Source organism: Ranitomeya imitator, chromosome 1 (genome assembly GCF_032444005.1).
Source record: "Ranitomeya imitator isolate aRanImi1 chromosome 1, aRanImi1.pri, whole genome shotgun sequence".
NCBI classification, from domain to species: Eukaryota; Metazoa; Chordata; class Amphibia; order Anura; family Dendrobatidae; genus Ranitomeya; species Ranitomeya imitator.
In genome coordinates this window covers 857,757,628-857,893,849 of record NC_091282.1, presented here as the reverse complement: position 1 = coordinate 857,893,849, position 136,222 = coordinate 857,757,628, and the positions used below count along the sequence as shown (strand labels likewise).

The window sequence follows — 136,222 nt, the reverse complement described above, 5'->3', positions numbered from 1 at the left end:
CGTTTAAGGGAGCGGAAGGCATCTTCAGCCTCGGAGGACCAGGTCTTCGGATCTGCTCCCTTTCGGGTCATAGCAGAGATAGGAGCGGTCAGCATGGAGAAGTGAGGAATGAATTGCCGGTAGTAATTAGCAAAGCCAAGGAATGGCTGAATTGCTTTGACCCCCACGGGCAGCGGCCATTTAAGGATGGAAGAGACTTTCTCAGGATCCATCCTAAGTCCGGTATCCGAGATAATGTAACCCAAGAAGGTAAGAGAGGACTGTTCGAAAATGCATTTGTCATACTTGGCGTAGAGGTGATTCTCCCTCAGACGCTGAAGAACCTGCCGAACTGCTCATCTGTGGGAGGCCAGATCTGAGGAAAATACTAGAATAAAGGAAAAGGAAATATCCAGCACGTCCTTCCAGTGTAAGTAAAATATCCAAAATTTATTGAAGCATTTTAAAAAACAATATTAAAAAAGAGAGAGAGACTTTAGGCAGAGAGAGTCTCTCTCTCTTTTTTAATATTGTTTTTTAAAATGCTTCAATAAATTTTGGATATTTTACTTACACTGGATGGACGTGCTGGATATTCCCTTTTCCTTTCTTCTACTTCAGCTGAAATCACCAGCAGGTACGGCACCCACCAGCTACATTCATTTGCAACGGCTTACAGATGCATGTCTCGGCGTGTCAAGCTCCTAACCTTCCCTCTCCCCCCTCCTCTTTTTCTTGAATGAAAATACTAGAATATTGTCTAAATACATGACTATGCAGGAATAAAGCAGGTCCCGGAAGATGTCGTTGACGAATTCTTGAAAAACTGGCAGTGCATTACTGAGACTGAAGGCATCACTCAGTATTCATAATGTCCATTCCTGGTGGTTAAAAGCAGTCTTTCATTCGTGTCCCCGGCGATTAGGTTGTAGCCGCCTCTTAAGTCTAATTTGGTGAAGATCCTGGCACCTCTTAATCAGTCCAACAACTCAGGAATCAATGCGATAGGGTATTTATTCTTGACCGTGATCTGGTTGAGACCTTGATAGTCAATACAGGGTCAGAGTGATCCATCCTTCTTCTTAGCAAAGAAAAACCTGTCCCCAGCAGGAGAGGAGGATTTCTGAATGAACCCCCTGGCCAAATTCTCCTGAATGTAGTCCGACATAGCTTGAGTCTCAGCTGGGGACAGAGGGTAAATTTTGCTTCTGGGGGTGTAGATCCGGGAATCAAGTCAATAGGGCAGCCATACGGCCTGGGAGCGACAGTCTCTGCTTCCTTCTTGTCAAAAAGATTGACAAAGGACCAATAGGCAGATGGCAAACTGGGCAGCAATGACGGACAGGACGGGGCCTTAACCGGATGTACTGGAGCCAGACACTTCTCATAACAGAAGTGTCCCCAGCGGAGCACCTCTCCAGTTCTCTAGTCCAGCACAGGTTCATGCTGCCGTAGCCATGATAAGCCTAAGAGAAAGGCATGAAACATGTGGAAAAGAACATAGAAGGCAATCTCAGTATGGAGCATCCCAATACGGATCCCTAGCGGCTCAGTAGACAGACAAACTGTTTCCTGAAGAGTTCTCCCATCGACAGATGTTATTGCCAGGGGTTTCTTGAGTGGATGAACTGGGCTTTGGAACAGATCCACTACCACCTGGAGAATAACATTTCTGGCTGCCCCGGAATCCAAATATGTCGACTCAACAAACTGGGATTCACCGGATGTCACGGCTACCTTAAGGGTCAGAGATAGGGAGATGTCCTTTCCGTTTAGAGAGGCCTCTCCTACCGCCCCTAGATACTGGAGCTTTTCCAGTCTCACTGGGCAGACTCAAATGAAGTGACCCATAACTCCAGAATACAGGTGCGACAATCCCTCAGTCGCTGTCTAGCAAGGGCAAGGTGATCAATCTGCATGGGTTCTGATAAGTCATTGACAAGGAAGGGCAAAGGAACAGACGGTCCTTGAAAAGATGGAGCCAGGCACCGCGGTTTTCTTTCATGTGTCACCTCACTAGCATGCTCACAGATGTCTATATGGATGGCGAGGGAGATCAGGTTGTCGAGAGTAGTTGATAGGTCTCGACCGGCTGGCTCATCCTTAATATCTCCGAAAAGCCCCTCCCAGAATGTCACCACCAAAGCTTCGTTATTCCATCTGAGTTCGGACACCAGGGTGTGAAAGCCCCACAGAAGAATTGGACTGATGTAAACGGAGAAGAGTGGAAGCTGCCGAGGTGGTTCTCACTAGTTCATCGAACCCTTTACGAAAAGCTTTCAAGAATGCAGGCAAATTGGAGATGATCGGATTCTCTCTCTCCCATAATGGGTTCAACCATGCCATGGTCTCGCCTCCAAGGTGCGACATAAGGAACGCTACTTTTGCTCGGTTCAACGGGAAGTGGTGTTGGAGAAGTTCAAAATGTAGCAGGCACTGATTGATGAACCCGCGGCAGTGCTTCGGATTGCCATCAGAACGTGGTGGAGCTGCGAGTCGGGGACCTGGATCTTGAACTAAGCAAATTGTCTGGGAAGTCTCTGAAGAAGACACGGCTGCTTCAACATGCTGGAATTCAGAAGGGATGTTTAACCCCTTCATGACCTTGGGATTTTTCGTTTTTCCATGTTCGTTTTTCACTCCCCTCCTTCCCAGAGCCATAACTTTTTTATTTTTCCGTCAATTTGGCCATGTGAGGGCTTATTTTTTGCGGGACGAGTTGTACTTTTGAACGACATCATTGGTTTTAGCATGTCATGTACTAGAAAACGGGAAAAAAATTCCAACTGCGGTGAATTTGCAAAAAAAGTGCAATCCCACACTTGTTTTTTGTTTTGGCTTTTTTGCTAGGTTCACTAAATGCTAAAACTGACCTGCCATTATGATTCTCCAGGTCAGTACGAGTTCATAGTTAAATAAATAGGGCAGCACACTGCAGCGCCAAAACATGCAAACTTGAAAAAACTAAATTTGAACTGCATTACTGCACTAGAAATATGAAAAATGAGAGCTTTTAGCGCACAAAAATGGCCAATTTTATGTGTACCTCGTAGCCACGTTAAGGCATCTCTCTTATACGAGGTCCTACGTTTGACCTACCTCACTGAGAATAAACGTCTCCATCTGAATGGGTACATGTGAAACCTCTTCTTGGACTCAAATTCTCTCTCTATGTGGAGGGGTATTGGACCTACTATAATTAAAACACCTGAAGCTAGGAGGCGGGGAGTGCACGATCAGAAGGCTAGAGAATACATTTCAAAAAACCTGATCTGCACATCCAAACATAGACTGAGTGTGAACAGGTGCTGAACCCAGAGTCGCCAACTCGTATATAGTTAAATAAATAGGGCAGCACACTGCAGCGCCAAAACATGCAAACTTGAAAAAACGAAATTTGAACTGCATTACTGCACTAGAAATATGAAAAATGAGAGCTTTTAGCGCACAAAAATGGCCAATTTTATGTGTACCTCGTAGCCACGTTAAGGCATCTCTCTTATACGAGGTCCTACGTTTGACCTACCTCACTGAGAATAAACGTCTCCATCTGAATGGGTACATGTGAAACCTCTTCTTGGACTCAAATTCTCTCTCTATGTGGAGGGGTATTGGACCTACTATAATTAAAACACCTGAAGCTAGGAGGCGGGGAGTGCACGATCAGAAGGCTAGAGAATACATTTCAAAAAACCTGATCTGCACATCCAAACATAGACTGAGTGTGAACAAAATGGTCACTGTTCACACTCAGTCTATGTTTGGATGTGCAGATCAGGTTTTTTGAAATGTATTCTCTAGCCTTCTGATCGTGCACTCCCCGCCTCCTAGCTTCAGGTGTTTTAATTATAGTAGGTCCAATACCCCTCCACATAGAGAGAGAATTTGAGTCCAAGAAGAGGTTTCACATGTACCCATTCAGATGGAGACGTTTATTCTCAGTGAGGTAGGTCAAACGTAGGACCTCGTATAAGAGAGATGCCTTAACGTGGCTACGAGGTACACATAAAATTGGCCATTTTTGTGCGCTAAAAGCTCTCATTTTTCATATTTCTAGTGCAGTAATGCAGTTCAAATTTCGTTTTTTCAAGTTTGCATGTTTTGGCGCTGCAGTGTGCTGCCCTATTTATTTAACTATATACGAGTTGGCGACTCTGGGTTCAGCACCTGTTCACACTCAGTCTATGTTTGGATGTGCAGATCAGGTTTTTTGAAAAGTACGAGTTCATAGACACCAAACATGACTAGGTTATTTTTTACCTAAGTGGTGAAAAAAAATTCTAAACTTTGCTTAAAAAAAAAAAAAATTTGTGCCATTTTCCGATACTTGTAGCGTCTCCATTTTTCATGATCTGGGGTCGGTTGAGGGCTTATTTTTTGCGTGCCAAGATGACGTTTTTAATTATAGCATTTTGGTGCAGATACGTTCTTTTGATCGCCCGTTATTGCATTTTAATGCAATGTCGCGGCGACCAAAAAAACGTAATTCTGGCGTTTCGCATTTTTTTCTCGCTACGCCGTTTAGTGATCAGGTTAATGCTTTTTTTAATTGATAGATCGGGCGATTCTGAGCGCGGCGATACCAATTATGTGTAGATTTGATTTTTTTTATTCATTTATTTTGATTGGGGCGAAAGGGAGGTGATTTAAACTTTTTATATTTTTATTTTTTTTTACTTTTGCCATGCTTCAATAGCCTCCATGGGAGGCTAGAAGCTGGCATAGCATGATCGCCTCTGCTACATAGCAGCGATCTGCTGATTGCTGCTATGTAGCTGAAAATCAGGTGTGCTGTGAGCGCCGACCACAAGGTGGCGCTCACAGCTGCCGGGGATCAGTAACCATAGAGGTCTCAAGGACCTCTATGGTTACTATTCTGAAGCATCGCCGACCTCCGATCTTGTGACGGGGGTCGGCGATGCGATCATTTCCGGCCGCCCGGCCGGAAGTGGTAGTTAAATGCCGCTGTCTGCGTTTGACAGCGGCATTTAACTAGTTAATAGGTGCGGGCAGATCGCGATTCTGCCCGCGCCTATTGCGGGCACATGTCAGCTGTTCAAAACAGCTGACATGTCCCGGCTTTGATGCGGGCTCACCGCGGAGCCCTGCATCAAAGCAGGGGATCTCGCCTCGGACGTACTATCCCGTCCGAGGTCAGAAAGGGGTTAAAGCCTCCAACTTGGTGGTTAAAGACTGCAACTGTATGGACAGCTCTTCCTGTGCGTCTTTCTGTTGGCAGAGCTCCTGGTATATGGTCCGAATGGGCAGGATCCGGGGTCCAGCAGGATCCATGGCCTGAGCAAACTGTCACGGACTTGGTTTGTGGAACCACTGTGCCACGGACAATGGAGAGCCTGGAGGGGCATGACTAAGTGATCACCTGACTGTTCACTAGAGCCTCTGATGGTGAGGTTAGACTTGGCTCCTGATGAACGCCAGGTGCCACTCCAGGACAGACTAACGGACGCGCAGCAGATGGATCCAGAGGACAGACTGAAGGGAGCAGCAGGCAGTGTTTGTATCAGAGTGCAGCAGGCATGGTCTGCAGTTGAGTGCAGCGGGGAATAGTATGCAGCCTTACACAACTTAGACTGCGAAACAGGAAGGTTGCTCAGGCACCTCCCCAGTGGGGAAGAAGCAGTATATAATGTCCCACAGCCATTGGCTGGGGATGAAATACAAGTGCACGCGCTGGCCCTTTAGGAGGGCGCGTGCCCTGTTACTTTAAGAGGGTGGGAGCGCATGTACAGGTGCCCTAAGGACATGGCTAGAGGACCATTTGGAAGCATGCAGAGAGTGGGGAAGGGAAGAACTATCTGCAGCATGGGTGAGTGAAGAGACACGCCGAAGACCCTGCCTGTCAGAGCAGGGATCCGGTGTGGTGCTAACACTGAGTTGGGCTTTTCCAAAGCTTCCCCTGGACACCTCCAGCTCAGGAACGTTGGCCTCCGTGGATGCTGCCTCATCCTCATGGCCAACAAGTACACAAAATGGAAACCTGTCAGCTGCAGCCTGCGACGAGGTTTCTTCCGGAGCAACCTTAGCTGTTGTCCGGTCTACCAGATGTTCTCCCTTTTCCCCACAAGTCCCAAAATAACACAAAGTCCTGCCGTATTATAATAGGGTGCAATAGGTCCTTGACTATGCCGACCTCATGGGACTTGGTGCCACAGTTTGATTTTATGTCCACCTGGGCCACAGGGTAGTCCTTCGCATTGCCATGGATACAGTGGACGCCCAGCCTCTTTCCAGGAATTAGCCAATGTGGAATTCTTGCCCTCACTAGGTGTCACGCCGTAAGCGGCGTTAAAGGGGTAGGACGGCGTACTGGGACCCGCACCTGACCCTACCACTTTAATGGGGCCCTGGCTTTCCCTTATCTCGGGGGTACCTATGAAGGTTAGGAGGCCCGAGCTGCCAGCGTATCCCTGTCTCCTGTGCAGGCGCTATGAGTGCAAAAAACAAAATGCAATCCCACACTAGTTTGGCTTTTTTACTAGGTTCACTAAATGCTAAAACTGACCTGCCATTATGATTATCCAGGTCATTACGAGTTCATAGTCTCAAAACATGTCTACGTTAGGTTCTTTTTTATCTAAGTGGCGAAAAAAAATTCCAGACTTTGTTTAAAAAGAAAAAAAAAATTGTCCCATTTTCTGATACCTGTAGCGTCTCCATTTTTCGTGATCTTGGGTTGGGTGAGGTCTTATTTTGAACGCCAAGCTGTTGTTTTTAACTATACCATTTTGTTGCAGATACGATATTTTGATCGCCCGTTACTGTTATTATTATTGTCACTGCCGGATTATCCGCCCAGTGGTCGGCGTTCATAGCAAGTGAGTAATTCTACTATATAGAGGCGATCTGATCATCGCCTCTATGTAACAGAGCCGATCGAGTTATGGCAGCTTCTAGTCTCCCATGGAGACTATTGAAGCATGCCAAAAGTTAAAAGAAACTGTTTTTTTTTTTTTTTTTAAAGTTCAAATCACCACCTTTTCGCCCCCATTTAAAATAAAACAATAAAAATAAAATCTAACATACACATGTTTGGTATCACCGTGTTCAGAATTGCCCGGTCTATCAATAAAAAAAGGATTAACTTGATCGCTAAAGGTCGTAGCGAGGAAAAAAGTAAAAACGCCAGAATTACGTTTTTTTGGTCGCCGTGACATTGCATTAAAATGCAATAATGGACGATCCAAAGATCATATCTGCACCAAAATGGTATCATTAAAATCATCAGCTTGGCATGCAAAAAATAAGCCCTCACCCAACCCAAGATCACGAAAAATGGAGATGCTATGGGTATCTGAATATGGTGCAATTTTTTTTTTCTTTAACAAAGTTTCAATTTTTTTTTTCACCACTTAGATAAAAAAGAACCTAGACATGTTTGGTGTCTATGAACTTGTAATGACCTGGAGAATCACAATGGCAGGTCAGTTTTAGCATTTACTGAACCTAGTAAAAAAGCCAAATAAAAAACAATTTCACCACACTTGGAATTTTGTTCCTGTTTCCTAGTACACGACATGGTAAAACCAATGTTGTCGTTCAAAAGTACAACTCGTCCCGCAAAAAACAAGCCCTCACATGGCCATAGTGACGGAAAAATTAAAAAGTTATGGCTCTGGGAAGAAGGGGAGTGAAAAATGAAAACGCAAAACCAAAAAAAAGCTCCAGTCATGAAGGGGTTAAGGAGATGGAACGACGATACCAAGGCAGATGGAACCTGAACATGATGGGGGGGGGGGGGGGGGGGGGGGACTACTGCTGGATGCTTCACGGAGATCTTCAGCAAGCCTTCACCAAGAGAAAAGGCATCAAAAGAAGCTTTGTAGAGAAAAGAAAAGGAAAGGAAAAGGTGTAAAAAAAATTTAGAAAGTGGCAGAAAGAATGTTCAATAAAAATGAATGTTCAATAAACTTTTATATGTATAATACTGTACATGTTTACGGCAATATTTCTCTTGCTCACCTCACTTGTATGGATTTTTAAGTGCAAAAAATATAAGTTTTTTGTTTTTTTAAATTGGGGCACAAGAAAACATAAGGATGGGTCAGTCATTGGATTTGAAACAATTTTCACAAACCCAAATGTTGTTTACCTACCTGTGATATCGCATCCGATAAATTCCAAGAGGGAGGGACTGGGACTAAAATTCAGACCTGGCATTTGAAAGCACACAGGCCCATGCTATCCCCGCCCGAGCCCCAGATGGGACTATCTTATACTAATATTACCTTACCTGGAGGAAATCAAGATTTACTACAAGACCAATATTTCTAATAATAAGATTGAATAATAATACCACAATAATAATACTGCAATATAACAGACATATACCAACAAACCATAGCCAAGTATAACCAGTACATACAGTATTGATGATGCTACAATACTGATTGTAAAATGGGTTGAGGTTAAAGTCTATGTGATTTCAGACTTCTACATTTCACAGCACACACTGTCAGCATTCTCCAGTGACGGCATTGAAGCGGACCTTCATGTAACCGCAAGTATGCAATTTCCACACATTCGGCCACATTTCGACTAAACCTACTCTGCTAAATTCACTTGTATTGAGCAGGACTTTGCAAATCGCATACTTGAGATCACATGATTGGCAATTCCCAGCTCCTCAATCGGGGAATCCTAAGGGTACCGTCACACAGTGGCATTTTGATCGCTACGACGGCACGATCCGTGACGCTCCAGCATCGTAACAATATCGCTCCAGCGTCGTAGACTGCTGTCATACTTTGCAATGTACGACGCTGGAGCGATAATTTCATGACGTATGTGCGATGTAGAAGCCGTTGGTTACTATGCGCACATCGTATACAATATCGTGCACACCTTTGTTACACCATGCGATCATGCCGCCACAGCGGGACACTAGACGACGAAAGAAAGTTTCAAACGATCTGCTACGACGTACGATTCTCAGTGGGGTCCCTGATCGCAGGAGCGTGTCAGACACAGCGAGATCGCTGGAACGTCACGGATATATCGCTGGAACGTCACAAATCGTGCCGTCGTAGCGATCAAAATGCCACTGTGTGACGGTACCCTAACAGTGTGCTATGTGTGCAGGTACAGACTGGAACTGAAATTCAATCCTTGCATTTGAAATCACACAGGCCCATGTTGTCCCCGTGCCCAAGCGCTAGATGGGATATATTACTAATATTACCCTGGATGGAGGAAAGGAAGATTTTCTACAAGACCGATATTTCTAATGATACCTGTGGCCAGCTGGGGCAAGTGACAGAGTCAGCAACTTTGTGCTCCGTCACAACTCTTAGCAGTATGGGTGTCTTGAGAACACAGATTCTGCTAACAACGTAGCAGACAAGGCAGCCCATGACCAGACAGGCCCTTATGGCACTTGCCAGATGGCCAGTCCAGCCCTGTATGTGTGCACTGTGAGGATTCAGAAGTCTGCAGTCACAGAATCACTGCAGACTTTAACTTCAAGCCTGGACAGCTACGTTAAGCAAAACCACTGTATTAACCCCTTGACGACCGCCAATATGCCTTTTAACGACGGCAATTAAGGTACTTAAATCACAGCGCCGCTTTTTAACGGCGATGAGGTTTAAGGTTATAGCACTCCCCCAACGTCGGAATTTCTCTGGGGTCTCGGCTGCCGGGGGTAGCTGAGACCCCAGAGAACATGGTTCGGGTCGGTTTTTACCGACCCCGTTGTTGCAATCGCCATTATTAACGATATAACGACAATCGCAAAAAAAAGTGAAATTTTGTTTCCATTTCATTTCTCCTCTGATGTGATCGCACTTCAGAGGAGAGAGAAATAACGTCCCCCGATCACCTCCCCCTTACCTTTGAAGTCCCTGCCGTCCCCCGGGCCACCACAGTCTTCCAGGAGAAAATGGCGGGCGCGTGCACAGTGATCTGCCGAGATCTGCCAGCCGCTACCCGGCAACAATATGAAATTTTTCCTATTGGTTCATTTTGATCACTGTGATAGACCCTATCACAGTGATCAAAATAAAAAAAATAGTAAATAAAACTACTTTTATCAAGCTCTTAGTTAGTGAAAAATATTAAAATAAAAAAATATATATTTATTTCCATGTTTCGATTAGAGTGAGAGTTGAGTTAAAGTGAATTAGGCTATAGTTAGGGTTAGGGCTAGGGTTAGGCCAGGGTCATACTATCGTATGGCATCGGATGCGATATGCTAATGACTCTTGGCTCCTGCTCTGCTGCAAACGGGAGCCGAGTGTCATGCTACTGTGCTCTGAGCCTCTCTCACAGAGGGGATCGGAGCACAGCTGCGGAAGAGGCGGAGAAACTAATTTCTCCATCTCCTCCATTGCCAGTGTTGGCGTATATATCGCACAGCACTCGGATGATATGCGAAGGATGTGTGCTGTTTCACTCGCCCCCATAGACTTATATGGGTGCGAGTGAGCCGAGACTCTGCCGAGTGTCTGTGCCGATTGTTCTCACATGCCGATTTCAGCATGAGAAAGTAATCGCAAATGTGATCTGCCCCATAGATTAACACTGGTCCGAGTGCTATGTGATGTTTTCTCGCATAGCGCTTGTCTATATTATATGCTAGTGTGACCCTAGGGTTGGGATTAGGGTTAGGGGTGTGTTAGGGTTAGGTTTGTGGCTGGGTTATGGCTAGGGTTATGGTTGGGATTAGGGTTAGGGGTGTGGTTGGGGTTATGGTTGGGATTAGGGTTGTGGTTAAGATGGTTAGGGTGTGTTAGGGTTAGGTTTAAGGTTAGGGTTATGGTTGGGGTTAGGGGTGTGTTAGAGTTGGGATTAGGGTTAGGGGTGTGTTGGGGTTAGAGTTAGAGTTAGAATTGGGGGGGTTTCCACTGTTTAGGTACATCAGGGGGTCTCCAAACGCGACATGGCGCCACCATTGATTCCACCCAATTTTGCATTCAAAAAGTCAAACGGTGCTACGTCACTTCTGAGCCCTGCCATGCACCCAAACAGTGGCTTACCCCCACGTATGGGGTATCCGTATACTAAAGACAAATTGCACAACAACTTTGGGGGTCTAATTTCTCCTGTTGCCCTTGGAAAAATAAAAATTTTGGGGAAAAAATATAATTTTTGTGGAAAAATATTATTTGTTATTTTCACGGCTCTATGTTATAAAAGTCTGTGAAGCACTTGGGGGTTCAAAGTGCCCACAGCACATCTAGATAAGTTCCTTGGGGGTCTAGTTTCCAAAATAGTGTCACTTGTGGGGGGGGGGGGGTTCTACTGTTTAGGCACATCAGGGGCTCCCCAAACGCGACATGGCGTCCGATCTCAATTCCAGCCAAATCTGCATGGAAAAAAATCAAATGGTGCTCCTTCCCTTCCGAGCTCTGCCATGTGCCCAAACAGTAGTTTACCCCCACATATCGGGTATCGGCATATTCAGGAGAAATTGCACAAAAACATTTGTGGCTAATTTTCTCTTTTTACACTTGTGGAAATAAAAAAGTGGTTCTGAAGTAAAATGTTTGTGAAAAAAGTTAAATGTTCATTTTTTTTCCTTCCACATTACTTCAGTTCCTGTGAAGCATGTAAAGGGTTAGTAAACTTCTTGAATGTGGTTTTGAGCACATTGAGGGGTGCAGTTTTTAGAATGGTGTCACACTTGGGTATTTTCTATCATATAGACCCCTCAAAGTGACCTCAAATGTGATGTGGTCCCTAAAAAAAAAATGGTGTTGTAAAAATGAGAAATCGCTGGTCAACTTTTAACCCTTATAACTTCCTAACAAAAAAAAATGTTGTTTCCAAAATTGTGCTGATGTGAAGTAGACATGTGAGAAATGTTACTTATTAACCACTAGATGGTGGCCCAATTCTAACGCATCGGGTATTCTAGAATATGCATGTCCACGTAGTATATTGCACAGCCTACGTAGTATATTGCCCAGCCACATAGTACATTGCCCAGCCACGTAGTATATTGCCCAGTGATGTAGTATATTGCCCAGCCACGTAGTATATTGCCCAGTGACCTAGTATACAGCACAGACACGTAGTATACTGCCCAGTCACGTAGTATATTGCCCAGCCACATAGTATATTGCCCAGCCACGTAGTACGATATATTGCCCAGCCACGTAGTATATTGACCAGTCACGTAGTATGTTGCCCAGCCACGTAGTATATTACCCAGTCATGTAGTATATTTTCAACAGCAGAAAAAAAGGCAGCAACACTTACCTGCCCAGATCTTAGAACAAATGCACTGCAGGGTGCAGCCAGCCCATAAAGCAAGATGTTAGCAACACAGGTGCAAAATACCAGATCAACAGCCACTCTCCACATACACTCCTGGAGGGGGTGACTGCCCAGTATACAATTGCACAATAAAAGGCCCACATAGGGCGTTGTTCACACAATGGTACTGCATAGGCTGTGAACCTGACACTATTAGTCACGCCCCTACTTTTTGATTAGGCGGACTGGCCAGTACACTCTCAATGCATCCCAGTGCGAACACCCCTCATGCGAGACCGAACGTGTTTAGGCTTGGCTGCACCCCAAAAAATATAGTGCAAAAAATATTCAAAAATAGTGAGGTATTGGTTGATATTTTGGCCAAAATATGCAAGCTCGTAACCCATGCCAAGGGTCCCCACGCTTACGAGTCCTACACTAAACTAAATAGCAAAGCCACTAGAGACTCAAGGTCTACAAAAATTCAGTTTTCAACAGCAGAAAATTGTAGTATATTGCACAGCGACGTAGTATACAGCACAGAGCCACGTGGTATCTAACACAGCCCACGTAGTATACAGCAGTATGGGCACCATATCCCTGTTAAAAAAATAATTAAAATAAAAAATAGTTATATACTCACCCCTGGGATCCAGCGGAGCTCCGGCGATACGCGCGCGGCTGCCACCATCTTCCATTCCCAGGATGCATTGCGAAATTACCCAGATGACTTAGCGGTCTCGCGAGACATCTAAGTGTTCTGGGTAATTTCGCAATGCATCGCCGGGAACGGAAGATGGCGGCAGGCGTGAGCAGCTCAGCGGACTACGGAGGGTGAGAATAGCAGGTTTTTTGGTTTTTTATTATTTTTAACATTACATTTTTTTTATTATTGATGCCGCATAGGCAGCATCAATAGTAAAAAGTTGGGGACACACAGGGTTAATAGCAGCGGTTAGGGAGTGCGTTACCCACGACATAACGCGGTCCGTTACTGCCGGCATTAACCCTGTGTGAGCGGTGACTGGAGGGGAGTAAGCGGGCGCCGGGCACTGACTGCGGGGATTAAGGAGCGGCCATTTTCTTCCGGACTGTGCCCGTCGCTGATTGGTCGTGGCTGTTTTGCCGCGACCAATCAGCGACTTGGATTTCCATGACAGACAGAGGCCGCGACCAATGAATATCCGTGACAGAAAGACGGAAGTGACCCTTAGACAATTATATAGTAGATTTTGTGTGGCATATTTCTCTGGTTTAAGGGCATAAAAATTTAAAGTTTGAAAATTGCAAAATTTTCGCCATATTTCCATTTTTCATAAATAAACGCAAGTCATGTCAAAGAAATTTTACCACTAACATGAAGTACAATATGTCACGAAAAAACATTCTCAGAATAATCAGGATCCGTTGAAGCGTTCCAGAGTTATAACCTCATAAAGTGACAGTGGTCAGAATTGTAAAAATTGGCCTGGTCATTAAGTACCAAATTGGCTTTGTCACTAAGGGGTTAAGACTGATATTACCACCATACAGTGACCATACAATGGTAATAACACGTCTACACCAGTGTTCTGCAGACCATATCTGTGTATACTGTGCAGGTTCTCACCAGTGACTTCTCGCTGATTGTTGTCTTTAATTTTCCCTTTTCCTTTGTATTCGGTCCAAACCGCTCTGACCTCTTCTTCCATTCATAACTCATCCCTGCAAAATGTAGCACACACACATTTTAGTTTACCGCTTTTCCAGGAATCTACTCACATTTTATCACTTCTACACAAACCACAACTTGTACTGCTTATAATAATTCCTCTTGACCTCTTATAATAATAACCCTGTACCTCCTTATAATAATAAAAAACCCCACTGGGCTCTTTTTTTAATAAAAATAATGCCTCTTTACTTCCCCTTAATGATAGCGATCCTCCCATTGTGCCTCCTTGTAATAATGACTCTCAGTGCCTCTTTATTGTAGTATTGCTCCTGAGCAGGGGCGTATAAAGAAAGAACAGGTTCCCCATAGAAAAAGTCCTATCACGTCACAGTCAAAGAAGGGCACTTCTCCCAAATTTTTAAGAAACGTAGAAGGATTTTTATTGCATCATTTACACAGGTATTTTGCCCCTGCTAAAGCCCCTAAGTGGTCTCACTCACTGATAACCCTTTCCTGACCCCGTAGAGTATTATGCCCCAACACTGTATGATGACCCCACACAGTATGATTGCCCCATAAACCTTACTCAAAGTATGATGCCACACAGCACCCCACGCAATAAGGTTGTCACCCAATATACAGCACAAGAGGCATTACAGACCCGCACACAGTATATGTCCACTGGTCCCTATGTAAAGTCTGATGTCTACCCATGCTCCTCATACAGTATCATGTCCCCCATAACTACCCCATACAGTGTGATGGACACTACAGCCCCAACATAGGATAATGTATCCCATAGACCTCCACACAGTATAATGTCCACCACAGCCACCCCACACAGTATAATATCCACCACAACCACTCTAGACAGTATGATGGTCCACCCACAGTCACCGCAGACAGTATGATAGTTCCACCACACACTATTAAGATCGATCCCCCATAGCCTAAATACAGTATGATGATCCCCTATAACCCACTACATAGTATGATGGTCCCCCCAACAGCCCCCTATATAGTATGATTGTCCCCTTCAGCTCCCTATAAAGTGTACTGGTCCACCCCACAGCCCCCTATATAGTATGATGGTCCACCTCACAGGTCCGTATATATTATTATAGTCCACCTCACAGGCCCTTATATAGTATGATGGTTCCCATAACTGACCACCATATACAGGTCCTTCTCAAAAAATTAGCATATAGTGTTAAATTTCATTATTTACCATAATGTAATGATTACAATTAAACTTTCATATATTATAGATTCATTATCCACCAACTGAAATTTGTCAGGTCTTTTATTGTTTTAATACTGATGATTTTGGCATACAACTCCTGATAACCCAAAAAACCTGTCTCAATAAATTAGCATATTTCACCCATCCAATCAAATAAAAGTGTTTTTTAATAACAAACAAAAAAACCATCAAATAATAATGTTCAGTTATGCACTCAATACTTGCACTCAATACTTGGTCGGGAATCCTTTGGCAGAAATGACTGCTTCAATGCGGCGTGGCATGGAGGCAATCAGCCTGTGACACTGCTGAGATGTTATGGAGGCCCAGGATGCTTCAATAGCGGCCTTAAGCTCATCCAGAGTGTTGGGTCTTGCGTCTCTCAACTTTCTCTTCACAATATCCCACAGGTTCTCTATGGGGTTCAGGTCAGGAGAGTTGGCAGGCCAATTGAGCACAGTAATACCATGGTCAGTAAACCATTTACCAGTGGTTTTGGCACTGTGAGCAGGTGCCAGGTCGTGCTGAAAAATGAAATCTTCATCTCCATAAAGCATTTCAGCCGATGGAAGTATGAAGTGCTCCAAAATCTCCTGATAGCTAGCTGCATTGACCCTGCCCTTGATGAAACACAGTGGACCAACACCAGCAGCTGACATGGCACCCCACACCATCACTGACTGTGGGTACTTGACACTGGACTTCAGGCATTTTGGCATTTCCTTCTCCCCAGTCTTCCTCCAGACTCTGGCACCTTGATTTCCGAATGACATGCAAAATTTGCTTTCATCAGAAAAAAGTACTTGGGACCACTTAGCAACAGTCCAGTGCTGCTTCTCTGTAGCCCAGGTCAGGCGCCTCTGCCGCTGTTTATGGTTCAAAAGTGGCTTTACCTGGGGAATGCGGCACCTGTAGCCCATTTCCTGCACACGCCTGTGCACGGTGGCTATGGATGTTTCCACACCAGACTCAGTCCACTGCTTCCTCAGGTTCCCCAAGGTCTAGAATCGGTCCTTCTCCACAATCTTCCTCAGGGTCCGGTCTCCTCTTCTCGTTGTACAGCGTTTTCTGCCACATTGTTTCCTTCCAACAGACTTACCATTGAGGTGCCTTGATACAGCACTCTGGGAACAGCCTATTTGTTGAGAAATTTCTTTCTGGGTCTTACCCTCTTGCTTGAGGGTGTCAATGATGGCCTTCTTGACATCTGTCAGGTCGCTAGTCTTACCCATGATGGGGGTTTTGAGTAATGGACCAGGCAGGGAGTTTATAAAAGCCTCAGGTATCTTTTGCATGTGTTTAGAGTTAATTAGTTGACTCAGAAGATTAGGGTAATAGGTCGTTTAGAGAACCTTTTCTTGATATGCTAATTTATTGAGACAGGTTTTTTGGGTTATCAGGAGTTGTATGCCAAAATCATCAGTATTAAAACAATAAAAGACCTGACAAATTTCAGTTGGTGGATAATGAATCTATAATATATGAAAGTTTAATTGTAATCATTACATTATGGTAAATAATGAAATTTAACACTATATGCTAATTTTTTGAGAAGGACCTGTAGTATAATGATCCCCACAACAGCCCCCTATATAGTATGATGTTCTTTCCCCAACAGCCACCTATATAGTATGGTGCTTCACCTCACATCCCCCTATATAGTATGGTGGTTCAACTCACAGGCCCGTATAAATTATTATGGTCCCCCCCCCCAACAGCCCCTATATAGTATGATGGTCCCCCCAACAGTACCCTATATAGTCTGGTGGCCGCAGACATAAAGGAAGCCATTGGCCCACAGGGGTAAGGCTACTTTCACACTAGCATTATTACAATGCATCCGCTGCCCCATTGTGAGTTGCGGGGAGGGGGCGGAGTTCCGGCCACACATGCGCGGTCGGAAACGGCGGACACAACGCACCAAAAAACGTTACAAGCAATGTTTTTTGGTGCCGACGGTCCGCCACAACCGTCGCACGCTAATACAAGCCTTTGGAGAAAAAATGCATCCTGCAAAACGATGCATTGCGACGTGCATCGTACGACGCTAGTGTGAAAGTAGCCTAAGTGGCAGAACCTATGGCTCCATGCGTGTTAATAGTATTGGGATGCTGAGGACGCCATTACTGTTGGCAGCATAGCAGACAAGGCAGCATTTGCCAGATGGCCAGTCCGGCCCTGAATTCCATGTGGCTGACCTAAAACACGTCAATGAAGACGTATGATTTCATCACACAGGCGCTTGCTTGACTAAACCAATGATTGCCACCATTAGTAATAATTTGTTTCCTAAACCCTGACTCCGCCACCTGCTGGCACCACCCGTCTGAGTAATGCGCCCTAATATTTCCTGGTTCTGGATCAGAAACCTCTGTTGCCTCACAAATTGCGTCACTAGAGCCACCAAAACGCTGGGATGGAACGGGTTAACCGGGAATTCAGTCACAGGTTTTGGGCGAGGGGCGGGAGTAAGCGGTAACCAGGCTCGGCCTCTAGCGCTCTCCTGATTGGTGAATGGGCTGTCAATCTTCCTGGGATCAGGGCATATGCGCCTGTGATTGGTCCGTGGCCTCGCTAGGGGATTAGAACCCGGAATATAGCGCGGCGCTGTGGTGGCAGCCTGGAGATGTGCATCCCGGCACATATGGTGGTAGAGCGGACCGCCATGGCGGCACGTGTGTGGTAGCAGAGGCTGGAAGCTTGTCCCTGGCAGTGCTCACACAGCCCGCCGGCATGGCAGACGCTGCGCCCGCCCTGAGCCTGCGCCAGAAGCTGAGCTATGCCACCGGCCACTACCTGAACGACCTGTGCGCCTCCATGTGGTTCACCTATTTCTTGGTCTACTTTCACTCGGTGCTGGGAGTCGACTCGTTCTACGCCGGGCTCCTCCTGCTGGTTGGGCAGGTGGCCGATGGCATCTGCACGCCCCTGGTTGGCTACGAGTCGGATCGGCACTCTGTCATTCGGTCCTATGGGCGCAGGAAATCCTGGCATCTAATCGGTAGGTGTGTGGCATGATGGAGGGAAGGTGGGCAGTAATGACAGCCCCACATACTTGTCCTAGAAGTTCCTAAGGATGGTGGGCACCGTGTACGATCTATAGGGCCAGATCATGGGTGACTACTGGCCAGCTATGGAAGGGGCCGAACCAGTAGGGTCAGCCCCAATGTGATATTCCAGGCATGTCCCACTGATGCGGGCGGTGGGCTTATTACTGGGGGCTATGGGATCCATGCGTCCCCACATCAGGTCCCATAGTCCCCAGTAATAAGCCCACCGCCCGCATTACGTGGCCCCATTCGGCCGGCCGCCTGTCTCCTGTCTGTGGCGTTCAGTCGTCGCCACTGTTTATTTACAAGAAGAATGAATGCTGTATTATAGTAAAGCTATAAGACGCCAATGGCCCCCATAAGTGTGTGCAGGCGGTCTTTTCGATGGCGGTACCCATCTAGTCAGCTTACTGATCCCTGTTTTTGCTGACATGTGTCTTTGTTCTCTTGAGCGGCTTCCAAGTGGAAGATGCCAGAAGAATGGTCAGATCACTTTTACCGATTCACGGCTCTCAAAGCCGAAAGTGGTTACTAAAAGCTAAAAAGGGCAGCACGGTGGCTCAGTGGTTAGCACTACAGCTCCAAGGTTCAAACCCCACCAAGGATAACATCTGCAAGTAGTTTGTATGTTCTCCCTGTGTTTGCGTGGGTTTCCTCCAGGTACTCTGGTTTCCTCCCACATTCCAAAGACATACCGATAGGGAATTTAGATTGTGAGCCCCATCAGGGACAGCGATTGTCCACTGCGGAAAGAATGGCGCTACATAGGTGGGTAAAATAAAGGACTTAAAGTACAGAACACTTTAATATTGTGTTACACATATTTGCTGGTTTCTCCAGTGTTTTTGGTTTTTCTCTTCGTGGACCCATAGACTTGCATTGTTGAGTTTGATCCATGGCTTGTCTGACAGTTGGTCTCCTACTTTGGTGCAGACCACTCGCTCCACAGACATGTGAAGAGATCTGACTATATAGAAGGTGCACGTCCTATCTGTGAGACAGACATACAGATCTCCGTTTCTCACGAGTTGAGTCTCAAAAATGGGTGACAGATTGGATCCAGCATATTTATAAACTCGTATGGGCAAAATAACCCCAAAACTCCCGAGTCCTAAGGTGGAGTTTCCTCTGGTGTTTGCAGGGCAGTGGTGTGCCATGCCGAGTCCTCCTTGAAGTTCTGCAGTAAGTGATGGTGCTTGGATCCATGGCTCCTGGCCACGCAGCACACTGATAAATGCCATGTAATGACCCAGATTGTTATCTAAACTGTCACTTAATATTTTCTGAGAATTCTGCAACCTGTAAAGGAGCATGTCATTTATCCCTTTGACAAATAGTTGAGTACACAAGGATGTAGGTAAGGTGGCCGCAGTTTTTGGATTTTGTTCACATTGCAGTTTTCGCCCTTGTATATTATGTACATTGGGTGAAGTTCCTAACATCTATGCTAAAGGAAATAATGAAGTAAAGTGACCTTGACCTTAGTGTGCTCACAGGTCTAGGCTAGGGCTGCACCGTGAGAGCTCAGTCAGTGGCAAATGGCAACATTGGCTGCGCTGGCCTCCTATGGTTCTGGATCGCGAGATGCACCAGCCGCATGTCTCCACATATGGTGGGTTTTGGTCTCCAGTCAATGCAAGTCACATGCGACATTTTCACTGATAAATCGAAGATCTTAAAAACTGATGCAAGTTGCACAAGTGGTTTTGGGCCCACGACGTGTCTGAGAGCTACTGCTTCCATGAATCATATGTTGCCTGTAGCCCCTTCCTTACTGTGTGGTGGGCCTTCTGACGCTCCACTGCAGATCTTGGGGGAGAACTAGGGATGGGACGGATTGGATTTTGACTGCTTCAGAAAACAATGCAATAAAGGGGAAGCAACTTGTCTTCCCATCTGTTTCATAAACATGCACAGGATAAGGTGGCACTATGGGCTTCTATAGGCCACACAGCGTTTTGTACTAGGAAAAGGGACCAAAACTGACAATTCTCAAGTGTGCTTCCTACAGAAAGACCTGCAGCGAGTGGAAAGCACTTTAGATAAAGTTCTTGAAGGGATCCAGGTAACTGTGGCAGTTCAGTGTTTCTCAACTTTAGGTTCCCCCAACAGGTCATGTTGGAGTATTTCTTTAGTATTGCACAGGGCCATGGAATTGTTGGTTAAAAGTAACATGGGTGTTACCTTTAGGATTTCCACAAATCGTGACTTGTAGGACTGGTAATGAGGAACCCTGATTTTTCATTCTATCACATTGGGCAAAGTGGTTAGACCAGGACCTGCAAACATTAACCAACTTTGTGTCGAGGTGTTAATTGTCATATGTAACACCAGAGCCACTAGCAGGAGGCGACAGAGGAAATGTGGCTTTGTAAGAAGGGGGCATGTGACATGGTTTCTGCCGTCAGTTATACAATAGGAAGTTGACGTGGTATATTGGGCTTTGCATTGTGAAACTAGCTCTTGCTTGTTTATCTCAGGCGGACAGACACGGGCCTTCGGTAATCTTCATATATCTGATGCAGTAATAACGATGTGAAGCTTCGTTTGGGCCAGATGTTCAGAAGGAAGCGAAAAACAAGTCAAGGATTTCAGCTTGTGCCGCTAGATGTCCAAAACTCAATGCTGTTTTGAAATGAGGGGAGTAAATGATGCTCAAACCCATTTCTTATTTGGCAGTGATACTGTATCATTTGGAGAGTTTTTCACTCTTCTAATACCATGTTATTGCTGGCTGCATGCCTGTGTACCCTGAAGTCTCATAGGACACCTGGCATTCTAGAGATCACACCACCTCCCATCAGCAGGACCAGACTATGTACTTGGGCCAGCTGGATAGGGGGGTGCATCCAGCATACAGTACAGGTAAAGCGAACCTGTCACCTGGAAAAATGACTCTTCTTGTAGCTGTGGGGTTAATCTGCACGTTATCGCTGTGAACCTGCCCGGCACTGGCACTTGGACCCACTGCTGCTGGATCAGTCAAAACAGATTATTACTGGACATGTGAACATAGCATAAATCTGTATTTTTGGACACATGTACAAACTTCTCCCTACTCTCCCCAACACTTCTTCTAAAATAAAAACCATAAAGCACAACACTTCCCACTATTTTAGGGTTTACAGCTCTTGTGCAGCCCTAGATTTTTATTAATCAGTAGTTTAGGCTTCTTTCACACTTCCGTCGGTACGGGGCTGTCACAAAGCGTCGGCACGACGTACCGACGGAAGTGTGTGCTTTCACATTTCCGGCAGACTGCAGGGTGGGGAAAGATCATGAGAGCGATATTTCCTGCTGGGCATGCACAGTCTGAAACACTGGATGTGACGTACAGAAAAACGTTCCCTTGAACATTTTTCTGTGATGGTCCGCCAAAACCCGACGCAACCAGTGCACGGCGGACGCAACTTGTGGCCATATGTCGCGATCCGTCGGCAATACAAGTCTATGGGAAAAAACATATCCTGTGGGCAAATTTGCAGGATGTTGTTTTTTTCCCCCCCCCCCAAAAACGACGCATTGTGAAGGATTAAAAAAAAATGGAAGTGTGAAAGTAGCCTTAGCGCATTCTCTTCCTCCCCCCCCCCCCCCCATGGTCCTCGTATGTCTAGTTGAGCACAATGTGCCGAGCAGGACATCATGGCTCAGTACACTAGTGGCCGTTCCTGGGTACTGCAGCTAATGTATAATGCTTCTCAAAAGGAGCTGACCTGCAGGCTCAAGAATGGTTGTCACCAAAATGTGTGGTGTTCTGGTGCTGTACACTTGGCCGCAGTAGGAGCTGACAAGTGCTGATGGGTGAGGATACTGGTTGTGGGACCCCTGCAGTGTATATTGGTGACCTAGCCTAAGGGTACCGTTACACTATACGATTTACCAACGATCACGACCAGCGATACGACCTGGCCGTGATAGTTGGTAAGTCGTTGTGTGGTCGCTGGAGAGCTGTCACACAGACAGCTCTCCTCCAGGGACCAACGATGTCTAGGTCCCCGGGTAACCAGGGTAAACATCGGGTTACTAAGCGCAGGGCCGCGCTTAGTAACCCGATGTTTACCCTGGTTACCAGCGTAAAAAAACAAACACTACATACTTACATTCCGGTGTCTGTCCCTTGCCGTCTGCTTCCCGCACTGACTGACTGCCGGCCGTAAAGTGAAAGCACAGCGCGCTGTGCTTTCACTTTACGGCCGGCAGTCAGTCAGTGCGGGAAGCAGACGGCAAGGGACCTCACGGACACCGGAATGTAAGTATGTAGTGTTTGTTTTTTTTACTTTTACGCTGGTAACCAGGATAAACATCGGGTTACTAAGCGCGGCCCTGCGCTTAGTAACCCGATGTTTACCCTGGTTACAAGCGAACGCATCGCTGGATCGGTGTCACACACACCGATCCAGCGATGACAGCGGGAGATCCAGCGACGAAAGAAAGTTCCAAACGATCTGCTACGACGTACGATTCTCAGCAGGGTCCCTGATCGCTGCTGCGTGTCAGACACAGCGATATCGTATGGATATCGCTGGAACGTCACAGATCGTACCGTCGTAGCGACAAAAGTGGCACTGTGAGACGGTACCCTAAGGTGGGACATAAATGTAAGCTTCTTGGATAAAGCCTCTTAGGTGGCAGTTGTAGACCAAAACAAGGTTGAACACTTTTGCATAATGTATAGAAATTGCTTGACCATTTATCTTTCCTCTTCAGGCAATGTTTTGACCACTCGGCAGCAGTTGTTGGTTATCTATCGTCTGTAACATCCTCACTAATGAAGCGAGATGTTCTGGAGTTTTCAGCCTTAGCCGAGGTCGCCAGGCTATGAATGGCATGTAGAATTGTCCATACTGCGTCATTTCGGCCCTCACTTGCTGCATTATTCCCAGAAACGCCGACAACTTCTTCCTGTAGAATAAACCCCTCGGACAGTACTGACCTTTGACTAGAGCATTTGTGTTAAATATCTAACTGGGATGTATTTTTGCTGGTCTTGCATTCTAGTGAGGAGGGGGGAGGTTAACCATTTCCCCTCCCCGATTACATTGAAAAAGACTTGTAACATATAATTGGAGCTTTTGCTTTCACATTCCTGTTACTTGGCACTAGACTCGGGCAGCATAGATCGGAGCGTCATTGCACCTGCCTAGCTTCTCTCCTCTCCCTATGGACATTATCCCTGATTCATGCTGCCTTTATTCAGGCAGGATGAATCTTGTAAACAAAGTTTAAGGGTACCTGTCACTAAAGTTTAACTTCTGTTTCCAGTTATGAATAGATCACTAATTAAAAACTGCAACTCCTTTAAGGGCATGTGTAATCAGAAAATGACCTATTGATTAAATCTATATTTTTCGATATGGCCGCTAGGCTCAATTTAGCACTCCCTACTTAATAGAGAAATTGACTGTAGAGACGCACCACATGTCTGTGGATGCATAGTGGACATGGGATTTCTTGAAATCCCAACCACGATGCTGTAACATCTGGCCAATGCAAGTTTGGCGCTACATAAGTATGCAGCATCCAACCCGCATCAACTCCAGATAGTTGGCACCCTAAAACATAATTTTCTGATAACCTATAACTGTAGTACCCCTATGACTGTAGCACCCCATCACTCTTTTTCTTGGTCAAATAGCCTTTACACAGCCTGGAGGTGTGTTTGGGGTCATTGTCCTGTTGAAAAATAAATGATGGTCCAACTAAACGCAAACTGGATGGAATAGCATGCTGCTGCAAGATGCTGTGGTAGCCATGCTGGTTCAGTATGCCTTCAATCTTGAATAAATCCCCAACAGTGTCACCAGCAAAGCACCCCCACACCATCACACCTCCTCTATGCTTCACGGTGGGAACCAGGCATGTAGAGTCCATCCGTTCACCTTTTCTGCGTCGCACAAAGACACATTGGTTGCAACCAAAGATCTCAAATTTGGACTCATCAGACCAAAGCACAGATTTCCACTGGTCTAAGGTCCATTCCTTGTGTTCTTTAGCCCAAACAAGTCTCTTCTGCTTGTTGCCTGTCCTTAGCAGTGGTTTCCTAGCAGCTATTTTACCATGAAGGCCTGCTGCACAAATTCTCCTCTTAACAGTTGTAGAGATATCTGCTGCTAGAACTCTGTGTGGCATTGACCTGGTCTCTAATCTGAGCTGCTGTTAACCTGCGATTTCTGAGGCTGGTGACTCGGATAAACTTATCCTCAGAAGCAGAGGTGACTCTTGGTCTTCCTTTCCTGGGGCGGTTCTCATGTGAGCCAGTTTCTTTGTAGCACTTGATGGTTTTTGCAACTGCACTTGGGGACACGTTCAAAGTTTTCCCAATTTTTCCAGACTGACTGACTTTCATTTCTTAAAGGGACACTGTCACCTGAATTTGGAGGGATCAATCTTTAGCCATGGAGGCGGGGTTTTGGGGTTTTTGATTCACCCTTTCCTTACCCGCTGGCTGCATGCTGGCTGCAATATTGGATTGAAATTCATTCTCTGTTCTCCGTAGTACATGCCTGCACAAGGCAATCTTGCCTTGCCCAGGCGTGTACTATGAAGGACAGAGAATGAACTTCAATCCAATATTGCAGCCAGCATGCAGCCAGCGGGTAAGGAAAGGGTGAATCAAAAACCCCGCCTCCATGGCTAAAGATTGTTCCCTCCAAATTCAGGTGACAGTGTCCCTTTAAAGTAATGATGGCCACTTATTTTTCTTTACTTAGCTGCTTTTTTACCAAGAGTGTGCAAAGCAGTCATCAAAGCAAAAGGTGGCTACTTTGAAGAACTTAGAATATAATACATATTTTCAGTTGTTTCACACTTTAAGTATATAATTCCCCATGTGTTAATTCATAGTTTTGATGCCTTTAGTGTGAATGTACAATTTTCATGTTCATGAAAATACAAAAAAATCTTTAAATGAGGTGTCCAAACTTTTGTAACTGTATGCACCAGTTACAAATAGTCATGACTCGAGAAGCAGCCAAGTGAGCTGTACGATTCACCTGTATGGGTTTTAGTTACAGAAATAGTGTAAAAGTTATGGAAAGAGCTCAGTGTAGCTTAAACCTTTATTCAAATGTCAATATTGCACACGTGCTCTATCCATGGGCATGTTTTCTGTGAAAACCCATTCTATAGGGCTGTTCACATGTCATAGTTGGATATTTCTTTATTTGTGGTAGATTGGCTCACTCGGCTGTACACAGAGGTAGACAAAGGAGCACTGTTTTTGCACCTTTACTAACTAAACAGGGAAGTCTATCCAAGGCATCTGTAGTTTCCTGGGCCTGTGCTCCACGTGAAAACTAGGCGGTTTCCAGCACTCATTGCTCTAGTCACCCAGGCCTTTTCCCTTCCATTCCCTCATCCATCTCAGGGGTGCATGATCTGATCTGCTACTTGCCTGAACTTCCAGCCTAACAGGTAATACCTCAGCATGTCAATTGCCCATTTGATGGCCAAGCACCCTTTCTCTACGATTGCATAGTTCTTTTCACAGGAGAGTTTCCTATAGAACTGGATGTTCGTCTCCATCTATTTCCTGAGACCACTTTCCAAACCGACCTCAGAGGCGTCCTTCCGGTCCACAAACTAGTGAAGTCGGGTGCCACCAAGACCAGCTCTTTGCATAGGGCAAGCTTCAACTCTTGAACCCCATCTCTGCTTCAAAGAACCATTTGGCTATAGACCTCTTCTTGCCCTAAAGATCAGTCGGAGGGTGGCTATCATAGTGAAATTCGAGATAATTAGCTTATAGTATCCCATAAAAACACCCAAACCGGTTTTCTTGGAGACCGGTTGTGGCCAGTTTTGCCTCTATTTACTTGCGGCTTTATTGTGCCCCTTTCTAATGCTGTAGCCCAAGTATTTTGCCTTTCTCAATGGCGCACTTTGGGTTTATGATAAACCCTTCCTCCTTCAGTGCATCCTAGACTTTCTGCAGGTGTCTTGCCCCAATTCGGGCTGAAGATCACGATGTCGTCCAGATAAGCGGCGGGATACTTTTTTTGTGAGAGGCTAGGATCTGGTCCATGGTCCTCTGAAAGGTAGCTTGGGTTCCCTGCAGACCGAACGGCATCCTGGTGTATTGAAAGCACCTGTCAGGTGTAGTAGAGGATATTACCTCATAAAAGGACAGTGGTCAGAATTGTAAAAATTGGTTTGGTCATTAACATGCAATCCACCCTTGTGGGTTAAAGGGTTAAAATTAACAGTTGCTGTCTAGTTACAACCTATGTGCTTTCGTTCTCCATGGAGACCCCCAGCGGTTCCTTCAGAGAAGGTGGCCTCCCAGTGCCTGTAGAGAGAGCAGGACCTGAGATGCCTCCTTCCCTGCTAGTCGCTTATCCGATGTTCTGCAGTGCCCATGCATTCCAGAACATCAGATAAGTGATCTGATGGAATACAGTGATGTCCCAGGATAAGACAATGTTAAAAAATAAAAACAAAAAGCAATTCCTGAATTACTGGTTTTAGCTTTCTATTCAGATTTTGGGAAACAATCAAAAAATCTCATGTATCTGAAAATGGTACCAATAAAGTCACCCCGTCCCGCAAAAAAAAGCCATAATGTGACTGTCGGCGGAAAATAAAAGGGCGGTACCTCTGTCGCTTCAGTTGGGTTTCCTATCCTGACAGGGACCCTTGTGCTGAACACGGCGGAGAAGTTTCCACTTACCCAGTACCCGTCCCGGCGTGGAAGAACAGGCAGCGTTGGTGTTCGGGTTCTGGATGCGCCGTCCACAGGTCCTCCGGGGCTCTGTGTCCGAGTGGGCACCCGTGCAGCGCGGTCGGATGGCCGGGCTCCTTCCGTGGCTGCCACGCCGCCCTCCTCTCTGCCGGCGTCCAGGTGCAGCAGCCGCTTCCGGGTCGCCCGTCTGATGTCACGCGCAAGGCACTCTGGGAATGGGTATGCCCGCGTGATGTTGGAGGTGGGTGCTGGATCCAAGATGGCGGCACCCATGAAGAAAACTCCAGCCAGTGGAAAAGGATTTGGGGAGGGGCCACCATTGGGCACCGGAGGAGGCGGGGAGTGCAGTGGATCCCCCATAAAAGGGGGGATGACCCCAGAAGACGCGCTTCATCATAGAAGTGGGACAACAGGAGCAGCAGCAGCCACCGTCGCAGCAGCCGCATCAGGAGCTCTCGCCAGATGCCTTGCCGAGCCAGCAGCATACCAGAAGCAGCTGCTCAAGTGGTAGGAGTAGCAGTCGTCCTGTCCGGCAAGACTCTTCGGCGTCCAGAAGGGACGCTGCACGTGCATCTGTCCAGCCTCCAAAACCGGTACCCTTGACTGTCAGTGGTGGTGAGTGATCTACGTGAATGTCACCCTTATGGTAACCAGGTCCATTTTTTTCTGTTTGATCACTAGGGGTTGAGGAAATCTAGTGGCAAAACAAAGAACCGAGAATGTGCCCTTTGTAAAGTTCCGCTTGCAGTTCAGTGGCAGAAGGACCTCTGCGCTGACTGCATTAATAAAACTATACAGGATGAGACCCCTAATTTCCCCACTAGCCTTAAAGCCATACAGGCAGAGATAAAAGGCTCCTTTAAAACTGGCCCTTAAAAAAAAAAACGGAGGAAAAGCCGCAAGGTGTCTTCAGATTCGGATTCCTCTCAGAAACAGGAGTCATAAAGTGTCCCGGTCTCCCTCTACCTCCTCCGCCTCTATCCAGTCCTCAGATTCCTTCTCAGACAGTGATAAAGGGGGTCGACCATGTTTTCCAACTGAGGATGTAGAAAAACTAGATAAAGCGGTCAGGTCTGCAATGGGTCTTAAAGAGGAAAAGACACTTGGGTCACTTGAGGATGTCATGTTTGGCGGGTTACAAAAAAAAGGAAGCGTACGTTTCTGGTCAATGCAAAAATCAAAGCATTGATCGAAAAAGAATGGAAAAAAAACCTGAGAAAATGCCTTCTTCATCAAAAAGGAGATATCCTTTCGAGGAAAGACTCTGAATCCTGGGAGAAAATCCCTAAAATTGACGGTGCGGTGGCTAAATCTTTGAAAAAAGCAGATGGTTTTCTTAGATACATCTGGGAAGTTTCGGCTGGGGGCTTCAAACCAGCAATAGCTGGGAGATTTACAGCTCGTGCTCTCATGGTCTGGCTACAGCAGATATCAGCTAAGGGATAAAGTTCCTAGAAGTGATATCCTTGCGAATATATCTTTAGTGCAAGGAGCAGCAGCTTTTTTTGGCAGATTCCTCTGCGGATTCTGCAAGATTAACAGCTAGAGCAGCGGGCTTGTCCAATGCGGCAGCAGAGCCCTATGGCTTAAAGGTTGTCTGGGGGATTTGCCATCTAAACATAAACTCTGCTCCATCCCATGCGACGGTCAATTCCTCTTTGGGAGAAAAGCTAGAAGAGATCTTGGAACATGCAGGAGATAAAAAGAAAGCCTTTCCAAGTTTCTCTAGAGATTCCAAAAAACCTTTCTTTCGGAGGAGAAGATTTAACAAAGGTCGTCCCCCAGGAGATAGGAGAAATTGTGACTATAAAAAATAAAAAGGGGATCGGGCTATATGTTCAAAAGGCCCTCTACATCAGTAAAAAAAAAAAAACCAATGACATTACATGAGGTTGGAGGAAGGCTCTCCCTCTTTCCGGCCTGGATAAACATCTCCCCGAACACCTGAGTTTTAAACATTATCAAAGATGGCCTAAAAATAAAATTCATCCGTCCACCCGGCACAATTTTGTAATAACTCCCTGGAGGAAGTCCTAGCAGGAGCAATCTTCTCTGGAAATAGAAGTCCTCGGACTTGTTAACAAAAATGTCTTGCAGGAAGTCCCGGCTCGGGAGGAAGGAAGGGGGTTTTACTCTCTTCCCCCCCCTCCCCCTCTTTCTGATACAAAAACCAGATGGCTCCGGGAGAACCATAGTCAATCTAAGAAAGCTCAATCAGTAGAGAACTACTTCAAGATGGAGTCCATCAACACAACCACAAAACTTCTGTTCCCTCACTGCTTCATGGCAGTGATAGACTTAAAAGATGTATATTATCATATCCCAATACATCGGGAATATTAGAAATATGAGAGTAGCGCTCTACATACAAAACATTACCAATATACATGTATCCAAAACAAGAAAAAGTAACAGCGCACTCACCGGTGTTGAGCAAAAAGCGATTTATTCACATGAAGTCATGCGGTGCAGGGAGGGTAGTGAAACACATACGGATGACAGCTGTTTCGTGCTGCAAGCACTTCAACAGATCCAGTGACGGATGGGGGGGAGGGGGGGTCTTTTAGCTGCAAAGCCTCAGAGCCCATCCCTCTTCCTCCCACGTCATAATGGACAAATGTCCACTATCCGGAAAATAACAGGTGAGACAATTTAAAAGGCAATTAAAAACAATAACATAGCAAACAATATCACTATAGGAGAAATGAATCATAATTACATTTACACAAGACCTTTTTTTTTTTTTTTTTTTTTTTTTTTACAAAAAAACAGACATGTCTTTTTTCTCGTTGAACCCTATTGGTCCAGACGCGTTCGCTTTTATAATCCACTTCGCTTCATTACGCAACAGCATGCGATTTAAATTACCTCCGTCCTGTGGCAGTTAGATTTTTTCTATTCCTGCAAACTGGAGTATTTGAGCATCACCCCCATGCCGTTCATTTATATGTTTTATTAAGCGGGGAACTCCTTTTCCTGTTCGTATTGAGTTTAGATGCTCTCTAAAACGTATAAACATAGGGCGAATTGTTTTCCCGATGTAGAAGAAGCCGCAAGGACAGTATAGAATATAAACTACATGAGTTGTTCTACATGAGAGAAAATCGCGTATTACGTGCGTTATAGGGCCGATTTTTAATGAAGCACCTGTTAGATGGTAACTACAATAATTGCAATGCCCGCATCGGAAATTACCTTTTGGGGCTGCAGTTTGCAGCCAATTACTAGGCAGAGGGAGATAATCCCAGTAAAACGAAAAAGGGATCAGAAAAAGATAAAAAATAAAACTGGAACTTAATAAAACTATGGACGAATTAAAGACAAGGCTGTCAGAAGCCCAATGGACTGTAATAGACAAGAAACTTGATGCGAAACTAGTGTTGTTACAGAATGAGATCAAACAAAGAAAAAGGGACAAATTCATTCGTGATAAAAACGATTTTGAGAGTGGCAAAGCATTTACCTGGAACAAAAACGTTCAATCCCAAAGAAACCCGAGGAAAAGGTTTTTCAAGAGAGGACACACCTGGAGAAAAAATCAAAACAAAAGAGACTACTTGACCACTGACTCTGATTCAAGTGCTGGGGAAGATGTAGGAACAAAACCAGGACCGTCCACCGTAACTTCTACCCGCTGTTCAGATACTGCGTCTTTCCCTTTAGACGGAAGACACGCCGTGGAGGCAAAAGAAGGGGCGGGCAACAACGAACGGAAGAGAAAACAAGTCTCATGGAGACCACTGGAGTAGATAATGACAAAAATGCAGTGATCAATTTAACCGATTTCCCCCTAAACGAAGCCCATATATCAGTCCTGTCAAAGGGCTTGAATTACTGCCTCCCTGAAGAATTTGACTTTGTGGACTTTAGGGTAGATCTGTATAAGGCTATAAGAAAGATTCATTTGTTCAAGTTGTTTGCGCAGAACACAGGGGAGAATAAGAACCAGGGTGCAAATAAAAAAGTGTTTCCCGCAGAACAACCTTGCAGAATGGGTCCCTTAGGTTTTTCGTTTTCGGAAAATTCTTCTGAGGACATACAACAGGAGGCAGAGCTACTTGTCAGTTTAACTAATGATTTTCCATCAGGTTTTAAAGAAACAACTCAAGTAGTACCCTTCTGCAGGGGAGTGAAATCCACATATGTTCCCCCGGTGTCTCCAGGAAATTTGATTGATGCCTTTGAGACCCAAGTGATTAGGGACGTAGAGGCTTTGATGTATAATAAAGCTGGAAAAAATCTGAGACCAGCGGAATTAAAAGCCATAAAAGACATACAAAAACGTCCCGATATTGTGGTTCGCAGGGCGGACAAAGGTGGTAACACTATCCTTCTGCAGAAGGAATCCTATGTAAAAGAAGCTTTAAAACAATTGTCAGACAGAAAAACATATGAAGTGCTGAAGGGTGATCCCACGTTCAAAATTCAAAACTTATTACGGTCTCTTTTGAGGTATTATGTGGAGAATGGCACCATGTCAAGAACACAAGCGGAAAAACTTTTTCCGGAATTCCCGAGAAAACCGCACTGGTACCATTTGCCTAAAATACATAAGTCTCTAAAGGAACCGCCGGGACGCCCCATCGTGTCCGGTGTGGGTTCGGTAACGGAACCTTTATCAGCATACATAGATTGGCTCCTGCGCCCCCTATTGTGCGATATACCGTCATATATAAAAGACACCAAACATTTTTTGAAAACCTTAAAGGGGTTCGACTGGCAAGAAGGGTTCTCATTAGCATCAATAGATGTAGAGAGCCTCTACACCCGTATCCCACAAGATATGGGTGTGGAGGCCACCCAAGAAATCTTAAAAAAACACCCCTACAGATGAAAATACTATTTCTTTCATCAGCGAAGGCCTTGCATTTATCTTAAAAAAACAATACCTTCAAATTTGATAACACCTGGTACAGACAGGTGGAGGGTACAGCCATGGGTACACCTGTCTCATGTACCCTGGCTAACCTCTTCCTGTCTGTATTTGAAGAAAGGTATGTATACTCCTCAAAGAATCCATATCTAAAACACATAAAACTTTATGTCAGATTCGTGGATGACATGTTCGTGGTGTGGGACGGCGACCGGGTCTCCTTCACGAATTTCGTGGAGTACCTGGGGCTGTCAAATACCATGAACATGCAGTTCACTCATCAATTTGGGGGTTCAGAATTGACATTTCTGGACGTGAGCTTGAAAATAATTGAAGGAAATTTGTGCACAGAAGTGCACCGTAAATCCTCTTCCTGCAATTCTTTGTTGCATTTCAATAGCGCCTACCCTTCATATGTGAAAAAAGCCTTACCTTATAGTCAATTTTTACGGGTAAAAAGAATAAACAGCAGTACCACGGGTTTCCATAGACAGTCCCAGGAACTTTTTGAAAGATTTAGGAGTAGAGGATACCCTGAATCCGTTCTTACCTCAGCATTGGAACAGGCAGAGGGAGATAATCCCAGTAAAACGAAAAAGGGATCAGAAAAAGAGAAGAAATTTGTTTTCTGTTTTAAATATGGGCCAATGGACACACAAATTAAAACAGCAATCCGCAAAAACTGGCAAATTCTCTGCCAAGACCCTGCGTTAATAGAAATGACGGAAAGAGGTCCCTTATTTGCCTGTCGCCGTAGCAAGAATATAGGAGATCTGATAGTTCGTAATCGAATAACCTCCTCTCGTAGTAATTGGCTGCAAACTGCAGCCCCAAAAGGTAATTTCCGATGCGGGCATTGCAATTATTGTAGTTACCATCTAACAGGTGCTTCATTAAAAATCGGCCCTATAACGCACGTAGTACGCGATTTTATCTCATGTAGAACAACTCATGTAGTTTATATTCTATACTGTCCTTGCGGCTTCTTCTACATCGGGAAAACAATTCGCCCTATGTTTATACGTTTTAGAGAGCATCTAAACTCAATACGAACAGGAAAAGGAGTTCCCCGCTTAATAAAACATATAAATGAACGGCATGGGGGTGATGCTCAAATACTCCAGTTTGCAGGAATAGAAAAAATCTCCCTGCCACAGGACGGAGGTAATTTAAATTGCATGCTGTTGCGTAATGAAGCGAAGTGGATTATAGAAGCGAACGCGTCTGGACCAATAGGGTTCAACGAGAAAAAAGACATGTCTGTTTTTTTGTAAAAAAAAAAAAAAAAAAAAAGGTCTTGTGTAAATGTAATTATGATTCATTTCTCCTATAGTGATATTGTTTGCTATGTTATTGTTTTTAATTGCCTTTTAAATTGTCTCACCTGTTATTTTCCGGATAGTGGACATTTGTCCATTATGACGTGGGAGGAAGAGGGATGGGCTCTGAGGCTTTGCAGCTAAAAGGCCCCCCCTCCCCCCCATCCGTCACTGGATCTGTTGAAGTGCTTGCAGCACGAAACAGCTGTCATCCGTATGTGTTTCACTACCCTCCCTGCACCGCATGACTTCATGTGAATAAATCGCTTTTTGCTCAACACCGGTGAGTGCGCTGTTACTTTTTCTTGTTTTGGATACATTTATGCAAACTGTTTTTCTCTGTGGAGCAGCACCCAGGTGGAGCTTACATAGTGATAACTTTTTTTCTATTGAGACTAAAGGCTTATACGGTGTGCTTGTACCCCTGAAGCATAAAGGTCTAACGTATAACGGCTGTGCGATTGCAATATTTCTGGACTGATTACCAATATACAGCCCTTGCATTCGGCCTGTTTACAGCTCCCAGGGTCTTCACCAAGGTGATGGTAGAGGTAATGTCATACCTCCGATCCCGGGATGTAGTGATTGTCCCATACCTGGACGACTTCCTTGTGGTAGGGAGGACAGAGACCCATTGCTCCTGTCAAGTAACAGTTGTAACATCAACTCTAATAGAGCTGGGATGGATAATAAATATCCTCAAATCAAAGTTAGTTCCAGTAAAAGTGCAGTCCTTCCTAGGATTAATACTGAACTCCGAGTGTCAGCTCTGCCTCCTTCCGGAGAACAAAGTAGCCAGAATAATCAACTTGACCAGTACAGCAACACATCAGCCAGCGATGACCCTAAGAAAAGCAATGTCCCTACTAGGCTCATTAATGTCATGCATTCCGGCTATAGGATGGGTGCAATTTCACCTGAGACAACTGCAGTGGGAAGTTCTGTCAGCTCAAACTGTTAAGAGGGCATTTGGAAAGAAATCTGTCTTTATCAGGGCGTAAGACATTCTCTAATCTGGTGGACTTTGAGGGAACATCTCACAATGGGTGTCCAGTGGCAGAAACCGGTCGAAGACATCATCACGACCGACGCAAGTGGTATAGGTTGGGGGGGCTCATGAGGTCTCATTCAGTACAAGGAACCTGGTCCTTCAAAGAAAGGAATCATGGCTCAAACGAAAAAGAACTATGGGTAGTGGAAAAGGCCTTGAAACATTTTCTCCCCTTGCTCCAGGGCCGCCATACTCAAATCATGACGGACAATCGAGCAGTGGTGGCTTATATCAATCACCAAGGGGGGACGAGGTCCCAGGGCCTCATGGAGGTGTCAAATCTACTTTTCCAGTTGGCAGAACACCTGTCATCCCTCACAGCACTACACATGAGGGGTGTAGAAAACACACAGGCAGACTTCCTGAGTCGCAGAGGTCTGAGACAGGGGGAATGGTCCTTGAACCCCGAGGTGTTCCAACAAATAATGCAAGCCTGGGGTACACCAGAAATACTTATTTGCCACCTCACACAAAGTACAAAAATTTTGCTTTCTAAACCCAAGAGAACATCCTTTTGCAGTAGATGCAATGCTAATACCATGGAGGTTCTCTGGCCTATGCATTCCCCCCGATAGTAATGATTCCAACAGTAGTCCGGAAGATCAGAGAAGACCGTTCAAAAATACCCATGGCTCCATTCTGGCCAAGAAGGCCATGGTTCTCCCTTCTAAGGCAGATGTCATTAACAGACCCATGGATTCTGCCAGAAGTTCCGGACCTGTTAACCCAGGGACCATTGACCCACTCTCAGGTGAAGGGCTTCCATCTGGCACCATGGAATTTGAGAGGGCGTTACTGAGTCACCAAGGATTCTCATCAAGGTTAGTCTCCACCTTTTATTGGTTTAAAAAAAAAAAAAAATGTTTATTGAAAATTTTACATGTTAAACAACACATCAGAAAACTTCGGGTGGGGGAGGAAGGATGAAGGGGGGAGTCGGGGGGGAGGAAGGGGGATAAGGGGAAAAGTCCAATGCATAACATTTTAAAGACCACAATATAATCAGTACAAAATACACAAGTACAGTGTCAGATGAAACAAAAATGGAATTCAAGAAGCATACGATTTAGATAAGGGAGAGAGCAGACTGAGATATATGCTGAGGACATCCAGGGATCCCACCACGAGAGGACCCTAGTTCTCCTCGATGGCCCCTGAGCCATAATAACCTCATAGCAAAAGTGTAAGTCGATCCTGGAGATCAGCTCTGCTCTGGAAGGGAAATCCGAGGACTTCCAATGTTTCGCGATACATTGTCTGGCGGGAACTAGGACATTAGAAACCATGGGCCGAAGGGGGGAAGGGAGATCGATGAGGGAGATGCCCAGCACAGCGAGCTGACCACTCAGCACAAGGGGGAGACGGATCAGATTAACAATCAAAGCCTCCACCTCACGCCAGAAGGCCCGGATCTGCGGGCACGACCACCAGACATGAGGAGGACCCTAAGGCGCCACACCTCTTCCAGCAGAGAGGGGAGGAAGACGGGAAAACCTTCGCCAGGTGGACGGGGGTAAGGTACCAGTGCAACTGAATTTTTTTCACCTGTTCCAAGTGGCCAAGACCAGACGAGAACCTGGAAGGGTGCACCATAGCGAATTGCCAATCCTCCAGGGAGGCCTCAAAACCCAGCGAGGACTCCCAGGAAGACATTAAAGGAAGCTTGACAGTAGAACCATAGGCAATGAGGGCTTTATAGATTATGGAGATGCCATGTGGCAATATGGTGGCCGGCCTGAAGAATCTATGGGCCGGGTCCTCTGTCAAAGGCGGGGGCGCCCCGAACGACCGACATGACCTGAGAAAGCTGCGGATCTGCAGGTATTGAAAGAAGTCAGACTTAGTAAGGGAGAATCTCCCTGAGAGGACCTCAAATGACAAAAAGCCATCCGATCCGAAAAGGTCCGCCACCCGGAGCACCCCGCACCTCCTCCAGGAGGAAAGAGAAATGTGGCCAATGGCCTACTCCAAAGCCTGCAAAGAAACATAGTCAAACATAAACACTAGATGGGAAGTATTAAGCAGCGCCCACAGTTTAGAAGCATTCCTAATAGAACGGAGACACGGGCTCACAAGAGGAACCTGAAGCAACTGAAGCTCCAAGAGCAATCTAAGCGAGTTCTTGGGGGCAAAATGAGATTCAATCAGAAACCAGGGCAAACATGAGTTCCCCTCCCACCATATCTTAAGGGGCTCAAGGATCGCCGCCCTATAGTAAGACTGCACCGCAGGAGCTCCCAACCCCCCCACAGAATACGGTAGGCGCATAATCCGACGCTTGACCCTATGGGGCTTCTTATTCCAAATAAACCGATCTATAAGGGATCTTTCAGGAAGAACTGGGTTTTTCCTTAGGGCCTGGAGAAAATCCTCCTTCATTTCGAAAAAGTGTATGCGTGCCAGCACATCTCTTGGGACGGAGGCCCCCAGGCCGGACGGTTTAGGGATCCTGTGCACACGGTCAATTATGATGTCCTTTGGCGCGAACTGCGGTAGAGCTGCAGCCATAAAGTCCTGCAGAAATAGCTTCAAATCCCCTGCTAGAACAGATTCCTCAATGCCTCTAAGTTTGACGTTATTTCTCCTGGACCTATCTTCCAGGTCCAGGGCTTTAGAGTGAGTTTTAGCGGCCAGGGTTTGCAGGGTCTCATGAGCGTCCCAGAGCTCGTTATGAGAAGAGACCAGCTCCGCCATCTTGCGTTCCAAGCGGTCCGTGCGGTTACCCAGCTCCGCCACCTCCCCTCTTAATTCAGCCAGCATAGTACGCATATCCTCTTGGATGGAGGTTCTGAGGTCTCCAAGCAGACCCTTGAGGAGAGAAGCAGTCACCGGACCGTCGGCCGAATCAGACGCCATACCGCTTGAATTCAACGCTGCTCCGCCTGAATGCGACGCTGTTCCGCCTGGATGCGACGCCGCAGCGCCCGACTGCGACGCTTGAGCGTTGCGTTGTGAAGAGCGGGAAGGTCTGGGGGAGGACGGCGCCATCTTTGATTCCGGCGGTGGCTGTGGGGAGGCCGCAAAGAAGTCAGGAATTCTCCTGAAGGGGTCCCGGGTGCCAGCTCTGGATTTTCCCATGCACTCACCACCGTACCGGGGATCAGTACCGATGTCGTGGAGGGAAACGAGGAGGCCGGAGAGGTAGATATGAGCCGCTTTAAGGTTCCTGGCTGAGGAGCTCCAGCTCTGTGCGGCCTACTCCATCGGCAGACAGGCCACGCCCCGTCTCCACCCTTTTGAAAAACAGAAAGCCTATAACATCTAGAATCTACGGTAGGATGTGGAAAAAGTTTCTTGACTTCTTGACCGTTGGGGGATGTAGCTCCAGTGGCAGCCATCCTATAGTTCCTGCAGGCAGGGTTGCAACTCAGATTAGCAACTAGCACCCTTAAGGTTCAAGTTTCAGCCTTGGGGGGGCCCTATACATCTGCAACCTAGCATCAAATAGGTGGGTTTCACGATTCAAATAATCCTGTGGCAGGTCTAGGCTGGTGGTTATTCCAAAAATCCCTCCTTGGATCTAAATTTAGTCTTAGAAGCCTTAACAAAAGACCCTTTTGAGCCTTTGCATGAGTTGTCACCTAAATTACTCACCGTGAAAACAGTCCTACTGGTAGCCCTAACATCGGCCTGTAGGGTAGGTGATTTACAAGCTCTGTCGATATGCCCTCCTTATACTCAGGTTTTTGACGACAGGATAATTCTAAGACCAGACCTGGCGTATCTCCCCAAGGTGGTCCTAAAATTCCATAGGAGTCAGAAGATTACTTTACCATCGTTTTGTAAAAATCCTGGGGAACAAAAGTTCCATATGTTTTAAATAAGAAGATCTGTGTTACAATACATGACCATGACTAGTCAGTGGAGGAAAGACCAAACCCTATTTGTAGCCTTTCAGCGTAGTAAAAAAGGGTGTGGGATAGCTAAAAGTACCATTGCTAGATGGATCAGGGAGGCCATTAGTCTATCCTATTCTGCGAGTGGCACTCCGGTTCCTGATGGCATCAAGGCTCACTCCACCAGAGCCGTTGCTACCTCCTGGGCAGAGAAAGCTGAGGTATCGATTGACCAAATTTGCAAGGCCGCTACCTGGTCCTCACCCTCAACTTTTTCAAACACTACCGGCTAGACCTTTCCTCCTCTGCTGACCTAACCTTTGGTACAAGGGTACTTCAAGCGGTGGTCCCTCCCTAAGGTTTCATTCTACAAAAGTCTCTCCGGTGTGCCGTTATGGTGGAAGTGAAAACACCAAGGTTGCTTACCGGTAGCCGGTTTTTCCAGAACCAATGACTGCACCTGTATATTCTCTCCCCCAACCCCCCCCCCCCCCCCTCACCTTTTCAGTTTGCACTATAGTTTTGGGTGTGTTTAGTTCATATGATGTGGTGATTGGTTTGCCATGTGTACTAACCAGGGGGCCTCTCATGCTCTGAATGAAAACAAACTGAAACGACAGAGGTACCACCCTTTAATTTTCAGTAGGGTTTTCTGTCCTCACTGGGCGGATCCTGTCTCTCAGGTGTGCCATCATGGGTTCCGGAAAAAAACTGCTACCGGTAAGTAACCTTGGTGTTTCTTCCACGTATCAGGTGTCTGTGTACTCAGGAGAAAATGGACGTTAAAATTTGTTGTGCAATTAACCCCTTCATGACCCAGCCTATTTTGACCTTAATGACCTTGCCGTTTTTTGCAATTATGACCAGTGTCCCTTTTATGAGGTAATAACTCAGGAACGCTTCAACGGATCCTAGCGGTTCTGAGATTGTTTTTTCGTGACATATTGGGCTTCATGTTAGTGGTAAATTTAGGTCAATAAATTCTGCGTTTATTTGTGATAAAAACGGAAATTTGGCGAAAATTTTGAAAATTTCGCAATTTTCACATTTTGAATTTTTATTCTGTTAAACCAGAGTTATGTGACACAAAATAGTTAATAAATAACATTTCCCACATGTATACTTTACATCAGCACAATTTTTGAAACAAAATTTTTAGGGACCACCTCACATTTGAAGTCAGTTTGAGGGGTCTATATGCAGTGGCGTAACTACAAAGTTATGGGCCCCGGTGCGAACTTTCAAATGGGGCCCCCCACCATGCCAAAATGTTTTCCACCCAAATTCACATTTTCCCTATTAATGTTGCACACTATAGCTTTATTGCAAAGTTGTATAGTGTGACCTCCGTTGCATAACTATCCAGTGCCGCATCCTGGCATATATTTGTCCCCTGTACTGCCATTGTTATGTAATGTATAAAAGAAAATAAACCATTATACTCATCAGGGGCTAACATAGAAGTCATGGGGATCCATATAAGAAGTATAATGCACCCCCATAGTACTCCTTATAGTATAATACACTCCCCATAGTCCCCCATATAGTATTGTACACTCCTCAGTCCTCCATATAGTATAATACACTCCTCCGTATATTAAAACACACTCCTCATAGTGCTCAATATAGCATAATACACTGCTCAGTCCTCCATATAGTATAATACACTCCTCCGTATATTAAAATACACTCCTCATAGTGCTCCATATAGCATAATACAATCTTCGTAGTGCTCCGTATAGTATAATACACTGCTCATAGTGCTCCATATAGTATAATGCACCGCCATCGTCATCCATGTTGTACAATTCACTTCCCATAGTATGATGCACCATAGTTCTTCATATAGTATAATATATTCCCCATAGTCCTCGATTCAGTATAATGCAGCCCACATATAGTATAATACATCCACCCCACAGAGTATACTGCAGCCCTGCTATACAATACAATGTAACCCCCATAGAATATAATGCAGCCCTCCTCATAGTGTAATGCAGCCCCTCCATACAGGGGCAGTGAGAAAGACATGAGCAAATGGTGACTAGGGGGCAGGGGACAAGGACACAAGGGGGGTAGTGGAGACAGGCACAAGGGTAACATAGGGGGGCTAGGGAGCAAGGAAGACAGACACATGGGGGCTAGGAGGCAGGGGAGAAGGTTACAAGGGGACTAGTGGGCAAGGGAGACTGACACAAGGGGACAAAGGAGACTGGCACAAGGGGACACACAGGGACTAGTTGGCCAGGGAGACTGACAAGGGGACACACGGGGACTAGTGGACAAGGCAGATTGACACAAGGGGCACATGGGGACTAGATGGCCAGGGAGACTGACAAGGGGACACACAGGGACTAATGGTCAAGGGAAACTGGCACACGGGGACAAGGGACACAAGCATAAGGGGACAAGGGAGACAGGCGCAAGGGGACACACAGGGACTAGTGGGCAAGGGACACTGACAAGGCTACACACGGGGACAAGGGATAGAAGCACAAGGGGACTCATAGGGACTAGGAGGAAGGGGAGAAGGGCACAATGGGACACACGGGAACTAGGGTGCAAGGGAGACAGGCACAAGAGGACACAAGGGGACTCAGAGGGCAGAGTAGATAGGGACGCAAGGGCTGCAAGGGGACAGAGGAAGACGGGGGGACTGGGGAGGAGGGAAGAAGGGGGCACAGGGATTACAAGGACAGGGTAGATGGAGAACACATGGTGAGAAAGGGGACAGGGGAGACTTGAGAGCAGGGCAGACGAGTCACACAGGGACAATGGGCAGGGAATGCTTGGGAGATGAGGAGCATTGGGAGACCAGGGGAGGAGGAACAAGGTGTGTACGGGGGGCCCGGAGGAGCACAATGACCTGAACCTGGGGACCTACTAGGACATGGGGCATCATAAACGCCGGTATAGTTCACTGCGGCGGGGGGAGTTGGGTGCGTCTGACCTGTTGGGCCCCTGACTTGCCAGACTGTGGTAGTTACGCCCCTGCCTCACACACACTACAGATATCATACACACACACACGCACTTCAGATATCACACACACACTATAGATATCACACACGTTATATTAAAAATACCACTATTGATGTGTATATTCGTTATATAGGCCATACTGGTGTGTGTGTATATATACACACACACGTACATATATACACAGCAGTATCACCTATATATAACGTATATACACATCAGTAGTAGTATTGCCTATAGAACGTATATAGACTGCTGTATATACATTATATAGGTGATACTATCATTATATACAGAAGCAGCCAGTATCACTTATATATTGTATATACAGCAGTATATATACATTCTATAGGCAATACTACTACTGATGTGTATATACGTTATATATAGGTGACACTGCTGTGTATATATGTACATGTGTGTGTGTATATATACACACACACCAGTATGGCCTATATAACGAATATACACATCAATAGTGGTATTTTCAATATAATGTATATAGACTGATATATATACACATTATATAGGTGATACTGCTGTATATAATCACTGTATCACCTATATAATGTATGTATAGCAGTCTATATACATTATATAGTGAATACTGCTACTGATGTGTATATACATTATATAGGTGATACTGCTGTGTATATATGTACGTGTGTGTGTGTGTGTGTGTGTGTGTGTGTGTGTATATATATATATATATATATATATATATATATATATATATATATTATACACACACACACACCGCAGTGTCACCTATACAATCTATATAAATCAGTAGCAGCATTCCCTATATAATGTATATAAACTGCTATACATACATTATATAGGTGGTACGGTGATTATATACAGCAGTATCACCTATATAATGTATATATAGCAGACTTTACACATTATATAGGTGCAACTGCTGTATATACACATTTAAAAAAATCATCTTGGGACTTACCCAGGTCCCTGAGATGGGGGGAGGTCGGTAGGATAAAGGGCTGAGGTGGGTCGGGTCCCAGCATCGGCAGTAGAGGATCCCAGGCAGGCTGGCAGCATTGGTGAGAGGCAGAGCAGTCTTCTCTGACGCTGGTTCAGGCCGGCCAGCCAGCGTCAGACACAGGTGGAGGTCCCAGCGTCGGCGGTACAGGATCCAGGCCGCAGCCAGGCAGCATTGGTGTACACCAGTCTTCTCTGATGCTGGTTCAGGCCAGCCAGCGTCAGACACAGGTGGAGGACCGTCCCAGCGTCGGTGGTAGAGGATCCCGGACCCGCAGGCAGCATTGGCGTGGCGAGCAGTCTTCTCTGACGCTGGTTCGGGCCGGCCAGCGTCAGACACAGGTGGAGGCGCGCGCCCTATTGCACGCAAGCTTTTTCAAATCACGGGGTCTCCTGCTTGCTCGCGCTCGCAAGGGCAGCAGCAGACGAGCACACGCAGGCGGCAGGATCAAGGACCGCGACCATGCTCATTGCTCCCGCGACCCGCACTGACGCCGGCCGCCGTGGGCGGCCCTTGTCAGTGCGGGCAACTTAACACAGGAACATTTAAAGGGCCGGCTGGAGGCCGGCCGGCGCTATGTAGTAAAATCGCTGCCGGTCTGACCTGCCGGGCGGCGGGCCCCTGACCTGCCGGGCCCCGTCGCAGTAGCGACCGCTGCGACCGCGGTAGTTACGCCACTGTCTATATGGCTGAAAATACCCAAAAGTGACACCATTCTAAAAAATGGTACTCAAAACCACATTCAAGAAGTTTATTAACCCTTCAGGTACTTCACAGCAGCAGAAGCAACATGGAAGGAAAAAATGAACATTTAACTTTTTAGTCACAAAAATGATCTTTTAGCAACAATTTTTTTATTTTCCCAATGGTAAAGGGAGAAACTGAACCACGAAAGTTGTCCAATTTGTCCTGAGTACGCTGATACCTCATATGTGGGGGTAAACCCCTGTTTGGGCGCACGGCAGGGCTTGGAAAGGAAGGAGCGCCATTTGACTTTTTGAATTAAAAATTGGCTCCACTCTTTAGCGGACACCATGTCAGGTTTGGAGAGCCCCTGTGTGCCTAAAAATTGGAGCTCCCCCACAAGTGAAGAAAAAGCAGAAGTCCAGCGCGGGTGATGTCCGTAAAAAATACCTTTTATTCCATATTCGTTAAAAGCACATAAATCCAAAGTCCATCTTCATATCTATAGACACAAAAACGGGTGATTCATACCAGTGACAGTCACAGGCTTAAAGTGCATTAAAATCATACGCGTTTCAACGGTCGTGCCGCCTTACTCATTGTGATAAAAATAAAATGAAAGAGGACTGCCATATAGGACTAGGCCCATTAGGTTACACCCCCTGATCTTGCAGACAACAGAAACAGGGCAACACCTACAGGTAATTAATGAGTTTAGCCTGAAATTTGCATGTCCAAATACTATGCTTAAGGCAGGAGAAAGAAAGGGAAGGGGGGGGGGGAAAAAAAGTCTATGGACTTGTATATGGATGTTATATATACAAGAATTATAACTTATCATTCATAATAATTCATAAGATCCTGCCGGATATTCATGCCTAGGGGGGCTCTGGACTTAAGCTGATACATCCACCATATCTCTCTGTTGGTTATTTTTCTTTTTATATCTCCCCCTCGGAATGGAGCTTTAACCCTTTCAATCCCGTGGACCTCCAATGAGCTGACATCCCCATTGTGTTTATGGATGAAGTGTTTGGATGCAGCAGAGCTCTTATGGGTGATTTTATTCACTGCATCAGACAGGTGCCTCCTTATTCTCACTTTCAGGGGACCCCCTGTGCACCCCACATATTGCTGCTCACAGGTGGTGCAATTAATCAGATACACCACATTGGAGGTGTTGCAGTTAATGTAGTGGTTAATTTTGTAGGTCTTTTTGGTGACAGATGAGTGGAATTCCTTACTGTTCACCATGTATTTACAGCAGGTGCAGATATTGTGCCCACACTTGTATGTGCCTTTAGTACTGAGCCAGTTTTCTTTCTCTTTTAACCTTTTGTCCTCACTTAAAAAGAGGCTGGGGGATAAGATGTTGTTCAGACTAGGGGCTTTTTTAGCGATATAGCGCACTGGTTTGGACAGGATTTGGTTAAGCTTTTTATCCTGGCTCAGCATAGGGATTCTTTTTCTGATGATATCAGTAATCTCTTTGAACTGAGGGCTGTATGTAGTGGTGAAGGTGATGTGCTCCTCACTGGACACACGGTTACTACTCGCTTTATTCAGCATAGTCTCCCGATCTATATCCTCCACAATGCTCTCAGCCCTCTGCAGCATCCAGCTGGGATAGCCCCTATGAGCCAGCCTGCCCCTCACCTCCCTCTTACTCCTGTCATACACTTCCTTGGTGGTACTGTTCCTCTTAAACCTGTAGAGTTCCCCCACAGGTATGTTTTTTATTACATGTCTAGGATGACATGATTTGGCATGTAATATGGAATTAGTCGCGGTATTTTTCCTGAAAGGGGAGATTGTGATGATTGAATCTGAATTTAGATCTAAAGTAACATCTAAAAAATTAATGTTTCTACCCCCAATTGTATAGGTGAATTTCAAATTCATTTCATTTTCATTCATATATTTGATAAGTTCAGATATCAAGTCCGCAGGTCCCTCCCATATGAGGAGCAGGTCGTCCAGATAGCGTCCCAGCCACCTAATATAGGGGGAGAAGGGGTTAACATGTGAAAACATGAACAAGCTCTCCCAGGCTGCCATATACAGGTTAGCGATAGATGGCGAGAACCCTGCGCCCATCGGGGCTCCGCAAACCTGCAAAAAAAACTCTTTATTAAAGGAAAAAAAGTTATGTTTGAGGAGAAAGTCCACCGAGGAAATCAAAAATTCCTGTATAGCCGGAGTGTAGTCACTGTAGTCCTGGAGATGTCTCCTCAGGATGGAGATAGTCAGGTCATGCATCAGGGAGGGATACAAGGCCTCCACATCACAGGAGATGAAGATACAGTCTCCAGACCATGCAGTCTTATCCAGGGAGGAAATCAAATGCTTTGTATCTTTTATATAGCCTGGTAGTCTAGAAATCAGTGGTTGCAGATACATATCCACCCAGGTACTGAGGTTTTCACCCATGCTTCCAATCCCTGCTACTATGGGTCTGAATGTAGGGGGGAAGACTTCCTTGTGGATCTTAGGCAGGGAGTGGAAGATGGGGATTATAGGGTGTTCCACAAATAAATCCTCAGACAGTTTTTTTTATCCAGTGCCCCTATAGCAAAACCCTCAGAAAGCAGATGTTTTAATTTTTTCTGGAATAGTTCAGTGGGATCATGCTGTAGTCTCCTATACGTGTTGCTGTTATTCAGCATCACCATGTTCTGCTGGACATATAGACCTGCATTCAGTAGGACCACAGCTCCTCCCTTGTCAGCTCTTCTGACCATGAGATCCTGGTTGCCTCTGATCTCCTCCAGAGCTTTCCTTTCCGTTTTACTCAGATTGGGTCTGTTGTGGTTACATGAGGATTTTTTTCTTGAGTTCTATCAGGTCCTCCTCTATGCATTCCTGGAATGAATCCAAGATGTTAGGTCTTGAATTGACAGGGTAAAAATAGGGTTTTTTTTTTATTTATAACCAGAGTTTAGGTTTTTGGTGGATTCTATAGATTCACTCTCAAGGGTCCTCAGGTCACTAATGGAGCAAAGTTCCCCCACAAGTGACCCCATTTTGGAAACTAGACGCCCCAAGGAACTTATCTAGATGCATATTGAGCACGTTAAACCCCCAGGTGCTTCACAGAAGTTTATAACGCAGAGCCATGAAAATAAAAAAATTATTTTCTCAAAAATGATCTTTTAGCCTGCAATTTTTTATTTTCCCAAGGGTAACAGGAGAAATTTGACCCCAAAAGTTGTTGTCCAGTTTCTCCTGAGTACGCTGATACCCCATATGTGGGGGTAAACCACTGTTTGGGCACATGCCGGGGCTCGGAAGTGAAGTAGTGACGTTTTGAAATGCAGACTTTGATGGAATGCTCTGCGGGCATTACGTTGCGTTTGCAGAGCCATTGGTGTGCCTAAACAGTAGAAACCCCCCACAAGTGACCCCATTTTAGAAACTAGACCCCCCCAAGGAACTTATCTAGATGTGTGGTGAGCACTTTGAACCCCCAAGTGCTTCACAGACGTTTACAACGCAGAGCCGTGAAAATAAAAATCATTTTTCTTTCCTCAAAAATGATGTTTTAGCAAGCATTTTTTTTATTTTCACAAGGGTAACAGGAGAAATTGGACCCCAGTAATTGTTGCGCAGTTTGTCCTGAGTACGCTGATACCCCATATGAGGGGGTAAACCACTGTTTGGGCGCACGTCGGGGCTCGGAAGTGAGGGAGCACCATTTGACTTTTTGAATACAAGATTGGCTGGAATCAATGGTGGCGCCATGTTGCGTTTGGAGACCCCCTGATGTGCCTAAACAGTGGAAACCCCTCAATTCTACCTCCAACACTAACCCCAACACACCCCTAACCCTAATCCCAATTGTAGCCATAACCCTAATTCCAACCCTAACCCTAAGGCTATGTGCCCACGTTGCGGATTCGTGAGATTTTTCAGCATCATTTTTGAAAAATCCGCGGGTAAAAGGCACTGCAGTTTACCTGTGGATTTACTGCGGATTTCCAGCGTTTTTTGTGCGGATTTCACCTGTGGATTCCTATTGAGGAACAGGTGTAAAACGCTGCGGAATCCGCACAAAGAATTGACATGCTGCGGAAAATACAACGCAGCGTTTCCGCGCGGTATTTTCCGCACCATGGGCACAGCGGATTTAGTTTTCCATAGGTTTACATGGTACTGTAAACCTGATGGAACACTGCTGCGAATCCGCAGCGGCCAATCCGCTGCGGATCCACAGCCAAATCCGCACCGTGTGCACATAGCCTAATTCTAAAGGTATGTGCACACACTGCGGAAAACGCTGCGGATCCGCAGCAGTTTCCCATGAGTTTACAGTTCAATGTAAACCTATGGGAAACAAAAATCGCTGTACACATGCTGCAGAAAAACTGCACGGAAACGCAGCGGTTTACATTCCGCAGCACGCCACTTGTTTCTGCGGATTCCGCAGCGGTTTTACAACTGCTCCAATTGAAAATTGCAGTTGTAAAACCGCAGTGAAATGCACAGAAAAACCGCGGTAAATCCGCAGCGGTTTAGCACTGCGGATTTATCAAATCCGCAGCGGAAAAATCCGCAGAGGAACAGAATACGTGTGCACATACCGAAGCCCTAATCCTAGCCCTAACCCTAGCCCTAACCCTATTCTAACCTTAGTGGGAAAAAAAAAAATTCTTTATTTTTTTTATTGTCCCTACCTATGGGTGTGAAAAATGGGGGGGGGGGGGGGGGGTCATTTACTATTTTTTTTATTTTGATCACTGAGATAGGTTATATCTCAGTGATCAAAATGCACTTTGGAACGAATCTGCCGGCCGGCAGATTCGGCGGGCGCACTGCGCATGCGCCCGCCATTTTGGAAGATGGCGGCGCCCAGGGAGAAGACGGACGGACCCCGGCAGGATCGGTAAGTATGATGGGGTGGGGGAGAGCACGGGGGGGGGGATCGGAGCACGGGGGGTGGATCGGAGCACGGGGGGGTGGATGATGCACGGGGGGGTGGATCGGAGTGCAGGGGGGTTGGATCGGAGCACGGGGGGGTGATTGGAGCACGGGGGGAGCGGAGCACAGGACGGAGGGGTGCCGAAGCAGTGTACCGGACAGATCGGAGGGCTGGGGGGGCGATCGGTGGGGTGGGGGCACATCAGTGTTTCCAGCCATGGCTGATGATATTGCAGCATCGGCCATGGCTGGATTGTAATATTTCACCAGTTTTAATAGGTGAAATATTACAAATCGCTCTGATTGGCAGTTTCACTTTCAACAGCCAATCAGAGCGATCGTAGCCACGGTTGGGTGAAGCCACCCCCCCTGGGCTAAACTTCCACTCCCCCTGTCCCTGCAGATCGGGTGAAATGGGAGTTAACCCTTTCACCCGATCTGCAGGGACGCGATCTTTCCATGACGCCACATAGGCGTCATGGGTCAGATTGGCACTGACTTTCATGACGCCTACGTGGCGTCATGGGTCGGGAAGGGGTTAATCCTTACGAAAGTTTTTTTTTTTTTTTTTTTTAAACTAGGTCTAAAGGAAAAATTTTGTGAAAGATAAGTTATCCAAAAAGTATCGTTTTTCCTTGCGGCAATAGACATGCCACAATGCTTCTCTGGATAATATGCTAATTATGCAAATTGTCTCTTCAGAGAGAGCTAGCTCTTTCTCTCTGAAGTCAATTTGCATAATTAGTGAAAGATAAGTAAATGTTTGTCTGCTCCTTCCAAAAATTCCTGTGAAGTACCTGAAGGGTTAATAAACTTCTTGAGGGTATGTGCACACGTCAAAATTTCTTGCAGAAATTTTCCTGACAAAAACTGGACATTTCTGCCAGAAATCCGCATGCGTTTTTTGACGCGTTTTGTGTGCGTTTTTTCCCAAATGCATAAAATTGCGGGAAAGACGCAGAAAATCCGCAAAAATAGTGAACATGCTCATTTTTTTTACCGCGATGCGTTTTTTTCGTGGAAAAATGCATCCATGTGCACAAAACATGCAGAATGCATTCTAAATGATAGAATGCATAATGTATGCGTTTTTAATGAGTTTTTATATAGTTTTTAGCGCAAAAAAACCTAAGTGTGCACATAGCCTGAATGTTTTGAGTACCTTGAGGGGTGCAGATTTTTAGAATGGTGGGGTTTTTTTTTTTTTGGTCATACAGGCCCCTCAGTCACTTAACCCCTTAATCCCATATGACGTACTATCCCGTCAAGGTGCCCTGGGACTTAATTCCCAGTGACGGGATAGTATGTCATATGCGATCGGCCGCGCTCACGGGGGGAGCGTAGGCGATCACGGCAGGGTGTCTGCTGCCTATCGCAGCTGACCTCGGGCACTATGTGCCAGGAGCGGTCACGGACCGCCCCCGGCACACCGCAATCAAACTTGATCGCAGTGTGCCAGCGGTACAGGGACGCATCGCGCAGGGAGGGGGCTCCCTGCGGGCTTCCCTGAGACCCCCGCAGCAACGCGTTGTGATCACGTTGCTCCGAGGGTCTCCTACCTCCCTGCCGCAGGCCCGGATCCAATATGGCCGCGGCATCCGGGTCCTGCAGGGAGGGAGGTGGCTTATTAAGTGCCTGTAAGTTAGATCGCTGATCTGACAGTGCTGTGCAGTCTGTCAGATCAACGATCTGTGATGTCCCCCTCTACCCCGGGACAAAGTAGAAAAAAAAAATAGAAAAAAAATCCTAAATAAAGAAGAAAAAATAATTCCCATAAATACATTTCTTTATCTAAAAAAAACAAAAAAAAAACAATAGTACACATATTTAGTATCGCCGCGTCCGTAACAACCCCACCTATATAAAACTGTCCCACTAGTTAACCCCTTCAGTAAACACCGTAAGAAAAAAGAGGCAAAAAACGCTTTATCATACCGCCGAACAAAGAGGAATAACACGCGAACAAAAAGACGGATATAAATAACCATGGTACCGCTGAAATCGTCATCTTGTCCCGCAAAAAAAAGAGCCGCCATACAGCAAAAATAAGTTATAGTCCTGAGAATAAAGCGATGCCAAAATAATTATTTTTTTCTATAAAATAGTTTTTATCGTATAAAAGCGCCAAAACATAAAAAAATGATATAAAATGGGGTATCGCTGTAATCGTACTAACCAGAAGAATAAAACTGCTTTATCCATTTTACCAAATGCGGAACTGCAAAAAAAAAGAAATTAATGAATAGCTGGTTTTTGGTCATTCTGCCTCACAAAAATCGGAATAAAAAGCGATCAAAAACTGTCACGTGTCAGTAAATGTTACCAATAAAAACGTCAACTCGTCCCGCGAAAAACAAGACCTCACATGACTGTGGACCAAAATATGGAAAAATTATAGGTCTCAAAATGGAGATTCAAAAACTTTTTTGCTATAAAAAGCATCTTTTAGTGTGTGACAGCTGCCAATCCTAAAAATCCGCTATAAAAAACGCTATAAAAGTAAATCAAAACCCCCTTCATCACCCCCTTAGTTAGGGGGAAAATAATAAAATAAAATAAATGTATTTATTTCCATTTTCCCGCTAGGGTTGGGGCTAGGGATAGGGTTGGAGCTAAAGATAGGGTTAGGGTTGAAGCTAAAGATAGGGTTAGGGTTGGAGCTAAAGTTAGGGTTAGGGTTGGAGCTAAAGTTAGGGTTAGGGTTGGAGCTAAAGTTAGGGTTGGAGTTAGGGTTGGGGCTAAAGTTAGGGTTGGGGCTAAAGTTAGGGTTTGGATTAGAGTTAGGGGTGTGTCAGGGTTAGGGGTGTGGTTAGGGTTACTGTTGGGATTAGGGTTAGGGGTGTGTTTGGATTAGGGTTTCAGTTAGAATTGGGGGTTTCCATTGTTTAGCCACATCAGGGGCTCTCCAAACGCGACATGGCGTCCGATCTCAATTCCAGCCAATTCTGCATTGAAAAGGTAAAACCGTGCTACTTCCCTTCCGAGCTCTCCCGTTTCCCCAACATATGGGGTATCAGCGTACTCGGGACAAATTGGACAACAACTTTTGGGGTCCTAGTTCTCTTGTTACCCTTGGGGGGGAAAAAAAGATATTTTTATTTTCACGGCTCTGCGTTATAAACTGTAGTGAAACACTTGGGGGTTCAAAGTTCTCACAACACATCTAGATAAGTTCCTTGGGAGGTCTAGTTTCCAATATGGGGTCACTTGTGGGGGGTTTCTACTGTTTGCATTTGCAGAGCCCCTGATGTACCCAATGTGACGCCTGCAGACCAATCCATCTAAGTCTGCATTCCAAATGGCGCTCCTTCCCTTCTGAGCTCTGCCATGCGCCCAAACGGTGGTTCCCCCTTCACATATGGGGTATCGGCGTACTCGGCACAAATTGGACAACAACTTTTGGGGTCCAATTTATCCTGTTACCCTTGTGAAAATACAAAACTGGGGGCTAAAAAATCATTTTTGTGAAGAAAAAAAAAAAAGAATTTTTATTTTCATTGCTCTGCGTTATAAACTGTAGTGAAACACTTGGGGGTTCAAAGCTCTCAAAACATATCTAGATAAGTTCCTTAGGGGGTCTACTTTCCAAAATGGTGTCACTTGTGGGAGGTTTTAATGTTTAGGCACATCAGGGGCTCTCCAAACGCGACAAGGTGTACCATCTCAATTCCAATCAATTTTGCATTGAAAAGTCAAACGGCGCTCCTTCCCTACCGAGCTCTGCCATGCGCCCAAACAGTGGTTTGCCCCCACATATGGGGTATCAGCGTATTCAGGACAAATTGCACAACAACTTTTGGGGTCCAATTTCTTCTCTTACCCTTGGGAAAATAAAAAATTGGAGGCGAAAAGATCATTTTTGTGAAAAAATGTTTTTTTTTAACGGTTCTGCATTATAAACTTCTGTGAAGCACTTGTTGGATCAAAGTGCTCACCACACATCTAGATAAGTTCCTTAAGAGGTCTACTTTACAAAATGGTGTCACTTGTGGGGGGTTTCAATGTTTAGGCACATCAGGGGCTCTCCAAACGCAACATGGCATCCCATCTCAATTCCAGTCAATTTTGCATTGAAAAGTCAAATGGCGCTCCTTCCCTTCCGAGCTCTGCCATGCACCCAAACAGTGGTTTACCCCCACATACAGTCATGGCCAAAAGTATTGACACCCCTGCAATTCTGTCAGATAATACTGTTTCTTCCTGAAACTGATTGCAATCACAAATTCTTTGGTATTATCTTCATTTAATTTGTCTTAAATGAGAAAACACAAAAGAGAATGAAGCAAAAAGCAAAACATTGATCATTTCACACACAACTCCAAAAATGGGCCAGACAAAAGTATTGGCACCCTCAGCCTAATACTTGGTTGCACAACCTTTAGCCAAAATAACTCCGACCAACTGCTTCCGGTAACCATCAATGAGTTTCTTACAATGCTCTGCTGGAATTTTAGACCATTCTTCTTTGGCAAACTGCTCCAGGTCCCTGATATTTGAAGGGTGCCTTCTCCAAAATGCCATTTTTAGATCTCTCCACAGGTGTTCTATGGGATTCAGGTCTGGACTCATTGCTGGCCACCTTAGAAGTCTCCAGTGCTTTCTCTCAAACCATTTTCTAGTGCTTTTTGAAGTGTATTTTTGGGACATTGTCCTGCTGGAAGACTTATGACCTCTGAGGGAGACCCATCTTTTTCACACTGGACCTCACATTATGCTGCAAAATTTGTTGGTAGTCTTCAGACTTCATAATGCCATGCACACGGTCAAGCAGTCCAGTGCCAGAGGCAGCAAAGCAACCCCAAAACATCAGGGAACCTCCGCCATGTTTGACTGTAGGGACCGTGTTCTTTTCTTTGAATGCCTCTTTTTTTTTTCTCCTGTAAACTCTGTTGATGCCTTTGCCCAAAAAGCTCTACTTTTGTCTCATCTGACCAGAGCACATTCTTCCAAAACGTTTTAGGCTTTTTTGGTAAGTTTTGGCAAACTCCAGCCTGGCTTTTTTATGTCTCGGGGTAAGAAGTGGGTTCTTCCTGGGTCTCCTACCATACAGTCCCTTTTCATTCAGACGCCGATGGATAGTACGGGTTGACACTGTTGTACCCTCGGACTGCAGGGCAGCTTGAACTTGTTTGGATGTTAGTCGAGGTTCTTTATCCAACATCCGCACAATCTTGTGCTGAAATCTCTTGTCAATTTTTCTTTTCCGTCCACATCTAGGGAGGTTAGCCACAGTGCCATGGGCTTTAAACTTCTTGATGACACTGTGCACGGTAGACACAGGAACATTCAGGTCTTTGGAGATGGACTTGTAGCCTTGAGATTGCTCATGCTTCCTCACAATTTGGTTTCTCAAGTCCTCAGACAGTTCTTTGGTCTTCTTTCTTTTGTCCATGCTCAATGTGGTACACACAAGGACACAGGACAGAGGTTGAGTCAACTTTAATCCATGTCAACTGGCTGCAAGTGTGATTTAGTTATTGCCAACACCTGTTAGTTGCCACAGGTAAGTTACAGGTGCTGTTAATTACACAAATTAGAGAAGAAGCATCACATGATTTTTCGAACAGTGCCAATACTTTTGTCCACCCCCTTTTTTATGTTTGGTGTGGAATTATATCCAATTTAGCTTTAGGACAATTCTATTGGTGTTTTTTTTTTTCATTTAAGACAAATGAAGATGATAATACCAAATAATTTCTGTTTGCAATCATTTTCAGGAAGAAAGTGAGTATTATCTGACAGAATTGCAGGGGTGTCAATACTTTTGGCCATGACTGTATGGGGTATCAGCGTACTCAGGACAAATTGTACAACAACTTTTGGGGTCCATTTTCTCCTGTTACCCTTGGTAAAATAAAACAAATCCCTAACAAAAAAATTTTGTTTACAAACTTGTGCTGATGTAAAGTAGACATGTGGGAAATGTTACTTATTAATTATTTTGTGTGACATATCTCTGTGATTAAGGGCATAAAAATTCAAAGTTGGAAAATTGCAAAATTTTCAACATTTTTGCCAAATTTCCATTTTTTTCACAAATGCACGTTATATTGAATAAATTTTACCACTATCATGAAGTACAATGTCACGAGAAAACAATGTCAGAATCACTGGGATCCGTTGAAGCGTTCCAGAGTTATAACCTCATAAAGGGACAGTGGTCAGAATTGGAAAAATTGGCCCGGTCATTAACGTGCAAACCACCCTCGGGGCTTAAGGGGTTAAAATGTGTGGTGTCCCTTAAAAAAAAAAAATAATAATTCAAATTTGTTGCGAAAATGAGAAATCACTGGTCTACTTAGTTTTAACCCTTATCTTCCTAACAAAATATTATTTTTCAAAATTTGTGCTGATGTAAAGTAGACATGTGGGAAATGTTAGTTACTGTAACTGTTTTGTGCAATATGACTCTGATTAAAGGGCATACAAATTAAGTTTGAAAATTGCAACATTTTTGACATTTTCGCCAAATTTCCAGGTTTTTTTTTTTCACAAACGCAAGTCATATCAAATTTTACCACTACCATGAAGTACAATATGTCACGAGAAAACATTCTCTTAATCACTGAGATCCGTTGAAGCATTCCAGAGTTATTATCTTATAAAGTCACAGTGGTCAGAATTGTAAAAATTGGCCTGGTCAGGAAGGTGAAAACAGGCTTCAGGGCGAAGGAGACAATATAACATTAAGATGCTTATTAGGCTGTGTGCACACGTTGCAGATTTTTTGTTTTTTTTTCGCTATAAAAAAGCATAAACGCATACATTATGCATCCCATCATTTAGAATGCATTCCGCAATTTTTGTGCACATGATGCTTTTTTTTTCCACGAAAAAAAAATGCATCGCGGTAAACGCAGCATGTTCATTAATTTTGCGGATTTTTGCGTTTTTCCCACTATTTAGTGCATTGGGAAGCTCTGGGGAAAAAAGCGTCAAACGCATGCGCATTTCTTGCAGAAAATGTCCGGTTTTGCTCAGGAAATTTCTGCAAGAAATCCTGAACGTGTGCACATAGCCTTAGTGTGTAATCGGGGTCTAAGAGCCCCCATACACATTTGTTCAACTGACAGCCATCTATCGTTCAGCCAAACGCTGTCTTTCCAGAATGATGATTGATGTTACCTGTGAGGAATGTAAAAAATCCGCCTTCTGCCACTTTGAATGGGCCAAAAAAAAACAATTTAAGAGCAGGATGGAAAGTGAGCCATGCGAGCAGTCATCAAGTTTATAATGGCCAGAAATAAACAAGGCAAATCTGATGTTGGCGTTTATTATTATTATTATTATTATTATTATTATTATTATTATTATTACTTGATAGTGGCCCGATTCTAACGCATCGGGTATTCTAGAATATGCATGTCCACGTAGTATATTGCCCAGCCACGTATGTCACAGGTTAAAAAATAAACATCCCTTCCGATCCGAGTGCCCCTTGTAGTTCTGTCACCGCGGGGCAACTTCCAGTCCCAAGGTGTGATGATGTTGCGGTCACATGACCGTGACGTCATGGCAGGTCCTTGTCGCATACCATCATTGCCACCAGAACCTGCCAGTTGCATGGAGCGTCGCGAGGAGCGGGAAAGGCGGCGGAAGGTGAGTATATAATGATTTTGTATTCTTTTTAACATTAGATGTTTTTACTATTGACACTGCATAGGCAGCATCAATAGTAAAAACTTGGTCACGCAGGGTTAATAGCGGCGGTAACGGAGTGAGTTACCCGCGGCATAACGTGGTCCGTTACCACCGGCATTAACCCTATGTGACTGGAGGGGAGAATGCGGGCGCCGGGCAGTGACTGCGGGGAGGAAGAAGCGGCCATTTTCTTCCGGACTGTGCCTGTCGCTGATTGGTCGTGGCAAATTAGCGACTTGGAATTCCATGACAGATAGAGGCCTCAACCAATGAATATCTGAGACAGACAGACGGAAGTGACCCTTAGACAATTATATAGTTTATTATTATTATTATTATTATTATATATACACTAGATGGTAGCCTGATTCTAACGCATCAGGTATTCTAGAATATGCATGTCCACGTAGTATATTGCCCAGCCATGTATGTATCAGGTTAAAAAATAAACATATACTCACCCTCCAAAGGCCCCTTGTAGTTCTGTCGCCTGTGTGCGGTGCACGCAGCAGCTTCCGGTCCCAGGGTTGGATGAGCGCAGGACCTGTAATGACGTCAGTCACATGACCGTGACGTTATGGAAGGTCCTTCTTACATAGCATCTTTGGAACCGGAACCTGCCGCTTGCACTGCCGAGGACAGCACGCATGTCGGAGGGTGAGAATAACATATATATATATATATATATATGTATGTATATATATGTTATATGTGTATGTATGTGTGTATATATATATATATAATATATATATACTAGATTGTGGCCCGATTCTAACGCATCAGAGACGCGGGATTTCTACGTCGATGCTGTGCCGGTCTCTGATTGGTCGAGGCCTGGCAGCCTCGACCAATCAGCGAGCCGGGATTTCCAGGACAGACAGACAGACGGAAAAACCCTTAGGCAATTAAGAGTGGCCATATTGCCACCGGACTGTGGCCGTCACTGGTTGTGGGTGTTTTGCCACGACCAATCAGTGACGGCCACAGTCCGGTGGCAATATGGCCACTCTTTCCTCCCCGCAGTCAGTACCCGCTCCATACTCCCCTCTAGTCATCAAGTCAGCCCTCACCCAGGGTTAATGCCAGCGTTACCGGAGCGAGGTGTAATTCACTCCGGTTACGCAGCTATTAACCCCGTGTGACCAACTTTTTACTATTGATGCTGCGAATGCAGCATCAATAGTAAAACGATCTAATGTTAAAAATAATAATAAAAAATAAAAAAATAAAAAAAGTTATTCTCACCCTCCGACATGCGTGCTGTCCTTGGCAGTGCAAGCGGCAGATTCCGGTTCCAAAGATGCTATGTAAGAAGGACCTTCCATAGAGTCACGGTCATGTGACTGCGACGTCATCACAGGTCCTGCGCTCATCCAACCCTGGGACCGGAAGCTGCTGCGTGCACCGCACACAGGCGAAAGGACTGCAAGGGGCCTTCGGAGGGTGAGTATATGTTTACTTTTTATTTTTTAACCTGTTACATACATGGCTGGGCAATATACTACGTGGGCTGTGCAATATACTACGTGGACATGCATATTCTAGAATACCCGATGCGTTAGAATCGGGCCACCATCTAGTGTATAAATAATAATAATAAACTATATAATTGTCTAAGGGTCACTTCCGTCTGTCTCAGATATTCATTGGTCACGGCCTCTGTCTGTCATGGAATCCAAGTCACTGATTGGTCGTGGCAAATCAGCGACTTGGATTCCATGACAGACAGAGGCCGCGACCAATGAATATCCGTGACAGAAAGACGGAAGTGACCCTTAGACAATTATATAGTAGATATTTTTTTTTACATTTATAATAAATTGTTTTCAACCAGAGTAATAACATGAATGAGGAACTGATAGATGTAGGTTTCTTACGAATATGATCTCGTGTAGTGACTCACACATTGCAATGTAAGTTTAATTATATCTGCAATAGTAAATTCTAGAATTCTGCCCATTGACTTCCCGAAAAGGCCATTGTGTTCACATTATTCATACAGTTGCACGGTCCTATCTACAACATACTAGCTGGGAAAACTGTTAAATCCGATATATTAATACACATTTGGATATGAAAACCAATGGCATGGTTACCAATACTGACCAGGTTCACTGCACCTTTCAGTGGTTTTAGTTTTTTTATCTTAAACTACTTTTGATGTATTTTGTTCCTTCCTAACTGAAGCTTATTTTTCTTTGCAGGAACATTGAGTGTTCTTATCTCATTTCCCTTCATCTTCAACCCATGTTTGGGCTGTACAGAAAATACACCGCAGTGGGTTGACTTGATATACTTCATCCCTTTCATTGTCATCTTCCAGTTTGGATGGGCGGCTACACAGATCTCTCACCTTGCATTAATTCCAGACCTGGCTCACAATGAACATGACAAAGTGGAGCTTACAGCATTCCGGTATGTTCTTTCCAAGATGGTTAACATAAATGTATATAAATATATACTGTGTTGGCACCCTTGAAATTGTTCAAGAAAATTAAGTATTTCTCCCAGAAAATTACACATTTGTTCCCTTTCTGTGTATTGGAACAACGCAAAGTGGTGTGGGGGAGGCAAATTGGCCATAATTTCACACTTAAATCACAAAAATTGTTGGCACCTACAACAAAACATTAAGTTGGGCTATTGGAATAAATTACTGCAATCAATCGGCTTCCTATAACCATCAATAAGCTTCTTACGCCTCTCAACTGGAATTTTGGACCAGTCTACTGCTCCATGTCTCACGTTTGGTGCCTTTTTTTCCAATAGAAATTTTAAGATCTCTCCACGGGTGTTCAATGAAATTTAGTCCTGACCCATTGCTGGCCACTTCAGAACTCTCTGGCACTTTGTTTCCATCCATTTCTGGATGCTTCTTGAAGTATGTTTTAGGGTCAGTGTCCTGTTGGAAGACCTAGGGCGCAAAACCCAGCTTCCTGACACTGGCCACTACACTGTGACCCAAAGTCCTTTAATATTCAGATTTCATGATGCCTTGCACAGTCAAGGCACCCAGAGGCAGCAAAACAACCCCAGAACAACTTTGAACGTCCACAATATGACTGTAGATATTGTGGTGTTGTTTTCTTTGTAAGCATCATTCAGTTTTCAGTAAACTGTAGAATGATGTGCTTTTACCAAAAACTCTATCTTGGTCTCCTCTGACCATAAGATGCTTTCCCCAAAGGATTTTGGCTTTGTCATACACTTCAGCTAACTGCAATCTACCGTATATACTCGAGTATAAGCAGACACCCCCCCCAATTCCAACCCACCCACCCCCAATTTTGCTACAAAAAACTGGGAAAACTTAATGATTCGAGTACAAGCCTAGGGTGGGAAATGCAGCAGCTACCAGTTAATGTCAAAAATAGATACCAATAAAAGTAAAATTAATTGGAGACATCAGTAGGTTGTGTTTTTGAATATCCATATTGATTCAGGAGCCCCATATAATGCTCTATAAAGTTTGATGGGCCCCATAAGATGCTCCATATTAATATATGCCCCATATAATCCTGCATAAAGGTTAATAATGGCCTCCTAAGATGCTCCATAGACACATTTGCCCCATATAGTGCTGTATAAACCTTTTTTATGGCCCCATAAGATGCTCCATACAGGCACTTGCCCCATATAATGCTGTACAAACGTTATGGCCCCATACAGACACTTGCCCCATATAGTGCTGCACAAACGTTATGGCCCCATAGATGCTCCATACAGACCCTTGCCCCATTTGCTGTTGCAATTTAAAAAAAAAAAAAAAAATCACATACCTCTCCGTCGCTCAGGCCCCGGCACTTTCAATATTCTTCTGACTTCGTTCTGGCGCCACTCCGTCTTCAGCATCTTCTGCACTGACATTCAGGCAGAGGGCGCGCACTAACCATGTCATCGCGCCCTCTGTCCTGAGCGTCACTGCAGAAGACAGTGAAGACTGAGCGGCGCTGGAACGAGGAGCAGGTGAATATCGCGCAGCGCTCCCAATTATACTCACCTGCTCCTGGCGTGGTCCCTGCAGGTCACTGCTTCCCCGGCGCTGCAGCTTCTTCCTGTACTGAGCAGTCACCGTTACCACTCATTACAGTAATGAATATACGGCTCCACCCCTATGGGAGGTGGAGCAGCATATTCATTACTGTAATGAGCGGTACCATGTGACCGCTCAGTGCAGGAAGAAGCTGGGGAGCCAGGGACCTGCAGGGACCGCGCCAGGAGCAGGTGAGTATAATTAGACAGCTCCCCCTCCCCTGCCGACCCCTGGGTATGACTTGAGTATAAGCCGAGAGGGGGACTTTCAGCCCAAAAAAGTGGGCTGAAAATCTCAGCTTATACGCGAGTATATACGTTAGTTCTTTTTGTCTGTCAGCAGTGGGGCACTCCTTTTGGTCTCCTGCCATAGCATTTCATATTGGTCACATGTCGATGGATAGTTCACGCTGGCACTGATGCACCCTGAGCCTTCAGGACAGCTTGAATTTCATTGGAACTTTATTGGGGTTGCTTATCCACCATCCAGACTACCATGCATTGCAACCTTTCATCAGGTTTTTGTTTTTTTCCTTTCGTTCACATCTACAGAGGTTAGCTACAGTGCCATGGGTTGTAAACCTCTTATGTTGTGCACCTTGGCCAAAGAAACATAGATTTTTGGAGATGGACTTGCAATCATGAGATGGTTGATTATAGCTAAACAATTTTGGTTCTCACAGGGCTCTGTTCTCCATGATTACTTGGCACACACTCTCAATGCAAAAATTGGGGTCAACTTCTCCCCTTTTAATCTGGTTTCAGGTGTGATTTTCAGGTGAGGCCAATATGTTTCTTGTCACAGATGAGTTTGAACTAGCATCACATGCTTGAAACAGTTATTTACCCATAATTTTGGAGGTGTGCTAACCATTTTGTCCAGCCCATTTTTGGGGGGGTTAGTGTGAAATTATGTCCAGTTTGCATTTCCGGTTGTTTTTTTTTTTTGTTTTTTTTTGTCCAGTTTCAATACACAAGGGAAATGTGTTTTCAACATTACAATGTGTAGAAACTGTGCAGTCTGGATCAAAACACTAATTAAAATCTGACTCTGCGGTTTATTTTTCTGTACTAGAGGAAAAATTAAAAACAAAAATTGTCTCCATACACTACACAGGACAGATAATCATAGGTGTATATGAAAGTCTATTCGGTGCGCTCTACAAAAGCGATCGGTAGAAATTAAATGAAGGGAATAGAACAGTGCAGTGTGTGCTGATGGCCTGGGGAATAGGAGCGAACATTGATTCACTTGCATTATTTTGTAGCAGAAACTTGGTTACAGTATGTATACAAGGTTCTGCAGTAGCTGAGATGTGTATCGTTAGATGGTCATTATGTGACAATGATGACGTGACACAAGTTGTTTTGCATGTCTATGCTGCCTGCTTGTGATTGGTCAGCACCATAGAGGAGGCTGAAGTGCACACCCTAGGGGAAGGAAGCAATAGCGGTTATGTCCAAGTGGGTGTGTCAACTCGTTAGGAGCCAAACTAATATTTATATTCTAGATGGAGGCCCGATGCTATGGCATCAGGAGGGCGGTAATGTCACGATGGGGCAGGCTTTGCAGCATTGAGATTCTCACTCCCCCATGTGCTCACCCACCTTTCTACTTTCCCCATGTGCTGACTTCTCCCATCTGTGCTCTTCTTTGACCTGTCTACCCCATGTGCTATCCCCCTAGTCTGCTGTCACTCGCCTTCCTGTGCTGCGTTCTCCCCTCATGTGCTGTCCCTTTTGAGCAGTCTCTCACCCCTGTGCGCTTTTTTTTTCTCCCCCATCTGCTGTCTTCTCCTCTCATGTCATCTCTTCTTTGACCTGTCTGATCGTGTACAGAGCATGCCACAGCTCCTGGGCAGGAGAGGAAGCAAGACAATACTGACATTACAGCAGGAGGTCACAAAGGATACATTTTGAGGTAAAATATTGTTTAAAAAGTCAGTGAAATATTTTACCTGACAATGAATCCTCTGTGATCCCCTCCTGTAATGTCAGTATTGTCTTTTGCTTCCTCCTCTGCCCAGGAGATGTGGTAAACTCCATACACCGTCGGACAGACAGTTTTTAAAATGAACCTTCATTCGTGGGAAGACCCCCTTTAATTTAACCGGCTTCCTCTGCCTGTAGACACGTTGCGCATCTGCCGCCGGGTTCAGCCAAATGATTCTCTGCGCTTGCGCAAACTTCGCACAGGCGCAGTAAATCAAACCGCCACCATCTTTGTGCAGACAGATAGCGGCAGTCACATAAAAACTGCGCATGCGCTCCTCCTATACAAAGATGGCAGCACTCGGTGAATCATTCAGCTGATCGCGGCGGTGTGTTCGTGACTGTTCCGCTGATGGTACCGTGCAAGAGGCTGTGTATGGCGTATACAGTGTGTGTGGTGTGACTGTGTTCGCTGGTGGTACAGCGCAAGAGGCTGGTACCACCAGCAGTTTCCATATTGAGACACCCATCACTTAGGTGTCCCAGTATGGCGGTCGGTGATTATTCACCGCATGGAATTCTGGGATCTGGACGGAACAAGATGTGTAGACATTACAAGGTAAGTATATATTAAGAGTATGGAGGGCAACATTAGCAAAGTCTTATTCCATTCTTCAGCCACTTACATAGTGTCAAGCTCAATATAAAAAAAAAAATTGTTGAAAAGTCCTGTTTCTAATTTTAAGCCAGAATTTAGAAAATCCATACATTTTGGCTGGCTCTCCCTTCAGCCCTGGTATGGGAGAAGGGGTGGAGGGTCTCTAAAAGCTGCACAGGGGAAGAAATGATGGGATTAAGACTATAAAATATATATATATTTTTTTTATTTAAAAAGGATATGGCATTCATGGCAGTTCCTCCTTTTTAAAAGTGCAATAGACATTTGTGTCTGACTCTTAGCACCCCCACTGATGCCTGCTGTTAGACACCGGAAATTGAGTGTATGCAGTTGGAACCACATGCCCACACTCATGATTGGGTCTTGCCGCTTAGATCTTTCTCTTCAAAGGGAGCTGAGCTGCAGTATAAAGAAATGTACAGCACTGTGGTCTCTCCATACCATAGCTGGTGAACATAATAATAATAATAATTTTTATTTTATATAGCGCCAACATATTCCGCAGCGCTTTACAAATTATAGAGGGGACTTGTACAGACAATAGACATTACAGCATAACAGAAATACAGTTCAAAATAGATACCAGGAGGAATGAGGGCCCTGCTCGCAAGCATATCTAGTGTCTGTAGCTCCAGTCATCAGGAGCCAGTTTGCCACCAGTCCACTATTGCCAGTCCTGAAGATATCGGATATCTGTCCTGCATTCCCTCCCCAGACATATACCGATTAACAGAATTGTGCCCCGATATTTGTGATCAATGTAATTTCCAAAACACTGAGACTGTTGTAAAATAAATGGAAACCTTTTAATTGCTGGTTTATTTCCCAGCTGTTCCAGGTTTGTTTGTTTTTTTTAAGGATTTTTTTTTTCATGTTGAACTGGACACATATGTAATGGTGGTTGTGGATATATTGGCAATTAAAGTATTTGGCAGCTAATGAGTTAACTTCTGCTCTGCGGCAACTCTTACATCTTGTGTCATGCTATACAGGCCATATTTGGTAAAAAAAAATCCTCTTTTTAAAGGTAAACTGTCACATTGAAGAAAAAGCTATTACCCTGCAGATATGGGGTTGATGGTGTTCTGAACCTGCCCGGTGCCTGCACTTAAACCCACCCTTCCTCCGCTGCTGGGAGAAAACTAACTTTATTCCCTCCCGGCAGCTTTTGGGTTTGTCGTTGGGGTGGTGCGGGTCAGTCACCACCAGGCGTATATAGAGCTGTAACAGTGTCCCCAGCACCGACGGCTCGCTCGTCATCGGGGTGGGGGGGAGCAGTTACAGCCAACGCTCTCTATACACAGCGGTGACTGAATTGGCGCCCGTGCTACCCCATGACTGGAACCCGAGTGCTGCCAGCGGGGATAAAGATAGTTTCCTCCCCGCAGCTGGGTCTAAGTGCCGACATCGGGCATGTTCAGAGTTCTATTGACCTGCAGATTAACCCTATATATGCAGGTTGTTTTTTTTTTTTTTTCACAAGACAGATTCCCTTAAAATGAGATTAATTTGCCAGAAATGCGCATAATATTGCATTAGCATATTTCGTGTGACATATTTACAAGGTATTGAAGTCCAGAAGTTTCTGTTTCATCCTGCTCCTAGGGTCCTTGTGTTGTACCAAGTGCAGGTCTGCAGAAGCAGTAGTTAGAGGAGGTGTCTGGCCTTACTGTGACTGCAGACCTGTGAATCCTCACATCCTGCGTGCTGTGAGGACTCGATTGGCCGCTGATTCTTCAAACCTGTCTTTTGGGGAAAAAGCTGTGCTCGGCAATCTGAATCCTTCCTAATTGGTCATGCATGACTATGCAGCACCACTGAGTCAAGATTGAGGGTATGTTCCCACGGTTAGTAACTGGTAGCGGTTAGGACACAAAACATGTCTGCTGCCCCCAAAGTTGCCGGCTATTGAACACAGGTGATTCCGAATGTGTTCACTGAACCGTGTGGAATCACCGCGCCCTATACATTGTACACGGACATTTAACTTGGAGACTGAGCGTCTCTGCAAGATAAATAGACATGCTCCAGTCTGGAGAGATGCGCCATGTCTGTCTCCGCAGGTGATCCGTGAGCATCGGTGCATGTATAGTGGACATGGGATTTCTTGATATCCCATCCACTATGCTGAAACATCTGGAAGCTGCGGATGTACACAGCATCCAACCTCGGTGTTTACTGACCATGGGAACGTACTCGAACAAGTTATTTTACAAAATAAAATACAATTTTATTGAACTAATGTAAAATCGGAATATGTAAATTAACCAGTAGATGGCACCACATTACAAATGAATAGGGGGAAGGTATACACAGAGTAGTGTCCCAGAGTGGATTATTCATCCAGTAGTAAGCCCTACAATTTCCAGTAGGACTTAATGCCAAATTTATATAACAAAACCTGGCACTCAACTTGTATGCAAGTGGTTTTATTTTACAGCAACAAAAATGTTTCGGTCACAAAGTTTGACCTTCATCAGTTACGTTTTGTGGGTGATGTATATGGGAGGCTTATAGCGTTAGGCAGTTATTGTGGCATATCCTTGCTCCATGCAGGAAGTGTATGAAGAGAAGTGGCCATTGCTGCGTGGACATAGGACGCGGTGGACGCCGTTACCGCTCATTACAGTAATGAATATGCGGCTCCACCCCTATCGGAGGTGGAGCTGCATATTCATTACTGTAACTAGCGGTACCATGTGACCGCTCAGTACAGGAAGAAGCTGCAGCGCCGGGGAAGCAGGAACCGCACCAGGAGCAGGTGAGTATTATTAGACAGCTCCCCCTCCCCTGCCGACCCCTGGGTATGACTCGAGTATAAGCCGAGAGGGGGACTTTCAGCCCAAAAAAATGGGCTGAAAATCTCAGCTTATACTCAAGTATATACGGTAACTATGCATATATCTACAGATATCTATGCTTATTTTGGTTGAAAATGTTAATAAAATTGTTTGGAAAAACTAATTATGTTTACACCTTCCCCCTATTCATTGTTGTGCCTCCTACTGGCTAATTGAGTTATATTTTTTTTTTTAACTTGATTACATGCAATACAATTGTGTATTCAACCTTATAAAGTAACTTGCTAGTCTTACCATTTGGTTGAGTGTACATTCTTATGTGGTCTGCAATTGTCATTGTGCAGAACCTATATACACCAGTCCAATACTTGAGGGTACATGCATACTATGGTTTATATTACCGTTACTAGCTATTGAACCCGTTCTACGCCCGGGTGGCGAGCATTTATATTGGTATATGGTCTCCATCATGTGCTGCTGCCATCCTGCGCCCGTTCTGTCATGTGCTGCTGCCATCCTGCGCCCATTCTGTCATGTGCTGCTGCCATCCTGCGCCCGTTCTGTCATGAGCTGCTGCCATCCTGCGCCCGTTCTGTCATGCGCTGCTGCCATCCTGCGCCCGTTTTGTCATGTGCTGCTCCCATCCTGCGCCCCTGTTCTGTCATGCGCAGCTGCCATCCTGCGCCCGTTCTGTCATGTGCTGCTCCCATCCTGCGCCCATTATGTCATGCGCTGCTGCCATCCTGCGCCCGTTCTGTCATGTGCTGCTGCCATCCTGCGCCCGTTCTGTCATGTGCTGCTGCCATCCTGCGCCACTATTGTATTATATGCCCCCGTATGCGGCTGCCATATAAAAAAAAAAAAAATACCATACTCCCCTATCATCCGGCTCCACTGCAGGTGTGTCTTCAATAAAATGGCACCGGAAAGCGCGGACTGCGCAGGCGCCGATTCCGGCAGCAGGAATCGGCGCCTGCGCAGTACGCGCTTTCCGGCGCCATTTTATTGAAGACACTGCCGGAAAGCGCGTACTGCGCAGGCACCGATTCCGGCACCAGGAGGAGAAAGAGAATGGCGGCGGAAATGCCGTAAGTAACAAATGGCTGTGGCATGAAGTGCCACAGCCTCATGGCACAGCAATTTGTTACTAACGCCAGTTCCGGCGCCATTGTCTTGCTTCTCCTGGTGCCGGAATCGGCGCCTGCGCAGTACGCGCTTTCCGGCGCCATTTTATTGAAGACACTGCAGTGTGTCTTCAATAAAATGGCGCCGGAAAGCGCGTACTGCGCAGGCGCCGATTCCGGCACCAGGAGGAGAAAGACAATGGCGCCGGAACTGGCGTAAGTAAAAACTTTCTGTGCCGGGCGCACATACGGCGCCCCCGTGCTCCCGACCCCCTGCTCTCGGCGGCATCTCCCCGTACTCCCGACCCCCTGCTCTCGGCGGCATCTCCCCGTACTCCCGACCCCCTGCTCTCGGCGGCATCTATAATGTAACGCTGGGAGCGTCGCGCCTGCGCAGTCTATTAAGGCTTCGGACAGAGTGACGCTCCCAGCGTTATATTATAGATTCCTTATGTACCTGCACTGACTGCTAACATTGGTTTCACCGTTCAGTCAAGGCATAGGGTTTTTTGCTATTAATGGGGGAGTGATGAGTCTCTTATCAGGCTTTGTGCTGCTGTTTACTTACGAGTGTTATATCACTAGGGCATTATCATTAGTGTGCCTAGCTGGCATATACTAAATATTCTGACTCAGCCCCTCCTGTGATAAGCTGCTCACTGTCAATAGACAATGTAGAGTCCGGTGTGGGCGGGATTAGCTTTCTTAGCTTTGCTTCATGCTAAATCTGAAGTGTTGCACCCAGTAAGCTAAGTGATACATAGCTGGAACTGGGGTCTTTTTCACTAAATTATGCTGCTCTCAGATGTAGCAAAAACCTGTGACAGATTCCCTTTTAAAGATCTTTCTATCCCAAGACTACTCCAGACTGTACAAATGGCTGCAGCATTTCAAGGAGGACCAAAAATAGTATAATATCTGCTTTGCTTTAAAAAAAAAAAAAGTGCCTCAGTTCCTGTAGTACTCCTCCAGATCATTCCGAATTTTATTTTTATTTTTTTTGTTCCCTATTAGGCAACGATCCCTCATTTCTTGTTCTTAACTACTGATGCTTATGTTGTGATTACACAATCACCTTATTTCTGAACTGGTATTTAGTTTGTCTAAGATGAAATGTCTCCTACAATAAGATGTAAAAAGATTTCTAAAGTGTGAGCACAGATGAGCCTTTGTGTTTTTACCCCAATTTCCTCATTGATATTTCACAGGTATGCATTTACAGTCCTGGCAAACATTTCGGTTTATGCAATAGCTTGGTTGCTGTTGCATTTCCAGTTGGGTGCAGCAGAGGATACAGAGCGTTTAGGATGGCAGGATGTTCCTGTATTCAGGGTATGTTAACCTCGGATATGGCCCTTTTTTAACCTTCAATCCACTTCCTTTTTTACCGTTAAAAAGCACAATAATCCAGAAGTGATTAACTCTAGCACAGCCTGTACCTCTTGGGCATGGAGTCATTATCTGGTAGAGAGTTTTGATTCAGATCATGATCCTTTACTGGAATTGGTCACCAGGTTTTTTGCCACGTCATCTTGGAGCAGTGTACTGTAGGGGCAGAGACCCTGATTACAGCAATGTATCATTTACTGGGCTGCTTGCTATCCTTCTTTGAGTTCGTCACTATATTTGCTGCAGATCTATCAGAGGTCTGCATAACCTCGCCCACACAGCTGATAGACAGCTTTCTGCCCATATACAGTGTACACAGAGCTGCCAGTCGGTGGTGAGGGTGGGGTTACACAGAGCTCATGAATATGCTTGACTACTTGGCACAGGTTTACTAGTCCTCAGATGATCCATTGCTGCTAAAGTGATTTTTATCAATATTACGCATGGCAGCTGAGTAAGTGATGCATCACTGGAATCTGGGTCTCTGCCATGTTATGCTGCTCTCAGGTTAGGTGGCAAGAACCTGATGACAGATTCTTTTACCAGAACTTCAATTGTTTCTGTGGTAGACTGCTTTATTGTACCAGTCTGAGGCACAAGTCTCTAAAATTTGTTCCATGTTTCTTAACCCCTTTACCCCCAAGGGTGGTTTGCACGTTAGTGACCGGGCCAATTTTTACAATTCTGACCACTGTCCCTTTATGAGGTTATAACTCTGGAACGCTTCAACGGATCCCGGTGATTCTGACATTTTCTCGTGGCATATTGTACTTCATGGTATTGGTAAAATTTCTTTGATATTACCTGCTTTTTTGTGAAAAAAATGGAAATATGGCGAAAATTTTGAAAATTTTGCAATTTTCCAACTTTGAATTTTTATGCAATTCAATCACAGAGATATGTCACACAAAATACTTAATAAGTAACATTTCCCACATGTCTACTTTACATCAGCACAATTTTGGAACCAACATTTTTTTTTGTTAGGGAGTTATAAGGGTTAAAAGTTGACCAGCAATTTCTCATTTTTACAACACCATTTTATTTTAGGGACCACATCTCATTTGAAATCATTTTGAGGGGTCTATATGATAGAAAATACCCAAGTGTGACACCATTCTAAAAACTGCACCCCTCAAGGTTCTCAAAACCACATTCAAGAAGTTTATTAACCCTTCAGGTGTTTCACAGGAATTTTTTGAATGTTTTTAAATAAAAATGAACATTTAACTTTTTTTCACAAAAAAAATTACTTCAGCTCCAATTTGTTTTATTTTACCAAGGGTAACAGGAGAAAATGGACCCCAAACCTTGTTGTACAATTTGTCCTGCCTGAGTACTCTGATACCCCATATGTGGGGGTAAACCACTGTTTGGGCACATGGGAGAGCTCGGAAGGGAAGGAGCGCCGTTTGACCTTTCAATGCAAAATTGACAGGAATTGAGATGGGACGCCATGTTGTGTTTGAAGAGCCACTGATGTGCCTAAACATTGAAACCCCCCACAAGTGACACCATTTTGGAAAGTAGACCCCCTAAGGAACTTATATAGAGGTGTGGTGAGCACTTTGACCCACCAAGTGCTTCACAGAAGTTTATAATGCAGAACCGTAAAAATAAAAAATCATAATTTTTGTGAAAAAAAAACTTTTCGCCCCCAATTTTTTATTTTCCCAATGGTAAGAGAAGAAATTGGAACAAAAAAGTTGTTGTCCAATTTGTCCTGAGTACGCTGATACCCCATATGTTGGGGTAAACTCCTGTTTGGGCACACGGCAGAGCTCAGAAGGGAAGGAGCACTGTTTTACTTTTTCAACGCAGAATTGGCTGGAATTGAGATCAGACGCCATGTCGCGTTTGGAGAGCCCCTGATGTGTCTAAACAGTGGAAACCCCCCAATTATAACTGAAACCCTAATCCAAACACACCCCTAACCCCAATTCCAACGGTAACCCTAACCACACCCCTAACCCAGACACACCCCGAACCCTAATCCCAACCCTATTCCCAACCGCAAATGTAATCATGACCCTAACTGTAGCCTTGACCCTAACTGTAGCCTTGACCCTAACTGTAGCCTTGACCCTAACTGTAGCCTTGACCCTAACTGTAGCCTTGACCCTAACTGTAGCCTTGACCCTAACTGTAGCCTTGACCCTAACTGTAGCCTTGACCCTAACTACATTTTTTTTAATTTTTTTATTTTTCCCTAACTAAGGGGGTAATGAAGGGGGGGTTGATTTACTTTTATAGCGAGTTTTTTAGCGGATTTTTATGATTGGCAGCCGTCACACACTGAAAGACGCTTTTTATTGCAAAAAATATTTTTTGCGTTACCACATTTTGAGAGCTATAATTTTTCCATATTTTGGTCCACAGAGTCATGTGAGGTCTTGTTTTTTGCGGGACGAGTTGACGTTTTTATTAATAACATTTTCGGGCACGTGACATTTTTTGATCGCTTTTTATTCTGATTTTTGTGAGGCAGAATGACCGAAAACCAGCTATTCATGAATTTCTTTTGGGGGAGGCGTTTATACCGTTCCGCGTTTGGTAAAATTGATAAAGCAGTTTTATTCTTCGGGTCAGTACGATTACAGCGATACCTCATTTATATAATTTTTTTTAATGTTTTGGCGCTTTTATACGATAAAAACTATTTTATAGAAAAAATAATTATTTTTGCATCGCTTTATTCTGAGGACTATAACTTTTTTTGCTGATGTTGCTGTATGGCGGCTCGTTTTTTGCGGGACAAGATGACGCTTTCAGCGGTACCATGGTTATTTATATCCGTCTTTTTGATCGCGTGTTATTCCACTTTTTGTTCGGCGGTATGATAATAAAGCGTTGTTTTTTGCCTCGTTTTTTTTTTTCTTATGGTGTTTACTGAAGGGGTTAACTAGTGGGACAGTTTTATAGGTCGGGTCGTTACGGACGTGGCGATACTAAATATGTGCACTTTTATTGTTTTGTTTTTTTTATTTAGATAAAAAATCCTAAATAATGAAAAAAAAAATAATTATTATTCCCATAAATACATTTCTTTTTTTTTTTTTTTTTTTTTTTACACACTTGTAAATTTTTTTTTTTACTTTGTCCCGGGGGGGACAATACAGATCGGTGATCTGACAGTGTGCACAGCACTCTGACAGATCACCGATCTGTCTCAGAGTGCTGCAGCGTTACCAAGTGCCTGCTCTGAGCGTAAGCCACCTCCCTCCCTGCAGGACCTGGATCCGCGGCCATCTTGGATCCGGGATTTGCTGCAGGGAGGAAGGTAGGAGACACCTGGAGCAACGCGATCACATCACGTTGCTGCGGGGGGCTCAGGGAAGCCCGCAGGGAGCCCCCTCCCTGCGCGATGCTTCCCTGTACCGCCGGCACATCGCGATCATGTTTGATCGCGGTGTTCCGGGGGATAATGTGCCGGGGGCGGTCCGTGACCGCTCCTGGCACATAGTGCCGGATGTCAGCTGCGATAAGCAGCTGACACCCGGCCACGCTCCCCCTGTGAGCGCGGCCGATCGCCTATGACGTACTATTCCGTCCTTGGGAAGTAAGGCCCACCCCACATGAACGGAATAGTACGTCTAATGGCAGAAAGGGGTTAAACTGACCTTTCCGTTTTCTGTGTAAATGATGGCAAATACGTTGGGCGATTTTACCTATATGTAAGAAAAGTTTGTCCCTTATTTTGCCCAACCCATAATTGACTTTGTCTGTACACTTGTTGGACAGTCCTTCATAAACGTCCCCTAATGTCTAGAGTTCCCCCAGAAGTTTCCTATGCTACAAATTGCCCCTTGAGATAGGCAAACACCCAAGGCTTCTTCACTGCCACTTTCCACTTAGTTTTTTACTATTTGATGCATAATTATGCAGTTTGTTTTCACAGCCCAAACTTCTAGTTTGGCACAAATTCCTCTGTAATGTTAAAATATATTTTCCTATCTGCAAATATTGAAATTCTAATATATGCCTCCATGTAACTTAACCCCTTCACGACATGTACAGCACATGTCGTGTCGTCTTTGATGTGGGCTCCAGCACTGAGCCCACATCTTTCCTGGCACATGTCTGCTGTTTTGAGCAGCTGACATGTGCCTCTAACAGCCCGGGTGGAATCTCTATCCACTTGTGGCTGTTAACCTGTTAAATGCCGCTGTTAATTTCTAATAGGGGCATTTAACTTGCACTTACCAGAAGCACTGCCCATCGGTGACCCAGTCACATGATTGCGGGTCACCGATGGGATGGCATGACAGCCAGAGGTCTTCAGCAGATCTCTATGGTTGTCACTGCCAGATTGTTATGGGCGCTGCCCGGTGATCGGCGCTTACAGCAAGTGAGAAATTCTGCTACATACAGGCAATCTGATCATCGTCTGTATGTAGCAGAGCCAATTGGATTATGGCAGCTTCTAGTCTCCCTTGGAAACTATTGAAGCATGCCAAAAGTGAAAAAAATGTATATACGTGGTCACAATTGTTGGTACCCCTCGTTTAATGACAGAAAAACGCACGATTGTCGCAGAAATAACTGAATCTGACAAAAGTAGTAATAAATAAAAGATCTATGAAAATGAACAAATGAAAGTCAAACATTGCTTTTCAGCCATGCTTCCACAGAATAAAAAAAAAAAAAAAAACTCCTGAAATAGGCCTGGACAGAAATGATGGTACCCCTGAAAATAATGTGACAAAAGGGACATGTTAATTCAAGGTGTGTCCAATAGCTAGCATCACAGATGTCTACAATCTTGGAATCAGTGAGTGGGCCTGTATATAGGGCTACAGATACTCACTGTGCTGTTTGGTGACATGATGTGTATCACACTCAACATGGACCAGAGGAAGCGAAGGAAAGTGTTGTCTCAGGACATTAGAAAGAAAATGATAGACAACCTTGTTAAAGGTAAAAGTTATAAGACCATCTCCAAGCAGCTTGATGGTCCTGTGACTACAGTTGCACTTATTATTCAGAAATTTAAGATCCATGGGACTGTAGTCAACCTCCCTGGACATGGCCGCAGGAGGAAAATTGATGACAAATCAAAGAGACGATAATACAAATGGTAAAAAAAGAGCCGAGAAAAACTTCTAAACAGATTAAAGGGACTCTGTTACCCCCTCCAGCCGTTATAAACTAAAAGAGCCACCTTGTGCAGCAGTAATGCTGCATTCTAACAAGGTGACTCTTTTAGTTTTTGGTGCAGTTATTGCCAAAATAAAGCGTTTTATAATTTCGCCAAAATACCTTTCTTTAGACAGGGAGGCAGATCTTAACCCCCCTGCTGGAAACGCCACACTGCCGTCACTCAAATCTTCTGGGGCGCCGCCCCCTCCGCGCTGTTTTCCCATGAAATTTGGCGCCTGCGCTGTTTAGAGACAAAGACAAACGTAGGGATGAAATAGATTCAGCAAAGTGAGGCCCGATATTCTAGATAGAGCGAGGATAGCAAAGAGAACTTTGCAGTCTACAAAAAAACCCTAAAGCAAAAAACCACGCAAAGGGGGCAAAAAGACCCACCGTGCCGAACTAACGGCACGGCGGTACACCCTTTGCGTCTCAGAGCTTCCAGCAAAACGAATTGACAAGCTGGACAGAAAAAGCAGCAACAAAAGCAAAAAAAGCACTTATCTAAGCAGAGCAGCAGGCCACAGGAAAGATCCAGAAGCTCAGATCCAACACTGGAACATTGACAAGGAGCAAGGAAGACAGAATCAGGCGGAGTTAAATAACAAAGCAGCCAACGAGCTCACCAGAACACCTGAGGGAGGAAGCTCAGAAGCTGCAGTACCACTTGTGACCACAGGAGTGAATTCAGCCACAGAATTCACAACAGTACCCCCCCCTTGAGGAGGGGTCACCGAACTCTCACCAGAGCCCCCAGGCCGACCAGGATGAGCCACATGAAAGGCACGAACAAGATCTGGAGCATGGACATCAGAGGCAAAAACCCAGGAATTATCTTCCTGAGCATAACCCTTCCATTTAACCAGATACTGGAGTTTCCGTCTAGAAACACGAGAATCCAAAATTTTCTCCACAATATACTCCAATTCCCCCTCCACCAAAACCGGGGCAGGAGGCTCAACAGATGGAACCATAGGTGCCACGTATCTCCGCAACAACGACCTATGGAATACATTATGTATGGAAAAGGAGTCTGGGAGGGTCAGACGAAAAGACACAGGATTGATAATCTCAGAAATCCTATACGGACCAATAAAACGAGGTTTAACCCTGCTGTTCTGTTCGGTCTGGGGAGACCTATTTTGAACTTTGGTATTTTTTGGGGTGTTCAAGATGCGGTTCTGAAACTTGTGGTTGATTGACTTAAATGAGGATGGGTCGGTCGGACACGGGTTTCAGAGCCGCATCTTGAATATTTTAAAGAATATTGAAGTTCAAAGTCGGTCATTTTTGACACTTTCACAGAGAAAAAAAGTTGAACTGTGGGGACCTCTACTTTTAACAACTTCACAGAAAAAAATCCCCAGTGTAAACTAGATAAAAAATACCTTTATTAGTTAATTAAAACCTATAATAATAAGTGCACTTCACACAAACCATCACCATGACAACAACATAAAATAGAAAAGACCAGGATGATGCCTAGCCCTGTAATGCACTACCTGCACCCTACCTACCAGCGGAGGTTGGCACCCTAAAGACCTGCGCAATTGGCGCCCCCGCTCACCGTCGACTATCCCTTCTACCCCTATTGGGCCCTAAATAGGACGGGATGAAAATACATACACAGTCATACAGAAGTGCTATAATATATATGATGGAAAAACAGGGGGAGTCTATATTGCTACCTGCTCTACCCCTACCTATCAGCGGAGGTTGGCACCCTATGATAGTACGTGGCGCCCCCGCTCAACGACGACTGTACACTAAACTGTCCCTTTATAGATGTTTAGGGAGATAAAATACTGTATGTATAATAAAGTGCTGTAGTGCTTGTAAACCATGTCTAAACACACTCAACAGGTTTAAATATACTTGTATGGATTCTCTTTATATATAGCGCTCATTCATAAACCAGGTACTCCAGACAAAGTGAAGTTTGATACATAAAAGATGTAAATAATCAGTATTCATCAAAATAGACCTGATGCACCGATTGGACACCCAAGTACCTAGTCCAAACCCACTGGGCTGAATCCCCAGTCAGGCCACAAACAAAAAAAACACAGTCAGTCGGTACCTTTGTTATAGAGAATCCCTACACAACAACCATTTGGGTCACCCCAATACCCTACTGATGTATATATAAACACAATTAGTACATTCTCAAACAAAGCCTCCCTTGTAGACTCGACGCGTTTCCCCTCACTGTTTCATGAGGTTCATCAGGAGTAAAACACGATAATAAGGGGTTACTTAGCTTGTATTAGATGTCAAAAACGAAACCGATACATGGTATAGCATCCCAGGGCCCCAGGGCAGATCCCCTCTTGATATGGCACCATATCAAGAGGGGATCTGCCCTGGGGCCCTGGGATGCTATACCATGTCAAAAACGAAACCGATACATGGTATAGCATCCCAGGGCCCCAGGGCAGATCCCCTCTTGATATGGCACCATATCAAGAGGGGATCTGCCCTGGGATGCTATACCATGTATCGGTTTCGTTTTTGACATCTAATACAAGCTAAGTAACCCCTTATTATCGTGTTTTACTCCTGATGAACCTCATGAAACAGTGAGGGGAAACGCGTCGAGTCTACAAGGGAGGCTTTGTTTGAGAATGTACTAATTGTGTTTATATATACATCAGTAGGGTATTGGGGTGACCCAAATGGTTGTTGTGTAGGGATTCTCTATAACAAAGGTACCGACTGACTGTGTTTTTTTTGTTTGTGGCCTGACTGGGGATTCAGCCCAGTGGGTTTGGACTAGGTACTTGGGTGTCCAATCGGTGCATCAGGTCTATTTTGATGAATACTGATTATTTACATCTTTTATGTATCAAACTTCACTTTGTCTGGAGTATCTGGTTTATGAATGAGCGCTATATATAAAGAGAATCCATACAAGTATATTTAAACCTGTTGAGTGTGTTTAGACATGGTTTACAAGCACTACAGCACTTTATTATACATACAGTATTTTATCTCCCTAAACATCTATAAAGGGACAGTTTAGTGTACAGTCGTCGTTGAGCGGGGGCGCCACGTACTATCATAGGGTGCCAACCTCCGCTGATAGGTAGGGGTAGAGCAGGTAGCAATATAGACTCCCCCTGTTTTTCCATCATATATATTATAGCACTTCTGTATGACTGTGTATGTATTTTCATCCCGTCCTATTTAGGGCCCAATAGGGGTAGAAGGGATAGTCGACGGTGAGCGGGGGCGCCAATTGCGCAGGTCTTTAGGGTGCCAACCTCCGCTGGTAGGTAGGGTGCAGGTAGTGCATTACAGGGCTAGGCATCATCCTGGTCTTTTCTATTTTATGTTGTTGTCATGGTGATGGTTTGTGTGAAGTGCACTTATTATTATAGGTTTTAATTAACTAATAAAGGTATTTTTTATCTAGTTTACACTGGGGATTATTTTCTGTGAAGTCGGTCATTTTTGACCAACAGAACAGCAGGGTTAAACTTAGGAGAGGAAACCTTCATAGGAATATGACGAGAAGATAACCAAACCAGATCCCCAACACGAAGTCGGGGACCCACACGGCGTCTGCGATAAGGAAAAGTTGAGCCTTCTCCTGGGACAAGGTCAAATTGTCCACTACCTGAGTCCAGATCTGCTGCAACCTGTCCACCACAGAATCCACACCAGGACAGTCCGAAGACTCAACCTGTCCTGAAGAGAAACGAGGATGGAACCCAGAATTGCAGAAAAATGGAGAGACCAAGGTAGCCGAGCTGGCCCGATTATTAAGGGCGAACTCAGCCAACGGCAAAAAGGACACCCAATCATCCTGGTCTGCAGAAACAAAACATCTCAGATATGTTTCCAAGGTCTGATTGGTTCGTTCGGTCTGGCCATTAGTCTGAGGATGGAAAGCCGAGGAAAAAGATAGGTCAATGCCCATCCTACCACAAAAGGCTCGCCAAAACCTTGAAACAAACTGGGAACCTCTGTCAGAAACAATATTCTCAGGAATGCCATGCAAACGAACCACATGCTGGAAGAACAAAGGCACCAAATCAGAGGAGGAAGGCAATTTAACCAAGGGCACCAGATGGACCATTTTAGAAAAGCGATCACAGACCACCCAAATGACTGACATCTTTTGAGAAACGGGAAGGTCAGAAATGAAATCCATCGAAATATGTGTCCAAGGCCTCTTTGGGACCGGCAAGGGCAAAAGCAACCCACTGGCACGTGAACAGCAGGGCTTAGCCCTAGCACAAATCCCACAGGACTGCACAAAAGTACGTACATCCCGTGACAGAGATGGCCACCAGAAGGATCTAGCCACTAACTCTCTGGTACCAAATATTCCAGGATGACCAGCCAACACCGAACAATGAAGTTCAGAGATAACTTTACTAGTCCACCTATCAGGGACGAACAGTTTCTCCGCCGGACAACGATCAGGTTTATTCGCCTGAAATTTTTGCAACACTCGCCGCAAATCAGGGGAGATGGCAGACACAATGACTCCTTCCTTGAGGATACTCGCCGGCTCAGATGAACCCGGAGAGTCGGGCACAAAACTCCTAGACAGAGCATCCGCCTTCACATTTTTAGAGCCCGGAAGGTACGAAATCACAAAATCGAAGCGGGCAAAAAATAACGACCAACGGGCCTGTCTAGGATTCAAGCGCTTGGCAGACTCGAGATAAGTAAGGTTCTTATGATCAGTCAATACCACCACGCGATGCTTAGCTCCTTCAAGCCAATGACGCCATTCCTCGAATGCCCACTTCATGGCCAGCAACTCTCGGTTGCCCACATCATAATTACGCTCAGCAGCCGAAAACTTCCTGGAAAAGAAAGCACATGGTTTCAACACTGAGCAACCAGAACCTCTCTGTGACAAAACCGCCCCTGCTCCAATCTCAGAAGCATCAACCTCGACCTGGAACGGAAGAGAAACATCTGGTTGACACAACACAGGGGCAGAACAAAAACGATGCTTCAACTCCTGAAAAGCTTCCACAGCAGCAGAAGACCAATTAACCAAATCAGCACCCTTCTTGGTCAAATCGGTCAATGGTTTGGCAATGCTAGAAAAATTACAGATGAAGCGACGATAAAAATTAGCAAAGCCCAGGAATTTTTGCAGACTTTTCAGAGATGTCAGCTGAGTCCAATCCTGGATGGCTTGGACCTTAACCGGATCCATCTCGATAGTAGAAGGGGAAAAGATGAACCCCAAAAATGAAACTTTCTGCACACCGAAGAGACACTTTGATCCCTTCACAAACAAAGAATTAGCACGCAGGACCTGGAAAACCATTCTGACCTGCTTCACATGAGAGTCCCAATCATCTGAGAAGATCAAAATGTCATCCAAGTAAACAATCAGGAATTTATCCAGATACTCACGGAAGATGTCATGCATAAAAGACTGAAACACAGATGGAGCATTGGCAAGTCCGAACGGCATCACTAGATACTCAAAATGACCCTCGGGCGTATTGAATGCAGTTTTCCATTCATCTCCTTGCCTGATTCTCACCAGATTATACGCACCACGAAGATCTATCTTAGTGAACCAACTAGCCCCCTTAATCCGAGCAAACAAGTCAGATAACAATGGCAAGGGATACTGAAATTTAACAGTGATCTTATTAAGAAGGCGGTAATCAATACACGGTCTCAGCGAACCATCCTTCTTGGCTACAAAAAAGAACCCTGCTCCCAGTGGTGATGACGATGGGCGAATATGTCCCTTCTCCAGGGATTCCTTCACATAACTGCGCATAGCGGCGTGTTCAGGCACGGATAAATTAAATAATCGACCTTTAGGGAATTTACTACCAGGAATCAAATTGATAGCACAATCACAATCCCTATGCGGAGGTAGGGCATCGGACTTGGGCTCTTCAAATACATCCTGATAATCAGACAAGAACTCTGGGACCTCAGAAGGAGTGGATGACGAAATAGACAAAAATGGAACATCACCATGTACCCCCTGACAACCCCAGCTGGATACCGACATAGAGTTCCAATCCAATACTGGATTATGGGTTTGCAGCCATGGCAACCCCAACACGACCACATCATGCAGATTATGTAGCACCAGAAAGCGAATAACTTCCTGATGTGCAGGAGCCATGCACATGGTCAGCTGGGTCCAGTACTGAGGTTTATTCTTGGCCAAAGGTGTAGCATCAATTCCTCTCAACGGAATAGGACACCGCAAAGGCTCCAAGAAAAACCCACAACGTTTAGCATAATCCAAATCCATCAGATTCAGGGCAGCGCCTGAATCCACAAACGCCATGACAGAATACGATGACAAAGAGCATATCAAGGTAATGGACAGAAGGAATTTGGATTGTACAGTACCAATGATGGCAGACCTATCGAACCGCTTAGTGCGCTTAGGACAATCAGAAATAGCATGAGTGGAATCACCACAGTAGAAACACAGCCCATTCAGACGTCTGTGTTCTTGCCGTTCAACTCTGGTCGTAGTCCTATCGCACTGCATAGGCTCAGGTTTAATCTTAGACAATACCGCCAAATGGTGCACAGATTTACGCTCGCGCAAGCGTCGACCGATCTGAATGGCCAAAGACATAGACTCATTCAAACCAGCAGGCATAGGAAAACCCACCATGACATCCTTAAGAGCCTCAGAGAGACCCTTTCTGAACAAAGCTGCCAGCGCAGATTCATTCCACAGAGTGAGTACTGACCACTTCCTAAATTTCTGACAATATACTTCTATATCATCCTGACCCTGGCACAAAGCCAGCACATTTTTCTCAGCCTGATCCACTGAATTAGGCTCATCGTAAAGTAATCCGAGCGCCAGGAAAAACGCATTGACATTACTCAATGCAGGGTCTCCTGGCGCAAGAGAAAATGCCCAGTCCTGAGGGTCGCCGCGCAAAAAAGAAATAATAATCAAAACCTGTTGAATAGGATTACCAGAAGAATGAGGTTTCAAGGCCAGAAATAGCTTACAATTATTTTTGAAATTAAGAAACTTAGTTCTATCACCAAAAAACAAATCAGGAATAGGAATTCTTGGTTCTAACATAGATTTCTGATCAATAGTATCTTGAATCCTTTGTACATTTGTAACGAGATTATCCATTGAAGAGCACAGACCCTGAATATCCATGTCCACACCTGTGTCCTGAAACACCCAAATGTCTAGGGGAAAAAAAAGACTGAACACAGAGCTGAGAAAAAAAAAATGTCAGAACTTCTTTTTTCCCTCTATTGAGAATCATTAGGTGGCTCCTTGTACTGTTATGTAGGCAATCCAGTGACAGTGTGCCAGCAATCAGAGCACATACAGTGATCTGACAATAACCCAAAAACAATAGAACGAGCTCTGAGACGTGGAATCTCTGTAGACCGCAATACCTGAACCTATCCTAAGCACAACTAAAGGCAGCTGTGGATTGCGCCTGACACTACCTATGCAACTCGGCACAGCCTGAGGAGCTGACTAGCCTGAAGATAGAAAAACAAGCCTGACTTGCCTCAGAGAAATACCCCAAAGGAAAAGGCAGCCCCCCACATATAATGACTGTTAGCAAGAAGAAAAGACAAACGTAGGGATGAAATAGATTCAGCAAAGTGAGGCCCGATATTCTAGATAGAGCGAGGATAGCAAAGAGAACTTTGCAGTCTGCAAAAAACCACGCAAAGGGGGCAAAAAGACCCACCGTGCCGAACTAACGGCACGGCGGTACACCCTTTGCGTCTCAGAGCTTCCAGCAAAACGAATTGACAAGCTGGACAGAAAAAGCAGCAACAAAAGCAAAAAAGCACTTATCTAAGCAGAGCAGCAGGCCACAGGAAAGATCCAGAAGCTCAGATCCAACACTGGAACATTGACAAGGAGCAAGGAAGACAGAATCAGGCGGAGTTAAATAACAAAGCAGCCAACGAGCTCACCAGAACACCTGAGGGAGGAAGCTCAGAAGCTGCAGTACCACTTGTGACCACAGGAGTGAATTCAGCCACAGAATTCACAACAGAGGAGGCTCTGTTATGTTGTGGGGCTGCTTTGCTGCATATGGCAAAGGGTGTCTAGAATCTGTGCAGGGTACAATGAAATCTCAAGACTATCAAGGGATTCTAGAGAGAAATGTGCTGCCCCGTGTCAGAAAGCTTGGTCTTATTCGCAGGTCATGGGTCTTGCAACAGGATAATGACCCAAAATCCTATTGAGCATCTTTGGAAAGAGATAAAACATGCCGTCTGGAAAAGGCAACCTTTAAACATGATACAACTGGAGCAGTCGGCTCTTGAGGTGTGGGCCAAAATACCCGTCGAGAGGTGCAGAAGTCTCATTGACAGTTACAGGAATTGTTTGCCTCAAAAGTTTGTGCATCAAAATATTAAGTTAAGGGTACCATCATTTCTGTCCAGGCTTATTTCATGGTTTTGTTTGTGTGGTTTTTTTTTTCCATTCTGTGAAAGCATGGTTGAAAAGCAATGTCTGACTCTCATTTGTTCACATTCATAGATCTTTCATTTAACCCCTCTCTGACCTTAGATGTACTATCCCGTCGAGGTGCCCTGCGCCTATCTGACCCTCGACGGGATAGTACGTCATAGCGATCGGCCGCGCTCACAGGGGGAGCGTGGCCGATCGCGGCCCGGTGTCAGCTGCCTATCGCTGCTGACATCCGGCACTATGTGCCAGGAGCGTTCATGGACCGCTCCCGGCACATTAACCCCCGGCACACCGCGATCAAACATGATCGCGGTGTACAGGTGGTACAGGAAAGCATCGCGCAGGGAGGGGGCTCCCTGCGGGCTTCCCTGAGCCCCCCCGCAGCAACGCGATGTGATCGTGTTGCTGCGAGGGTCTGCTTACCTCCCTCCCTGCTCCAGGCCCGGATCCAAGATGGCCGCGGCATCCAGGTCCTGGAGGGAGGTGGTTTCACAGAGCCTGCTCAGAGCAGGCACTGTGAAGCCTGCAGTTCTCTAAGTCAGATCAGTGATCTGACAGAGTGCTGCGCAAACTGTCAGATCACCGATCTGTAATGTCCCCCCCCGGGACAAAGTAAAAAAGTTAATAAAAAAAAAAAAAAAATTATTCCCATAAATTCATTTCTTTATCTAAATAAAAAAAACCAAGCAATAAAAGTGCACATGTTTAGTATCGCCGCGTCCGTAACGACCCAACCTATAAAACTGTCCCACTAGTTAACCCCTTCAGTAAACACCGTGAGAAAAAAAGGCAAAAAACGCTTTATCATACCGCCGAACAAAAAGTGGAATAACACGCGATCAAACAGACAGATGTAAATAACCATCGTACCGCTAAAAACGTAATCTTGTCCCGCAAAAAACGAGCCACCATACAGCATCATCAGCGAAAAAATGGTTATAGTCCTCAGAATAAAGCGATGCCAAAATAATTTTTTCTATAAAATAGTTTTTATCGTATAAAAGCGCCAAAACATAAAAAAAAAATATAAATGAGGTATCTCTGTAATCGTACTGACCCGAAGAATAAAACTGCTTTATCCATTTTACCAAACGCGGAATGGTATAAACGCCTCCCCCAAAAGAAATTCATGAATAGCTGGTTTTCGGTCATTCTGCCTCACAAAAATTGGAATAAAAAGCAATCAAAAAATGTCACGTGCCCGAAAATGTTACCAATAAAAACGTCAACTCGTCCCGCAAAAAGCAAGACCTCACATGACTCTGTGGACTCCAATATGGAAAAATTATAGCTCTCAAAATGTGGTAACGCAAAAAATATTTTTTGGAATAAAAAGCGTCTTTCAGTGTGTGACGGCTGCCAATCATAAAAATCCGCTAAATAACCCGCTATAAAAGTAAATCAAACCCCCCCATCACCCCCTTAGTTAGGGAAAAATTAAAAAAATGTATTTATTTCCATTTTCCCATTAGCGTTAGGGCTAGGGTTAAGGCTACAGTTAGGGTTGGGGCTAAAGTTAGGGTTAGGGTTTGGATTACATTTACGGTTGGGAATAGGGTTGGGATTGGGGTTAGGGATGTGTCTGGGTCAGAGGTGTGGTTAGGGTTACCGTTGGGATTAGGGTTAGGGGTGTGTTTGCATTAGGGTTTGTTATAATTGGGGGGTTTCCACTGTTTAGGCACATCAGGGGCTCTCCAAACGTGACATGGCGTCCGATCTCAATTCCAGCCAATTCTGCGTTGAAAAAGTAAAACCGTGCTCCTTCCCTTCCGAGCTCTCCCGTGTGCCCAAACAGGGGTGTACCCCAACATATCGGGTATCGGCGTACTCAGGACAAATCGGACAACAAATTTTGGTGTCCAATTTCTCCTGTTACCCTTGGGGAAAATTCAAAACTGGGGGCTAAAAAATAATTTTTGTGGGAAAAAAAAGATTTTATTTTCATGGCTCTGCGTTATAAACTGTAATGAAACACTTGGGGTTCAAAGTTCTCACAGCACATCTAGATAAGTTCCTTGGGGGGTCTAGTTTCCAATATGGGGTCACTTGTGGGGGGTTTCTACTGTTTAGGGGCTCTGCAAACGCAGTGTGACGCCTGCAGACCATTCCATCTAAGTCTGCATTCCAAATGGCGCTCCTTCCCTTCCGAGCCCTCCCTTGCGCCCAAACGGTGGTTCCCCCCCACATATGGGGTATCGGCATACTCAGGAGAAATTGGACCCCAATAGTTGTTGTACAATTTGTCCTGTTACCCTCGGGAAAATACAAAACTGGAGGCTAAAAAATAATTTTTTGGGGAAAAAAATTTTGTTTTATTTTTATGGCTCTGACCCACCAAGGGCTTCACAGAAGTTTATAATGCAAAGTGCTCACCTCACATCCAGATAAGTTCCTTAGGGGGGGCTACTTTCCAAAATGGTGTCATTTGTGGGGGGTTTCAATGTTTAGGCACATCAGTGGCTCTCCAAATGCAACATGGCGTCCCATCTCAATTCCAGTCAATTTTGCATTGAAAAGTCAAATGGCGCTCCTTCCCTTCCGAGCTCTGCCATGCGCCCAAACAGTGGTTTACCCCCACATATGGGCTATCAGCGTACTCAGGAGAAAATGGACCCCAAAAGTTGTTGTACAATTTGTCCTGTTACCCTTGGTAAAATAAAACAAATTGGAGCTGAAGTAAATTTTTTGTGAAAAAAAGTTAAATGTTCATTTTTTTTTTTTTAAACATTCCAAAAATTCCTGTGAAACACCTGAAGGGTTAATAAACTTCTTGAATGTGGTTTTGAGCACCTTGAGGGGTGCAGTTTTTAGAATGGTGTCACACTTGGGTATTTTCTATCATATAGACCCCTCAAAATGACTTCAAATGAGATGTGGTCCCTAAAAAAAAAAATGGTGTTGTAGAAATGAGAAATTGCTGGTCAAATTTTAACCCTTATAACTCCCTAACAAAAAAAAACTTTGGTTCCAAAATTGTGCTGATGTAAAGTAGACATGTGGGAAATGTTATTTATTAAGTATTTTGTGACATATCTCTGTGATTTAATTGCATAAAAATTCAAAGTTGGAAAATTGCAAAATTTTCGCCAAATTTTCGTTTTTTTTTCACAAATAAACGCAGGTATTACCAAAGAAATTTTACCACTATCATGAAGTACAATATGTCATGAGAAAACAATGTCAGAATCACTGGGATCTGTTGAAGCTTTCCAGAGTTATAACCTCATAAAGGGTCAGAATTGTAAAAATTGGCCTGGTCATTGACATGCAAACCACCCTTGGGGGTAAAGGGGTTAATATTACTTTTGTCATATTCAAGTTATTTCTGTGACCATTATGGGTTTTTCTGTCATTAAATGAAGGGTACCAACAATTTTTACCACGTGTGTGTATAAAAGTTTAAATCGCCCCCCTTTTGCCCCATTCAATTAGAAAAATAAAAAAAGAAATCAAACATGCACGTATTTGGTATTGCTGCTTTCAGAATCGCCCGATCTTATAAGCTATAGAAAAGAATTAATCCGATCGGTAAATGGCAGTGAAAAAAATCAAAACCCCAGAATTTTTTTTTTTTTAGTTGCCACAACATGCAATAAAAAGATTATATCAACACCTAAATGGTATCAATAAATACGTAAGCTCGGCACGCAAAAAATAAGCCCTCAGCCTGCCCCACATCACGAAAAAATGGAGACGTTACGAGTCCCAGAAAACAATGCTGTTTTTTTTTTTTTGTTTGTTTTTTTTTTTTACAAACAAACTTTGGATTTTTTATTTCACCACTTAAATGAAAAAAAAAAAAACTATACGTGTTTGTCTGAGCTTGTAATGACCTGGAGAATACTAATGACTGGTCGGTTTTAGCATTTAGTGAACATGGGGAGGGGGGGGAGACTTTGTTTCAATTTCTCCTCACTTGTATTTTTTTTTCCCTTTTTCGAGTACATGACATGGTAAAACCAATGGTGTGTTTTCAAAAGTACAACTCCTGCAAAAAACAAATCCTAACGTGGCCATATTGATAGAAAAATAAGTTATGGCTCTTGGAAGAAAGGGAGCAGATAACAGACGATAAAGGGCTTCGTCGTGAAGGTGTTAAAAATTGAAGGAGATCCAATACTGGCACCTGATGTACACCAGTTAACTGACGCACATGGTATCTCTCTTAATAAACTTTCTGATCACTAAGCTATTGGTTTCTCAATTAGACTTATTTTCCTCTAGTCCCATTTTTCTCCTTTATTTAACCATTTGTGGCACCATATTGAATGCCTTCGAAAAGTCAAGATGGACAACTTTCACAACCTTAACCAGGTCTCGTTTGGAACAATCTTCCTCATAAAATCAGATTAGTGTGACAAGACTGATCGCTCATCACTATAAATTATCCAATGGGTTTCTGAGGGAAGGATGATAATAATAATAATAGTAATAATAATCTTTACTTTTATATAGCGCTAACCTATTCCGCAGCGCTTTACAGTTTGCACACATTATCATCGCTGTCCCCGTTGGGGCTCACAATCTAAATTCCCTATCAGTATGTCTTTGAAATGTGGGAGAAAACCGGAGTACCCAGAGGAAACCCACGCAAACATGGAGAGAACATACAAACTCTCTGCAGATGTTGTCCTTGGTGGGGTTTGAACCCAGGACTCCAGCGCTGCAAGGATATGAATGACTACCTCCTGGTGGTGTTGTCATGATGGACTCCTGTAAAACCTAATGTATACCTGCTGCCTCTTCTCCCCAGGATTCTTAGCTCAGTCATGCCAACAATCTTATTGGCCTCAAACTGGTTTATTCAGACTTGGTACACAGACATCTTCTAGCATCTGCTCCTTAGGGATCAGTCTTCCAGGCTATCATAGCCCAAGGCCAGGGTCCAACTAGCCAATCGCATCTGATGCGAGAGCTAATGACGCTCTGCTGTGGAGTGTCGGTGCTTTGTGATCCAATCCTCTCGCATGACGGGATCGGAGCACAGCTGTGGAGGAGACTGAGAAAGTAATTTCTCCATTTCCTCTGCTGCCGGTGTGGGCAGGAATCGCACTGCACTCAGGTGATATCCGAGTGCAGTGCGATGTTTCTCTAGTCACCTTCTACAACAGTCACCGTGGAGGACAGGATCACAGATGTTAAATAATCCTCTCCTTCCTGCTATTTCCAGTGTTTTTCCTATCCCCCAGTGGGGCATGAAGTGGTCCTGCAGGTGCTGTCACAGCCGGTGAACGGAGCACCTGGATTTTCTTACCGCCGGGCAGCCGAGGTCGGGCGGTGATCCTCTCCTCCTCCACATGCTGCGCTCAGTCTCCATCTCTATCGGTGCACTCGGGCAATCCTTCCCGCGTCACTCAGGGGCAAAGCAGGGAGGGTCCTCACTGAGCTCCCCGGCGTTGTCCTCCTCCAGAGTTCGTGTGGAGTTCCGGGTTCGCGCGCGCGTCGGATGTGACGTCATCACTCTTCCAGTTCGCGGCCTGGGGCTCCACGTTGGAATGCACGCCGTCTCCTGCGTTCCATGAGGTCGGTGGCCACCGGCGGGAATCACAGACAGGATATGGTCGTCTCAAGCCTCCCTATGGACCGAAGAGGGAGGAGCACGTGGTTATCGCTGGGGACCTCGATACCTTCATATCTTGGTCTGGGCCTCCAGGTAAGACGCTGTCTCCTTGTCTGTGTGACTGTATACAGCTTGACAAAGCCTCTGCTCCATCTGCAGATCCCAGCGTTCCCCCTCCTGCCGTGGGTAGCTGGGCTGGTCCCTTTACTTTTCAGCCATGTTTAAATGGGTCACTTAGTATACCTCTCTTCTAGGGAGAAAAGGTCTCTGCCCCAAAGAGTAAACCTAGCCGCAAGTGTGGTGTTTGTGGCTCCCGGCTACCCTCCGCCTATAAGAAGACCCTGTGTCAACCCTGTACGGATGACCTATTACGTGCTGAACAGCCCTCCCTCCTGGACAGCATTAAAAGCTTGATTAAACAGGAGGTACAATCCTCCATGGCGGCCTTCTCCCAACCTCAAGTGTCGCCGCCTCCTCCTCCTAAAAAGAGGAAAATGGCCCCAGTCAATACTGATTCTGACTCGGGTGAGGTCCATTCCTCTGAGTCAGACGATAATTGGGAGAATGAGGGCTCCACATCCACCCCTAAAGTTGATTGGGGGGGGAGGGGGAATATTACTTTTCCTCTGAGGATATGGATGAGCTGGTCTCCATAGTAAGAAGCACCATGGGGGTTGAGGAAGTAGAGGAAAAACATTCCGTGCAAGATGTAATGTTTGGGGGTCTGAAACCCAAGCCTTAAAAAGGGTTTCCTATACATGAAAATGTTCAAAATCTCATTTTCCAAGAATGGGCTTCCCCAGAGAAGGACCTTAGTGTTCCTTCAGACTTTAAAAAACGGTTTCCCTTAGATGGCAATAATTCTATTTGGGAGGTTCCCAGAGTGGATGTTCAGGTCTCTAAAGTCACAAAAAGACGTCTCTCCCATTTGAGGACTCTTCTCAATTGAAAGATCCAATGGATCGAAAAATAGAGAGCCACCTAAAAAAGTCCTGGGAGTCCTCTACAAATCTTCTTAAAGCAAATATTGCTTCTACTTGCGTCGCCAGGGCCCTGGTCCTCTGGCTTCGCAAATTAGAGGAACATCTCTCCCAGGGTACTTACAGAGAGGATATCCTGGACTCCCTTCCCCTTCTTCAAAAGGCTTTGGGATTCTTAACCGATGCTTCAGGAGAGTCCGTTCGTGTGGCTGCACGGTCCCTAGTTCTCGAACTCAGGGAGGAGGAGAGCTCTTTGGCTTAAAATATTGGGGAGGCGATATTGGATCTAAAACCAAATTCTGCGCCATCCCCTTTCAGGGTCACCATGTGTTCGGGCCAGTACTGGATGATATCCTGGATAAGGCTTCTGATGGGAAGAAATCGCTTCCTGAACAAAAGGTTGCTAGGAAGCGTTTTTTTCGTCCCCGTCGTGACCAGTTCTCCCAGAAGGACTTTAGGGGAAAAGGTAAAATGGGTCGTTGGAGCTATCCGAAGGGGGGTAGAGGCGGGAATATCCATGTGCCTCAACAGCAACAGACTCGGGACAAACAGCGACTCTCCGGTTGGGGGCCGGCTCTCACGGTTTCTCACCCAATGGCAGTCCACATCCACGAACCAGTGGATCCTCCACACATTACAATTCGGGCTGAAATTGGAATTCGAGAGCCCCCCCACATTGCCTAAGAATTACCCCGGAACAACCCCCAGACCTCCAACTCCTTTCTCCTTCAAATCAAGGAACTCTTGCGAGAAAGTGATCTCCCATGTACCTCAGCAGGACTTAGGCAGAGGTCATTACTCTCGAATATTCCTCATAAGGAAACCCTCCGGGAAACGCAGACTGATCATAAATTTAAAACCTTTGAACCAGGTCATCAAGTATCGGAGGTTCAAGATGGAGTCAGTCAAGACCGCAATCCCTCTTATTGGGCAAGACTGGGTAATGGCAACGATAGACCTATGGGACGCCTATCATCACGTTCCAATCCATCTGGATCACAGGAGGTTCCTCAAGTTTGCGATTCCCACAACCGCAGGATAACTCACTACCAGTTCAATGTGCTTCCCTTTTGGAGTATCCTTGGCCCCGAGGGTATTCTCGAAAATCATGAGAAGCAGTAATCTTCCTCCGTCTTCAGGGAATCTGCCTGGTCCCTTACCTAGACGATCTTCTTATCATGGCTCCTTCAACATCTGAGCTGAACCAAGATGTATCAAAAACTCTGGGTATTCTCGAGTCCCTGGGCTGGATCCCAAATCTCCAAAAGTCGGGCCTACAGCCGTCCACAAGGAAGAAAAGATCGTCATCACAACCTTTGCCAAAGAATCTCCAAGTCAGGTTCCTCTTCCCGCATACCATACCACCTTACACAGGGACAAAGAGGAAGGTGCAGATGAAAGTGCAGGTTCCTTCATCAGGTGGGGGGAGGAATACTAGTTGGCGACGTCACTGGCACAGGGCCTCTCATAGTACGCAAAAGTGTTGCTGCCGGTGGGAGGCGCCCCCGCCGTGCAAACACACCGCTGTACTTTGAGGGGCCCTGTGCCAGTGCCAATGCCAACGAGTGGGCCCCCCCTGCTTGCTCAGGATCACAGCACTTGCAAAGTTGAAATACTTACCTCTCCCTGCTCCACTGCCGTGACGTCGTCCAGATTTAATGGGCCCACTAATTACTTGAACCAGCCCTACCCCCCACAACTTTAGCCAAATGACCCCCAATTTCAAATGCCTTCCAATTATTATAAGCTAAATTACGATTGACAAGCTTCTGTAACAAGAATGGATGTTTTTGCCATTAAAATGGGCAGTGTAGGTGTTTTCCTGGCCTCCACTCACTGCCGACTATGCTCCCCCATTGACTTGCATTGGGTTTCGTGTTTCGGTCGATACCCGACTTTTCGCGATAATCGGCCAATTCCACTCTACTCGACTTCTAACATCGTCGGGTTTCGCGAAACACGGCTCGACTCTAAAAAGGTCAAGGTCGCTCAACCCTAGTGGTAACGCTAATCTTCCCCATCACCCCCAGCTTTTCAGGCAGCTGCATCTTTTCCAGCTTTATCCTTCGTCTTCCTCTCCTCCTTCCTGGGAGTATTGTGCATCTTTCTAAACCAGTACTTTGGAATCCAAGTGGGTGAATTGAGTAGTATATAGAATGTGCCTTATGCCAAGCTTTTTATTAACAATGTTTTTCTTCCCCCGAGCAGATTATGGCAATTTACCCTTAAGTACTTTGTCCACTGATGACTAGATCCAAAGACTCAGAGATGGTCTTTTGTAACCTAGATTCAAAGATGGTTTTAAAATTCAAATATCTGTCCCAGGTGGTATCAATCCTCTCCAAAGGCAACAAAACAGACTTTGACAAATGTATAGTCAATCCTGAGAAGGACTCAAAAGCCTTCATAATTTCCATTATAATTGAAAGTGAATTGGCCCTCTTAAAAAATCATAAAAGGTTGTCTGCATAGAGAGCGACCCTTCTTTCTTCCAGTACTTAAAACCTTCCAGCCCTGGGTGTTGTCTAACTACAGGGCTCAATTGCCAGGGCAAAAGGACAATGGGCAACCCTGTCTCATTCCCCTGTATGGCTCTAGATTCTGAGCTCTCCATTGACTCTTATTTTAGCAGTTGGAACTCTGTATAGTAGCATAGCCCATTTTCTTTAACACCGCCAAAATGTAACCCAACACTATAAAGTCTTAGTGGCGCCTAATCATAGAATAGCTTTTTGATTGGGTTCCACCTATGCCGCTTGCAGATTAAAAATAAAAAAATGGCTTGGCTTACGCAGGTTTCTAGCAGTTGACTTGGAGGGCATAAACCCTGCCTGGTCAGGAGGAATTACTGATTCAGTCGCTGTACTCTGATGGAAGCAAAGATTTTGGCCAGGATTTTAACATCTGATATCAATAATATCTGCCTGTACAAATCGGATATCTTTCTTTCACTTCTTTGGGCAGAGCAATTACTGCCCTTTTTAAAGGGAGTTTGGGAGTGTCCCTGATTAAAAAGGTATTCTTAATTTCCAAATAATGTGGTAACAATTCTCCCTCAAAGTATTTCTATTGGAAGGCCATCAACCCCAGGAGCTAATCTAAAAAATCCCTATCCTTAGTGGAGGGTCATCTCAGACAAATAACCAATTAAGTCCTGTTTAGTGTAATTTACCCTAAATTACCGTAGTGCAAATCCGAATAAAAGCTATGCAGGACTTGTAGTTTTTAATACCAATGAAATACTAGATTGCCCTCTATGTATGAGTTGATTATATGAAAACATTTTTAATTTTGATCCTACACCTTCTTTGCAAGTAACAGACCAGTGGTCTCTCAATCCTCATAATTTGAGGTTTTAAAAAACATAGGTTTATGGCTCCATTTGAAAAGACTTTAGTTGCTTTTGAGACTCCTTCCACTGTATTAAGTTTTCAGGGCTGTTTTTCTAAATAAATGATGCCTCCGTTTCCCAGACTTCACAACAAAAGGACTTGGAAAATAATCATTAACAATATTTCCCTCTAATCAGTACCATACCACATTAATTGATGCAGAACCCAAATGAATAGCAAATAATTCCTCCAATCTCACATTCAGCCAGAACAGATTTGGCTTCAAACCTTGTGAGAATCTAGCCCTTATCAGGTCCTCTTGCATCTTGAACAACATCTTATAAAGATCTAGGGGAGTAATCAATATCTGTGATACCGAGAAGTGTCGATGAGATGCAAGTTTTTTGTGCGCGTTTTTTAAAGCTAAATTAATAAAGTTAAAAAAAAAAATTTGTCCATGTCATGTCATACCCTAACCCTAGCCCTAACCCTAACCCTATTCTAACCTTAGTGGGAAAAAAAAAATTCTTTATTTTTTTACTGTCCCTACCTATGGGGGTGACAAAGGGGGGGGGGGGGGGTCATTTACTATTTATTTTATTTTGATCACTGAGATAGGTTCTCAGTGATCAAAATGCACTTTGGAACAAACAGCCCCAAGATGTCTCTGCTGTACCTCCATCCTTAATGGGCTAACTCATTTTAAATCCAATGTTACAGGCACTTCGTACAAGATTAATTTTCATTTAAATTGCCAATCCACATATGTGGTTTACCTGTTGGAATGTGGGTGCGGCCTGCAATATGTAGGCCGAACCATACAAACAATGCACGCCAGACTTAATAAGCATCGCCAAAACATTCGCAATGGCTTTCTCCTGCACAGCCTTTCAAAACCTTTTTTAACAGCACACCATAAGGATCTTAAAACGCTAAAATTAATTATTGATCATGTACCTGACTCTGCGGCGGATCGTTTTAATAGTCTTGTGAATCGTGAGAGTTTTTGGATTTTTAAGCTCGGTACATTAACCCCTGAGGGGCTTAACTTAATGATTGAGAAAGTAGCTAGATAAGAGTCGTAATTATTGAACACGTAACTTTTTGTCTATATAGGTGTAGACTTTTATTTATTATTTTTTATCTGTGATATGGTTTTAAATTTTAAATATTATATGTAGATTTAAAAAACAAACAAAAAAAAACCCTTGTTTTCATGATTTTAATATTTTGAATTTATATGATTATATTTATCAGTGAATGTTCCTTTAAATTTGTAAATCTGTAAACAGCATTGTGATTGGCTGTTTATTGTTTAAATACTGCCTTCCTGTTCCCATTAATAAACTCCCACCTGAAGACTGTGTTTACCGTTGAAACGCGTTGTGGCAAACGACATATGTTGTCTGAGTTTCCTTCAGCGCTCCTGGGACTGATTTCTGTTTGACACACTACTGACAGAGAGACAGACACACAGACCGACACACACAGACACTACATACCATTTCCACCATGCGCTTCACATCCATCCCCATCCGACGGTACGACTCCATTTTCACTACACTCCGCCCACACACTTCCTCCACATCACTGACGTCACTTCCGTCTGCTGCGGTTTTGACACCCAAATCCGCATAAAATCTGCAGATGGTTTTTACATCTGCAGTTTTTATGCGGATTTGACCCACAAAATGGGAGTCAATGGGTGCAGAAACACTGCAGAACTGCACAAAAGAAGTGACATGCACTTCTTTGAAATCTGCAGCGTTTCTGCACGGATTTTTCTACACCATGTGCACAGCTTTTTTTTTTTTTCCTATTGATTTTCATTGAATTGTAACTCACAGTGCAGTTCTGCAGCGTTTCTGCTGCAGAAAAAAAACGCTGCAGAACTGCACTAAATCTGCATCGTGTGCACATACCCTTAGACTGACCAATAAGGAGATGGGAGTCCTCGCCTCCACTAAATTTGACCCTATCGACAGGTTACAAATATTACTAAAATCTCCCATGATTAGTAGAGGAATATTTGGCCAGTTTTCCTGAGGGGAACATTCAAGTTAAGAAAGGTGAACATAGACTAATGGCACATTCAAAATGGTAGATTAAAAAATGAACATCTACAATGCTCCCCTTATCATCCCTGGAAGAATCTACAATTAAAGGAAATTGTTTTATGCACTAGAAGACCAACACCTCTGGAGTAAATGGTATGAAGAGTGCATCTCTTGTAACCACATAATTGTGTGTGTGTATATATGTATAATTTTTTTTTTTCTTCTTTAATTCTTCAAAAATTGCATGCTGTTTTTTAATTACCCTGAAGACCTCTTGCACTCCAAGACAAAGTTTAACTTTAACCCAAACCCCCACTCTCCCCCCCCCCCTTTTTTTTTTTTTTGGGAACATCTTGCAACCAATGTACCCCATTTTGATTATGTAAAATCAAGTGGCTTAGATCTACTTTGTAGAATCTATGAAGTAGTATTTAATCTGTGGGGAAAAAAAATTATTTTCTGTATTGCAGACTTTGGCCCTCATTGTAGTGGGCATTGGGGCATTATTTTCTTTATTATTCCACATTGGAACAAAGGAAAATTCACGTTTTCAACGCCTTCCAGAAACAGATGACGACGGAGATCATCACAAGCCACTTTCCAGCTCACCTGAGCGGATGCTTCTGTGGAAACACTGGCTTTTAGAACCTTCTTTCTATCAGGTAAATTGAAGTGTGATTATATGAATGTAGTGGTGGCAGTGACCATGTATTTAGGAAGGGTTTTATTCAATCTTCTTTTAACCCAACTTGTTGCTTTTTCAGGTGGCTCTTTTATACATGTGCACTCGACTCATAGTAAATTTGGCACAAACATATATAGCGGTCTACTTGACATATTCCTTACATCTTCCAAAGGTAAGATCTTTTTCATTTTTATTATTGCATACTCTAAAGAGTGAGAGCTTTTCAACTTTCTTAAGCATTATCCAAAGATTCTAACTTCATGTAGAGAAAGTTGTCATGTAGTTTGCCCTTGCATGTCAACTAACGGGTTGCTCAACTCATCTGTGGCACAAAAACATAGAATTTTCCAAACGTTTGCACTAAAATATGTATTGCCTGAAACTAGTTAGTACAGTTTCCTGTTAATGGCTTTTATACTTGAATTTTGACTCTGACAACGAGAAGTTGACCGTTTCCTATGTATGTTTTTTTTTCTTTTTCTTTTTTTTTTTCCATCCTGCATATTCTTCCTGAAATCTGTGGACAGCGGAAATCGTTTGTTCTCGTTAGCATACTACTAGTAACTTACTAATGAGTATGCACATGGCCACAGAAAACTATGCACTATCATAGACTGACATCTACTACATATTATTTTGTACTAAAGGTACTTGTGCTTATCTGATCCAGTGTTTTTCGTATACATGTTCTAGTGTATATGCTTATTACATTTCCTTGTAGAAAAGGCTTCTTTTTTTAATATGTGTAATAACAGGAATGGGACTCCACAGAATATAGAGTATATCTCTAATTTTATATTTAACTTATTTATGTTCTCAGATACTTGACGTAAATTGAGATGTGCCGCCACAAGCCCTATTCTTGAAATTGGCTCACTTCCTGTGTATATGCCATAAATATCCAAGATGGGTTAATAACTTAGCCAAAATGTGCCGGTTTTTTTTTCATCTTGCATATATATTTTCTCTTTAATAGAATTACATTGCAACAATTCCACTGGTCATGTATGTGAGTGGGTTTGTTTCATCATTCCTTATGAAGCCAATCAACAAATATATTGGACGCAATGTGAGTTTTTAAGTCTCATCAGAAAATATCATGTTTATTTCAGTTGCACTTTGTGAACCTTTTCTCCTTTGTCCTCTTCAGATTACATATTTTATAGGTCTCCTGGCCATTGCTGCTTTTTCGGCCTGGGTAGCGCTCGATCCTGACCTCAGTGTGGCAGTGTATGGAGCTGCAGTTATTTTGGGATCTGGGTCTGCTACAATCTTGGTCACATCTCTTGCCATGACTGCTGATCTCATTGGACCCCACTCGGTAACTATAGTTCAATGTCTGTATTCTGCAATAAATATTTTATCCATTAGATGGAAATGGTGAGCTGTAAAAGCAGGAGTTGGGTCTATAGATTGCACAACATACCGTAAACCTAATTAAAAGGTGTTATCTGGGACTTTGCTTATACTTTTGTATGGAGCCAAGAACTTGCACGGAAAGTAGTTGCTAACTAGATCTGACCGCTCAGGCAGTGACTCTCTGGTTTCATTTGACTTCACGTCAACAGAACACTTCTTCCTCCACCCTGCTCTGTCGACAGGGCTTCACTACTAACATCATGCTGATTGACACCCTGCTCCCCATCAGTATGACCTCTCCATTACTGAGTGGAAAACCTGCTCTGTCGAAGTGACCTTGGTGACAGGAGTGGTCCATGACAACTGGGCTGGCAGATAAGTACTGGGCAGAACAGGCAACTACCTGCCTAGAAGTTCTTGGTCCCATATAAATAAGTCCTGGATAATCCCTTTAACTGAACTGTACAGTCATATTTATATAGCAAGAGTATGCACTGTGGTAGATCAGATGCACACGGAGGTACACTGACACACACTGTCTCTATAAATCTTCCGTTGGTTTATTAGACATGTGGCATAAACCAACACATAGTGAAAATAAACACAGACCTTCAGGCATAAACAGGAAAATCCAAACCAAAATGGTATACAGTATCTGCATCTGTGGGGATATTCCAGCTCAGGATAGTAACAACTAGAGTTAAGCAAATTTGTTCGGATCCCTGCTTATTTGGCAAGCTATAGCGCTTGCCGAATAAGCTGCAGAGGGAACCTGGATACATGGAGCGCGCCGGCTGATTGGCGCCACAGCTGCATGTGTCGCGGCAGTGTCAGTCACAGCACATGCATGGAAAGCCTGTGTGTTTGGGCTCTCCATGCATGTGTTGTGACAGTGACGCAGCTGCGGAGCCGATCAGCCGGCGTGCTCCATGTATCCTGGTTCCCTCTGCAGCTTATTCAGTAAGCACTATAGCTTGACGAATAAGCAGGGACCCGAACAAATTCGCTCAACTCCAGTAACGACTGGTTCAGCTTTTCCTTCCCAGGACACAAAGCACTGGAGTTCCTCTCTCCTGCCCTACTGAACACGCATGTCTCTGGAGGCCAACTATTTAACGGCCAGACCACATACGGGGGTGGAGATGAGGTGGACAACCCCCCACCCACAGGACTGTCGGTAGTTATCAATCTGACACCCAGGCCAGTAGAACATCTGAAGGACCCGGTCTTGAGTTTTGACTACTCCCAGATGCCTACCCAAGTCATGAGATCCAGTACAAGCTGCTCAACAAATTCCTGAATTTAGTGACCTGATATAGCATCTCCTCATTTAAAGCAAAATGTGGAAATCTGGTGTCAGTCCCCAGCTTTTGAGCATCCCCATTTCAGTCACTTTGTCAAATGCCCCTCTGAGAGTAAGAACCCACATTTGAGCAGTCCCAAACTTTCTCCCAGAAACCCCCTAGTTCAAGAATCTGCCTCACTGGTCACTGTCTTGTCCTCGTCACCACCCAGGACACACAAGGGGAACTCTCCCACCTCCAACTGTGATGGGATTTCATCATGGTTGAACTGGCTCCTGTATGAGTCACTTGGTATCCTCCCTTTCTGCCATTAACCTATTCTGGGACCTGAGTCCTGCCCTATTATCACCGGGTGTAGAAAGCCCTTAACTACACCGACCTCATGGGTCTGTCCCACAGTTTTGTTTTTTTTTTTTGTTTGTTTTTTTTAACATACACTCTGGCCATGGTGTAGTCCTTGTTGGCCCCGTGAAAAAAGCAGACACCCACATGTTTTCTGGGGGCCAACCGGTGGGGGAAGTGTGGCCCTTACTAGGGTCGCCAAACTGAGTTCAAGAGTCCTTACACCAGCACCCCATTTATTATTACAGGACATGCCCGTAGACCCTCACTGGGCTGGTCCATACTCCAGGAGGGGTAGACATAGTACTAACAGTGCCTCCTCATGCTACAGTCCATCTGTTTGTAGAGAATAGGATATTGGGCAGTTATATGACCAGGACCATGACCTCTCCAGCAGAGCAAGTCTTTACCTGCGACCTTTAGCAACCCCTTGGGACATCTGACTCCCCCCAGTGGTTGCTGTACTACACCTCCTTTGGGATTCAGGCTCCCTCTGGGTACCCCAGTATGGGGATGCAACACCACCCATCTTCCTTAAAGACTTCTCGTCCTAGTACCTTTCTATTAGGCAAACCAGAATCTACATTTCGGGTATCCCTCTGGGTAACATAATATAATAATATAACATAATGTGCTGGAGGTAACTTCTGGGTTTCAAATCAATGAAGCTAATGGCCTCAGTGAAATGTTATGTTTTGCTAGAGATTTTTGTCACAGCACAAATTTCTTGAGAAAACCAATATGGACATAACAATTGCATGCTTTCATCTAGTGGTTATGGCTGTACATGGTATTTGGAGCTATATAAAAGGAAACTGCTCCAACAACTATAGATATCTAAAAGGAACACAACATGGAGAATGCGCCAAAGGTAAATTAAGAGCAGCAGTTTGCTCCTAATTTGTCTGGTGTTGCAATGAGAACACAGTGGATCAGCAATGAATTAATCTGCACATTTTCCAACAATGGTTGCAGTGTATGAAAGTCAAAAATGTATGTGTACTCTCCCTCAATTAACATTGAAGTTTATGATCTCAAATACTATTTATCTGATTCCACAGCACAGTGGAGCATTTGTGTATGGAGCGATGAGCTTTACCGACAAAGTGGCCAATGGCGTGGCTGTAGTCATTATTCAGTCTTTGCACCCATGCCAGTAAGTATTTCTAGTGTTTTCACCGAACAGCTAAAAGCCATGTAGCTAGGATAAAAAATAGATAGAATTCAATCACAAGCAGCTTACCTCCAGTAAAAAGATTATTGGTTTATCTTGTCGAAATTGACAGTTAATATTTTAAGAATGTAATTTTGCTTGCGTTAGTTAACAGGGTGGGTTTTTTATTTTTGCTGCTTAATATTTCTAAACCCACGCTCCTTTAAAGTCATACTTTGAGATTGATAAGTAATTCTTAGTACAATCTGACGTTTTTTTTGTTTTTGTTTTTTTTTTTGTTTTCTTTCCCTTAGGACTGAGTACTGTTGTCCTGCCTGTACTTCATTTTATCACTGGGTGATGGTGACCATAACTGGAGCTGTCTCTCTAGTGGCTGCTCTGTCACTGAGCTCCATAATGATCTGGCCTATAAATGTGCGGTTTTGTAAGTATATCTTATGACCTCCTTTGACATTGTACTAATATTTTACACACAGTGGGGAAAATAAGTATTTGATATTCTGCTGATTTTGCAAGTTTTCCCACCTACAAAGAATGGAGAGATCTGTAATTTTTATCATCGGTACACTTCAACTGTGAGAATCTTAAAAATGGCAAAAAGAAAATCGCATTATCACTTGCATGAAATAAGTATTTGATCACCTACCAACCACCAAGAAGAATGGCTTTCACAGACCTGTTAGTTTTCTTTAAGAAGCCCTCCTACTTTGCACTCGTTAGCTGTCACGTACTCGATGACTCCAACCACTCCACCATGGCCAAGACCAAAGAGCGGTCTAAGGACACCAGGGACAAATTTGTAGACTTGCACAAGACTAGGATGGGCTACAGGACAATTGGCAAGTAGCTTGGTGAGAAGGCAACAACTGTTATTGCACAGTTATTAGAAAATTGATGAAACACAAGATGACTGTCAATCTTCCTCAGTCTGGGTCTCCATGCAAGATCTCGCCTCGTGCGGTAAAGATGATTCTGAGAGAGGTCAGGAATCAGCCCAAAACTACACAGGAGGATCTGATCAATGGCCTGAAGAGCTGGGACCAGAGTCTCAAACATTACTGTTAATAACACACTATGCAATCATGGATTCAAATCCTGCACGGCACGCAGGGTCCCCCTGCTCATGACAGCACATGTCCAGGCCTGTTTGAAGTTTGCTAATGACCATCTGGATGATCCTGAGGAGGCATGGCAGTAGGTCATGTGGTCAGATGAGACCAAAATAGAACATTTTGGTATTGACGCCACTCGCCGAGTTTAGGGGAAGGAGTATAACCCCAAAAACACCATCCCAACTGTGAAGCATGGTTGGGGAAATCTCATACTTTGGGGATAGGGTCATGTATTGGGAGACTTTGGCCAACAACCTCCTTCCCTCGGTAAAAACAATGAAGATGGGTCATGGCTGGGTCTTCCAGCATGACAATAACCCAAAAAGCATAGCCAGCCAACTAAGGAGTGGCTCCGTAAGCATTCATTTGAAGTGGCCTAGCCAGTCTCCAGACCTGAACACAATAGAAAGTCTTTGGAGGGAGCTGAAACTCAATGTTGCCCAGCGATAGCCTTGAAACCTGAAAGATCTGTATGAAGGAGTGGGCCAAAATCCCTGCTGCAGTGTGTGCAAACTTGCTGAATTACAGGAAACGTCTGACCTCTGCAATTGCAAAAAAAGGTTTTGGTACCAAATATGAAGTCCTGTTTTTCTATTATATCAAATGTGTATTTCTTGCAAATTATGTAAAACTCATACAATGTGATTTCTGGTTTTTATTTTTAGATTCTCTGTAGTGTACCTACAATAAAAATTACAGACCTCGCCATTATTTATTTATTTTTTTGTAGGTGGGAAAATGTGCAAAATCAGCAGTGCATCAAATGCCTATTTTCCCCACTGTGTGTATGTTATGTCTGTATAAATATTATGTTTCACTGGTAATGTAGTAATATTACAAGACACCTAAGCATATATCCTAATGGAAACCATTTAAAGAATATATAAACACCAATATAAGAAGGCTCCACACCAGAGCAAATTCAATAAAAGGATATTTTTATTAACAAATCACAAAAATATAACAACAATATAACTCAAAGGTGAGGACCACAAAACAGACAGGAAAGAAAAAAGTGGATACACCTGGAGACAACCTGTGTGTGTGTGTGTGTATGTATGTATGTGTATATGTATGTATGTATATATATGTATGTATATATATATATATATATATATATATATATGTATGTGTGTGTATATATGTATGTGTGTGTGTGTATATATATATATATATATATATATATATATATATATATATATATATATATATATATATATATATATATATATATATATATATATATATATATATATTACACATACACACACACACACACACACACACACACACACACACGTTGTCTCCAGGTGTATCCACTTTTTTCTTACCTGTCTGTTTTGTGGTCCTCACCTTTGAGTTATATTGTTATATTTTTGTGGTTTGTTAATAAAAATATCCTTTTATTGAATTTGCTCTGGTGTGGAGCCTTCTTATATTGGTGTTTATATATTTTTTATAATGTAGTAATATTGTAGCTGGAAGTGTTGACGTCAGTGGAGATTCACTGGCATGATCAGGGCTAATATTTGCCATCACTGCTGTTGGATAATGTCTAGACTTGCATGTTAGGCCTCATTGAGACATCTGTGAATCATGGGCATGGTCTAGCCAAGGCTAAAACACGTAACCATCACTCTTCGGTGCTGCACAACTGTCGTGAGGTGTGTTTTTTGTTTTTTTGTTTTCAGGCTGCATATGCCACAATACTTGCTAGACATGGCCCACAATTTTTATCAAACTCTGATCAAAAACAGTCCTATGGATTGGTGTGGAAGAAAAAAATCATGTCACACATGGACATCTGTTTGCTGGCCTTGATTGCATTTCGATCGCAGGAGAAGCTTTGCAATTTAGTGACAGTTAATAGAGTGACAGTATTAGGGATATTTTCCTACATACGTGTGTCAGTATGCAACAATTTATTTTGAATTGATCCACATTCTAAGGAAAGTGCCATGAAATGAGGTATATAAAGTTCAAATGCATATTGGTAATCCTCCGAAACGTGGCCAGGCACCTCCCCAGCATGAGGAGCATACAAACTTTCTGAGGAAGCTATCAGCGAAACGTACATTAGTGGGTTCAGGCTGGTAACTGTACTTTATGTGCTGCAGAAATGTTTTGTATGCTCCTCATGCTGGGGAGGTGTCTGTCTGACCACATTTTGGAGGATTACCAATATGGATTTGAACTTTGTTTACAACAATGAAATGCGGTATGTAGACACATGTATATAGGCAAATATCCCTAATACTGTCACACTGTACTTTCCAACACCACTAGGTGGTACTATTGCATTATATTTTTAATTCAGTTATGAGCGCTACTTAGTTGTGTGTGCATGCCTGTCTGTACTCCCCATGGATCAAGCTATTTTTCAAACTTCTAAGATTTCATGCAATATTGATTTTATATTTCTTCCGTAATATCTCCTTTTTAACGGTTTCTATCTTTGTTGAAAGATATTTTGTTTCAAATGGGAGTGTTTTTTGTAGGGTCTTATTGAGCATATAATATGTATTTCTAGCAGAGGATAAAACCCTTTTAGTGCTTGCTAAAAGTCTGCATTTGTGTGTTTTGCATGTGGCCCTCTTGTCCTGTGCTGGCTTTACATGAGCAGTGTAATCTGCTAGTTGGGTCCTATGAACCCTGAATGCCGCAATGTAACCTGTCAATTGTCTGGGAGCTTATTTTGCATTGTGTCCAGTCACAGAGCACAAGTCTTTGCTGACTGTTAAGGGCCGCATACACCATACAAGTGCTTCTCACTAAATTAGAATATCATCACAGTAAATTTCAGTTCCTCAATACAAAAAATGAAATTCATATAGTAATTACAAATAGTGATCTATTTCAACTGTTTATTTCTGTTAAGGCTGATTATGGCTTACAGCCAATGAAAACCCAAAAGCCATTAGCTCGGTAAATGAGAATACTTAACAAAAAACACCTGCAAAGGCTTCCTAAGCATTTAAAAAGGTCCCTTAGTCTGTTTCAGTAGGCTCCACAATCATGGAGAAGACTGTGGACTTGACAGATGTCCAGAAGGCAGTCATTGACACACACCACAAGGAGGGTAAGCCACAAAAGGTTATTGCTAAAGAATCTGGTGGTTCACAGAGTACTGAATCTAAGCATATTAATGGAAAGTTGAGTGGAAGGAAAAAGTGTGGAAGAAAAAGGTGAACAAGCAACCGGGATAACCGCAGCCTTGAAAGGATTGTTAAGAAAAGGCCATTAAACATTTTGGTGGACATTCACAAGGAGTGGACTGCTGTTGGTCATTGCTTCAAGAGCCATCACACACAGACTTATCCAGGACATGGGCTACAAGTGTTGCATTCCTTGAGTCAAGCCACTCATGACCAATAGACAACGCCAGAAGCGTCTCATCTGGGCCAAGGAGAAAAACTGGACTGTTTCTCAGTGGTCCAAGGTGTTTTCATATTAAAGTAAATTTCTCTGATCGCCCATGACAGCACCACGGAGAGAGGGGATCCGCCCACCAAGGACAGGAAACCTACGGATAAAAAGGCGGTACCACTCTCCTGCATCAGTTGGTTTCCTGTCCTTGATGGGAGACCTACGGACTTATCAGATCGACGTTAGAATTCCGGGGCCAACCAGTCCGACACAGGCAGCTGGGGTCCCTCTGCCTCGGCTGGGGTGGTGACCCGAAGCGCCACCGCTGGGAGCCAGTGGGCCTACAGGGTGTGCGGGGGAGGTGACAAGGAGTTCGCGGTCACCTCCCCAGGTAAGATGCAGCAGCGGCAACATCCAGGGGGGTCCCTCTGTGGTTGCGGGAGGTGCAGTGCGACCCTCCCTAAAAACAAGCGTCAGTCTGCACGCTGCACCGCCATCGGGCGGGCAGAACAGCGCACTAAAGGGACTGCATAGGACCGGGGGTGCCGGTCAGCAGCGCCATATCTGCTCTCCGGGCGCCATCTTGAAAGGTCGGCGCATGCCCGGGTACTAGGTTGGTCTCGCGAGATGCCGGAGCTTCTGCGCAGGCGCCGGCGGGGTTGCCGCTCGGGCGCTTGGTGCGGTCTGCGCGGGCGCTGGCGGAGTTGCCGCGATCTGCGCAGGCACCGCAAAGGCTCGATTGCGCAGGCGCCGGCGTTCGGCGCTCCTCCCCGTCGGCCGGCGCTACTGCGCAAGCGCATAAAAAAAGAGCGGCGGGAGGGTTTAAATAGGAGAATCCACATCCTCCCAGTGGCTCTGCAATATTAGGCAGGAGCCTCAAGAGCTATAGTCGCCGCAGCTCCAGCTCAGCTCGAGTAATTAAGGCAGCATTCGCAGACCAGCAGCAGTATGAGCGACCCGGCATCACCCTTGCCAGAATCGCCTCCACCTGTAGCGTCGCCGCAGCAGCAGCAAAAAAGGCGACAGCAGAAAGGACACCAGCAAAGAACGCCAAAGGTCCCAATACAGTAAGGAGTCCAGTACGGCGTCGGGGGAAAAAGCCAGAGGCAGAGAATCCCCAATCGGTATTTATGGGTCTGGGAGGTGGTAAGTGGATCTTTGTGAAAGTCAGAGACAGTAAGATTGTTATTTGTCTCTTTTAGGGGAGGAAAAGCGTAGGTAAAACTAAGCACAAAATTTGTGCTATCTGTAGAGAGGATCTTCCACCTGCCTGGGAGAAGAGACTATGCAATACTTGCATTCAGCAGACTGTATCTGAAAGCCTTCCTGGGTTTGCAACCGATCTAAAAAACCTAATTAAGGAGCAAGTGGAAGACACCTTTAGATCACTAAAAAGTGGGGAAAAAACTGAGAAAGACCAGACACAGGTCCCCGTCTCCAGTCTCAAAATCTGACAGTGATCGTGAAAGTTCAGTGTCCTCCAACTCCTCCTCCTCCTCCTCATCTTCATCATCCACTTCTTCCTCGGGGGGGCATAACTGTTTCCCACTAGAGGATACCGATGGCCTCATAAAGGCAGTGAGAAGTACCATGGGTTTGGTAGACTCCCACCCTAAAAAATCGGTACAAGACATCATGTTTGGGGGCCTGGAACAAAAAAAGAGAAGAGCTTTTCCGCTTAATGACGCAATTGCAGCCTTAATTAAAAAAGAATGGAGGAAACCCATGAGAAAGACTCTTCTAACTCCAAAAGGAAATACCCCTTCGAGGATGAATCCTGCTCCTTCTGGGAGAAGGCCCCCAAATTAGATGTAGCAATTGCTAAAGCCTCAAAAAAATTCGCTCTCCCGTTTGAGGACATGGGGGTCCTAAAAGACCCTATGGACAAGAAGGCGGACGCCTTTCTCAAAGGCTCTTGGGAGGCAGCGGGAGGAGGCCTAAAGCCAGCAGTAGCAGCAGCATGTACTTCACGCTCCCTAATGATTTGGTTTAACCTACTAGAGGGTCAATTAAAGGGGAAAACTTCCCGGGACTCAATGCTGAATACATTACCTGTAATGAGGGGGGCCGCGGCTTTCCTAGCTGACGCCTCAGCCGACTCTATCAGGCTAGCCGCCAGAGCAGCAGTGTTTGCTAATGCGGCCAGGCGCGCCCTCTGGCTTAAGAACTGGCCAGGCGACCTGCAAACAAAAACAAAACTGTGTACCATCCCCTGCGAAGGAGAATTTCTGTTCGGTTCTACCTTAGACAACATCTTGGAAAAAGCAGGGGACAAGAAAAAGTCCTTCCCTTCTCTGGGTCTCCCCTCTTACCGGAAGCCCTTTCGGAACAAGAGGTTTTTCCGTAAGAACCCAGGGAGAGGCCAGGGGAAATGGGAAGATAAGAAGAACAAAAATAAGGGGTTCATCTTCAACAAAAACCTCAACGACAACAAAAAACCTTCACAATGAAGGTTCGCCCCAGGTGGGAGGGAGATTATCTCTCTTTCTCCCAGCCTGGAAAAAGATTACTTCCAGTCAATGGATACTAAACATCGTAGAATCAGGACTGAGGTTAATATTCAAGAGATGCCCTCGTCCCTCTTTCACGATAACATCTACAAGATCCTCGGCAGAAGAGCAGTTGACGCTAGAAAACGAGGTTGTCGGGTTAGTAAAAAAAGGAGTACTCCTGGAGGTTCCCCCTCAAGAAAGAGGGCAAGGGTACTATTCCCCTCTATTCCTGAGAAAGAAACCAGACGGTTCCTTCAGGACCATTATCAATTTGAAAAACCTAAACGACCATCTAGAGGTCCAAGCATTCAAGATGGAAACGATAAAGTCATCTATCAAAATGCTGTTTCCTCAATGCTTCATGGTGGTCCTGGACCTGAAGGACGCATATTATCACGTCCCAATACACAAGGATCACCAAAGATTCCTCAGAATGGCGGTCCACATCAAGGGAGTCCTAAGTCACTTCCAGTTCTCAGCTCTACCATTTGGCCTAGCAATAGCCCCGAGGGTTTTTACAAAGCTGGTCGCGGAGGTAATGGCTCACCTCAGGGAAGAAAACACCCTGATTGTACCATATCTGGACGATTTCCTGGTGATAGGCTCCTCCCCGCAACATTGCGAGAATCAACTAGCTTTAGTGATTCATTCCCTAAAGGAACTGGGTTGGATAATATACCTAGAAAAATCCAGACTGGTGCCTTCTCAGGTTCAGGAGTACCTAGGTCTCACTCTAGACTCCAAAAAAAATGGAATGTCGGCTCCCGGAGGGCAAAATACAAAAGCTAAAAAGTTTAGTGTTAAGAGTGCAATCTCTCCCCTCCATAACACTCCGTCAGGGTATGTCCCTTTTAGGCTCTATGACCTCTTGCATCCCTGCGGTCCAGTGGGCCCAACTACATTCAAGAGATCTCCAATGGCAGCTTCTGTCAGAGCAAATCCTTCTAGAAGGACATTTAGATGGGCGGTTAACATTATCTCCTCGCACCAATCACTCTCTGACTTGGTGGTCGTTGCAGGAAAATCTTTCCCAGGGAGTCCCATGGGTAATCCCGATCTCGAAGGTCCTAACTACGGACGCAAGCCCCTCAGGGTGGGGGGCTCATCTGGGCGACATAGTAGCCCAGGGCATTTGGTCTCCGTCTCTGGCAAACAAATCCTCCAATATGAAGGAACTCCTTGCGGTAAAAATTGCCCTTCAGGAATTCTTGGGGGTCCTTCAATCTCACCATGTAAGGGTGATGTCGGACAACCGGGTGGTAGTATCTTACCTAAATCACCAGGGGGGGTACCCGGTCCAAAAATCTAATGGATGTGACCAACTCAATCCTACAAATAGCCGAGAGCAACCTCTTATCCCTAACAAGCCTGCACATAAAGGGAGTAGACAATTACAAAGCAGACTTCCTCAGCCGGTCCAGCCTAAAACAGGGGGTATGGGAACTAAATCAAGTGATATTTACCCAGATCACAGAGAAATGGGGTGTTCCCAAAATAGATCTCTTTGCGAGCCATTTAAACAAAAAAGTAGCCTCCTTTTGCTCCCTATCTCCCCTGGGGAACCCAGTAGCTGTGGACGCTTTCCTGATTTCTTGGGGTCACCATCTGGTCTATGCCTTCCCTCCTCTTATTCTGATTCCAGCAGTGCTGAGGAAGATTCGGGAGGACGGGGCGCTGGTCATCTTAATTGCCCCGTTCTGGCCGAAGAGACCTTGGTTCTCATGGATGAGGAAGATGTCAATATCCGACCCTTGGGTATTACCAGACCTCCAGGATCTGTTGTCACAGGGCCCAGTCTGTCATCCACAAGTCAAGAACTTGCACTTGACAGCTTGGCTCTTGAAAGGAAACTATTAGAAAGCAGGGGGTTCTCTCCGGGGTTAATCTCAACTCTGTTAAAAAGTAAGAAGCCGGTTACAACAAAACAGTATGGCAAGATATGGGAAAAGTTTCTGTCTTCATCAGGTGCAAAAATAGGGAAAGAAATTCCCCTTAATTCCATATTAGAGTTCCTACAAAACGGGTTGGAGATGGGTTTAGCCACTATCACCCTAAAAGTTCACGTGGCGGCATTGGGAGCCCTATTCAATTTTGACTTGGCTTCAAATAGGTGGGTCTCTAGATTCATCAGGGCGGCAGGAAGATCGAGGCCTCTTCCAGTAAAAGTTGTTCCTCAATGGGACTTAAACTTTGGTCCTTAAAGCCCTGACTAGTCCACCATTCGAACCATTACACGAATCTACAATAAAAAACCTATCTCTCAATACAGCTCTATTAGTCGCCCTCACTTCTGCCCGTAGGGTTAGCGACTTACAGGCTCTCTCAGCCAACCCTCCTTACACACAATTTCTAGAGGATAGGGTCGTTTTAAAAACAGACCCAGCATATCTCCCGAAAGTGGCTTCAAAATTTCACAGGTCTCAAGAGATATCTCTCCCCTCCTTCTGTCCCAACCCTAAAAACAAGGAGGAACAAACATTACATACACTAGATGTAAGAAGATGTCTCTTACATTACCTAGAAGTCACTAGAGAGAGTAGGGAGGATTCCTCTCTGTGTGTTTCCAGGGTCCCCGGAAGGGGAAAAAAGCATCTAAAGCCACCATAGCAAGATGGATCACGGACGCCATCAGTCTCTCATACTCTGCAAGTGGGATGTCCGTTCCCGGGGAGGTTAAGGCTCACTCAACAAGGGCAGTAGCAACTTCCTGGGCGGAGAAGGCCGGTGCTTCCATTGACCAGATATGTAAAGCTGCTACCTGGTCCTCACCATCCACATTCTATAGGCACTATAGATTGGACCTAATCTCCTCTTCAGACCTTGCTTTCGGTAAAAGGGTTCTGGAGGCGGTGGTCCCTCCCTGAATGTACTATCTATGCAATTCTCTCCGTGGTGCCGTCATGGGCGATCAGAGAAAAATATAGTCCTTACCAATAACGGTATTTCTCTGAGCCCATGACGGCACCCGTACATTCCCTCCCTTCACTTGTGGGTGCGCTCATTAAAATAGTGCCATAGTCTATTTATAGTCTATTCATAGTTTAGTCACGCGGTATCTTATTATGCTAAACAGTTAAAATTTACAAATGTCTTGGTAGTCTCCCATCATTCTCTATGTAAAACAACTGATGCAGGAGAGTGGTACCGCCTTTTTATCCGTAGGTTTCCTGTCCTTGGTGGGCGGATCCACTCTCTCCGTGGTGCCGTCATGGGCTCAGAGAAATACAGTTATCGGTAAGAACTATATTTTTTGCATTACATTTGGAAATCAAGGTCCCAGAGTCTGGAGGAAGAGTGGAGGGGGGTACAACCCAAGCTGCTTGAGGTCTAGTATGAAGTTTCCACAATCAGTGATGGTTTGGGGAGCTATGTCATCTACTGGTGTAGGTCCACTGTTTTATCAAGACCAAAGTCAGCGCAGCCGTCTACCAGGAAATTTTAGAGCACTTCATGCCTGGCTCTGCTGACAATATTTTTGGAGATAGAAATTTCAGTCTCCAGCAGGACTTGGCACCTGTCCACACTGCCAAAAGTACCAATAACTGGTTTAAAAACAGTATCACTGTGCTTGATTGGCCAGCAAACTCGCCTGACCTTAACCCCATAGAGAATCTATAGGATATTGTCAAGACAAAAGGAAAATGAGACCTCAGACCCAACAATGCAGACCAGCTGAAGGCTGCTATCAAAGCAAAATGGACTTCCATGACACATCAGCAGTGCCACAGGCTCATTGCCTCTGTCACGCCGCATTGATGCAATAATTGATGCAAAAGGAGCCCCGACCAAGTATTGAGTGCATTTACTGAACATACATTACATTTCAGTAGGCCAACATTTCGGATTTTAAAATCCTTTTTCAAGCTGGTGTTATGAAGTATTCGAATTTACTGAGATAATGATTATGGCGTACAGCCAATGAAAACCCAAAAGTCTTTAACATTAACATAAATAAACACTTCACTCTGTAATGACTCTATATAAAGAGTTTCACTTTGTATTGTACTGAAATTTACTTTTTGATATTCTAATTTAGTGAGAAGCACTTTCTAAAACAGACCTGTAAGAAAAATCACAAGCTTGGATCTATAGATAATAGAATTATACAGTGAGACACCCTATTGTAAAATATGCATACTTGTCCTGCATATGGAGTCATGCCAGGTTAATTTAATTGGAATTCGAGGAATAAACTGCTAAATGGTGATCAGTGCCGATTCATAACACCAATGCTAAAGAGCTCTGAAAAGTCTGAAACTGCACCAATCAATTTATGTTGCATGCATTTATAATTAGACTTCCTTCTACATTGACTATAGCATTACAATTAGTACACAATGGCCTATAAATGCTGATTTTCCAAGTCTCTAAATTTAGATTTTTGGAGTTTTTTTTAGTGGTGGTCAGGAGTTGAGGATGAGGAGAAAAAAATTATCAACTGCTATGGTGCAAAAAAATTTATGCAAACTTGTATTTCAATGTGACTCATTAAAAGGGAAAAAATGAGGCTCGTAACAAGCAGGAGTTTATAGAGCCAGGTTAATGGCCACGCTGTGTTCACGGACTACATTGCATGGCTCGGGAACAGTTCGTAATGGAGGGAGAAAGTGCTCGTCCATGGCTGTGTGCACAATTGAACGAATTGGAGTCCTCTAGCGTTAATACTGGTGCTGATTTTGAATCATGATGCGAAGAGCCCTTGTAAGGCCGGGTGCCAATGATCCAGAACTAGCAGTGCTTTGAACGCAGTACATGTTCGCTGCGTCCAAAGCGCTGCCTTTGTGGAACGCAGGTAAATCCGCATGTGTTTACTGAATCGTTCAGATTTACCACATTCAATACACTTGATGTAATTTGTTGAGGAGACTAGACGTGCTTAGTGGGTGACAAACATGGCAGAATCCTGCAAGACTTGCGAATGACCAGACTAATATCTGAACCATATAAAAACTAGAGGAAAACCGAACTGTGTGGTCAAAAAAATGATGGTACAAACCAATTTGAAAAATAAAATACAAAATTTATTGAGACAAAAAGAGAAAAGAGAAAATACGGTGCTAATGACAAGTATACCTGCAAGGTACTCAGGTGACCAAGAGATGCTGACAGAAAAACTGACAAATATTGTGAAAAAATATACAACGAAAAAAAACTTTGAATAAAGGGACGCAGCATTAGTGGCAATATTTAACAATATTTTTAAAAAATCAAAGATTTTTTGGAGGGTTTAAATATGAAAAATGTGCAGATATGATATACCTATAAGTAATAGGAATTAAGATACATACATGATTTGTACACAATTAATAAAAACGTGACAAACTAATAACAAATGCACACAAATGGATGTAATGCAGCCAAAGAAATAAAGTGCGTGTGCCCCTTAAAAGTGAAAGATTAAGTGGAATGTCAGCATAACATTGCACTGCCTATATGAAAGAGGATGAAGTGCATGTGCAATGTATGTAATTAGTAGTAGTGTCACAGTGGGTGGTCTATCGGCAACGACAAAGCAGTAGCACATGGAAATCTAGACATATTGTCCATTTACGTTACCTTGTCATTGCACTAACAGGCATAGCCACAATGGGAGATATGCCTAATGAATGTAGAAAGCCGTTGCCTATATGGTCACACTGCTGCAAGCAGGAACGTGCCCCGACACGCGTTTCAGATCTAGTCCTTCGTCAGGGCTTTTAATATCTGAGCCAGACCAAGCTGGTGCAACAGCGGAGGTGGCAAGAGCCTGTGGTCCAGAACCACCAAGGCCCAATCCCAGCTGGCAGCCTTCACTGCTGGGACTTTTGCGGACAGGGAAGTCAGGATCCAGCAATTGAGAGAACTGCGGGCTTAGGCTGGTCAGAAGAAGTGAGCCAGGGCTGGAGATGTGATGCTAGGCTCGCTAGCCTCAAGGTACCGACAGTTTGCAACCTGGTTGTGGGTCATTGCGTATGACCAGCAACGGAGATGGGGGTCCATGGAAGAACACTTTCCTATTTAGCTGCTTAAATCGCCTTTCTTCCACCTGTAATGAGTGCCCCCCTGATTCTCACATTGTGGAGGCCAGGGCAGAGTCCCACCCTGTTGCGGCACATGTGCTACTGATGCATAGGATTGATGGCCTATTTCCATCATGGTTTCCTACACCAGCCTTCACCTCCTTCTGCTCCTCCTCTATCTCCGATGTGCTATTTCAGTTCACATCAGCTGGAAGCTCTGCAGCACTGCCTCAGAAAAGTGGCAACAGTCTCTCCTGAAGCTAATTTGTCTAGGAGACAAACCAAACAGTGCAACAGTTATTCAAAGGCATAACTGACCAGACAGATGTGGCTCACTGCTGAACCTACAACCAGGCATGGTCATGTGTGATAATGGCTGTAACCTGGTGGCAGCTGTGAAGCTTGGCAGGTTCACATGTACCGTGCTTGGCCCATGTGCTGAATTTTGGTAGTTTTGCGGTTTCTGAAAGCGTACCCAGATTTACCAGATGTTCTGGTGAAGTGACACCATGTCAACGCCCATTTCAGCAAGTTAGCTGCAGCTATCAACGCTGTGGCAATACAGTAGTTGGAGTACACTGTTCCCACGTGCTGGAACTGCACATGCTAGCAAGGTTTTGTGAGAAGCAGAGGCCAGTTGTAGAATACCAGCTCCAACAGGCTAGTCGGTCTTCTGGTCAGCCTCTGCACATAGCTGAAGTGGGCATTGGATGTCTGACATTTGTGCGGTTCTCAAAGACTTTGAGGACTCCACAAAGATGTGCCAATGGCACAACAATCCCACTTCTGTGCCTGCGTAAAGTCGTTGCTCATAAGTAAACATGAATCTTTTTGCATGTAGACCAGGTGGAGATGGAGGAAGATGAAACAAGGAGAGGCTACCCTGCCCCGCCTCATCTGCTCAGCAAGGATTGGCTAACAATGGGGACGTGGAGGCTGAAGAACAGGAGCTGGCTAGCGCAACAGAGCGCAGTACCCACACAAGCTTTGTCCCATCTTTCCTACGTGGATGGGCTGAGGGGAATGAAGAGTAAGAGGTGGAGAATAGTCATCATGGTAGAGAAAGGGAAGTGTTTGCTGTAGGAACCTTAGCACATATGGCAGACTTTATGTACTGCAGCCTTTCCTGTGACCGTTACATTCCATTCATCTTGGCCAAAAAGAGTACTGGTTGTTCACCCTGCTAGACCCATGCTGCAAGGAGAACCTTGCAACTCTCCTTCCTGAAAAACACACAAGTTGACCTTGGTTTGAGTTGGTATACATGCAGCACATAAAAGCATGTTCACATTGGCCATAAAACATACAAAACCTACAAGAAACAAAACGAGCAAAAACCCTGCTGTAACTAAATAAGTAGTAATTCATCCCACCTCGACAAAGTAACTGATCGGAATGGTCCTACGCTGTCTAATATTAAAAACCTTACCATATGTCAAAGTTGACGTAAGTGTGTGAATAAGGGCAGACAAATGGACCGGGTCCAAAACGGTGAACTCCAGTCTGAGGGAGCCTTTAAGTGTTGTTTCCAGCTCAGAAAAGGCAGCTGGTTAGAGATTAATTATTAAAACTTAACTTTTACTCTGATTAATTAAAAGCTCAATAGTGACCACGAGTGAAAAAAGTGCCAGTGTTTTAAAACCAACAACGAAACAAAATACACATAACCAAAGAACAGAACACAGGTAAAAACCAAGTGAGACAATATTTGTAAACCAGTCATATGTCTTAAAAATTTATACGCATATGGTGTTTAACAACAAATGAGCAAGCTCCGCAAAAAATAGAGCGGGCCAAACCCCGTCTCGTTATATTCAACCCACCAGTTACACCAGAATACATATATGCCTCTCAGACAAAGTTGTGCATATCAGCATATGTTATGCATGGGTACGTTTGTTTAGAGCATTTTAGTTTATACTCATCTGTGGGACCGTATCTGTCAGCGGTGCCTTCCCAGAGTATTCGGGATCTGGAAGCGGATCATGCTATTCTGTCCAGCGATCCCTTTTAGTGCCTATGTCTCCCGACGCGTTTCCTCTTTTGATTCATCAGGGGAATGATGACGCATGTACGAGCATTGCTAGAGCACCTGTCTCTTCACCTGTCTTAAATAGAATCCATGTGTCTTAGTGCAGCGTGCTTCCGGACGCCGGTAAATCATTTCCGGCTCTTATTGCCCGTGTGCTGCACGGCGTGTGAGACACCGCTTTCCTGTGCATGTCAGAACTACGTGCTTCCGGTCGCCGGCAATTCATTTCCGGCCATACGAACGCACGCTGTATGCGGTGTGTTTAACCGTGCCACATAACGCTGCAATGCCAGGGTGGGCGGATGTTTGGGAGTGCACCCGACATTTCCGGTAACTACAATTACACCGTACCCTGGCCCGTAAACGTCACTGCCAACTCTGCGATCACATGATCAGAGCCGGAGTTTGAATTATGCATATGAGCTCCCGATTGGTCGGACCAGCTCAAAATACAAAACACCTACGTAAGTACATATCAGTACATAACAGTAGATGCTGTCCTTTCAGCGGACGTAATGTGCAGATTTTCACAGCCCACACCCTTCCCATACCAAAAAGGAGCAACGGCTCTTAGTGTCTCAATATCCACTTAGTGCATTCACGCAAATGTTAAATTTATGCCTTTAAAGGAGAATTGATGTTATAGTAATAAAATAGGTAAATAATAGGGATCCCTAAAAGACCGAAAAATGGACAAAAAGCTAAAAAAAAAAGGAAGAAAACGCACGGGACAGAATGGACCCTCCCCCCTCACAACCGACCAAGGAAGGACAGTAAAGGGTGACACTACAGGCTACCCCTGTTATCCCCTAACTAGAAATGACCTGCCTGACGCGGAGGTTGGCACCCTAATAACCTGCGCAGAGGCGCCCCCACTCGACGACGGCTGTCCCTATTCTAGAATCCCTGTTACGCATCTACGATTACAGGAAGGAAGAAAAGTTAAGTTGCTAGTTAAGGCCCATTGGGCTCTGAGTTTGTAATCGAAAAATCCACATGCATTCTCTCTGCAAAATGCATTTATCCCAATCGCCTCCTCTCTGTGGCTGGGCGATCTTATCAATCCCCATAAATTTCACTCCTCTCAGGTCGTCGTTGTGAAATCTGTTGATGTGATTCGCCACAGGGGTGTCTTATTGATGGTATCCCTATGATGCTCTCCAACCCTTCTTCTTAATTCTCTGCTAGTCTTCCCTATATATTCAATACCACAAACACAGGTCATCTTGTAAACTACCCCCCTGGTTTTACAGTTGATAAACTGGTGTATGACGAAGCTCTTTCCTGTAACGCTGCTCGTGAATTCTTTCCCTTGACTGATAGAGCCACAGTATTTACAGTTTCCACATCTATAGCAGCCCTTAGGTTGACCACCTAGCCAGGTGGGGTTATGGGTCCGTGCAGAAGGGGGGGTAAAATGGCTGTGGACAACCCTGTCCTTGATTGAAAGTCCTTTTTTAAAAGTTAATTTGGGGTGACATTGTGACCAGGTTACTGAGATCATCGTCCATCAGCAAAATGGACCAATGTCGCTGCAGAATGTCCCTCAGATCTCTTGCTCCGTTGGTGTATTTTGTGATGAACCTAATTAGGCTCCCCTCCTCCCGTTTTTCAGCCGGGCTCAGTAGATCTCTCCTATCTCTCGATGAAGCGGAGATATACGCGTCTCTCAGGATATTGTCAGGATATCCCCGCTCGTGAAAACGCTTACGGAGATCATCTGCCTGCTTCTTATATGTCAATGAGTCTGAGCAATTCCTACGGGTCCGCAGATACTGACCCTTAGGAATACCTCTTCTAAGGGGGCGTGGGTGGTTTGACTCCCACCTCAGAAGGGCATTGGATGCAGTCGGCTTCCTGTATGTGCTTGTAATCAGCTGGCCGTCCTTACCCCTCTCAATCAGTACATCTAGGAAAGGTAGCTTATGGAAACTTAATTCAGAAGAAGGCTTCCGTACTTTTGTCATGGGTCTAAATGTGAACGATCTGGGCCTACGATTTACCTCTGAATTAAGTGGGAGTCAAACCACCCACGCCCCCTTAGAAGAGGCATCCCTAAGGGTCTGTATCTGCGGACCCGTAGGAATTGCTCAAACTCATTGACATATAAGAAGCAGGCAGATGATCTCTGTAAGCGTTTTCATGAAATCCCGTATCCACTATGCATTAAGACTCATGCGGCAGACCCACGTAAACGGACATGCGGCGCGTCTTTTCAGAACGCAGCATCTCCTTACAACGTGGCGACGCATCAAAAAAAACCATGAAAAACGCAGGTGACCTGCCAGTGACCTCGGGTGCAGATTTGGTGTCTGCGTCAAATCTTGATGCAATCCTGAACGTGGACACATACCCTTGAAGTCATTATACAGGAAAATGTGTTTTGTTTTCTGTAAACTAATTTCTCCTTTTTTTTTTTTTTTTTTTTTTTTTTTTTTTTTTTTTTTAATACGGTCAGTCCCTTTTTAAAGTTGAGTAAAAGTGACACCATTGTTCTTATCAGTGATCTGGGAATTGGAGATGCTTCCAGGGGTCTTCCCCCATGCTGTTCTCCATCCATTCAGCACTTTTTCAATCCATTTCAACATTTCCACTGCCTCCCCTCCCCAAACCTCTTTGTACGGTCTGCCGGAAAAATGCTTGGATTTCCCACTGACTCCCATTATACTTGTTACTTCAAACTAGCACCCGAGCATTAGGAATTGCTCAGATTGATTAAATAGCATCCAAGTATTTTTAATGCTCTCATCTCTACGTACCATTGCTGCAGCCACACAAAATCCCAAGAGATAAGGGGGTCTCCAAACCAGCAGGGCTGTGGAGTTGGAACGCCAAACCTCTGACTCCTGAATTTCCCTGACCTCCGACCCCACAGCACTGGTCACTACTGAGCAGGAACATAAAGTGAGGCACAGATTCATCTCACCTCCGACCCCACAGCACTGATCACTACTGAGCCTGTACATAAAGGGCAGCACAGATTCATCTCACCTCCAACTCCACAGCACTGATCACTACTGAGCCTGTACATAAAGTGCAGCACAGATTCATCTCACCTCCGACCCCACAGCACTGGTCACTACTGAGCCTGTACATAAAGGGCAGCACAGATTCATCTCACCTCCGACCCCACAGCACTGGTCACTACTGAGCCTGTACATAAAGGGCAGCACAGATTCATCTCACCTCCGACCCCACAGCACTGGTCACTACTGAGCCTGTACATAAAGGTCAGCACAGATTCATCTCACCTCCGACCCCACAGCACTGGTCACTACTGAGCCTGTACATAAAGGGCAGCACAGATTCATCTCTACTATTATCTGAGATCCCTAGATCAGTAACATAACAGACATTTATCGGACATTTCCTAGCTTTTCAAATTCTTATGAAAACCTTTACATACTGCAGTGAGCTACCTAATTTATATATTTTTGGAGTCTGTTCATTTTATTCTGACTCCACCTAAATGGCTACAAACTTGGACTACAAGACTCAGGCTCCAGAGCCCAGCAAACTAGGTGTTATTGTGGAATGTGGTGAACTATTGGATTTCAAGGGGTTCCTATAGTTTTCTTGTGGGCACACACATTTTCCTGTTTTTCTGCTCCTGGTGTATGCAATATTCCAATTCCTAAGCTGATGGCTTTTTTGTACTGTGATGTGGCTCGTACAAAGGCTTTTTTGCGACTGCTGTGCATTGAATGTATTGCTTTTCAAGAGCAGTTGGTGTTTGTTGCTGTCAGCATTTTTGTAAAGTTGTGCTTGACTTGTCTTGAAGTTTGTCTAATAATGCAGCACAATTGTGACTCTGTCATTTGGCCGACAATCGTTTTTGTGGCTGCTTTCCTGGTAACACAGCAAAATGGTGTCAGAGCTGCAATATTCTAATAAACATTACTTATTCGCACTAGAGTACATACTTGATACAGTGGAATAAGTATTTGATTAGCTGGGCACACTTATAAAAACGTGCCCAAAGTTGTCAATTGGTTATTTTAGACTATTTTCCCCTTAGTATGTATCACATGTGGTAACTAACATCGCCTTCATAGGACATTAATGGAGAGTGTAAGGTGCAAGCATAAGCTATATTAAGCCCCACATGACTTTGGGAGACGAAATGTAGAGGTGCAAAGTTCTGTCTGGCCTCTGCTGCTAGCTTAGAAATCACCTTTTTAAGAATTTGACATATAAAAAGGTCAGAGTTTGATTAAAACTTGATTTGAATTATTTTTCTAAGTGTTCCCATTATGTACGTCATTGCTGTGTAGTTGTTGAGTACGGCTCCATACGCATGATGTTCCTTTTTAATGAGTTTCTTTGTATTTCTAGGGTATGAGAAAGGAAAGCGCACACGGATCTGATCTGCTACGACTTCCAAAGTTTTTAATATTTGAGAGCCAAGTGGCTCATTTTATAAAATATATATATTTTTTACTTGCATTTTGATGCTTAATCTTTTGAGTCTTCTTCTTCGCTCATAGTTTGCCAACTTGAGATGGCAGCACAAAAACCACTCAACACTGCAGGCCTTGTGCATGATATTGTGGAGCCAAAGTATATAAATTGGTAAAATGACAGCTGTAATCGGAGCCGTCATTGGCAGTCGGACATATGGCCAGATTATGCTTTTCAGTTTGTTACACCATGCTCATACCTCCAAAAGTGTTTCTGTATGCCTCTAAATATTGCACACAGGGTGGATAAAAATCAATGTTTTTTTTTTAAAAAAAAATCAAAAAAATCGGATTTTTTTTTATTTAAATCGGATTTTTTTCAATAAACTGCTTTTTGAGGAAAATATTTTACCATCCAAAGGTTCTTCCATCATGAGATAAAGCTGAGTTGTTTAACTCAGTAGAATAAAGGCTGTATATGTGTAACATTCACAATGCCATGCTCTTCCAGAGGTTTCTGTAGGATTCTCCTATATTATCACAGATGCTCGCTTTGCTTACGCAGTTCTCAAAACTGAATTTGACTCCGCAGAGTTCCCAGCCTCTTCTTCATTGCAAAAATGTTACAACATGAACAGAGTTGAGAAAAAGACCTTAATCCTATTGTTCTACAAACCTATGAATACAGAATCAACCCCTTCAGTGCCAAGTCCAAAAAGTTAAACAATATGTTTCTGATTGTTTGGAGTGGAATAGATCTGCACAACACAAGAAGAATGTGAATCTAAGTGTGAGGAGGAGGAAGGGCAAGCAGACAAGAAAATGAAAGTGAAACTTTGAGCACAATACTGCAGCATAGCCACAGACAGACAAGTCTGGATCTGTTTGTGTGTACGATCTGAGGTTTATTACATTCTTTCCTTATAATGGCAGCAGGCCGTAAAAGAGACCCAGTTTGGGAATGTGTCATCTTCATCACCGCACTTCTCATGATGTTGCCTCATTCGCGCCACCAGGCCTTGCATCTTTGTTGCATCGTTTGCATTTTGCACGCATGCCTGCCTTACCGATAGGCGAAGGAGCTTCATTAACCCTCCGTCACATACAACTGATCTGACAGGTGCTTCTCTTTTACTTTCATTTCTCCTTCCTCACCAGATTGTGAGGAAACCCCCTCCCTCCAGGTAGTCTCCTGTCTCTTGAAGGTCTGTGAAACCTGATATCACAGTTGGATTTCAGAGCTTCAGGGGAGAGGATATAGCTGCACAGATCTCTCAGGCTCATTGTATGTGAATACGTCACATTCAGTAAGGTTGGTATTTTATGTTTTTATTCATCACAATAGTTTATTTAGCTTGTTTTATGAATGTACAGCACAAAATGTGAGGATATTTCATAGAAATAAGGGAGATTTTATAAAAGAAAGTGTGCTGCTCAGGCATATACAGTAGTTCCCTAACATATTCCTTCTCTTGCTTCAGATTATCTGCTGAAATGGAGAGGAAAATGTACAATTTATCCAAACAACTTGATGTTGAGGAAGTAACAAACATGCTGTTAGATGATAGAGACCTCACACTGAATGAGGATTTAGGAGAGGAAAGTGAGATTGATTCTCATGATGAGGTGGAAGAATGTGTCCTGGATTCTGAAACAGAGCAAGATGGTGACAGTGGTGAGGATGAAGAAGTTGGATCATATTATATTGGAAAAGATAAAAATACTAAATGGAACAAGAAGCCATTCCAGAAAAAACGTAGGGAACCTTTAAACATTATTACTCACCTTCCTGCAGTAATAGGAACTGCACGTAATGCAAAAACTGCAGTTGAATGCTGGAACAGTATATTTACAGATGACATTCTGGACTCTATTGTCACATATACCAACCAATATATAGACATTATAAAGGACAAGTACATCTGCAACAGAACCATCAAGCCCACAGATGAAATAGAACTGCGTGCTTTTTTTGGATTACTGTACCTTGCAGGAGCTTATAGGGCAAATAGACAAAGTTTGGAGGAACTTTGGGGTAAAGATGGGGATGGAGTTGAAAAATTTAGCCTTGTTATGTCCATAAACAGATTCAAGATTCTAATTCGTTGCCTTCGGTTTGACGACAGAACTACCCGAACCGAACGCAAAACACATGACCAACTTGCTCCAATTCGTGATATATTTCAAAGATTTGTTGTAACCTGTAAACAAAGTTATTACCCTGGAGAGAATCTCACTATTGACGAAATGCTCCCTGGTTTTCGTGGTAGATGTGCCTTTCGTCAATATATTCCATCAAAGCCAAACAAATATGGAATAAAAATGTATGCCCTTGTTGATGCCAGTAAGACCTACACTTACAACCTGGAAGTTTATGCAGGAAAACAACCAGAAGGTCCTTACTGTGTGAGCAATAAACCCATTGATGTTGTAAAAAGACTGGCTGAACCCTTATTTGGATCGGGTCGCAATATTACAGCTGACAATTGGTTTACAAGTTGTGATCTGATTGATTATCTGAAAATTCAGAAGCTGTCATATGTGGGAACTGTAAGAAAAAACAAAAGGGAATTGCCGCCACAGTTTGTAAGTGTGAAAGAGAGACAACAGTACAGCAGTATGTTTGCATTCCATAATGGAAAGGCTTTAGTTTCCTATGTACCACATGCCAAAAAAATCGTACTTCTTCTATCAACACTTCATGATGATGCTGCCATCGATCCTGGGACTGGGGCAGAAAAAAAAACGGAGATAATTACATTTTACAATGCCACCAAAGGGGGTGTGGATACAGCAGATCAGATGTGCTCCACTTTCAACGTCAGCAGAAACATCAAACGCTGGCCAATGGTCATATTTTTTGCTATGTTGAATTTGGGTGGTATAAATTCACAAGTAATTTATCTTGAAAACAATCTTGAACCACTCCGTAGACGATTGTATCTGAAAAAATTGGCCCATGAACTAGTACTTGGAAAGCTACGCAGGAGAAGCGTGAAAACAATCGGTATCCCCTCTCGCCTTCAAGTTCAGCTCAAAAGGTTCCGCCCAGAAGATGATGGTGAAAAGTCACCATCTGCACCACCTCACAAAAGGAGATGCACCACCTGCCAAACGGAAAGCGGAACCAGAAGGCTTTCAAATTATGAATGTCTCAAATGTCATAAAGCAATTTGCCTGACACATGCAAAAATGGTGTGTAATTCTTGCTATTTGCTCTGCAAGTGTGACTTTTCTGGGGAAACCTCAGCATCTACTTCTGATTGAATGTTTTTAATAGTACTTAAGGTACCTTAAAATTAAGTTTGTGTTCAAAAATTTTCTTTGTACATTTTTTTGAGAGAGTCGAACTGGGGACTATTTGGCGGGAGTTTTGAAAAGTTTGTATTTCATAGTTATTAGTTTTATGTTAAGTAAATGTTTTTTTTTGCAACTGATTATGTGTAGTCTCTTTTATTACATCCCTATGAAGGTCACTGATCACTTTTAGAGCACTGAAATTGCAAACATTAGATATTATAGGTATTTTTCCAGCAGGCGCCTGACAGGCACATTGTATGTGAACTCGTTAGTCTGAATATTGTATGTGACGGAGGGTTAAAATATTCCCAAACTGGGTCTCTTTTACGGCCTGCTTCCATTATAAGGAAAGAATGTAATAAACCTCAGATCGTACACACAAACAGATCCAGACTTGTCTGCCTGTGGCTATGCTGCAGTATTGTGCTCAAAGTTTCACTTTCATTTTCTTGTCTGCTTGCCCTTCCTCCTCCTCACACTTAGATTCACATTCTTCTTGTGTTGTGCAGATCTATTCCACTCCAAACAATCAGAAACATATTGTTTAACTTTTTGGACTTGGCACTGAAGGGGTTGATTCTGTATTCATAGGTTTGTAGAACAATAGGATTAAGGTCTTTTTCTCAACTCTGTTCATGTTGTAACATTTTTGCCGTGAAGAAGAGGCTGGGACCTCTGCGGAGTCAAATTCAGTTAGGTAGAAACTTTGATTTAAATCAAGCCTTACTGACTAGTGATTTAAATCGTGATTTAAATCAGTTAGATTTAAATCAAATCCACCCTGATTGCACAGCACTTGTATATGTTCTCTAAGGGTGCTTTCTTCTAGAATTTTATTTACCTTTTGTATGAAAGTATAATAAAACGAGACTTTAATAACGGCAGTAGTAGTTTGTGCCCGTCTGGTGGGACAAGCTGTGTGCAGGTTGCCACTACTAGACAAGGTGCAAGTCTCCTTGATGGCTTTCAGCTTGGCCTCTTCTCACTGCATTGGAGGCTTTGTCTTGGGTCTCCTTTGCAGAGTCCATCATAAATGGCAGACCAAAAAAGGACACTTGTGATAGTCCATGAAGTTTCTCAATTATAGGTGATCTGTCTGTTGGGCATTACTGGTGTCAATCATGAGACCGACTGACCCAGCGCTGCCGTCATCTTCATATATCATTGATGGGAGCAAACTTGACAAATGGGATGCACAAATGTGAATACTGGCATGGCAGGAGAGATGACTATTATTTATTATTATTATTATTATTATTATTATATATTTTTTTTTAAGTCTAAACACTTATTATACAAGGGGATACAAATATTTATCCCTAAAGTAGTAATTCTGGATCCTCTTTTCCTAGCACTTGCTGTAGTGTAGGAAGCTACACGGTGTAGGACCTTATTATATGGAGGGGGTTGGGGGAGAGACCCTAAATCTCCAGATGTTGGCCAGCTCAGCATCTCCCCTGTATAGGTTTCCATGGCAGTAAACTGGGGTGACTTGGTTTCAGTTGGATGTCAGCACATCGTCAATAGAAAAGCGCCAAATACAACAAAAGGGATTCATTTAGCTTTATTATGCTTTTAAACCTGTCGGGAGATTGCTCTAAAAAAGTGTAATTTTTTTTTTATGTAGTCCCGTTGCAGTACTCTAATTTACAAATTGGTGTATCAAAACCTGCAATTGCTGAAGATCAGACCTTTTGGATGTGCTTCTTGTGCTGGTAAATTTATTTTCCTAGATTCCAGACCCAATAATGCTCAGTCATTTTACAGACCGGGCTGAAGCGTTAACAATAGGACATGTTCTGAGTTTTACGGACTGGACAGATGGATCCAGTTTTTTGTTGTTTTTTTTTTTTTTTGGGGGGGGGGGGAGTTTATATAGATCAATGAAACGCTATGTGTCTGATGCATGTAGCATGTGCAGTCCTTTTTAGTGCAAAGTCATCTGGAATAAAAGGTCATGGGTGCATTCAGTTGTACATAGTTGCTGCACATGTTGATTTGGGTCTGAAATTAATGGTTTTAATTATCCAGAGTAAGAATTAGGTGCAGAAGTTGTATTTTTTTTCTATGTATTGCACCACATGACCTTGTGCAGTGAGCCTTGGACATATTGTCACATTAGCACAAATTAAAAATGCTCTGACTGTCTTGTGATTATCTTATGTGGTTTCTTTATCTCACACTGATGCTTTGTGATAAGGTTTACACAGTGTAGTGTGCACCTTGTGATGTTTTATTACAGTTTTCAAATACTTAAGGCTGTTTTCTGAATGGCTGCGCAGCATTCATCTAAAGGGATTATGCAGGCTTTTTTTCCCAACAGGCAGATGGATGCTACTTGCCTGTTCAGTGCTTATGTCTACCAGCACAGAGCAGTCACAGACCGCTTCTGCCAGCGATTCAGAGGTGACTTCTCTTCTGTTTTGTTGGACAGGGCGTGACTGCCTACATCATACTGCTTCACAGCCAATTCCCCGCTGCCTAACTTTGGGTAGGTGGCTCCCCAAACTGCATAACCTCTGCCATCACTCCCCATCGACCGAATAGCTCCAAAAAAGAGTTGCTCTGAACTGAATCGTCAGTGACCACTTTGTGCCAGGTAGATGGCCATTTCCGGCCTGTTATTTATCTCCCATTTACTGGGAGAAGTGTCCAATTGGCATTTTATGCCACCAGTATACATTGGTGTTTGTTTTTTTGACACATGACCACATTTCAGATATATTTATGGTAAGTGCGTTTGCATAAGGCCATCCTGGAGCTCTGTAAATCCTTTTGAGTTGTAGATTCTTAATATGGTATCAATAGACTTCTATGAAGTTCTACTAGATCTCCTATATGCCTCTGGTTTCATTACATACAAAAAAGTGGGCAATGCTCCATAAGCTCCACAGCTTTTCACTGGCTTTCTCTCCTTCCCTGTCCAATATCCACAATAAGGGTTGGAGTTTTAAATTCCACAACTTTTCAGTATATACAGTCTCACTCACTTGCTGCCTTCAATCAATTCCATTAGTGCAGGTGGCCGTAGACTCTCACCAGAGAATTGGGCTGATTACGCAGCTATTTTTCCTTACACCACCCCTCGTCGGACCAACCACCACTGTCCAAAGGGGATAAAAAAATCAGACGTCCATGGCCCCTTAGAGTAATATTCGCCCTAGTGGGATCTGATGTCTTGTCAGATCAAATACTACAATGTGCATAAGCCCTTAATGTTTAGACACACACACTCACTCACTCATCAGTGTACCTACTGTAACCTTCTCTGGTATCCAGCGCTGACCTGCTTGTCTTCTCAGGGATATCGCTGCTCTTCGCTCTACAGGTCACTTTATGGTCTGTGCGTGAGTCAGAAGTCTTTCTATAATGCAAGTCTGTAGAGCCTTGCTTTGGTGCTCCATAGGTGTACATTGTAAAAGCCACGTCTGGGTCACGTGGCGTGGAGGGTGATCCAGAAGACTCTGCAGAGCGGTGACATCACTGAGAAGCGGACGGCGCAGGATCCCAAAGAAGGTGGCAGTAGGTGAGTATATTAACCCACTGCTAAATGCAGAAATATTCAGATATGGCAAAAACTTCCTGGGAGCGTTTCTTTAAGATTGCCACATCCAGTAGGTGTTCGTTCAATTCCACTTCCTCTCTTCAGGGGCTATTGCTTTAGTAGTATGTGTTCTTTTTTATTATTGATCTGAATCTTTAGAATTATATAGTCTTTGCTTTTAATTTGTCGTTTGTTATTTTTTAATTTTTAAAATTGTGAAATAAAGAAATATATAGGGCAAATTTTATCAGTTTTGGATGAGAACGTTCACGTACATAAAACAAAACCTGCATTCAAAATGCCTAAAAGCTCCGAACAGAAGTTAATGTGATATTTACCCAATCGCTTAGAAATGTATCCGTACGGATTTCTCTTCCTGGTGAGCCGGTGATAGAATTTTGTATAGAGTAGTTACCGGTAGTCTGTGGCGCAGAGCTGCAGTGTGGAAGGGGTGGACACTGCAATCTGTAGTCAGTGGTGGTCTTCCAATCTGTGCTGTAGCTGTAGATCACAGCACTACCCTAATGGAGCTAAAGAAGCATTCAAGCAGCATCCAGGCCAAGGCACTAAAGAGAACAGAGCAGGTAAGCATCTAGAGATCCTGACTTGCCTATATTTTTAGCTTTACAACTGGAAACCTTCTCTGAACGAAGTCTTCTGATTTCTGAAACCCTTGTTTCCTGGCAAATGTGTGAATGTCTTATTACTCTTCCTCCCTGCTCCCAGTGTCTTTTGTCTATAGCACGAACATCACGTCAACCATATACTGTAGCCAATAACTGAACTCATTGAGCTCACTGTTTTCAGTTTTGATGTTATGTCGACAGTCCTGCAACCAATCGTGATCTCAGCGGCTTGAGCCGTCTACTTGGGTGGAGCTCCTGAGCTTGGTAATTGGCTGCAGCATTGTATCTGTGTTTTGTTTTTTACCGCTGGAGTGGTGGTTCTGATCCAGCGGCCCTGACCCAACTCTTGTACTCACCTTCCTGTCTTCACCATTTTATCACCGCCGCTCCTGTCTGTCTCTGGCAGTTTTGTGACCTGCTGGATCATTCCAGTCTTTCATGGAGTGAGCCAAAGTTCACAACTCATTACATGTCTGAGAGCCTAGTTCTGGCTCTCGTAGCCTTGCATTGAGCTCTTGTGACGGAACTTCCTGCCAATCAGATGTTGCGGCCTCAAGATGGCTTGGCCCTGAAAAAAGGGGAGATGCAGGAGGGTAACTATAAGACCAGGGGCAGGGACCTTGCTCTAGATGCAGCACTCCAGCACCTGAAAGAGCAGACTGGGGGGAATCAGTGGTGGTGTTTTAATCGGAACTTGCCACTCTCTTCATGCTGCCAAAGCATCAGGCAGCATGAATCCGAGCCTAGCTGCATCGCACATGTACTATGATACTTTTTTTTTTTTTTTTTAATACTTTGCAAAAATTACATTTTAGTGTGACCAACTTTGTAGCAGCTACCTTTCTAGATTCATTCAATAAACTATATTAAGAAAACATTTAAAAAGTGCATAGCTGAATAAAATATCTAACAAAACATACTGTGCGATATATGAAAGGTCCAAGATGAGCCAAAGTATACCAATATATATTAAACAATAGATTAATATTACTAGAGTTATTGCTACAAAAGGCCAAGAAGGGCTGCCACAAGAGAAGAAGGTAAGTGGCGACCTCGTGTATTATCACAGGGATAAGTCATCAGCTAATGGCATGTCTTTTATGGCCACAATCAGACATGCTAATTAGCTCATGAATTAATCCCATTCGTGTCAGTTACCACTTGCCTTCTCTGTTTGCGTGTGTTCAAGAAAATCGGCAATATAGGAAATGTCTAAGATAAGCCAATTAAACTATACCAAAGAAATTATAAAAAAAAATTTAAAAAATTGATTATATACAGGTTGGACCAAAAGTAGATTGACCGAAAATAACATTTATTTTGATTTATATATAAAACACAAGCATAACATTGACAATTAAATTTTATTCTGAACAATAATACAAAAGCCCTTAAATTTAATCAACGCAGGTCAAACTGTTTCCATCACAATTTGCACAGCTTTGAAGTCTGCGTCTTACGCTTCGACAAACATTTTTGCACAAGTCTCTTTGGGCATTAATTTCTTGAAATGCATCTCTTATGTAATTTTAATATGGCCAGATAATTTGAAAGAAGCTTCATCACTCCACATAATGTTCTCACTAAATTGCAGCCACCTGTCTGGATCATCCTCCAATAAACCATGAATTAGACGTGGACGATAAGCTTTCCACCCAATAGATTTCAGGATTCGCATGATGGAACCTCGTGAAAATCCCAATTATAAAGAGACTCTTCTGGTGGACTTTTTGGACTCTGAACAAATGTTTAAGCAACAAGTTGTTTATTTTCTGTACAGGCTGTTTTTGGAACATTAAGGATTGAGTCCGTGGCATTGGATTTGTCACGAATGCGGTAAATTGTTTGTCTCTTGGGGGCTTGAGTACAAAATGTTTCAACCCAATTGGCTCTAACTGTTTCAGCATTTTGAGATTTCCAATACGCTTTTAAAATAAATTTTCTTTGATCTGTATGTAAATTATTTGCCATTATGGGTTATCTGAATTATCTGAAAAGAAAACAGATTTGTGGGAGATTTATCTGAAAACTGGATCTGTGAAACTGACTCAGTTGCCCTTAGCAACCAATCAGATTCCACCTTTCATTTTCCAAAGAGTCTGTGAAGAATGAAAAATGGAATCTGATTGGTTGCTAAGGGCAACTGAGTCAGTTTCACTTTATACCATGCTTGATAAATCTCCCCCTTCAAAACCCTATTACACATGCTGTCCACCTACTTTTGGAGATATATATTCGAGTATAAACCGACACACACACACCCCCCTGCCCCCCCCCCCCAAATTTGCCACAAAAAATGGGAAAGCTTGATGACTCGAGTATAAGCCTAGGGTGGAAAAAGCAGCAGCTACTGGTAAATTTCAAAAATAAAAATGGATACCAATAAAAGTAAAATTTATTGAGACATCAGTAGCTTAAGTGTTTTTTGGGCTCCCTTGAATCAGAAGCCCCATATAATATAGTAACATAGTAACATAGTTAGTAAGGCCGAAAAAAGACATTTGTCCATCCAGTTCAGCCTATATTCCATCATAATAAATACCCAGATCTACGTCCTTCTACAGAACCTAATAATTGTATGATACAATATTGTTCTGCTCCAGGAAGACATCCAGGCCTCTCTTGAACCCCTCGACTGAGTTCGCCATCACCACCTCCTCAGGCAAGCAATTCCAGATTCTCACTGCCCTAACAGTAAAGAATCCTCTTCTATGTTGGTGGAAAAACCTTCTCTCCTCCAGACGCAAAGAATGCCCCCTTGTGCCCGTCACCTTCCTTGGTATAAACAGATCCTCAGCGAGATATTTGTATTGTCCCCTTATATACTTATACATGGTTATTAGATCGCCCCTCAGTCGTCTTTTTTCTAGACTAAATAATCCTAATTTCGCTAATCTATCTGGGTATTGTAGTTCTCCCATCCCCTTTATTAATTTTGTTGCCCTCCTTTGTACTCTCTAGTTCCATTATATCCTTCCTGAGCACCGGTGCCCAAAACTGGACACAGTACTCCATGTGCGGTCTAACTAGGGATTTGTACAGAGGCAGTATAATGCTCTCATCATGTGTATCCAGACCTCTTTTAATGCACCCCATGATCCTGTTTGCCTTGGCAGCTGCTGCCTGGCACTGGCTGCTCCAGGTAAGTTTATCATTAACTAGGATCCCCAAGTCCTTCTCCCTGTCAGATTTACCCAGTGGTTTCCCGTTCAGTGTGTAATGGTGATATTGATTCCCTCTTCCCATGTGTATAACCTTACATTTATCATTGTTAAACCTCATCTGCCACCTTTCAGCCCAAGTTTCCAACTTATCCAGATCCATCTGTAGCAGAATACTATCTTCTCTTGTATTAACTGCTTTACATAGTTTTGTATCATCTGCAAATATCGATATTTTACTGTGTAAACCTTCTACCAGATCATTAATGAATATGTTGAAGAGAACAGGTCCCAATACTGACCCCTGCGGTACCCCACTGGTCACAGCGACCCAGTTAGAGACTATACCATTTATAACCACCCTCTGCTTTCTATCACTAAGCCAGTTACTAATCCATTTACACACATTTTCCCCCAGACCAAGCATTCTCATTTTGTGTACCAACCTCTTGTGCGGCACGGTATCAAACGCTTTGGAAAAATCGAGATATACCACGTCCAATGACTCACCGTGGTCCAGTCTATAGCTTACCTCTTCATAAAAACTGATTATGTTGGTTTGACAGGAGCGATTGCTCCATACAGTTTGATGGGCTCCCTGCTTCATATTAAAATATGCCCCATGTGCTGCACAAATATTGATTGACCCCATAAGGTGCTCCATACAGACATTTGCCCCATACAATGCTGCACAAATGCTGATTATGGCCCCATAAGATGCTCCATACAGATATTTGCCCCCTATAATGCTGCACATGTCCCTATAAGATGCTTCATACAGATATTTGCTATTGCTGTTGCATATGCTGTTGCTGTGATTAAAAAAATCAAATACCGTACTCACCTCTCAGGCCCCTGCTCCTGGCGCCATTACTGCACGTCTGTTCCTCGGCAGCTTCTTCCTGTAGTGAGCGGTCACATGGTACCGCTCATTACAGTAATGAATATGTGGCTCCACCCCTATGGGAGTGACAGCTCAATACAGGAAGAATCTGCGGGGAAGCAGGGACTGCACCGCGCCAGGAGCAGGTGAGTATAACGGGGAGGGGAGAGCTGTGCGATATTCACCTGCTCCCCGTTCCGGCGCCGCTCAGGTCAGAGGGTACGGTGACGTGGTTAGTGCGCGCCCTCTGCCTGAAAGTCAGTGTAGAAGACGCTTTAGATGGAGCAGCGACGATAGGTGAGTATGTGTTGTTTTTTTTTCGCAGCAACAGCAAATGGGGCAAGTGTCTGTATGGAGCATCTATGGGGCCATAACATTTGTGCAGCACTACATGGGGCAAGTGTCTGTATGGAGCTATAATCAACGTTTGTGCAGCACTATATGGGGCAAGTGTCTGTATGGAGTATCTTATGGGGCCATAATCAACATTTGTGCAGCATTATATTGGGCAAATGTGTCTATGGAGCATCTTATGGGGCAATTATTAACCTTTATGCAGGATTATATGGGGCATATTTTAATATGGAGCATCTTATGGGCCATCATAAACTTTATGGAGCATTATATGGGGCTCCTGATTCAATATGGATATTCAAAAACACTTAACCTACTGATGTCTCCAATTAATTTTACTTTTATTGGTGCCTATTTTTACTTTTGACATTTACCGGTAGCTGCTGCATTTTCCACCCTAGGCTTATACTCAAGTCATTAAGTTTTCCCAGTTTTTTTGTGGCAAAATTAGGGGGGTCGGCTTATACTCGAGTACATACGGTATATATATTCTCCCAAAAAGGGCGATGTAGAGAGAAGGCAAGTGGTATCCCTGAAGTCACATTCATGACAATACGAATGGGGCAAGTCATGAGCTTATAAGCATGTCTTTATTTTATTGTGGCTATAAGACCTGCTGATTAGCTGATATCACATGTAACGTCAGGGATAAGTCAATACACATGGGGTCACCACTTACCTTATTTTCTTGTGGCAGCCCTTCTTGGCTTTTTTTTTTTTTTTTTGTAGTAATCGCTTTGGTAATTTTTATATTCATCTGTTTTATAATTATTGGTATACTTTAATTGGCTTATTTTAGGCCTTTCATCTATTGCACATACTCTAATTTTTTTAAATGCACCTGTATCATCAAAAAGTTACTTTTTCAGTTCAATACAAAAAAGTGAAACGGTCATTACAAACAGTGATCTATTTCAAGTGTTTGTTAATGTTGGGTTTTCATTGGCTGTAAGCCATAATCAAGTCATTTTCAGTAAATTATAATACTTTATACGGTAACACCAGCTTGAAAAATGATTTTAAAATCAGAAATATTGGCCTACTGAAATGTATGTTCAGTAAATGCACTCAATACTTGGTCGTGGCTCCTTTTGCATCAGTTACTGCATCAGTGCGGCGTGGCATGGAGGCGATCAGCCTGTGGCACTGCTGAGGTGTTACGGAAGCCCAGGTTGCTTTGATAGCAGCCTTCAGCTCATCTGCATTGTTGGGTCTGGTGTCTCATCTTCCTCTTGACAATACCCCATATATTTTCTATGGGGTTAAAGTCAGGCGAGTTTGCTGGCCAATCAAGCACAGTGATACTGTTGCTTTTAAACCAGGTATTGGTACTTTTGGCAGTATGGACAGGTGCCAAGTCCAGCTGGAGAATGAAATTTCCATCTCTGAAAAGCTTTTCGGTAGAGGGAAGCATGAAGTGCTCTAAAAATTTATAGTACTGGTTGGCAAATCCACCGCATATTGAGGCAGCACGCTTTGATATCCTGTAGATTTTTAATCCATTGTCCCCTCAGATATTCCACCCTTTGCACTGTAAGAGTGTTATGTTATTTGTACCGTTTTGCTCCACTAAAAGCAATTCAAGTATTTCAACACTCACCATTGTTTTCTAAGGCTGATGCATGAAGTATCTTTAAAAAAAAAAAAAAAAAGACTATGGCTTATGCATTTTATCTAATCTTGTATCTATTTATGATTTAGGTGACTTTTTTTTTTCTTCATCCCTAAGCTGTATCCTCGAGCAAATGTGTGAGTCCCTTGTGACTCGGGGCTATAATTAGAGTTCATGCTTCCTTAGGCACTTAATGGGAACCTGGCAGCAGGATTGTGCACAGTAAGCTACACAGTCAGGTTGATGCCACCATACCAGTGTTCCCCAACTCCGATCCTCAAGAGCCACCAACTGGTCATGTTTTCAGGATTTCCTTAGTATTGCACATGTGATGGAATTATTGCCTCTGCAGGTGATGCAATTATCACCTGTGCAATACTAAGGAAATCCTGAAAACATGACCTGTTGGTGGCTCTTGAGGACCGGAGTTGGGGAACACTGCGCTATACTAATGAAAATGATACCTTGGTTGATAAAATCCGTCTTGTGGTTGTTTAATCTCTTTCCAGTGTTGTGTTAATGATATGCTCGTACTCCGGGGCGGCCTGTGGGGGTCTGCGTGTGGTGCTCTGATAAGGTATTCATAATGCTGACTGCTGACCGGTCGCTGATCCCTCACTGACCTGCCCCCTAGTTTATATAATGAATATATGTACATACTGAAGAAAGAATAAACAAACCACCTGCAGGCAAGTACCAGCCGTGGCCCATGCACTGCAGCATAATCGCATGTTTTATGTACCAATAATTGTGATTGATGTTATTCAAATAGAAAAAAATCTATTTTAAAATGGTGCCCACCGTGCCTGAGCAGTAGCAACTATTGGGGTATATAAGCGATCTGATAGCTGCTACTTTGAAGGCACCACCTTGCTAGAGAAGAGAAAAAAAATTCCTCCTCCAAGATGGCACCGCCTGCGCAGTACAGCTATTGGATCACCTATATACCCGGATAGCTGCTACTGCTCAGGCGCCATTTTAAATAATTTATTTATTTTTTGTCTGAATAGCATCAACCACATTTTTGGCCCATAAAACATTTGATTATGCTGCAGAGCAGGTGCCACGGCCGGCACCTGCCTGCAGAAGCGTATTCATGATGTAAACTAGGGGGCAGGTCATTGAGGTATCGGTGATCTGTTGGCAGTCTGCATTATAAATATCTAATTGGAGCACCACATGAAGACCCCCCACAGACCACCCCAGAGCATGAGCATATCATTAACTCGCAACTTAAAAGAGATTAAACAACAACCACAAGACGGATTTCATCACCAGGTATCATTGTAATCAGTATAACGGCGCTGACCAGACACTGTCTGTAGGTTACTGTGCACAATCCTGCTGACAGGTTCCCTTTTTAAGGCCTCGTTCACACGTTGAATATTTGGTCAGCCTCTCCTGGTTTGGGCTTACAGAAGCGGAGACGTGTTTATATACTTTTCCTCTGATTGTATTTATCACCACTCCTGGGTTTGTCTTACAAATACTGAGGAAATAACATGTTTGTTTACAACCCCTTTAGTGAGTTGAATATTTGGTGAGTTTAAGGCCCCCATATATAATAATTATAATATTATTGCGCCATTTATTCCATGGCGCTTTTACATGTGAGATACATTACATTAGAGAAGTTGTCCAATCCAGTACATCAGTGGGACCAGCCAAGGGTCAGATGGTAAATAGGGGGCCTTTTAACTCCCTCACTCCTTCTCTCCCATAGTTTATAATTATCATGGAAGTTTTAATTTCAATTGTTACCAACAATTTTGGTTTTTTTAGGGAAGATAAGTAGCAGCAAATTTATCCTTGCACCCTATTGAGAGAGAAATTTTTAAAAATGTGATTTACTCTGAGACATAATGCTATTGTTTGATAGACATGGCTGTATGGTGTAGGGTGGCACTAGGCTATAGGTGCCCGTACACTTCAGAGAGCAGCTGGCCAAACACTGCTGCACTACATATACTTGTATTTTGCGCAAAGCAAGAAGTAAAAAAGCTGTAGCCAGACACCTATCTTTGCAATTTTTCCATTAAGTAATTGTAAAAAAAAGTCACAGATCTAAATATACAAGTAAAGTGTCCAGCCGCCCCCTCATCGCCTCCATTTCGGATTATTCTGTTACCCCATCCTGAGCCTATTGGCAATGACTTCTATAGTCTCTTCTGGACTGGCACCACTCCTCTGCACTTGCTATGGTTTCTTCCACTGGTCTCTGGGCATAAACATCTGGAGGGGACACTGCTGATGAAATGCAGAAGCTGTAGACTGAACTCCTCTACTCTAGCGCTGCTGAAAGTTAAAGGGCTATTCCCATCTCTGAGATCTAGATAAGAAAGAGAGGGGGCACCACAGATTCCAAGGGATCCAACCAGGTCTATATAATATGAACCATTTCAAAAAAGAAGAGAAAGAAATAGACCAAAAATCGGGGATCACCGGAGGCACGGATCAAGTAAAAAAAGGGCAAATTTTATTCAAAAGTGTATAAACACTTTTGAATAAAATTTGCCCTTTTTTTACTTGATCCGTGCCTCCGGTGATCCCCGATTTTTGGTCTATTTCTTTCTCTTCTTTTTTGAAATCTCTGAGATCTAATTAATAATTTGCTAATATTACACCCACTACAAATTAGGATAGGATCTTGGAGATGGGAATACCTCTTAAGGGCAGCTGGCAGTCAATGGCTGCTGCTGGGCTGTAGCAGGTGCGTGATGCCTCCTCTAGATGGGGATGCCTCAAGACTTGTAGGGGACACTGCACCCTCCCAGGATTATGCAGCTAGTGAGTTAGCGATGCAATCCAACATCTCGCCCCAGGATATTGTAGTTGCCAAATACGTATATTATGCCTATCTACCCCCACCCTGTCTTGTCTCTTCCAGCCCAGGGTTTTGTAGTTTGGGAAACAATCCATTTGGTGCCCCCAACTTCTCCTTCACCCGTTAAAAGTTGTGCAGTTGCTAAAGCAGTAAGTGACTTGCACCCACAACATGTGAAATTAGAGGCTGTCCCCTCATCAGATCCTGTCTAGTCCACGGGTGTCAAACTGCATTCCTCGAGGGCCGCAAACCATGCGTGTTTTCAAGATTTCCTTAGCATTGCACAAGGTGCAGTAATCATGATGTGTGTAGGTGATTAAATTATCACCTGTGTAGTACAAGGAAATCCTGAAAACATGACCTGTTTGCAGCCCTTGAGGAATGCAGTTTGACACCCCTGGTCTAGGCCATGGAAACAATGTAACAAGAGGATGCCTCCTCTACAGAGTGGGCAGCCTTCAGCCTCTGGAGCAAGACTATCAATCAGAACTGGCAGTATAGAGATGCTCATCTCCTTACCCCTGTCTGCCTTGCAGTCCCTAGCTCTCCCATCCGAATCCCTCCTCTTCTGGAAAATGCTGATTTTTTTTGCTATGAAGTCTGATGGGGAGGGGGAAAATGTATGTATTTTGTATATCACACCTCCCTCCACCCCATTCATCTCACCGGACCTTTGGTGCCTATGCCTAGTGCCAAATACAACCCTACATGGAATGTGTTTTAGTAGATATAATGGTGTAATGCAGCTGAAATTCTCTTGCTACACATCACTATATCAAGCCAAGGGACCTGCCTCAGACAAATCAACAAATTGCACAGTCCCCAACCAAAATAACATACACTGCTTCAAACAAAGTAGTCAGAGTTTGAAGCCTGTAGTTCAGGCAACATGAGTCTGGCTACAGACTATAGGTAATCTATTGAAATTACCAAAGGTCCCTCCTCTATTAATCTTGATTTGGTGGCATTGGCATAGAACCACTATTTTGAGATGCATGGATAATGGAGTTCTTCTTTTAGAGGTGAATTTCATTCAGTGTTACTACTTCCTTGCATGGAATCGCTCTACCAACCACCCTGAATGAATGGGATTGGTAGAAATACCCCTGACTTCTTGATGCCTGATGTTTAGAGGTTTCTATATTAACCACGTTATTTTCTTCTAGGTCAAGCCTCTTCATCTTCAATACAGGACGCCCCCCAGGCTGACAACACCCAGGAAATCTGTACAGTGGATGCCTGAATCTCAGAAATACTGCACTACGTATACTTGTATTTTGCACAAAAAATAACAATGTATTTCCAAGCCCTGACTTCTTGCCAATGTTTTTATCGTTCTTCCTACGTGTTTTTTTTTTTTGTTTGTTTGTTTAAAGGGAACCTGTCACCACTTTTCTGTCCAATCAGCTAAAAATATAATTTTATTCAGTGTCAGTGACAGTACTAAAATTAAGTTATTGCCCATAAACAGAAAAGGGATGACATGCTAATGGTGGGGGTGCTAAGCACCCAACTGATCTCAGCGGTGGGTGTAGTGTCACCGATTGACAGGAGCGGCAGTCGAGTCTCGACTGTCAGATATAGCTAAGGCTTGTACTGGGCAATCCCATAACCATGCATGGAGCCACAGTGCGCATGATGATTGGCCCCTTCACACGAGTCGCTCTTATGGGTAGGGGAATAACTTTAATCTTAGTACAGTCTCTGTAAGATAAAAGCTGCACAGGACAGATACACATGTAAATTTATATCTACAACATTGACAAAGCAATAATAAAGTTATTTTACAGTTGTCCTTGTGGATATTATTAAATGCAGTGAGGAGGGTTGTGTGGGGTTTTTGTGCGTCAGTTTCATGTTTGGGCTTTGCCAATAACCCCAAATTAGACTTCTGTTCAGTGCCAAATGGCTCTTGTAACTGTAATGTTAAATGTTAATCTGAGGACCAGAATAATGAAAAGGTTTTTCTATTTGTGGTGTCACTGATATACATACTTGTGGTACTACAAAAAAACCTATGCACTCTTGCTCTTAAAGCCAATGTTCATAATTTGCCATTTTAGCAAATACGCTGGGAGGTATCTCTCTCGTCTTGCTAAATTTTAGTCTCTGCTTTAGCTTAATGGAGATCAAAAGTGTGTCCTTAACCCCTTCATGACCCAGCCTATTTTGACCTTAATGACCTGGCCGTTTTTTGCAATTCTGACCAGTGTCCCTTTATGAGGTAATAACTCAGGAACACTTCAACGGATCCTAGCGGTTCTGAGATTGTTTTTTCGTGACATATTGGGCTTCATGTTAGTGGTAAATTTAGGTCAATAAATTCTGCGTTTATTTGTGATAAAAACGGAAATTTGGCGAAAATTTTGAAAATTTCGCAATTTTCACATTTTGAATTTTTATTCTGTTAAACCAGAGAGTTATGTGACACAAAATAGTTAATAAATAACATTTCCCACATGTCTACTTTACACCAGCACAATTTTGGAAACAAAATTTTTTTTTGCTAGGAAGTTATAAGAGTTAAAATTTGACCAGCGATTTCTCATTTTTACAACGAAATTTACAAAACCATTTTTTTTAGGGACCACCTCACATTTGAAGTCAGTTTGAGGGGTCTATATGGCTGAAAATACCCAAAAGTGACACCATTCTAAAAAATGCACCCCTCAAGGTGCTCAAAACCACATTCAAGAAGTTTTTTAACCCTTCAGGTGCTTCACAGCAGCAGAAGCAACATGGAAGGAAAAAATGAACATTTAACTTTTTAGTCACAAAAATTATCTTTTAGCAACATTTTTTTTATTTTCCCAATGGTACAAGGAGAAACTGAACCACGAAAGTTGTTGTCCAATTTGTCCTGAGTACGCTGATACCTCATATGTGGGGGTAAACCACTGTTTGGGCGCACGGCAGGGCTTGGAAGGGAAGGAGCGCCATTTGACTTTTTGAATGAAAAATTGGCTCCACTCTTTAGCGGACACCATGTCACGTTTGGAGAGCCCCCGTGTGCCTAAAAATTGGAGCTCCCCCACACGTGACCCCATTTTGGAAACTAGACGCCCCAAGGAACTTATC

General features: G+C 44.1%; 1 protein-coding gene across 2 annotated transcripts; it reads left to right on the top strand.

Moving 5' to 3' along the window:
- Positions 1 to 17,648: 17,648 nt before the first annotated feature.
- Positions 17,649 to 134,936, top strand: MFSD12 (major facilitator superfamily domain containing 12). Of its 2 annotated transcripts, none has more exons than XM_069741976.1 (10): positions 17,649 to 18,093; positions 57,327 to 57,537; positions 66,899 to 67,022; positions 93,046 to 93,237; positions 93,340 to 93,432; positions 94,237 to 94,329; positions 94,411 to 94,581; positions 97,327 to 97,421; positions 97,733 to 97,863; positions 134,311 to 134,936. In XM_069741976.1, the coding sequence occupies exons 1-10, from the start codon at positions 17,826 to 17,828 to the stop codon at positions 134,385 to 134,387; spliced, it is 1,455 nt and encodes a 484-aa protein (XP_069598077.1). In that variant the 5' UTR covers positions 17,649 to 17,825; the 3' UTR covers positions 134,388 to 134,936. The 2 variants fall into 2 exon arrangements, with proteins under 2 accessions (XP_069598077.1, XP_069598087.1); XM_069741986.1 differs by lacking the exon at positions 134,311 to 134,936 and adding an exon at positions 116,776 to 117,240.
- Positions 134,937 to 136,222: the final 1,286 nt, after the last annotated feature.

Excerpts from the sequence above, each read along its gene's own strand:
- MFSD12 (XM_069741976.1), top strand. The coding sequence starts at position 17,826 with ATGGCAGACGCTGCGCCCGCCCTGAGCCTGCGCCAGAAGCTGAGCTAT. Across the intron at positions 93,238-93,339 it reads TAGAACCTTCTTTCTATCAG|GTGGCTCTTTTATACATGTG; the intron begins GTAAATTGAAGT and ends TTGCTTTTTCAG. Across the intron at positions 97,422-97,732 it reads CAGTCTTTGCACCCATGCCA|GACTGAGTACTGTTGTCCTG; the intron begins GTAAGTATTTCT and ends TCTTTCCCTTAG.